This window comes from Drosophila persimilis, unplaced genomic scaffold (assembly GCF_003286085.1).
Source record: "Drosophila persimilis strain 14011-0111.01,24,50 unplaced genomic scaffold, DperRS2 tig00000191-arrow-pilon, whole genome shotgun sequence".
Lineage (NCBI taxonomy): Eukaryota > Metazoa > Arthropoda > Insecta > Diptera > Drosophilidae > Drosophila > Drosophila persimilis.
Genome location: NW_020825298.1, coordinates 8,619,755 through 8,755,656, shown reverse-complemented (window position 1 = coordinate 8,755,656; position 135,902 = coordinate 8,619,755). Strand labels below are relative to the sequence as shown.

The 135,902-nt window shown below is 44.2% G+C and overlaps 22 protein-coding genes across 29 annotated transcripts in view; 13 read left to right on the top strand and 9 right to left on the bottom strand.

Moving 5' to 3' along the window:
• LOC6589833 (phospholipase A1 2) overlaps nt 1–1,061 on the bottom strand; it is a 2,020-nt gene extending 959 nt beyond the window's left edge. The window contains exons 1-2 of the mRNA XM_002014847.2: nt 840–1,061; nt 483–762 (exon numbers count right to left, since the gene is read on the bottom strand). Of these exons, the coding sequence (XP_002014883.1) occupies nt 483–762; nt 840–903 (344 nt within the window). The 5' untranslated portion in view covers nt 904–1,061. The remainder of the gene's footprint in view (nt 1–482; nt 763–839) is intronic.
• Nucleotides 1,062–4,658: 3,597 nt separating this feature from the next.
• On the top strand, nt 4,659–5,735 carry LOC6589834 (endonuclease G, mitochondrial). Of its 2 annotated transcripts, none has more exons than XM_002014848.2 (2): nt 4,659–4,874; nt 4,932–5,735. In XM_002014848.2, exons 1-2 carry the CDS (start codon nt 4,701–4,703, stop codon nt 5,670–5,672), a joined length of 915 nt encoding a protein of 304 aa, XP_002014884.1. In that variant the 5' UTR covers nt 4,659–4,700; the 3' UTR covers nt 5,673–5,735. The 2 variants fall into 2 exon arrangements, with proteins under 2 accessions (XP_002014884.1, XP_026844575.1); XM_026988774.1 differs by having other exon boundaries at nt 4,810–4,874; nt 4,946–5,735.
• A 741-nt stretch (nt 5,736–6,476) lies between these two features.
• LOC6589835 (protein transport protein Sec24C) lies at nt 6,477–11,288 on the top strand. Its single transcript, XM_002014849.2, has 7 exons — nt 6,477–6,931; nt 7,150–8,295; nt 8,355–8,814; nt 8,892–9,007; nt 9,075–9,942; nt 10,004–10,794; nt 10,864–11,288. The coding sequence occupies exons 1-7, from the start codon at nt 6,713–6,715 to the stop codon at nt 11,002–11,004; spliced, it is 3,741 nt and encodes a 1,246-aa protein (XP_002014885.1). The 5' UTR covers nt 6,477–6,712; the 3' UTR covers nt 11,005–11,288.
• A 1,920-nt stretch (nt 11,289–13,208) lies between these two features.
• Nucleotides 13,209–18,444, bottom strand: LOC6589836 (Golgi phosphoprotein 3 homolog sauron). The gene is made up of 6 exons (XM_002014850.2): nt 18,294–18,444; nt 17,809–18,214; nt 14,986–15,113; nt 14,799–14,917; nt 14,561–14,736; nt 13,209–14,495 (listed from the first exon to the last, which is right to left on the bottom strand). Exons 2-6 carry the CDS (start codon nt 18,025–18,027, stop codon nt 14,247–14,249), a joined length of 891 nt encoding a protein of 296 aa, XP_002014886.1. The 5' UTR covers nt 18,028–18,214; nt 18,294–18,444; the 3' UTR covers nt 13,209–14,246.
• A 365-nt stretch (nt 18,445–18,809) lies between these two features.
• Nucleotides 18,810–19,544, top strand: LOC6589837 (protein C10). The gene has a single exon (XM_002014851.2). It carries the CDS (start codon nt 18,892–18,894, stop codon nt 19,240–19,242), a length of 351 nt encoding a protein of 116 aa, XP_002014887.1. The 5' UTR covers nt 18,810–18,891; the 3' UTR covers nt 19,243–19,544.
• LOC6589838 (tudor and KH domain-containing protein homolog) lies at nt 19,315–24,223 on the bottom strand. Of its 2 annotated transcripts, none has more exons than XM_002014852.2 (5): nt 24,151–24,223; nt 21,274–21,641; nt 20,377–21,195; nt 20,202–20,308; nt 19,315–20,135 (listed from the first exon to the last, which is right to left on the bottom strand). In XM_002014852.2, exons 2-5 carry the CDS (start codon nt 21,570–21,572, stop codon nt 19,633–19,635), a joined length of 1,728 nt encoding a protein of 575 aa, XP_002014888.1. In that variant the 5' UTR covers nt 21,573–21,641; nt 24,151–24,223; the 3' UTR covers nt 19,315–19,632. The 2 variants fall into 2 exon arrangements, with proteins under 2 accessions (XP_002014888.1, XP_026843900.1); XM_026988099.1 differs by lacking the exon at nt 24,151–24,223 and adding an exon at nt 22,567–22,703.
• Nucleotides 24,224–25,117: 894 nt separating this feature from the next.
• LOC6589158 (GATOR complex protein MIOS) lies at nt 25,118–28,333 on the bottom strand. The gene is made up of 5 exons (XM_002014853.2): nt 28,082–28,333; nt 27,846–28,019; nt 27,538–27,789; nt 25,503–27,480; nt 25,118–25,433 (listed from the first exon to the last, which is right to left on the bottom strand). Exons 1-5 carry the CDS (start codon nt 28,200–28,202, stop codon nt 25,343–25,345), a joined length of 2,616 nt encoding a protein of 871 aa, XP_002014889.2. The 5' UTR covers nt 28,203–28,333; the 3' UTR covers nt 25,118–25,342.
• A 124-nt stretch (nt 28,334–28,457) lies between these two features.
• Nucleotides 28,458–28,833, top strand: LOC6589159 (protein CEBPZOS). The gene is made up of 2 exons (XM_026988100.1): nt 28,458–28,626; nt 28,686–28,833. The coding sequence occupies exons 1-2, from the start codon at nt 28,497–28,499 to the stop codon at nt 28,817–28,819; spliced, it is 264 nt and encodes an 87-aa protein (XP_026843901.1). The 5' UTR covers nt 28,458–28,496; the 3' UTR covers nt 28,820–28,833.
• Nucleotides 28,834–29,140, top strand: LOC6589160. Its single transcript, XM_002014855.2, has one exon. It carries the CDS (start codon nt 28,836–28,838, stop codon nt 29,079–29,081), a length of 246 nt encoding a protein of 81 aa, XP_002014891.1. The 5' UTR covers nt 28,834–28,835; the 3' UTR covers nt 29,082–29,140.
• Nucleotides 29,141–29,253: 113 nt separating this feature from the next.
• Nucleotides 29,254–30,332, top strand: LOC6589161. The gene is made up of 2 exons (XM_002014856.2): nt 29,254–29,940; nt 30,005–30,332. The coding sequence occupies exons 1-2, from the start codon at nt 29,290–29,292 to the stop codon at nt 30,131–30,133; spliced, it is 780 nt and encodes a 259-aa protein (XP_002014892.1). The 5' UTR covers nt 29,254–29,289; the 3' UTR covers nt 30,134–30,332.
• A 32-nt stretch (nt 30,333–30,364) lies between these two features.
• On the bottom strand, nt 30,365–31,173 carry LOC6589162. Its single transcript, XM_002014857.2, has 3 exons — nt 31,098–31,173; nt 30,591–31,043; nt 30,365–30,529 (listed from the first exon to the last, which is right to left on the bottom strand). Exons 1-3 carry the CDS (start codon nt 31,171–31,173, stop codon nt 30,399–30,401), a joined length of 660 nt encoding a protein of 219 aa, XP_002014893.1. The 3' UTR covers nt 30,365–30,398.
• Nucleotides 31,174–31,311: 138 nt separating this feature from the next.
• Nucleotides 31,312–32,585, top strand: LOC6589163 (ubiquitin carboxyl-terminal hydrolase). The gene is made up of 4 exons (XM_002014858.2): nt 31,312–31,397; nt 31,539–31,679; nt 31,735–31,877; nt 31,946–32,585. The coding sequence occupies exons 1-4, from the start codon at nt 31,362–31,364 to the stop codon at nt 32,307–32,309; spliced, it is 684 nt and encodes a 227-aa protein (XP_002014894.1). The 5' UTR covers nt 31,312–31,361; the 3' UTR covers nt 32,310–32,585.
• A 103-nt stretch (nt 32,586–32,688) lies between these two features.
• LOC6589164 (2-phosphoxylose phosphatase 1) lies at nt 32,689–35,378 on the top strand. Its single transcript, XM_002014859.2, has 4 exons — nt 32,689–33,073; nt 33,147–33,462; nt 33,531–33,671; nt 33,729–35,378. Exons 1-4 carry the CDS (start codon nt 32,977–32,979, stop codon nt 34,939–34,941), a joined length of 1,767 nt encoding a protein of 588 aa, XP_002014895.1. The 5' UTR covers nt 32,689–32,976; the 3' UTR covers nt 34,942–35,378.
• A 13,518-nt stretch (nt 35,379–48,896) lies between these two features.
• LOC6589370 (cytochrome c oxidase subunit 7A1, mitochondrial) lies at nt 48,897–49,262 on the top strand. The gene is made up of 2 exons (XM_002014860.2): nt 48,897–48,966; nt 49,024–49,262. Exons 1-2 carry the CDS (start codon nt 48,922–48,924, stop codon nt 49,165–49,167), a joined length of 189 nt encoding a protein of 62 aa, XP_002014896.1. The 5' UTR covers nt 48,897–48,921; the 3' UTR covers nt 49,168–49,262.
• Nucleotides 49,263–50,157: 895 nt separating this feature from the next.
• LOC6589371 (coiled-coil domain-containing protein 28B) lies at nt 50,158–52,574 on the top strand. Of its 4 annotated transcripts, none has more exons than XM_026988368.1 (4): nt 50,158–50,317; nt 50,426–50,657; nt 51,753–51,830; nt 51,909–52,574. In XM_026988368.1, exons 1-4 carry the CDS (start codon nt 50,189–50,191, stop codon nt 52,127–52,129), a joined length of 660 nt encoding a protein of 219 aa, XP_026844169.1. In that variant the 5' UTR covers nt 50,158–50,188; the 3' UTR covers nt 52,130–52,574. The 4 variants fall into 4 exon arrangements, with proteins under 4 accessions (XP_026844169.1, XP_026844168.1, XP_002014897.1 ...); XM_026988367.1 differs by having other exon boundaries at nt 51,906–52,574; XM_002014861.2 differs by having other exon boundaries at nt 51,399–51,830.
• Nucleotides 52,575–67,019: 14,445 nt separating this feature from the next.
• On the top strand, nt 67,020–91,431 carry LOC6589372 (ets DNA-binding protein pokkuri). 2 transcript variants are annotated; one of them, XM_002014862.2, is made up of 4 exons: nt 67,020–68,102; nt 87,842–89,085; nt 89,154–89,976; nt 90,042–91,431. In XM_002014862.2, exons 2-4 carry the CDS (start codon nt 87,930–87,932, stop codon nt 90,310–90,312), a joined length of 2,250 nt encoding a protein of 749 aa, XP_002014898.1. In that variant the 5' UTR covers nt 67,020–68,102; nt 87,842–87,929; the 3' UTR covers nt 90,313–91,431. The 2 variants fall into 2 exon arrangements, with proteins under 2 accessions (XP_002014898.1, XP_026844160.1); XM_026988359.1 differs by lacking the exon at nt 67,020–68,102 and adding an exon at nt 87,542–87,638.
• A 466-nt stretch (nt 91,432–91,897) lies between these two features.
• LOC6589373 lies at nt 91,898–92,456 on the bottom strand. The gene has a single exon (XM_002014863.2). The coding sequence runs from the start codon at nt 92,396–92,398 to the stop codon at nt 91,898–91,900; it is 501 nt and encodes a 166-aa protein (XP_002014899.1). The 5' UTR covers nt 92,399–92,456.
• Nucleotides 92,457–92,642: 186 nt separating this feature from the next.
• LOC6589374 (putative apoptosis-inducing factor 1, mitochondrial) lies at nt 92,643–95,673 on the bottom strand. Of its 2 annotated transcripts, XM_002014864.2 has the most exons (7): nt 95,505–95,673; nt 95,394–95,431; nt 94,729–95,094; nt 94,544–94,658; nt 94,221–94,470; nt 93,348–94,162; nt 92,643–93,274 (listed from the first exon to the last, which is right to left on the bottom strand). In XM_002014864.2, the coding sequence occupies exons 1-7, from the start codon at nt 95,611–95,613 to the stop codon at nt 92,850–92,852; spliced, it is 2,118 nt and encodes a 705-aa protein (XP_002014900.2). In that variant the 5' UTR covers nt 95,614–95,673; the 3' UTR covers nt 92,643–92,849. The 2 variants fall into 2 exon arrangements, with proteins under 2 accessions (XP_002014900.2, XP_026843983.1); XM_026988182.1 differs by lacking the exons at nt 95,394–95,431; nt 95,505–95,673 and adding an exon at nt 95,181–95,383.
• Nucleotides 95,674–96,864: 1,191 nt separating this feature from the next.
• Nucleotides 96,865–100,885, bottom strand: LOC6589375 (tubulin-specific chaperone D). Its single transcript, XM_002014865.2, has 5 exons — nt 99,821–100,885; nt 98,622–99,764; nt 98,145–98,567; nt 97,618–98,084; nt 96,865–97,551 (listed from the first exon to the last, which is right to left on the bottom strand). Exons 1-5 carry the CDS (start codon nt 100,764–100,766, stop codon nt 96,946–96,948), a joined length of 3,585 nt encoding a protein of 1,194 aa, XP_002014901.2. The 5' UTR covers nt 100,767–100,885; the 3' UTR covers nt 96,865–96,945.
• Nucleotides 100,886–100,978: 93 nt separating this feature from the next.
• LOC6589376 lies at nt 100,979–102,582 on the top strand. The gene is made up of 2 exons (XM_002014866.2): nt 100,979–101,346; nt 101,412–102,582. Exons 1-2 carry the CDS (start codon nt 101,208–101,210, stop codon nt 102,323–102,325), a joined length of 1,053 nt encoding a protein of 350 aa, XP_002014902.1. The 5' UTR covers nt 100,979–101,207; the 3' UTR covers nt 102,326–102,582.
• Nucleotides 102,583–105,233: 2,651 nt separating this feature from the next.
• On the top strand, nt 105,234–113,751 carry LOC6588848 (THO complex subunit 2). Its single transcript, XM_002014867.2, has 13 exons — nt 105,234–105,468; nt 105,618–105,786; nt 105,850–106,097; nt 106,169–106,302; nt 106,373–107,526; nt 107,677–108,414; nt 108,479–109,072; nt 109,145–109,853; nt 109,925–110,542; nt 110,815–110,858; nt 113,061–113,232; nt 113,292–113,335; nt 113,401–113,751. Exons 1-13 carry the CDS (start codon nt 105,266–105,268, stop codon nt 113,536–113,538), a joined length of 4,965 nt encoding a protein of 1,654 aa, XP_002014903.1. The 5' UTR covers nt 105,234–105,265; the 3' UTR covers nt 113,539–113,751.
• Nucleotides 113,752–114,942: 1,191 nt separating this feature from the next.
• LOC6588849 (glycogen phosphorylase) lies at nt 114,943–121,964 on the bottom strand. Its single transcript, XM_002014868.2, has 4 exons — nt 121,552–121,964; nt 117,032–117,560; nt 115,355–116,961; nt 114,943–115,276 (listed from the first exon to the last, which is right to left on the bottom strand). Exons 1-4 carry the CDS (start codon nt 121,792–121,794, stop codon nt 115,130–115,132), a joined length of 2,526 nt encoding a protein of 841 aa, XP_002014904.1. The 5' UTR covers nt 121,795–121,964; the 3' UTR covers nt 114,943–115,129.
• Between the last annotated feature and the right edge of the window lie 13,938 nt (nt 121,965–135,902).

The window sequence follows — 135,902 nt, the reverse complement described above, 5'->3', positions numbered from 1 at the left end:
AAAACTTATCTTATCATTATTTTCCGTAATGCAAAATTTCTGTAGAGCATGTTAAAATTACATTCATGGCTCTAGTATATATTTACGAGCTTTTTAATTGCTAATTAAAATGTTCAAGCGCGAAAAAGCCAAATGGCAATGACTCAATAAGCGATAAGCGGGGGTAAAAAACCAAAATATACAAAACCTGTTTTTGCATTTACTCTCGCAAAAAATTCATTAAATTTAGTGATAGAAGTTATCAAATATTAATTTTGCTTTTATTATATAACAACAAGCCGAGTGTTAAATAAACTCTATGACGTTTGTTGTACCTCAGCTTTTAAACAATTATTCCACCACACGAATTTCTACAGCACTCACAAAAGGGGTATACCCTCCCATTCCCATTTCCCATTCCAATTACAAATAAAAAAGTCCCCACCCCACATCTCTGTAACGATTCAAACATTAATCTTTCGAGGAAATCCCCCGTCCCTTACCTTGTGGGATGACGTGCATCGAAGCCTGAGTTTTTCAGATTCTCCTTATTGTCGATTAACAATTCTCTTCCGCAATCGGCAAAGTCCCGCTTGAAGAGTATAAATTGCATTTTACTCCGCGAACTTCCCGCGAAGGGTATCAGATGAGTAAAGAACTTCTTCCAGAATGATGGATCCACGCCAAGGGTTTTGGTTTTGATCAGCGTATAATTGCATTGGGGAGACAGCTCCATGGATAGCTGTGTGGCCGTTGCCTCTGTGCTGGTGCTTGTAGGTGATGCTAACGAGGGTAAACACTTGCTTAGATTATTCAATAATGGAGTTATATACACATGTATGTATTTGCTATGGACTCACCCGATGCTAGAGCACTCAGTGCCACCGCACCAACGATGGTGATCAGATTCAGCTGCGAGATCATGACTGTTTGTAGATTGCCACGGGGCCTCTGAGAGCTCGTGTGCGTGCGTTGCTCTGACTCTGACTCTGATCTGATCTACCGATCTCCCCCGTACACTCCACCAATTTAGATGTTCTCCGCCGACCAGCCCGATGAGAGCTCTGACCTGCTCAATGGTGCGTGCACAACTGACAAAACGCTCTGGCTCTGGCTCTGGCTCTGAACGATCGCCGAACCGCCGCATGGCACAGGGAACTATAGAGAGAGATATAGCGTGGCGACGTCATGTCTACGTCTCTACTTCAGTCTCCCCTTCCTTCATTCTCTCTGCCTGTTTTCGTGATAATTGTTTGGGAGCATTTTCGTTATAAGTTATAGGCTAGAGGTGTTAATTGCTAATGACGACAACGACGATCATCGACAAAAGTAGGTATCTCTGTTCGTTGATATTCGATATTCGCGAAAATAGAATATAAAAAAAAGCATGGGGATGTAGAGATTAAGATCACCTTGTTAATGTTTTTGGGAAGGGAAATATAAAGGTAAGATGATATATTGATCCACTTTGGATGGAATATCATCAGTATACATTTCATTATGAAACTAAGACAACAGATCTTTTATTGAAATGAAGAAAAGGGAAACTTGAGACGGAGATACCTAGACGTCTCCCATAGTTTCACAAAAAGGTCTTTGAAAAGATTTAAGCTATAGAAAATATCACTTGTTGAGATCAGCTCTGTAAATAAATAAAATAAGTGCGTGTAACCTGAAGCCTGAAAATAAATAAATAATTAATAAATACTACTAATATTTATTAGTAATAAAAACCATTGAAAAAACGAAAGCAAATCAAAAACAGATCAGCATTATTTAAGGACACGCAATTAAGAAATATTAAAAGTATTAAAGAACCTAGTTATTGTACAAATTTGTTTGGTCCAAGAACTTTCTTGAAAAAAAACCAAATCTCAGAAATGTCTCTTTTAAGGGAGTGAGTAGAAATCTTAGCCCAGGGATTGTAACGTATTCTAATAACTCTTATTGTTAGGTTACTTAAAGACCTTCACTATCTGGTATTTATCTTGCTAACTTACGAGTCTCCAGAAGGTTATGCAGGCGGACGAGGAGGGAGATCGCTTCCGCTCCAAGGTTTACACGAATCTCATGTAGGTCCGCTTTGCTCTCAGCATATTTCCGGTTCCGTTTCCTGTAATTACGTGGCATTTAATATAAGACTACCTAAATGTATATATGTATAATTATACTTTTAAACAATGGATCTACAGCTTCAAGCATGAAAACACAAATAAAATAATACAGAAATAAACTATTACCGAATATTAGACAATTAAGTATATTAAGTATATTATTTTATAAAAGTTTCCTGTGGTTTGTAGTCACAATTCCTCATTAACAGGCTAACTCATGATTTTTTAAGCCAAATTCTTGTGAAAAATCCAGAAACAACCAACAAACAAACCCCAATTAACGGATCGCTTACCTTTATGTGCAGTCCATTTTAAAGCACTCGCCTCCAGGCCATATCCTTCTCTCCCAGAACATGTTTCACTTATTAACTAAGTTAAAAGCAAATATCAAAATGGTTCGCCTACCACCCATCCCTCCCCTCAGATAAGTTAATTACCCCATTAAGTGGACCTGCAATAAATTCAACAAAATTAAAAAAGAAACCCGAGTGAAACCCCCAAGCATTAATGAGCTTGGTTTTTCCAATCCTCGGGCAACATTTTTATGGCTGTCAGTCAGCAAATAATTACCGCATATCCCGAAATAAAAAACCACAACCACAGGGCGGGCAAAGAATCCCTACTCTATCGTTTAATTGCCTGGCCCCTAATCAGATTTGAAGCTCGTTTAATTATTCCGCCCCCCGAGTACATAATTCATTAATCCAAACTCAAATGAGGCGACAAATTTTCAGTCACTTAGCCAGAGAGAGCCCTCCTCCAGTGGGAAGTCTTGCGTTCGGCTCAACTCGTGGCATACCTGAGCAGCATTTTAATTATGCAAATTTTCGACGAGAGCCTTGTTGATTAGAAAATCCGCAAAAGGAAAAACGTCAAACCCTTGACACCAGGACCACCAGGGCTGAGGTGCATCCCAGCAGCCCTTAAGGCTTCAAATCAATCAATATGGAGAAGGAGGCTGGCCGGGCAGGGCAAGGCAAGGCCAGGGGGCAGAACAAACACATCCTCGTCCCCTAATGAATTTGGCAAACCACCAATTAGATGTTGAAAATTAATTGGCAATGCCTCGGGCCTGCCTCAAATTGCAAATGGATTTGAGGAGAGTTCAAGGAGCAGAAATCTGAGGTTCCCATTTGCCTTTGACAATGATGAGATGCTTATCAGAGAGGCTTCAGGACATTCTGAAAATTCTTCTTTCGACTACAAATTTACTGCACTTTTGCGCTATTTTCTGGGAGTTTTTCTTTTTCTCTATTTCGCAGAACCTTTGTCAAGTGTCGCAAAAGTTTTTCCTTTTTTGCCAAGGCTAAATTTTCCTTACAAACTGTTTCCCCAAACGGATTGGAGGGAGGTCGGTCCATTGCCTAGGGGGTTTTGTTTTCCACCCGAAATGGTCGTTTGTCATTAAAGGTTTTTGCTATAAATTGTGTTGGAAATAAGAAAACAAGTTTGCGAATTGAAGTGTTGAATCTGTGGAATGGGGATTGAGGGATAGAAATGGCTTCCCAATTTATGCTCAAGACAGCATAGACGTTGATTCTGTATAGAATTATATAGACACGATTTTGTGGTAGTCTCTTAACTAAACATTACATTAGTATCTGTATTATTTCACTCACTAACAAGTATTAAAACTTCCTTTGATAATTTGTAGATGATTCCATTCAAAGTTTAAAATTTCCAGGCCAAAACATTATTCAAACCCCCCACACTCTACCTCCACCTCTACGGTCCGGTACAGTCCACCACTTCACCTTTTCCAACTTTCTGCAGAGAGCCAAAACTTTTCTGACCAAAAACCGAAAAACTCTAAATCCTCAACTAACATTTTTAAGCATAACAAAGTACGACGAGATTTGGCGTATAAATCTTAACGCCGTTTTTGGTTTAGTCAGGCATTGCCCTCCCCCAAAAACGCTTATTATGTAGTTCAAAAAAGGGGTGGAAAGGGAAAGCACCCACAGACCAGGAGAGGATTGGTGGGGACTTTTGGCTGAGACTGAGGCTGGGGTGCCATGGTTGGCTTTGTCCCAAGGGCTTTCTAGTTTTTCGGGACGCTGCGACGATGACTGCAACTTTTTCTATTGACTTAATGCAGTTGGAAAGTGCAACGAAGTGTTGGCTGTAGATTTTCTACAAAAGGCACGGCACTCTTTGAACTTGGGACACCGAAAACTTTAAAGCATTGGAGAACAGACCCAGAGAAGAGAAATAACAGAATTGAAGCTTTGTGATATCATTCTTAAATGCTTACAACATTTGAACATTCACAATTATTGAATATTCCGCTCATCCGAAAGTGCTGATGGATGCTATGGAAAAATAATATTATCTTTCCTGTGGCAAATTGTTTGCCAGGTCAAAGGGTTGAATATAAATGGGTTTCTTGTATAATGTTAAGGACTCAAACTCATACAGATCACTGGAGATTGTACTATAAAAAATATTACTTCTAAAGATCAATAGTTTTAGGAACCAAAGTCAACTTTACCAAGAATTTGTCTATTGTTTATGAAGCTCAAACTTTGGGATCTCAGTTACCCAAGGAAAATCTTTCACTTACCCAAAAACAAAATGTAACTTCATCCTCCGTCCCGTCCCCCTTCAATGACCCGAAAATGGCAACTATTGGCTCTTGGGCTTGTCCTGGGACTGACCACTGTCTGTGCCTCCTTTGTGGCAGGCTTTTACTCCCATCACGAGATCGCCAGTCGAAGGCTGCAGCAGTTGATACAAGAAGATCCCTATGCCTACTACATTAGTCCCAAAATCTATAAAGTGGTAAGGGGAGAAGTCCTCGCCAGAATCTATCAATCATTATCACCCTTATGCAAGTAGTTTTCTTTCTTTAGAACTAAAGATGAAGCTGATCATCGACTGAGGCAGATCATGAAGTATGGTTTCCCGGGTCTGGATGATTTACGGCTGTACAGTGACTTTGTGCTATCCTACGATCGACGGAATCGTGTGGCCCATTGGGTGTGTGAGCATCTGCAGGTGGACGCACTGCAGTCCGGCCAAGTGAGTCGACAACGTGCCTCGTATCGACCGGATCTGACTGTGCCCTCGAATTTCCGATCAACCCTGGCGGATTATCATCGCTCTGGCTTCGACCGTGGTCATCTGGCGGCAGCTGGCAATCATCGCGGACTCCAGAGCCACTGCAACGAAACCTTCTTCCTGACCAACATAGCACCACAAATAGGTCGCGGCTTCAATAGTGGGGCTTGGAACAAACTGGAGATCTATGTGAGGGATCTAACACTTCGCTTTGGATCGGTGTACGTCTGCACGGGTCCTCTGTACAAGCCCAAGCAGCGAACGGGAGGCAAACTCAGCGTGGAGTTCGAGATGATTGGCTTGAGTATGGTGGCAGTGCCAACGCACTTCTTCAAGGTCATCATTGTGGAGTCGAAGCTGCCCCTGGGCAAACCCTATATGGAGGGTTACGTTCTGCCCAACACTGCCCTTCCAGATGGACTCAATTTGCGCTCTTTCCTCTGTGATATCCGGGAGATTGAACACTATGCGGGTCTGAAGTTCTTCGATGGTTGTTTCGAGATTTCGGTTAACAAATAATCCGAGGGGGACAACATCAGTTGGAAAAATTGTATACAATTCCATATTCTATTCTAATGAAAAGACTGGCTTCGTTTTTTGGGGCTTTTCTGCAACAGGAGGTGTCTCGAGTGCTCCATTAGGAGCGATTCGTATGAGAAGTGCGCAAGGGTTGATATGCCACAATTTTCGCGTCGGATATCCTGAATCTGCGCTTCAACGATGTGCTTGTGCTGAGCGTTGGTTCCATGGAGATGGGTAAGGTCTTCAAGTGCTTTAGTTGGAGCGCACATGGCGTTCAAAACGCGGGAAAGTTGTTCGGCATACACTAACTAAACAAATGTTCTTATACTCACACGCCGGTTCCATTGCAGGTTAAGCGATCATCGTTTCCGCATCAAGGACTAAGGATAAACAAGGATCTGCAGCCAAGGATCGAGATTTTACACATAGTAACTAACATCATCTAATAGAGATGCAATCGAATAAGGTGACGCGTAAAATGATCTGCCCTTTTTATTTCAAATTTTTAATTGTTTTTGTAATTTGACTTTTGCAAAATTTATTGTGCATACAATTAGCAAACAATTGGAATTTTGATCTTTATTCATTAATTTATAATTATAAACAGATATGGCCACGTGACGTCACAAATTGTTTTTTACATTACACGCACCACCTCTACACGCAACTACATTGCGCTAACAGCACGCCGTGTTAGTTAACAGAGACAGCGAACAGCTGATTGGCTTGCCAGTCACCCCGCACAGACGACAACTTTACGTGGCAAGCAGCAAAAAAAATCGAATTAGGGAACTGACGTGGAAGTTCCTTTTTGCTTCAAACTATTTTCGCTTTTAATTGCTATCCCTGTGCCGTGGCCAAGGAAAGTTCCAGCGGAACGCTTGAAGGGCATCCAGCAGCGGCAGTCAGTGGAAAGAAAGTGGCCCAAACAAGCCTGGAAATTGTGTTTTTGCCTTGGCGAACTTTGAGCTGCTGTCAATTTCTTTTCTCTCTGTGTGTGTGAAAGTTGTTGTCTGTTTTATCTGTGGACCAAAAGTATGAATCCGAATATGTACGGGCCGCCGCCTACGCAATTCCAGCCACAGCAGCAGCCACAATATGCAGCAGCACCGCCGCCAGTGGGTGCGGGAGGTGCACCTGCTGGTTGGCCCCCTCAACAGCAGCAGCAGCCGCAACAACAGCAACAACCACAGTATGGAGCTCCACCCCCAACGTCGGCACCACAGACGTACCTCAATGGCAACTATCAGCAGCAGGTAAAATACATAATTAAATTTATATTCAAAGAATCTTCCGTTGGGTCGTGGATTGGGGACTGTTCAATCCCTCCACTGATAAGCCTTCATTCATTAAAGAGGTCAAGATTCGATTCCGTAATGAGTGGAAGAGTGGAAGCTGTGCTTCGAGATAACGAAAATATAATTGAAATTGCTTTAACATGTTTTCCGATGCTCAACGATTCTCCTTCTTCCAGCTGGCCACGTCGATGGGCGGCCTTAATGTGGGTGGTGGTGGGGTGCCTGCGCCGCCTCTGAAGGCTGCCCAGCAGCAGGCCCCTCCCGCCGGTCAGGGTGCACAGCCGCCGCCGCCAACGGGTTTCAATCAATTCAATTCGAATGCGTCTCTGCCTCCGACCAACAATAATAATGCTTTTGCTGCGCCGCCGCCTGCCAGTGGAGGAGGAGCAGGCTATGCCAATGGACCAACAACCGGTGCTCCTCCACCGGGTACCAATACCCCGCAGAGCGTGGCCAGTGGCATCAATCAGATGAGCCTGAACAGCGGCCATTTGTCCGGATTGCCCCATATGCCGCCGCCCAAGTCAGCTACGCCCCAATCCGCAGGAGGAGCTGCGCCGCCGCCATCCCTGGGAGCGCCAGGAGCTCAACCAGCTGGAGGACCCTTTGGTGTGAGCACCTCAAGACCCGGCCAGCCTCTGTTGCCGCCGGGAGCAGGTGCCCCGCCAACATATACGCAAGCAGGATTGCCACCTCAGTCGCAGACGGGATTGCCGCCCATGCAGCAGGCCGGTTTGCCACAGCAGTCGGGTCTGCCGCCCATGCAGCAACCGGGATTGCCACCGCAGTCTCAGGCAGGTCTGCCGCCGCCACTGCAGCAACCTGGATTGCCGTCGCAACCGCAGCCAGGAGCATCCTTTGGGTCACCACAGCAGCAGCAACCAGGAGCATCCTTTGGGGCACCACAGCAGCAGCAACCAGGAACGTCCTTTGGGGCACCCCAGCAGCAACCAGTAGCACCACAGCCGGGTGGATTCCCAGGCAGCTATCCAGGCGGTCCACCACCGCTTCCCGGTCAACAATCAGCGGTACCTCCACAATTTGGAGCTCCACAAACTGGTGGATATCCTGGACAGCAGCAGCCAGGATATCCTCCACAGCCTGGACAACAGCCAGCAGCACCAGGATATCCTCCGCAGCCTGGCTACCCTCCACAGCCCGGACAGCAGCCTGGAGCCCTGGGATATCCCCCACAACCCGGACAGCAGTCCATGCCGGGCTATCCCCCGCAGCCTGGACAACAGCCTGGAGCGCCAGGATACCCACCGCAACCAGGCGGCTATCCAGGGCAGCCAGGACAGCAGCAACGTCCTGGCTTTAATGTGAGTGTGAAATGCCATTCCTTGGGATCTCTAAATCACCTGCCAATACTTTTTTTCAGCAACCTCCGATGCCTGGAGCTGGCAACATGTACCAACAGGCACCGCAGCAACGCCGTCTGGATCCCGACCAAATGCCGAATCCCATTCAAGTGATGATTGAGAACCAGAGGCTAGCCGGTGGGCCGTTCGTCACCAATCAGCCGGGTCTGCTGCCGCCGCTGGTGACGACCAAATTTGTGGTGCACGATCAGGGCAATTCGTCGCCGAGATACTTGCGCTCATCGCTGTACTGCATCCCCAATACGGGTGACATACTGAAGACCACGGCTCTGCCCTTGACGCTGAACATCTCGCCGCTGGCACGCATTGCAAAGGGAGAGCTGGAGCCGCCGATTGTGAACTTTGGCGATATGGGACCCATTCGCTGCAATCGCTGCAAGGCATACATGTCGCCCAATATGCAGTTTGTGGATGCAGGACGCCGTTTCCAGTGTCTGATGTGCAAGGTTTCATCGGAGGGTGAGCGCTGAAGGACCTTAAGGAATGTATCCATGTATTCTAATGATTGTTGTTTTCCATCCATCCTTCTTTGGCAGTCCATCCCGATTACTATCAGCATTTGGATCACACAGGACAGCGTGTGGATAAGCATGAAAGACCTGAACTGCTGCTGGGAACCTACGAATTTCTGGCCACCAAGGATTACTGTCGTGTAAGCGAATGAAGCCCACAAGACCAAGCAGTCCTTTCTTCATGGTTTTATCTCTATCCCAAAACAGAACAATGTCCAGCCAGAGGTGCCTGCATTTATCTTCATCATTGATGTGTCCTACAATACAGTCAAATCGGGCTTGGTCCATCTGCTGTGCGCCCAAATCAAGAACATACTCAAGCACCTGCCGGTGGATCAGGGTCAGGATAAGTCCAAGGTGCGCGTGGGTTTCATCACCTACAACAGCACCGTGCACTTCTACAACATCAAGAGCAACCTCGCCCAGCCCCAGATGATGGTGGTGGGGGATGTCCAGGAGATGTTTATGCCGCTATTGGATGGCTTCCTCTGCCATCCAGAGGAATCTGCAGCCGTCATTGATGCTCTGATGGAGGAGATACCGCGCATGTTTGCAGACACCAAGGAAACTGAAACAATTCTCTATCCGGCCATTCAAGCGGGTCTGGAGGCCCTCAAAGCCTCCAATGCGGCGGGCAAGCTGCTTGTGTTCAACTCCACCCTGCCCATTGCCGAGGCACCGGGAAAACTAAAGAATCGCGATGACCGGAAGCTCCTGGGCACCGACAAAGAGAAGACTGTGCTGACGCCACAGACCACGGCGTACAATACGCTCGGGCAGGAGTGCGTGCAGCAGGGCTGCTCGGTGGATTTGTTTGTCTTTAATAATGCGTACATCGACATTGCCACCATTGGACAGGTGGCCCGCCTGACGGGAGGGGAGGTGTACAAGTACACCTACTTCCAGGCGGATGTGGATGGCCAGCGTTTGATCGAGGACATAATCAAGAACGTCTCGCGACCGATTGCCTTTGATGCGGTAATGCGTGTGAGGACATCGGCGGGCATACGACCCACAGAGTTCTTTGGACACTTTTACATGTCCAATACAACGGATGTGGAACTGGCCAGTATTGGTGGGTGCACGCCTCCCTTTAAATGATCCCTTTCTAAGCTTTAATCGAACCCTTTTTACAGATGCCACCAAGTCTGTGAGCATTGAGATCAAACACGATGACAAGCTGCCGCCAGAGGAGAACGTCTATGTGCAGGTGGCCCTGCTGTATACCTCGTGCAGTGGCCAGCGTCGTCTGCGTGTCCTTAATCTCGCTCTGCGCGTGACCACCACCATTGCGGATGTATTCAAGAGCTGCGATCTGGATGCCATTATGCTGTTCTTTGCGAAGCAGGCCTGCTTCAAGCTAATGGAGCACACACCCAAACAGGTCAAGGATAACCTAATCCATCGTTCGGCACAGATTTTGGCCTGCTATCGCAAGCACTGCACTTCGCCCACATCCGCGGGACAATTGATCCTGCCCGAGTGCCTCAAGCTGTTGCCGCTGTATGCCTCGTGCCTGCTCAAGAACGATGCGATATCGGGTGGCTCTGACATGACGCTGGACGATCGCTCGTTTGTCATTCAGTTTGTGCTCTCGATGGATCTGAATATGTCTGTGAACTATCTGTATCCCAGATTCATTCCCATACACAATGTCAGTGCAGAGGAGACGGAGCTGCCGACACCAGTGCGCTGCACGCACGAGAAGATCACAGAGGATGGCGCCTATATACTGGAGAACGGTGTGCATTTGTTCATTTGGCTGGGTCAGTCGCTGTCCCAGAACTTTGTGCAGTCCGTGTTTGGAGTCCAGGGACTGCAGCAGTTGGCTCTCGAGAGGTTCAACATTACAGCGGAGACGCCACTGGCGCGGCGCATCACTGATATTCTCGAGCAAATTATGCAGGAACGCTCACGCTATATGAGGGTAAGGAAATCTCTCTTTTAAGGTTCCGCTAAGCAAAAGGATACATTTCTTTAATCTCTTTCTTGACAGATCACTTGGCTGCGACAGAACGACAAACTGGAGAGCGTGTTCCGGCATTTCCTCATCGAGGATCGGGGCACTGATGGCTCTGCCAGCTATGTGGATTTCCTCTGTCACATGCACAAGGAGATCAAGGATCTGTTAAGTTAGCACGTAGGCTACACATACAAGCTGCCCGCCGCAGCGGCCTCCTCCAGCGGTGGACGGGACTGGTCCGATAGCTACTCCCAGAATCGGGCACGTATGCGACGGCTATCGTCCATGCGCAGTCGCTTTGGCAAGTGAGGAGGAGTATATGGAGTATGTGCGTGGCATGCGGCATGTGGCCTCGTGTGGAGTGAAGCAGGAGCTGGAACTTCAATTATATCTACATATAAATACATATACATCTATAAATATATTTAATTAATTGCTATCATTTCGAGCGTATCAAATCTTCCATTAATTTTATTAAAGTTTTCACATTTTCCACATTGTTTCCAACAAATTTCCCTTCGATCTATGAATTCTTGAACGCCCAGGGCCTTTAAAAAATGAAACATTTGATAAACGAGGCCAACAACTAGCAAAATTTTACTCTCTTATTAAATTCCATAAATATTTAAAACAAAAATGTAATTTAAAATTACTTGCAAATTTCCTACCACACTTGAGATCGTTTAGGATGAGGATTCAATTGATGATAGATCATGATTTAGAGTTTTTAGAGTGTTTTTCCCCCCATCACACGTATTTTTTTTGTATTTTTAATCTTTTTGTCAATCATTTTGTGTGCGCTGCGCCCTGCTTTTTATCCACTACTTAATGTAACTCAAACTATTATTATTATTATAACATAAATGTTTTGATGTGAGAACTACTATAATTCTATGGTATACTGCCCCCCCTCCCTACTCACACTACACCCAGTCCTCCCCAGACAGAAAAGCAAAAACGAAAAATATATTACTGAAAATGAAAAAAGAAAACCGGAATAAAAACTCTTTAATAAAAACAAAAAATTCGCTAGAAAATTGTTTTTTTTTAGATAGAATATTTTGATATAAGATAGTGGTGGATTCTGAAGGAGGGGAAGTCTTTATAGATATTAAATCTGTCTTAAATTTTCAAACGAAAGATGCGAGTGTTCGTATGTGGAGTATGGGGAGTGCGATTGATGTTCGTCTAAAGGACATTTATGCTGGGCTTGGTATTCCATAAATGATAGTATATGATTCGTTCGGTCGATCTTAAAGCGTATTAAAGATAAAATTATTAAGGAATTAAATCCCTTTAATAAAAATAATAATTCTGTAAAATAGTTTTGAACTTAAGATCGTCTATATGAGATGTTGGGCTGGCTAGAGCTAGCAAGTTGATGGATGAAATTTAATAATTATAGAAAAGATATCCATAAATATTTAGGTGTGTATATCGGTTGAGGTACTGTCTGAAATACATCTTTTTATCCTACGTTTCCTGTTCTGTAAATTATTTAAAAAATTCAGAGTTAATCTTAGTACTTATTAAAAATCTTAACATAGTTTCATTGATGAAATATCTTAGAAACATTTATGCATATATATATACATATATATATTGTCTAGATAATATTTCGGAGCTTTGTTCTTTCTAAATAAAACTTTTGGATACATGTAGAACCCTTCATACAAAACCTCTCGCCATAAACGTCCTCAATGGGCTATAATTAAATAAACTATTGTACTCTCTTTCTAAATAGAGATTGAATAAGCTGCCATGTGACTGTCTATCCAAAAAGGTAGCCCTGTTTCATTTCGTTTCGTTGTAAAGATCTCATATCCTCATATTTGAGTGTTTGAGAGACTCCAGATCTTCCACGCTTGCCCTGTACTATAAGAATGTATGTGGATGTGTAATTACATCTATTATATGGTGTAGATCCTAGTGATTGCATAGAGTCAAATATATAGCTCCTCCGAATATCTACACACGAGTAACTTCTGAAAATATACAAGAACCCTCCCTAGATCTAGCCATTAAAGGGTCCTCATCCAAGCATAGCAAGTACTATAAGAAATTGTTATGTGTATGCCCCAAGTATTATGTATCAGGAATGAAATATATCGATCCCCGAATTCGCATAAATGGGGAGAATTTTGCAAAGTTGCATATACATATTCGTTTTATATGGTATGTATGTATATATATATTGTATTATATATTTTATTAGGCCTTTAAATATCTAAGAATTATTATTATTTGACGTGCACATTTTACATTTACATAGATTGGGTTTTTTTTCGTACTCTTTTTTGTTTTTTTTTGTCTCTTCTAAATTTAATATTTTGTTTTCTTCTTTTTCTTGTATATATTATGTTTTATTTTTGTTTTTTAACATTTAGAAAAGGTTTTCTCTTTAGCATTTAGAAAATGTTTTTTTTTAACTTTCATCAATTTCAATGTTCCCGAAATTCAATAACAATTTAAAATAAAATAAAAAGGTTTCCTAAGATGAATGTCTCTGCGAGTGTTTCTGTCTGTCTGTTTTTCTGTGTGTGTGTGTCTGGGGCAGGTGCACATATACTTTTGTGTGTAGCTGTACTTATATTTCAATTTAAACAAAAAGCGAAAGTGCGGAATTTGATAAACGTTTTGAACTGATACTCCGCCTGGCAATCACAAATTAAATTGATAATAAACAACACACACAATTTTGGGGGGACATTAAAAAATATGTATATATATAAAGTATGTATGGTATTTGTAGGATATAGTAGGATCGTCAGACAAAAATATAGATTTGCACGGGGCGGGGGTGGGGGCTGTAGAGTTTTGCACGGCACTTACAATTAGGTGTTACAGTTTATAATTACAAAAACATTGCCATAGCTCCTATCTCTTGCGATCTGCTTCGACCTCCTGCACTCTCGTCAATCTCTCTCTCCCGAGCTACACCTCAAAAGTTAACTGATTTTTTTTTCTGTTTCGATTTATACTCAAGTCACATACTCTGGAACACAGCTTATTAAATATTTTTGTGGTTTTTGTTTTTTGTTTAGAAAAGAACTTCAACTATTGGCTAGCATATCGTTTCGTTTATTCGGAATAATTGTTGAATACGTAAAAGAAATATTTAACCGAAAGGTGAAAGGATCTGTTGATTGGATACTGTTTCGAATTTTGCAGCTTCTTTATATCGTTTATATATAGATGGTATATCTTTTATGGCTGCTCTTCTTCTGGGGGGTTGCTTAAAGTTTAACATATATATTGATATTGATTGAAACTGAATGGAGGAGTCCCAGTCACAGCAAAAGTTTCGTTTCTTAAACAAAAAGCAGCAAAATGTATTCCAGATCTGTGTGTGTGTGTGGGTCTGTGTTTTTCTTGTGTGTGTGTGTGTGCTGTTGAGAGGAGTGATGTCCCACATCCTATTTCGTAAACGCCATAAAGACCGCCCAAAGTATCTCATTCGCATTCGGCTTGGCCGCCTCCGTTTCAAAATCAAGATCCAACAGCTCTCGTACACGCTTCATGGCCACCTCGTAGTCATCATCGTTGAGCGGCGCAAAGGCATTCTCAATGACATCGCTGGCATGCGCCAGAAAGATTAGCGCCAGCATACGCTTATCCATGCGCTGTGGATCATTCACCCATTTAGACAACACTGAATCTTGTATCTGCAACAGACAGAAGGAAGGCTGGTTAGAAGGTATTCTTTCGGAGGGGTTACACTCAGTCCTACCTTCTTAACCAGACGACATTTAACAACATTATCGTTGAGCGGATGTGTCGTCATATCGAATAGCAGAAAGTTTTGCTTTTCCGTTGTCAGAACACCCTTCTCCACCAGGTTCTTGGCCAGACGTTCGCGTACATTCTTTAGCTGGTAGCGTAATTTCAATGGATTCCAAGTTTCACCTGAAACAGAAACCATATCATTATAATCATTATAAGATTAGCTGTAGGCTAATAATAATTACCACTGAGATATTCAATCCAACTCTGGACCGTCTCTGGTGGATCTGTTTCCTTAATGTGTTTCAACGCCTCATCCAAAAGAACATCACCCGTCGCCTGATCAGATTTCAGTATCAATTTTCTATGAGACAAAAGATATGGGAATCATTTAAAAGGGTAGCACATATGTGTATTTCTTTACGACCCCACCTTGTACATAGGCCACGTCGCCGCATGCCAGACTTTTCAATCATCACACGTCCTCGGATGCCAAGTTCTATGAGAATGCAGCCCCGCAATCCGCTTGATATGCAGTCATTCCAGAACGATGTGTAACCCTGGCAACAAAAGGTTAAGAAATATGCATTTTAGACTCCATTAATGAGACGGACAGTGGATGGCTTCATAGGTTTATTGTTGAAGAGAATCCCCTTGTAAATAATTATTTGTTTGATTGCGTGCTAAGAACTTATGAAGGGCCTCTGAAATATGGCCTGGCTCCCTGCAATGAGATTTATTCTTCCGCGAACGATGCCAGGAAGATGCCCAAGCGCAAAAGACAATGCCCGAGAATGCATAAACAAAATACATGCAATGCCATGAAGGCAAGCTGAGTGTTCGTTCTAGGGACCGATAATCCAAAAGACGCAATAGATTCCAGACCGAGGCTCGGGACAATGAATCCAAAAACAAAATACGCCTAGTGAGAATGCTCCTAAATTTTTAAAAACCTGCCCACCTCAACATTCAATATTTAATTCTTTTTTTTATAATATTTTCTCCGGAATCTAGATTGTAAAGTACACTGACACACCCTCTAAATGCATTCAACTATACGTTGCACTTATGCAGAAGATCTATGTATTGTTTTAGGATCCATTTACACAGCAACTTAGTTTCTGGCTGGCTTCCATTGATGGAAAATGTCCGAAATCAGCCCCCGGCCCAAAAGGTTGGCGGGGTTCTGTTCTCGTTGCTATAGCCTAAATAAATTCAACTGTTCAAAAGTTTAAACAGCTGTTGTGTTCCCGACAAAAAAAAGCCTCTTCGGCCCTGACATTATTATTATTTTTTAATATTACTTTTTAACTTTTTCTCCCGTGCAACACGTGGAGAAAAACCATATAATTTGGTGATTTATTTGCTTTTTTTAGTACAAAAATATAAATTAATTTAGCAGTTTTTTTATGTACGATTATATATGTATGTATGTACATATAATTAAATACTGGACAATGTTGCATTGTTAAAATATACAATATATTAACAAACAATCAAATTTGAAGAGAGTATGATTTAAAAATAGAATTTTTTGAATATACTATTCTTATATATCGATAAAGCCATCGATTGTTATGCTACCGATAAAAGGTAGCCATTAAACCCATTTTTCTTCAATTAATTGTCGAACCCTTATCACGAATGAATCATTCGAAACACCATAAAACCGTATCATTGACATTTAAAGGTTCTTTTATGCATATCTTTTCAAATATTGAGTGACGTTCCATAGGGCTGATAAGAAACGACGAAACGATGAAAAGCAAGCGTGTGCTAGAACATTTTCTGTAGAACTTCCTCAAACAATTAACCAAATGGTGAAAAAATGTCTCTGATAAGAAGTTTTTTTATTCTTTCTGCTGCCACACAGAAGACTTTCCAGAGAAACAATGGAGAGCAGAGCGACACGTTCACCGTCCACGTCCGTTCTCTGGTTCCACCCGGCCCGGCCACTGCGGGTATAATATACTACTAATAAAAACAAATAGACGTCGTATCACTCATTCACAGAGACATATATGTACAGGCAAATATACTACTAAATATATACAAGTCTACTTACATCACTGAGAACAACAATTGAGCGATAAAGCACCCGAACGAGCAGCCCAATGAAATACAATATAAAAAGCGTATTCCAATGAAGAAATTTGAGTATACACTCCAATGGGGCACGTATTTTAATGGCAAACATACCAAATATTATGCAAATATATTTCTGAATATCTCTTAATAATATGCAAATTAAGAAATAGACACACAGTGAGAGAGAGAGCGAGAGAGAGAGAGGGGGAAGAAAAACTCGTTTGATGGAATGCTTTAAAGCCCCCAAAGCCGGAGGCTGTATCTGATTTGAAGTTTAAGGAAGAGTTATTTTAATCACAGAGTGAGCGTTGTAATAGAAAGACAAGGAGTGTTTTTCATAGTATAAAGCATTAAATAGACATTTGAAAAACATTTAAGAACTAGAGAAACAAAATGTTGGATGTAAACTCCTGTTTACCAAGTGCTCATTCGCTGTGGCATTCAAAAATTTAAAGATATGAGGTTCCCATTTCGTTGAATAGAGCACTTAGCTATAATGTATAATCCAATATAAGGATAAACATAAACATAAGATCACAGGGTTCTTGATATAGTAAAGTAAACCCTTGACCTTTTCTGTACGCTTTACTCAAAATACATCCAAGTAGCGGGTATTCTATAGTCTTTTCATCTCTTAGAAGGTATATTTATAGAAAACTGAGTAATTGAATCAAGTTTATGCGGCCACAACAGCTGTGGATTGGATAATCTAATCGGACAAAATGATAAAGCCAGAGAGCAACGCTTCATTCTACCTTCAGATATTAGACAGCAAACAGCTCAAAACCTATAGGAATCAGTTCTGCATAAATTAACATCCAAAAAGATTGGCAAAAAGTCATAGAAGACAGATTTATGGCCACAACAAATGGGGAGAGGGGGAAACGCAACTTTAAAAGCCAGAGTTACTTATATAGGAAAACATTCATAGTTTATTACACAACAGACCTCCGAATAGGAGGCGAACGCGCACGGGGGGCCACGACATGGAGGTGTCGCAAGCCAAAAATGCAACAAAAGGGGAAAGAGCAAGATCACAGTCGAAGCCAGTTGCCGATGCTGCCAAACATCTTCAGAAAACAATTAATTAGCGCTCGAGCGCCAAAGATAAGGCGGGAACGTACATACTCCACTAGCCTGTCAGAGTGTTTTTTGTGGGTAACGCACCTCTTTATCCTTGAGACCCAATAGCAGGACCTCCTCCATAAGCGTTAGCCGCGTCTCCTTGGAGTCACCATCGTCGATGTTATCCTCCTGATCCTTGCCGCTGTCATTTGGATCTTGATTGTCGTCTGGTGTATTGGCATTCAAGCCACCAGCAGCACCCTCCGCACCGTTCTCGCGGTACTTCACGGTGCGCCTGACCAAGCCATCCGTGCGATTCATTTTCTGATGGAAGCTACAAATGTGATGATGATGTTGTTGTTAATGCTGGCTGTGGCTGCTGCTGCTGCTTCTGCCTGCTGGTTGTTCTTTTTGTGTGTGTGGCACAAATTGCTGACTCGTCGGCTGCTGCGGGGATGGTGGTTAGCCTGTTTACAGAGTGTGCGTTTTGCTGTACGCGCGCGTGTATCTGTAAATTTGGTGTGTTGTGTTGTTATTTCTGCTTCTTTATGCCCCCGAACTTTTCTCTGCTTTTCGCACACACGCACTTTTCACTTCTTGCACTAGAATGCACTCTACTCTCCCAAAAACTGCGTAGTCGTCGGGGCTCTCGTTGCTTGTATACCGTTTACTTTGGCAATATAACTCTGTAATTTAATATAATTTAACTACACATCCTAAATCTTTAATCGCATATCCTTGCGTTTGCTTTAATTATAAATCTTGCGCAAAATAAGCTTTTTTATTTGTGTCTTTTGTCGTCGCTTCTGTTTCTTCGACGTGACATTTTCTTGCCTAGTGTTGGAAAGCGTGTCAAACAGTGGGCTTAAACTCGAACTAATTCCCAATTTAATTGAAAACTAATAACTTACTATGATATTTTATATTAAATTAGTATATAAAACACGCAGATTTGTACAATTTAATGAATATTTAGGCAGCGCTCAACAGCTGTTTGGCCAGGGTTGTAGGATGGTTTGCTATTTTTCACCTGCTATCGATAGTGCAATCGTTGTGATTCCCAGCTCTAGTAGAATCCCTGTGTGTGTGTGTATAATAAAAACATTGGGCGGCTGAAGGATTTTCGTAAATTTTCTATTGTTTTCATTGCATTAGTCACTGCCACGCCCACTTGACGCTGTAACCATGTCGTATTTGTCCAACTTCAACAACGAGAATGCCAAGCAAATACTCATGGACATCATCCGTTGTGTGAATCAGCCGGACAACTCGAAAAAGTTATCCGAGGCCAAGGCATCCGCTGGCAAGGAGATGATGCTAATGATGCAGCACGTCTTCCCACTGGTCATGCAGCTGCAGCTGGAGGTAATCAAGAGCCATGGCTTTCCCGGCAACCGCGAGGGCCTGGTGCAGTTCTCGCAGCTCATACGGGAAATGGAACGCGATGATATGGAAATTGCACGCCTGCGCAGTCAGATTCGGGCCATCTACCTTCCGCCCATAGCTATAAATACCACAAATGATATACTGATTTAATAGAGAATGTATTATACTCTGCCCCAAGACTGTAACTAGGCTTAAGTTAACTTTCCACATAGGCGCATTTCTTTTTATACATTTGTGTTTGTTTCTTGTGTATTTTTACAAATTTTGTTCTGTCTATTGCTAAAACAATAAGTAACATGGCATATGGTTCATATCTATAAACAATTAAGGATTTGTGCCAGTCCACGACGTATATATATATATAAATTATCGTCAGAGTCAAGTCTAGGATATGTCGAGAAGACAGCCCACGCTTTCGGGGCGATAAAATAAACAATTTCTTCGTACCTATAGTTTAAGTCTTTCCTTAAAATCTAAGCATTATGTACACGTCAAGTAGTGAGAGCTGCCCCGAAACAATTAACAATTAAGCGAGGATAACTAGTGCATTGCATTCCCGTTTGTGGTGGGCGAATTGTTATTATTGCCATTCTGATAGTCTGTCGCCGTAAGTTTGATAGGATTTATGCTGGCCATGTCATTGCCATTCAGTTTGTGTTGCAGGTGCTCAAGCTGCTGGGCGAAATGTGTATCTTCCGCCGCTGTGGTGGAGATGCTATCGGCATCGTTTGTAATTGACATCGACATGGGTGAGAGCGGCGTCACGGGCGTTGTACTGGCACCCAACTCCTCAATCGTTGAATCACTTTGATTTGAGGGCGTGCTGGAACTTGAACGCACCGGATATGCATCATCTAGGGGCAGAGCAAAGCCATGCGCGATCATCAAGTCACCTATGTTTAAATCAGCTCCCTCTGCGGGATCGAACAGCTCTACTCCTGGCAATGGTGTGCCCTCACGGGTGGCTGCATTCACTCCAGCCGTCACCTTGGGACGCTCCTTGTAGGTAACGACGCGGGCTATTAGCTTACGCCAGTGGGCCACTAAAAAATACAATGTTTGGTCTTAGTTATTTCCATTTGTAAATCATATTAGAAGCTATAACTTACCCTCTGTCATCTCCTCAAACTTTGCTATCGATGATTTTTGCCATGTATTTGGCTCATTGCTAATGGTGGACTTGACATTGGCCAAAAAGCATTCCACCGCTTGGAATCTAAGGGAAATATCAACAAAAGTTAAAGCTTTAGCTATAGCTATACCTAAAGGTATGTGTCGTCTCACCTGAGTGTTAGGAAATCCGTGCGCAGCTCACAGACATCTGCTGGGGAGATATACTCGCTATCTCCATAATCCACAAAATAAAGATCAATCACCTGCTCTTGGGGATTGTATTGATTGGGCATAATGTCGACAATCTCGGCACGATACCATTTCTGATCAAACTTAAACACAGCGGCCACAATCTGGCCCACATAGGGGGCTGTCAGGATATGTTTGGCTCGGTTTTCCGAACTGCTATAGTAGTTGGTCATCTCCTTGACCATGTCATCGAGTTTCTTCGACTGCGGGCCCACCAGCTGCACCCAGAATTTAGTGGGCGAGGCCACAGCGGAGACATACACCTCCATGGGCTTGTCATCGCCACGGGCAGCCATCAGTTTGTCACGCGGCTGCATGGAGCTGAGCGATGTCTGCGAGGAGTATATGCTGGAGGCTATGCTATTGGTGGGCGAACGGCGTGGTTCACGGCGCTGCTCCACCTCCTCCACGGAGCGCAGAAGCTCTTCATCCTCTTCGATCTGATCGTCTAGTAGTTTGCGGGCAATATTCACCTGCTTCTGATTGCCCACAATTGTGATCTTGGCCTTGCCATTCCGTCCATTCGGATCGATAGTAATCTTGGCCAACGAATTGCGGCCAATGTCCTGGATAATCTCGGCGCCCCGTCCGTACAGTTTGCTAGCCAGCCGCTGTGACACTTGCAGCTCCACTTTGACAATGGGTGCACGCTCGATTTCGCGTATAAGCATCACACGGGCTGCCTTTACGGCGTCTGGTACGCCGCTAATGTCGCAATATTTGTGTTCACTATCCTTGTCCCTGAAAAAGCAAGCGCCCATGGCAGAGAATTAGAGATTGTTTCTTGTGTAACTTTGGCCAAAATTTAAATCCAATTACCGTAATCTTATCTTGGCCGAGGTCTTTTCCTCCATCAGCTTTATATTGGCTCCGCCGCGTCCCATAATCAGCGGCACATGCTCGTTATCCACTACGATTTTCAATACAATTTCCTTTGTACTCTGCTGCTGCTGCTGCTGCTGCTCCAGTTCTATCCGATTCCTAGCCTCGTCTTGTTCCTCCTCATCGCTGCGATTCTTAAAGTACGCATACAGCATAGCACCTCCCAGGGAACAGAGTCCCAGGCCCAATATCAATTTATATGTGGGCGTGCCACCAAAAGGAGTATTGCGTAACATTCTGTGGAGTTTCTATTCTAAAATATTTCAATTCGTAATCTTGATTATTCCTTTGAGCTTTCTGTCAAACTGCAACAAACAGATCAAAGAAATGGTGATGGATAAATTTTCTCAAGTTTCTTTCCAAGGTCAAGGTCGTGTAATTTGTTAGTATTTATTGCGTGTGGTACGGTACTGGTACGGTACCTTAATATAGAAAATAATACGGCGTATTATAACGCCTTAATGTGAGTAAGTGAATCGATAGAAGAGCATGGTTGGGTCTTCGCTTACATAAACACTTATCATTTTGTCACTGGACATTCAATTTGACAATTTCCGACATATTGCAGGCCGCAGAGCACAAATTAAATTTGGCAAACAATCCTACACACAAAAAGTGACTTCATAATTGAAATTGCCAGCGAGAGGTTCCCCTGCACAGAAAATAGATGTGTGACGTTAGCCCCGTGTGCGAACACTATACAACAAATTTGTATACATAACTAGTATGTTATTATGTATATGGTAGATCAGCTTTGGACAGTTTTGTTTTTCAATTTAAGAATGCACTTCTCTTTTGCAGCGAATGCGCTTGTGCGTCCCGAGTCGAGTAAATTGCATGACTTGTGCAGGATAGTGCTCTGAAAAGCCATAAAGTCTAGCAACTGGGTAACGCAATTAACCAAAATAGATACCCAAATAATGGGCTCTCCCTTAGCCAGTATTCACTGTCTATTGTTTTGTATACATATTCCATTTTTTAAACCCCAATAATTCACAATATTGTCGTAGCTTTGCACTGGTTCTTGGACAAGTTAAACGAGTTTATGCGCTCATATGTGTTATCAGACCGGTTTAACATTTATTTCCTCCAAATGCAACTAAATGAAAGTAAGCTTTTTTATCTATTTACTTTTTACTGATAACCCCCAAATTATGGGAATACATGGTAAACAACACCCAAAAATAACATAAGTATAGCACATTTAATTGATTTTTTTATGGCGCTGACCTTGATCGTGATTTGCTGTAGATTGTTTCGCACTAAAGCTTTTCCTTTGTTTTTTTTTTCTGTTTGCTAAAACAAATGCTTAAACTCAATGAAGCGTCTTATTTGAGTCGACAGATGAGTTGTTTGGCTTTTCCATTTTCACGTCGTCTAATTCGTTCGTAAATCGTAAGTTATGTTATTAGAAAATTATTATTTCTCGCGAGAGATAAAAGGCTTGCCGTCGCCTCTACATTTCAATATAAACTGTTGAAAAGAAGGCATTTTGAATATTTGGCCCCACAAACGGTCGGTCGGGTTTGAGAGAGAGAGAGAGCGCCGACATCAGCTGTTTTGGAAGCATACTCTTTTACCAATACACTCATACAGGAGAGCGTCTGGCTGGGTTCTTGTTGTTTTTATTTTGCCGGTTCATTTTGCACGGTAAATGTGGAAAAGAAGAGTGTATTGTTACTGTGTATACGTATGTAACAGGTGGAAGAGAGCGTTTCCGAACCGATAAGGTATAAATATATTCTTGATCCCTTATACTTAAAACTATATATTGGCATAATTTGAATGCCAATTGGATCATTATCTTTTGAGTCCATCAACAAACAAACCAGATTACAGGGTATCTCGTAGTCGTAGTGTGAACAATAGCAATTGAAAAATTGAATAGAGCTGCATAAGCACATGTACACACGCATATGGCTCTGGTAATTAACAGCAATACGACTATTGGCATAAAGGCAAATAATGAAAAGCAAACAAAACGTAAATTAGCTAGCGGCAGTGTCTGATGCAGAGGGAGAGGAGAGCGAGCGAGAATAGCTTGAACAGAACAGCGGGAGAGTGCGCAGAGTGCTAAATTTAGTGAAATGACATAATAAACCGTTCGCTTGGCTTAAGTTGTGGTTGTGACCCTCTCTGTACTCTCAAACAGATTTATGATCGATTTCTGAATGGCCCCCAGTTCCACAACAAGGATTACAGTTAGAATAAATAGATCCCCTAACAAGTGTCGCCATTAGCATTTACCTAGCGGACGTTCCCGATTCGCTCGCACGAAATATTGTCTGCCAACAATTGTGCGTTCTGTTTGGCGAAGAGGTCACGCGGTGAAAATGCTTGGGATGAGTCGAATTTTCTATTGGCAAAGTTTCAAATTTTATTTCGCCTGTACGTATGTATTTATTGTCTCTGCCTGCCTGTTGCTAAATAAAGCCGAGTCCACAACAAATATCGACGTCATCTTAAGGTATTTAATAATCCGCGAGGCTATTTGGAGAAACTTTCTTGAACAAGAACCAAATCTATCATTCAGTGGAGTATATTTGCATTTTAGATTTGTATGCGCTGCAGCTTGCGGCTACTTGCGGCTTTGTGAAGTTCTTAATGAAAAACCAGTTTGTTGAAGAGCAGAAGCATCCAAAGGTAGAGATGCCACTCGTAAAAGGTCAATCAAGGGGTTACTAAATGGCTTTAAAGCTTTGTCAATAACTTGGATAGTTATGTACGCTACACACACACATAGGAATATTTTCCTGTGTTTGCGTACAACTGATAGTAAAAGTGCTCTGTCGACCATTCAATGCGTTAACTTACCCTATGCAGCTATCTTAATGCCGTCTTTATGTTCTATCGATTCCCTGGCTGTATTTGTTCTATATCTAATTCTTTAAGCCGACACTAATTAACCATTCACTCAATTCTTGGTTTGAAAACAACAAAAACACCGAGTCTGCTTTATAAAAACGTGCAACAAGCCAAAAAACAACAAAAACGCCGAGTCCAGTGTGACCGCGGATTTATCGCTAAAATATACCGTCGGACCCTCCGAAATATACCAAAATATTCCGTCTCATTTTAAAAATATCCCGAAAATATACTGACGAATTCAAGTTCTATTACACATATTCCTCGATTTTCATATTCCGTGGAATATTACTTGCTATCTAGATCTCTCAGACCTGCCCACATAATTTTATGCAATTAATGAATCCATTTTCTACTTGACTGGCTTATTCTTAATACTTGCTTTTATATAAATCTTGTCTAAAAAAGGTTTTAGCAAAAATGGTCAACAAAAAAAAAAAACTCAACTATTGCTCAATTTAGAGATTCCGTTGAATAATTTTGGCTAACTAAAACCCTTAGTACTGCCCACATCATTTTAGACCATTAACGAATACATTTTCTACAAGATTGGCTAATATTTAGTCCTTGCTTTTATTGTATTTTGACTAAAACAAGGTTTAAACAAAATAGTTCCACAAAAACAGTCGCAATGATGCTGGTACATGTTGTGTGTAAGGCCGTAGTATATGCCTTTTTATACCCTATTTCGTTAATTTAATATGAAGATGAAACGAATTATAACCCGATCCTGATACTTGTTGATCTCTGTATGAAGACAATAAGCTGCACAATATCGTTGATATAGGTTTAAAACAGAGAACAAAATGGTTCTTGCATTAATTGGAGCCTGGGATAATAAACATATTTTTAATTCTATAATATCCCTTTCCCAAGGGTATGCCCAGAAATTGAAATTGAAAGCGCGCGCTTTTTTCTATATTGTCATTTATTTGAATGTAAGTATAAAATGCATTTTGAGCAGCTAAAAGCTGTTAGGTCGTAATCACTAACTATACGGGTAGACATCCCTTTTTGTCTAAGTACAATGAACACTTTCTGAGTTTTAAGGCGTGCGCGCACACATTTGGAAGAAAAAACAACAACTTAAGGCATTATGGCATGGGCGTGTGTAGTGGCTCTGGCTGTTGCTCCTGAACAGCTAGGAAATGTCTCTTAGCGTATTTGGCTTGCTGCCATCCATATCAAAGCACCGACAATTACAGCAAGAGACGGGACATTCAGAGTTTTGTCTGCAAAGAAAAATAAACGGAAATAAACGAATGATTTTCTGGGTTTTTGGAAGTAAATTAGAGACTCACTTGAACCACTGCATTATGTGCTCGGTGTGTCCGCCATGGCGACACGTCTGGCACCAAGAGAACCACTTCGAAAATGGCTTCGTTTGCCAGCCCTGCACCTCGGGCGTGGTGCTGAGCGTCTCGCCATTGCTCATGTTAATCATCGTTCCCATGTGCATCAGACAGAGCGAGCAGCGTGGCAGGGGCTTGCGGCAGCTGGGGCAGGACGACAGGCGATTTGTGCTGGTCGTGGTGCTCCGCGGACGTGGCTCGTCCAGCAGGGCATTCGACACGGGCTTGCCACAGAAGTTGCACGACAGATAAACGGTTCGCGAGCTGCGCGCCGACGCGCGTATGCCCTCAATTTTGATGTCAAGCTCGGCACGTTTCTCCCACAGACCCCAGCTGTTGAGGTAGTCCAAATAGCTTGAGATCCAGTACTGTATGCGTTTGTCCGAGAAAAGCTCCTGTCGGAAGTAATTGATGGCCACCAGGGCCACAGTCTGTACATCAAAACTGGTATCCATATACGACTGCAGTATGTTTATGCCATCGAGCGACTCTCCGGTGAGCAGCAGTCCATTGAGATCCCCGCATTCGATGGCCGACTGTATCTGTTGTTTCACATAGTCCGTCAGCTTGGTCTCCGACAGATATTTGCATGCAAATGCCATACGATCGGACAGCGAGACGCCTTCTTCTTTGAGCACAGCCTCAAAGTTGTCCTTTTCCATCGTGAGGAACGAGAAAATTGCCCTTAGATGTGGATCCTGTATCTGCATATTTGCACTGGAGCGTTGATTGCGCGACGTAGAACTACAGCGATCCGCATTGAAGCTAGACAGCGCAATCACCGTGATCCTGTACATGCTGGGGTCCCTCATGTTGTCCGCCGCAGAGGACAGTATATTGCAGGCATGCATTATCTTTAAATGGAACACACAGATCATGGCCGCACGGCTGTACTCCTTGCTGGCATATAGCTGGTCGATAAAACGCTCCAGTTCGCCCAGTTCAAACGCCCAGCCACAGAGCTGCAAAGCATGATCACGCTGTTCGCTCTTGTAGCACACGAGCTTATTGGAATTATTGATGCCATCTGGCCACTGCAGCAGCTGAGATTCGATGCGAGAGCTGGCCATCAAGGCCTCCGACGTGTGACCCAAATTGATGCCCAAAGCGGACTTCAAACCGGACAACTGATCATCGCAATAGACATTGTTCAGCGTGGACCAAACGTTCCTCAGATATGGCGTCAGATGGAGCTCGGCAAATCTCTTGTTATCCGGCTTGATTCCATAATCGTCGAGGGCACGCTGCCGAGTCTCGTCCACCAGATCCAGTTCAAAGAGTTCCGGCACCAGAAAGTCCACATTCAATGCGGAATGCGACCCGGGACCATTGTAATCCAGGGAACTGCCACTGTTCAGGCTACAGCTGCTCGTCGGCTGCTGTGTGGGTGTGGCCGTGGCCGTGCTGGATGTGGGCGAAGCGGGAGCATAGAGAGGCCTCTGCATGAGCAGCGGCAGCTTCCTCCGATTACTATGCGCTGTATGTAGTGTGGCAGGCAGTCGAAAATCAAGGATGTTCACAGCATCCGCCAGCAGCAGGGCCCGCTCAAAGTCACGGGAGTGCCAGGAAAGGCAATTAACGAACGCAAACTTTCCACTATGATGATATTTGGAAGGAAACGGACTGATCTGTCGCTTCACATGATAGATCTCTCTGGAGTTCTCGTTCTCCACACTGCGAATGTCATAGAGCGTGATGTAGGACGAGTCACGCTGCAGGGACGACAGCAGGCTGTTCCTGGTGGGACACCAGGCAATCTGTAGATGATTCCTGGAGGATTGTATTTGACGTAGTGGCTGCTTAATGGAGCGCACATCCCACAGCATAATGATGGAGTCTACATAGCTGCAGAGATCATTGCCATTGGGGGCCACCGAAAGCCCTTGGACAGTCTTTGTGGGGATGCTCTGGCAGGAGGCATTGTTCTCTAAGGGATTAGGGATTACATTAGTGTGGGTTTATGGCGGAAACCTCTACCACTTACGTCTCAGATCGAACAGCTTGATAATCTTCTGGCTCATGCCTGCTATGAGCATTCGATGATTGCGATCCCAGCAAAGAGAATTGGCGGACTCGGCCTGGCCAAAAAAGTTTGCCGTCTCCTTGGGCACACCCCGTTCAGTGTCCCAAATCGTTATGCACGAGTCGGAACGATGGCGATCGTGGCCTACGGCCAGTATATTGGCATCCATCTCGCTCCAGGCTAAGCAAGTGCACATCCGCTGCTGTCGCGGCGCTACAGAGGAATTCAAGAGTTAAATGGAACCATAGCGGTGGATAATCTCTACCCACTGTACTCCCAGCTGCTGTCGTAGGTGTCCCGAAAGTTACATATCCCAATCTTGCCATCCGCCAAGCCCACGGCTATGATGGGCTGATGGCTGTGGTAGGACGCGGCCACACATCGGGCATACTGGTACCGCGACTCGTTGGCCAGATAGTTAACCGATATATAAGGCAGGCGACCTGGTGGGAGGATGGGAAGCGAAAAGTGTCTCAAAAATACCCATATGCTAGATCGCACTCACTTTTCTGTGGGGCATCATCCTTGCTGCGCAACTCGTACAAATTGATTTCCTGGCCCCACGAGACGAACTTGTCGTGAAAGTTGGGAAACCAACTGAGGCCGTGTATGTTGCCACTCATCATAAGCTGTTTTCCATTCGGTTTAATGTCTGTGGTGCAGTTTCCTTCCCAGATTTTCCCAGGCGACACCTAATTGCGTCGTGTTATCAGTCGCAAAAAAAAAGTGAGATAAACACACACACACACACACACGGACACAAGGCCGGTTAATCAGCTGTTTGTACCGCTGTCATTTGGCCTTGTTCAACACTAAGCCATAACTTCGTAAGAAATATTTTTTGTTTTTATCCCGTGACGAATTTTGTTAACATTTAACTTTTTACACGTGTCTTTATTCATTTCAATTATATCACTGTAATGTTGCCGAAAACACCCAAGCCTGCACTTTGGAGATTCATCAAGGGAAGCGCCAAGACTCTATTTGTAGTGGAGGCGGTTTGTTTTGCTGCCAGCTACGGCGTGTATTACCGCATGAACACGAATCGAGGCAAGTCCAGTACAACCTTTATATAAGTTTCCGAATTAAAAATAATTCCCATTTTGCAGAATTCCGCCAGCATATCCACGAGAACTATCCCTTTGTGCTTGATTACTATTACAAAATCGGCGAGATCGTAGGCGACAACAAGGCCCGTCAGTCGGACGCCAGCTACTGGAGCACCTTGAAGAAAAGCGACTAAACACCCACAATTCCCCATGTTTGGCAACCCGTATTTAAAGTCAATCCTGTGGCTGGTGTCTTTCGGGGGCATTGGCTATGGCCTGATGCTGCTGACCGAACCAAATGCCGAGAAAATTGAGCGCATAAAAGCCTCTGCCCGTGGTCATCCAAACCAAACCGACGATGAGAAGAAGAAGGCATTGTTTATGAAGCGTTTGCAGGAGGCGGCCAACACCAGTGCACCAATATACAGGACACCAACAGGGGACAAAAGAGACTAGTTAGGAACTTTTTTCGTTTAAATATATGTAAATTGTTAAACAAATTCGAAAAATATTAATTTTGAGCATTTAATTCATTTGGGCTTTGTTCACACTGGTAGGTGGGACAGTGTTGCAAAAAGCGCATTTGGCTCAAAGAAGAAATCGGATGCTCTTTGCTCTGCATTTGCATTTATTGTAGTTTATTATATTAGATCGCAGCTTCCACATGGCCCCGGAATATGTGCCATTAGCATCCTTTGCTAATATTCCCTCTGCCGTTCAATTTGACGCCAACGAGGATTTCCAAAAGCAAACGCATCAACAGAAGCTGGACAAACCATTTTTGGGCTTCAAGAAGCGTTCCTACGTGACGACTAGTGTCAAGATGGATACAATGCGTGAACGGGAGTTACTCAAGACGCTGTTGGTGGATAAGTCCAGCAGCTTTTCGAACAGCACGATACCCGATTGCATCTGCTACCGCGACCTAGCCTCGCTGACCGACGAGGATCTGCAATTATTTGGTTTCAAACCGGAGCAGCACCGCGCTGAGATGCTGCAAATATTTGCCGAAATGGGCAACCAGGATCCCAGCTATGATTACCTTTGCAATTCGGAAATGGCCAAAGAATACAACTCTCAGATCATAGGCAAAGCCACAGAACATACCATGGCGCTGTGTTCCTCCTTTGAGAACGCCAATTCCAGGATGAAAATGATGCCCGTGGAAGATCTTGTTGTCGGGGATAAGCGCTATGCCAGTCGCTTTGCACTGGAGACATTGGAACAGATGTCCAAGGATCTAAAGAAGATTGAGAAAACTGTCAATGAGTTGCAGAAGATAGATGATAACCAGGCCAATGGAGGCACCAAGAAGGTTGGAAAACATACATAGTTTGGATTTTTTAGTGGTTTTTTATATGTATATTTGTCGCTTTCAGAAAAAGTTAAAATTCGTCACTTGCGCTTACTATGCAGCCATGGCTTTGGGCTTGTCCTGTGCCTGGTTTTGGTGGTGGTCTAAGCATAATGGATCTGCACGACTCGACAGGATCTCGCTATCGACTTGAATATAATCTATGCACTCCATTCCCTTTGGAAACAGATTGCTTTCCAGCTTCTCATAGATTTCGATATTTTTAAGTGGAAAACGTGAGCATATAAAAAGTGTATTAACAAATTGTCTACAGACATGACAAGAATAGCCATATAGCACCATACATATAATCTCTGCAGCATTCCCCTTGGAAAAATATGACTTTCCAAAACTTCTCATATAATTAAAAAGAAAACTTTGAATATTCTGTAAAAACGTGCATGAATCTTTATAGTTGATTATTTTAAGCTTAGTTCCTCGGCCAGCAGTAGAAATCCCAATTTAACGTAGGCATCGACATGCTCCGGATACTCCCAGAGCGATGTATGTGCTATCAGATCGCTTCTCCGCGTGCAATGGGCAATATTCTCTACAAACATACATAGAATACATATAATCTCCTAGAATATACCCTAACCTAAACCTCTCACCTGAAACCTGTATCTTGACCAGCGCCTCCTCTTCGTATCGCTCCGCGAGTTCTCGGGTAAAGGCCACAAACTGCGACAGCCGCCAGGAGCGATAGAATATGGTGTCTGCCGCCGCGCCAGGTAGTTTTGTTAGCGCACGCAGCTGCCTCAGCGTTTCGCGTGTGTTGTTGGCAATGTCCCCGAAGATCGAAGCAATGATGGCCAACTTGTTGCACGGGAGGATCAGGTCGTCTGGATAGGCGGTGCTGATGCTGTCATCATCCTCGCTTTTCTCCAAGCACTTGGTCTTCTTGGCCTCAATGGTATAGCAGATGGCAGTGCCCCGCTGCTGGGCTAGCTGCCATTTTGCATAGTTATCCTGAAGTTGTTTCACCAAAGTTTCCAGCCGCGTTTTGCAGGTGGCCAAGGTGGCATCGTGACTTGTGGGAGATTGCAGGCGCGGGCTGTCCAGATCTGTAATTATACCAAAGGTAAAACTTACACAGACTGACGACTAAGCTAACTCACATCGCACTGGTGTTAAAGATGTAGTTCTTATATCTGTTTCGCTTTGTTTCTGCGGCGTTTTCTTTGTTTTGCTCATTTTGTAAACAATTTAGAGATGGATTTCGATAGCGATATCGATATACTTCTGCAGTGCAGCACTGTGAAAAGCATACTTTTTGAGCACTTCCCAACACATTGACACCACAAAAGTGCCGGTAATTCTCAGTCAAAGCCATTTTGCTTGCAAATTTTGTTCGAACGTATAAAAAGTAAAAATAAAGAAAAATGTCGACCTGGACGCCACTTGAATCCAACCCCGAGGTAATTACTATAGTTATTAAGTGCCTGATTATTCAAATTTCTGCAACTGGGATATTGGCTGATTGCCGGCATTGCAAAAAGTGCTTTGCTCCTTTGAAATTGGCAATTATAAGACGCCATTGATATTGTACCCATTCCTAGGTGCTGACCAAGTACATACACAAGCTAGGCGTGTCGCCTGCCTGGTCGGTGAATGACGTCATTGGTCTGGACGAAGATATGCTCGAGTTTATTCCCCGTCCGGTGAAGGCTTTCATATTGCTCTTTCCATGCAGCGAGGCTGTAAGCGTTCCCTCTGTCCACAAACAGATCCCGTTCTACACACATTTTTTTGCAGTATGAGAAACATCGTGCTGAGGAGCATGAGCGCATCAAGGATGTGAAGGAGCAGCATCCCGACGATCTGTTCTACATGCGCCAATTCACTCACAATGCTTGCGGCACTGTGGCCCTCATCCATAGCGTGGCCAATAACAAGGAGTATGTTCTTTTTGTCAGAATCGAATCCAAGAAATCCATCACCTTAACCTATGTCTTTCTCCTTTCAGGGTGGATGTAACTGGGGGAGTTCTGAAGAAGTTCCTGGAGAAAACCGCCGCTTTGTCGCCAGAGGAGCGTGGCTCTGCTTTGGAGCAAGATACCGAGTTTACAGCCGACCATCAGGCTTTGGCTCAAGAGGGCCAGACCAATGCCGACGAGCATGAGAGTGTGATCCATCATTTTATTGCTTTGGTGAACAAAGATGGCACCCTCTACGAGCTCGATGGACGCAAATCGTTTCCCATCAAGCATGGCAAGACCACAGAGGAGACCTTTGTGAGCGATGCGGCCAAGGTGTGCAAAGAGTTTATGGCCCGTGATCCCACCGAAGTACGTTTCACAGTCTTGGCCTTGACTGCTGCGCAGGATTAGGCTGCTTCCAAAAGAGCATACGAGAATACAATGATCTCTGATCTGCCAGATACACCTACATACATACATATACCACGTACATTATTATATATATTTGTAAACTGTCTTTAAGGCGCATGAGGGAACGCCATTAAGCCAGTTGAAACATACAATTATGCATATATTTATTTAGCTTTGAGCCAAAAGCCGCCACACCCAAAAGCCACACTGTATGGGGAGCATTTCAAATTTGTAATTAAAGAGTAAACTCTTAAGCTTGAAGCTAATCACAAAAGATCCCATCCCGCTGTATATATTTGTTTAAATTTCCCCCCATTCAGGCGCCACCACTGACTCCCAAAACAGCTGATAACGCTGTGACCTCCAGTGCGCATGCCTTGACAATTGGACATGCTCCACGTCGTCGCTTGACAGTTCCATCCACCCCCTCTCTCTCTCTCTCTCCAATAATTAAACCAGGTTTTTCTTCCAGCTGTGAAAACGGTCTCCCACGAAGTGGAATTGGAGCAATTAAAAGGATTTTTGTTTGCCTAGAAAACTTCATTTTTTCAAGCAGCATAGAATACCCTCTGAGAGTGCCGCCATCGAGAATACTATATGCCCTGTAATAGCCGCTGTGGGAAGGGTAAGGTAAGGGAAGAACGAGGCGGAGCAAGGTCGTGGTAGCATGTTGCTGCTCAAGGAACTGATGCGTCTGGCCACGCAGCATCGCACCTTCTACTGCTATGTGCTGCTCAGCATTTGGATCTTCCTCCTCATAGCGGGTAAGATGGAGCAGCTGCATTTTTCCTAATCTTTTATATCTCTAATCCAAGGCATCCTCCTCCTCCTCTACAGGCATGTATCGCTATATGGGCAATGTGGAGACGAGTTCTGGTGCTGGAGCTGGCTTTGGCCCCAGCAGCTCAGGCACAATCAGTTCCTTGGGTGACACCTCGTCCTCCTCGTATGCTCAGCGTTTTGCCAAGTATCGAGTGCGTTGTGCTCCGCTTGGACAGCTGCAGCGTTTGGACGATGGCGGCATCTTGGAGGGTTGGAAGCTGCAAGGCGTGCTCCTCGTCATTCGTCACGGGGATCGTGGACCCATGTCGCATGTCCGCACAACAGGCATCAATTGTGGCGTGGGTGGGGGAACGGACAACCTGGTCAACAGGTGGGTTATGGTGCACGGTACACCTCCCATCCCATTTACGTAATATCTTACCTCTTACTCGCCCCCAGATATCGCAGTTTCCTTCACAATTCGAGCAGCTCTGCTTCGGGTTCGAATCACATGTACTGGAACAAGGTGGGACCCTTTCATGGCTTTCCTCTGCTTCCAGCCACAGAGCGTGGCTGTCCATTGGGGCAACTTACCTACAAGTAAGTGCTGTCACGCACTTCATATGGTTTATATCCGTTCTCTTCTATTCTCCTCAGGGGCATCTCTCAATTGTTGCATGTGGGTGACATTATGCATCAGGTGTATGCCCATCCATTGAGTCTGCTCCTCAAGCCGACACTCAATCGCGGGGCTATGGAAACGACACCGCACACGCTGCTCAATTCGGATGAGGTTGTGGTCTACACCACGCGCTATCGTCGAACCTTTCAGTCTGCCCTGGCCATGCTGTTCACCCTGTTGCCAGCGGACAAGTGGCTGGGCCTGAACGTGCGAGAATCCCACAGCATGGCCTTCTGCTTCGGGGAATGCACCTGTGCCCAGTCGGCACTGCTCCGGAAACGACTGCAGGCCATGGGCGACACGCAGCTGCTGAAAAGATTGGATGTTATGGAGGCAATGCAGTGGATTGGCGGCACCTTGCTGCAGCATACGCCGAATGGAATCACCAATCCCTTTGAAGTTGTGGACGCTATGCTGACGGTTCTGTGCCACGAGGCGCCACTGCCTTGTCGCCACAAGAAACGCAGCCCGACGGCGAGGCCGGCCAGGAAGAACCCCAACCAGGAGCTGGTGGATGTGATCAACATTGATCAGGATGAGGCGGCGCCCAATCTGCAGCAGGAGGTCAACAATGGCAACATGGAACCAGAGTCCAACGAGGGAGACAATGGCAATCCCTCCTTGCCACAGGAGGAGGATCATCAAGAAGGTTGCGTGGAGGCGACCCATGTGGACACCCTGATGTCCTTTGCCGATGAACTGTCCAAGCGTTCCGCCGATCATGCGTACTACAAGCTGTCCGGGCTGCTCCGATCCTACGGAATGATTCGGCACATCGTCAGCTACATGCTCAAGATGATCTCGGGAGATCGCACCAAGTTCGTCCTATACTCCGGCCACGACTGCACCATGCAGTATCTTACAGCGGCGCTGGGAATCGCCATTAGCGAGGGACAGACAATTGCCTATGCCTCGCGGCTAGCCTTCGAGGTGTACCGCAGCGAGGCGCACACAGACTACTATTTCCGGGTCGTCTACAATGGACGGGATGTCACACAGCAGATCGACTTCTGCGAGGGAGGCAAGAGTCTGCGTGTCACCCGAGACTCGAGGGGCAACAAGGCGGACCTGTGTCCCATCGAGAATATTATTCGCTTCCTGCACGAGGACTACTTTGCACCGCTGAATGCCACCAATTTTAAGGAGGCCTGTGGCACCACCAATCCACCAAAGGCAAACGAGTTCTAGGCCGGCCCCACCCCGCCCATCGAGGAGTCTCCCACGCACTTTTGAAACTGTGATACGTAGTTAACATGCCCCCGAAATAAGCCCGATTCCAGCAGCAGCGACCATTCCAGCTATCCATACATATAGTACATATACGAAACGACCGCATCTTGCGATGTTATTTATCTCAAGTTAGACGAATTTTTAGTTAATGAAAGATAATTGTTGATCCTGGAGTCGAAATCGATACATATCAAATCGTGAATTCGAGCTAAACTTCTTCTTAGCAAAACCGATGCATATCAGTGTGGGAACGTTTTCCTAGACCTAAGTCCAAAACGTAAGCATATCAAGCGAAAGTTATAAATTAATTATACAACAAAAGTGGAGGGAGAAAGCCTTCTAGATTTTAGTATGCCTTTAAATAAATGTTCCCGATTTTAAAGAATATTAACGAATATGTTGATTCCTGGAGCCATTCTTTGATGTAATAATTATGGATATTGCGCCATGGATGCCACTGGACGGAGAAGAATTCATTCCGCCAGGGGTAATGCATCACAGGCGTTCGCCATGAACCTTAAGACATGATTCATGATCACTGAATCACGTTTTCCTGGTTATTTATTTGGTCATTCCGTACCAAGAATTGTACTCTTTAATATCTGTATATATCTGTATATATCTGTACATATCTGTAGTAACCACGAAGAAGAGTTAAAGGAAGCTGATCTGAACCACGTGAAAAAATCCTTCTGACCAACCAATTCCAATATACCCCATAAGTCGCGATTTTTATTTGAGCAGAATCCGTTCCTTGGAAGAAGTTATCTCTTTGGCAACCGAAAGTCGAATGAATAGGATGGCCAAAAATGCATTCGGAGTTTTGTGCATTGCAACGCTGCTCTTGCTCTCTCATTCTGGCTGTCTTTCTCACATACACAGAAAGCGCATCAGAAAGAGGCAAGACAAGACGAGAATGATAAAGCAAAACGGGAGCAAAGACCCCGCCAAAGGCAAAGGCATACAACAACAACAACAAAAAAAGAGACAACAGGGCAGTGGAGCCACAGATAATACTTGTACAGTGTTGGGGAGAGGGCGGATTGAAAGGGGAGCAACCGCGCAAGTATAGCTCACACACGCGCACACACACACAGTACACAGTACACAGCACAGACACACGCACACAGCGAGTACACACAAAGTAAGAGAGTGGTTGGGTGAACGAGAGGGTGGGGGGAATATCGCGCAATGAGCGTGTACCGTACTGAGAGCCCCCCACAAAGTCCGACGACAACGAACAGCGTAATGTAAAATCGTTGCTCTACAGAAAACTGAGAGCCTGATGACATTCAGTACATTTTGTTACTTTTGTGCACGCAGCCGGCGGACCCCAGAGTGTTCCGAGTTGGCCGCCAGCTGGAGAGGAGCCGTACACCAGGAGGAGAACCTACGGCTCCATTGCGGGGAATGGAGCCCGCGACCGCCGATGGAGAGGGATTACATGTAATGAAAACGAACACTGCCAATGCCAGCCTCCTTTCAAGTCCCTTACCATAATCCTGTGCCCCATCTCCGAGAGAATCCTACTTCAATCTCCATCCAGGGTGGAAGAGCTGTAAAAACCACGTCCACGTCCACGCCATTTTTGTCGTAACGGGTCCCCTAGGGGCCATCCGCACTCGCATGGTGCATGGTTGTGTTACATTGGGAAAAGGAGCCCAGATTTCGTAGCGAAGCGATGCACTTTTTGCAAAAAATAAACACAGCAAATGCAAAAATGTACGCGTCTGCGAGTGTGTGTGTGAGAGCGAGCGAGAATGGGGCGGAGCAGGTGCGCGCCTTGTTTCGCGTGGAGGAGATTTGCAGTCAAAGGCCTTCCCACCCAGTGGACCAAAACTTCGTAAAAGATATCGCAAACGAGAGCTAAGCGGAACTCAGCCGTGTAAAACTACCGAATTGAGGTCCGAAAACGATAAGAAAATGAATCACTAGTCGCTCAGTTTGTGGCAGTGAAAGTTTCATTTTCGGTAGCTCAAAAACGGATCTTTTGCGAGCCTTTTATGATATCTTTTGCGGATCTTTTGCGAGCCTTTTATGATATCTTTTGCGGGCCTTTTGCGAGCCGTTTATGATATCTCTTGCGAGCCTTTTGCGAGCCGTTTATGATATCTCTTGCGGGCCTTTTGCGAGCCGTTTATGATATCTCTTGCGGGCCTTTTGCGAGCCGTTTATGATATCTCTTGCGGGCCTTTTGCGAGCCGTTTATGATATCTCTTGCGGGCCTTTTGCGAGCCGTTTATGATATCTCTTGCGGGCCTTTTGCGAGCCGTTTATGATATCTTTTGCGAGCCGAAAGTAATATGAAAAGGGACGCACAATTTTTTTTTGTTTTTTATAATTTTTAATTTTATTTTAATTAATTTTAATTTTTAATTTTGGTTGTACATAAATAGATTAAAAAATTATATTAGTGAATTAAATTTAATTTGTTTTTTCTCCTTCGACACTCTGTCCTTGGCGTACTGGAAAAATGTTTGCGTGATTCGGTCGAAATCGGCGTCTTCTAACGAAAATCTTTCCTTAAATCTCGCTGTAAACAAATAATCATGTTTATTATATTACAATATATATATAAATTTGAAAATAATACTTACTACGGATGGCTAGAGTAACCCGCAAGTAACACCAAAAATGGTGCGCAAAGTCAGTTCCAGCGAAAATTGTTATACATATTCGTTGACGCAGGTCGCCTGATGCACAAGAAGATGGCTAGAAAAAAATATATACACAGAATGTGTAGATTGTTGTCTTTTTGGGGTCTTATACTGCTCCCAAACTCAAATTTTGTGCACTATACTATACTATTAAATAAATAATAATTTACTTACCGATTTTTCCTTTTTTTCACTATTTTTATGATTTAACTAAACGTAAACGGGGACGTCCTTCTGCTGCGGTTTTTAATCACAAAATAACACAAAACGAAAAAACGGCGGCGTTGTGCCGGGCCGCAGTTTGACATGTTCGTTCATGTTCTATTACGTGATCCGGCGTTTCTTGCGTATTGTGCCTGTTTTTAAGTCCGTTTGTGATAGTTTTGCGAGACTTTGGTCGTCGCACGGTTTTCGTCCGGTAAATGCTCTTTTCTGAGTCCGTCTGCGAGCATTTTGTGAGACTTCACCCGTACCTAGCTATTTTTTCCGTTATGTTTCACTTTTCTGTCCATTTTTCACCCGTTTTTAAGTCCGTTTGTGATAGTTTTGCGAGACTTTGTCGTCACTCGGTTTTTGTCCGGTAAATGCTCTTTTCTAAGTCCGTCTGCGAGCATTTTGCGAGACTTCACTCATCGCTCCCGGATTTTTATCATTTCTAAGTCCGTTTCCGGACATTTTATGATAGTTCCGTTTTACTATCGCTTTTTGGTCCACTGGGCATACACAAATCTCGATACAAGTTAATACATGTCCAAGTGCCAGGGCTGTATTAGTGTGTGAGAGACGAGCAAACGTCATTGCTCTCCGTTTGCTGTACGCCGTTGTGTCTGCCTTCGTCTCTTGGGGTGTTTTGGTGTGTGGGGGCTGCTGGGAGCTGATGCTGCTGCTGCTGCGCTGCGACTGAGATGCACTTGCATTGCCTCTTTTGCTCTCTGCTTGCCTTCCGATTTTTTTCGAATCTCTCTCTGGCTCCCTCTCTCACTCAGCTGCAGTAACACATGCAAGCAGTGTGTGGTGTGCGTCTGTGAAGGTGAATGCACTTGCACAGTGGGCTCACATCGGTTGATAGTCGGATGAAAATTGGTGGAGTAGAGGTTTACCAATGTTTTTCGATACATTTCGAAGCGTACATTTTCTCTATAAGTTATATATTGGGAATTGATTTTTGATTAATCGAATTAACTGCTAATATTGTACTACATATTCATCTAAATTGTACCACTATTTTGTTACACTTTCCAAATTATTTTATACCACTGTACAGACTAAAACATCGATTGCATTGCTCTTTTGCTTTTGCTTTCGTACCGTTTATGTCTGGCTCGCTTGCTCTCATTGAAAAACGTTCAAAGCAGGAGAACACACACACAGAAAGAGAGACAGCAGTCGGAGTCACACACATACACGCAAACGTAGAACTGGGGCAATCGACTGCATTTGGAGGGGAAGTAGGAAAGAGTAACCGATGTGGAGGTGACGTGACATGACTCTTTCCTCCCGCAGTCAGTCTCTATCACTCTTTCTCGCTCTCGCCCTGGCCGTGTGTGCATTTTTATTGTTACACAAGTCGTCGTCGGATCCGGGAATTTGCTTCTGCATCGGTGCTGCGTCTCTGTTACAAAATATTGACGAAGAAAAATCATACAACGTTTTTTTCAAACTTTTTTTTCAACCATTTTTCATTGGTACGCGTGCAACGGAGGTCGGGGTAGAAGTACCCCCAAAACAGGGTCCGCTAGGAGGATTGCTACCATTTGGAGGGAGGGGAGTCTTCTATGGGCCGCTAGACACACATTCGTGTGGTTTTCATTTTGGGGAAAAACTGAGGCCAGGATTTTTCCTAGCCATAGCAAACGGCGGGGCAATAGATGCAACCAGTTGGAGTTGCATGTGCCCCCAATAGGTGCATTCGTTGCATCGGATTGGTCTGGCGCTGGTGCCGCTGCTGCTGCTGCTGCTTCGGTGGTTCGTTCATGGATCGTTGGTCTATGTCGTCTGCGCTCTGTCTAACAGAAAACTCAAAGAGTTTTTCCAAGCAGACGACGCGTCGGACTCTAGGCTCGACTAGGCCTCGGTCTGGGACTGCGCTTCGGCAGATGCAGGGCGACAGCGGGTGGCGGGTTTCGGTGCATCGTGCATCGGGAGATGCACTTTTCAAACAGTTTTCCATCAGCCGCTCTCTGGCTGCACTGGGCTGGAGGGGGCGGCAATAGGAGCCGGCTAGAGACTCACTCTCACACCCATAGACCAAAGAGAGCTATAGAGCTATAGAGAGGCAGCGAGCGAGAGAGAGAGAGGGCTAGTTCTGTAGAGGGAGATAGAGCTAGCTGCAGCTACGTGCATTTTACGAGTAGAAGAAGAAATGGCACACCACACTGTACGTAGACGCGATGACGTTGTCGTAATTGCAACATACTGCCGATAAGGTGCAAGGGGCGGCGGGCAATGTCGATCTCCTCTATAAGTTGACTTGGCAACAGGTAGGAAGTTGAAGGTAAAAGAACATTTCTGTGGTATTACTACTGACAGATTGTCTATTTATAGAGTGCATACTATAGTACAGGTAGATAACAGCAGAACATATTCCATATGATCCATAGTTCCAGCTGAAAAGGGGGATATTCTAATACATACAGGAAATCTTTTAAAAATCTTTCAGGGAACATATAGTGTCATAATACTTCAAGAATTGGACCTACATATACCTCAGTTATAATTAAAAATGGAGCTAACTGAAGACATTTTCAAATAAGTTTTATTCTGAAATAATCTATCAAGAGGACTTTTGATCTTCTCATGATCTCATAGGCATTCAGGTGTTTTTTTGTTGCCTTACCTTAACAGTCTTTACCTTTAAGATCACAAATGTGTCGGAATATAATTTTTCTAACTCCGTAATCTAGTGATCTGCTGATCTTCTTACCCGAAACCTTTATGTAGGAGAACTCTCATCAAATGCTGGAGCTGATCCACCCTATACCAAAGAGCGTCTCTCCCGTCTGTTCGATCGATCCTCAGACTCAAGATACGAGTACAGAACACCGCGAAGGGGCATAACAAAGAGGATTGGTGTGAGTGTGAGTGCAATGCACTGAACGACCGAATACATTGGCCCCACTCAACCAGGCACACACTCGCAAACCCAGTCTATCTCGCAGCAAACACACACCCACACACACACACACACACACACACAGTGAACAAGTTGTGCGACCTTCTGTTGTCTGTCCCGGCATATAGCCATCTCTTTCGGTTCGTTGCGCCGTTTGCCGTTACGTCTTACGTCATCCATCGGCTGCCTTCTGTTCGCCTGTTCCCTTAACATCGCATGACGCAAACTCCACCAAGAACGTACATTTCTCAACCGCGCGCCACGAAAGGCCAGACACCAGACAGAAGGCCGCATTCAACAGATTGTTCGCCCGGCGGCGGCGTGGCGCACATCCGAGTGGTTGCCGCAGCTGGGGAGCTCTTTAACAGCGATGGGCATAGAAAATCATTAGAAGCAACCCGAGAGCTACCAAGTTTTCATAGAAATGGCAAAAATCTGGCCGCAACTTTGCCAGGAACTGGGTAATCGACGGTTGGAGCTGGAGCTTGGAACCAGAGGTGGAGATGGAGCAGCTGGAGCTTGGAACTAGAGGCGGAGATGGCGCTGAGCTAAGTGGGGCTTGGAATGGTCGGTCTCTGGGCTGTGTGGGGCTGGACTGTAGTGCGCTCTGCAGCTGGGGACTCCAACTGGCGTTCAGGTTTTCAGTCTACTAACATCGAAATGGTTGGCGCTGGCTGTAAAATTAACATAACAAATAGATAGATGGGGGGCATTTTCCGTTTTCGAATTATAATTTCCAACGTTTTTTATAGCACAATGGGGCGGGGCATTACTTTGCCGCGTTGATAATTTCTTAGAGCCTGTTCGTTTATGTTTAAAACACACAAACGAAGAGCGATGCGATGCCACAGGAGAGATAGTAGCCCCCAGGTTGTGTCCCTCCTCGAGGCAAGGCACCGCACCAATTCTTAGGCCAGGGTAAGGCCTTTTTTGCGTATGGGGCCTTCTAAAATTATAATTTATTATTATTATATTTCGTTTGCTTAATTACACCAGGAAAACAGAAGTTGTGCACTCTAAAATGGAAACACACCAATGCCGAAAATCAGGGGAACCACAGAACCGAACCACACGCCTAGACATGCATACAATCCGAAACGAGAACAACAGGCCACCATCCTCAATGAGACCGTGGTTCCGATGATGCGATGCGAACCGATGTGAGTTTTACTTTTCTTTTTTGTCTTATTGGGCAAAAAATCGAAAAAGATGGCTACTAGCAAAGCGGGCTAACAGAAAGCATAGCATAGCGAATGTTGCAGATACTATTCGTACGAAGATTCGTATTCGTATTCGTATTCGTATTCGTAGACTTCCCCATCGACAATCGGTTGGGGAACGTACGCGTACGAGTCCGAGTACTCGTGAGTATTCTTCGGATTCGGATGTTGGGGACGCCCTAGGAAAGAGGAGACCGAACCAGAGAGTGAGAGAGAGAGAGATGGCATTATTTAAGGGGCACACCACCATTACACGAGACCTTCTCAAGGCTGTTGTGGCCTATGATTGGGAGGCTCCACTTTTGGGGAGACTCTACCTTTGGGGGAGCTCCACTTTTTAGTCGCAGTTGAGGCGCGCGCACACACGCCGACATGGGGAAGTCTTGACTATCGTAGCAGGCGATCAGAAGGCGGCAGCACAGGGACCACGTGGCGCTCTCTCTTTCTCTCTCTCTCTATCTCGGTCTGGGAAGGTGGGGTAATGGTGGGTTGCTTGTTTGTTTGTTATGCGAGTGGTTGGTTGGGGGGGTGGTGCGGTGGTGCGGAGGGGTAGGCAGAGTAGTCAGGGGAAAATGCGATTACCCGACACTCGGAATCGTACGAGTACTCGTGTCTGTTTCGCGTATCAGTAAAATGAGTGCCATGCCCCTCCTCTGTCTTTCCGCCCTTTTCGTGCTTCGCTCGACTGTTGGTTACATCACGCTTTTATGAACTTTGTGGCGACTTGTTGACCTCATCGAAGGGGAATGGTTGGGCAAGGTAGGGGCATGCTTGGGGAAGCCACGGTCATACTTGCGGAATTTACGAAGCAGGATACTACTTTGAAGGAGAGGCTTTTTTCGGTAAATGGGGCTTGAATAAATTTGAAACAGTTTTTATTGGATTGTATAAGAGTTCGGTAGGGTAGGGAAATTACTTTTAGAGGAACAGGGGCGTCGTTTTTGGGGAAAATTAAAGGTTCTTAATTGATTTATGCAAATTATAGACGATTATATTTGTAAAGTTTCCTTCCATATGGAGGATAAACTCCAACGATCCAACTGCAAAATATTCAAATCGAGTTGAAATATTAACAGGAAAGAACAATTCTTTTAAGAAATCTACGTGAGGGACATAAGAAAATATTGATATGAAGCTTTTGATATGGACATATTATCAAATTATAGTTCCAAGCATCAAAATGTTACGTTTCCGATATGTTTCTTTAAATATTTTAACTTTAATTTGTTATCTTTAAACTTTGTAAGGAATAAAAAAATCTTTTTCATAAGGGGCACCCCCTTAGACAACGTCACTGGCCTTTCAACCCCACTAAAAATTATGGCATACCCGACCACATATCAAATGAATTCTCCAACTTGGAGCCAAAGTTGACACAACCCACCTGGCCAACAGAACACACCACCTGAAACAGAACGACAATTTTGCCCAAAAAACCACTGAAGTCCCCCACGCATTTATACCCCTCTGTGCGTGGGGTGGGGCAGTGCCGGGGCACCTGAATGTTTGCTGGGGGGGTTCGCCAAAAGGATACTTTCATTTCATGCCCGACGAGAGAGTGCAAACAATTTTTAGTGAAATTTTCGAATAGGCGAACAGCAAATTCGTAGGGCTGTAGCCCAGGTTTTGGTTCTGTTCGGGTTCTGTTCCGTTCTGGTGCTGCTTCTCAGCCCTCTGCCTCTGCCAGCGACGATGTCGACGACACTTTGATGATGATGATACTCATATGTATATTCGCATGTGCTGCGGCGGGGTGCTCAGAGCCCGCCCCATTTACTTTTTTGTTCTCATGCGCAGGCCGGAGAACCGAACAGAACAGAACGGTTCTAAACAAGGGGGAAAAGGGCCCACATACGTTATGTTTGCTCTTTCGCACACACGACATTGACTTTGAAACACATTTGACAGGCGCAAAAGCTCATGATCACGACCGAAGCAGCAAGTTAGCTTAGAAGACCGAAGCTTTTGATACCCTTGCAGAGAAACAACAACATCGCAAGGCCCCCAGCACTGGCGTCCGTACAAAACGTTCACGTTCTATACCCTTTCCAATCCATACTTACATATGTATATGTCTCCCACATGCAGAAAACAGTATTTACCATAAGGTATCCAACATACATACGTGGAGCAAAATAAACGGTATGGTAAGAGTACCCTCTCTGAGGGCATAAGCAGAACAAACTTCAACGAACCAACAACAACATGTTGAATGAGCAAACATTTGAGTTCTTATATTTATACTCATACTCATAGTTCTCCTCTCTCAGTAATTAGCATTTTTAGCTAAAGGCCTACAATATTGCTGGCCCGCTCTAACGCAGAAGCAACAAGCAAACAACAGCAAAAGCAAAGGGGCATCTAATTCTCCAAACGAAATAAAGGTAAACGAACTGCTCGCGTGTGTGTGTGTGTGTGTGTGTGAATGAGCGTGAGCGTATTTCATTGTCAAGGTGTCACTCGTCTGCTCTCGCTTGCTCTCTGTTGCTCTCTCAGTCACCCGCAATGCCGCGTTCAAGAGTGGAAGCAGCCTGCTGTCCGTTTCTGCGTCACTGTTACCGTTAAAACTTAAACTTAAAACAGTTCAAACATTTTTTACAACATTAATCGAAAACAAAATCATCAGCCAAGTGGAGAGCCAACCCGAACCGATTCACCGTTGTTGAATCACTCACAGTTCCGAACCCACTCCTGGTGCGACTGCGAGTCCGAGTCCGATTCCGAGTGCTGCTTCAAATTCGAAACGATTTTCAGAGGCAGTGCAAAAGTCACAGTAATACTCCCCAACCAGCCCCCAAAAGCCCCACTGTACTCCTATGTCTAGGGCTGGCGGACTGCTTGCTCTCAAACGAGTACGAGTATGACACAGAGCGAGTGAGTGAATACTGTGAATGCCTTATATTCGTAGCGGTTTTGTGAATTTTGTAACAGGTTCTCAGCACTCAAAGGTAGCGGGCGTGCTCATGTTGGCCCCTGGTTGGGTGTGCTTTTTGGTAAAGCAGTGCGGCCGAGCGAGAGAGATGAATATACGACATGTTTGCTCAGTGTTCGATGGTTCGTTGCGCTCTCTGCTGTTCTCTCTGCGCGCCTGATAACTGTTTTAGTTAAAGAGCAATCCATTTTGTTTTGCGAAAAGGAAAAGGAGTAGCGCCAATGTTCATGTTCTGGCCTGGCCCCCATTTCTGTTGTTGCTGTCTCGCATCTCTGCTACTATTGCCGTCTCGTCGGTTCGTCATAGGCAAAGCTGCGAGAAAGAAACGGACGCGAGACAAAGCTGCGCGAAAAAGTAGCAGATGCTGAGGGTGCTCTTCTGTTGGCGAGCCATCGTCCCTCCCGAAAAGGGTAGTAAAACTATGGCGGTTTATATTATATCAATAATTTACTTGGATTTCTTGAGTTTGACTGCAGCAACAAGACGTGTCTGTTTACACAATGATTAATTGATATTTGAGTCTTAAGCTTTAAGCGCATTGAGTGCCAAAAAGCTAATTAAGCATTTTGTATGCTATCTTCAGTAAATAAAACGCAGCTTATTTACAAAGCTCACTAAACAAAACATTTCTTGGAAATTAAATTATTATGAAATTTAAATAAAATATTCCTTATTTCTGATCTAATCTTATTTAAGGCTTGTCTTTTATAAGCTCATTAGGCTTTTGGGATTTCCGGGTTTGCTGCACTGCCCTAAAGAACTTTTCTTTCGAAAATAAACTTGGTTCTCAGGGCGGGATTAAGGCTGTCAGCCACTTTGTAGACGGGAGGGGGGTAACACCCCGCTTTTTGGCTTTCTGATAATGCTTTTTGTGCTTTGCGGATTGAAAGTTTTCACAGCGCTTTTCAATATATTTGTTAGTAGGTGTCTGTCGCGTTAATGTGAGAATTAAGGTGCTTATGATTTAATAAAAAATAAAAAAACATACGACTATGTACATATTTTTAAAGATATTTCGAAGATATTTTAGATGACACAATATCATATCATACATACAAAATTTTTTAAAAATGTAACGCTTATAATCAAAGTTCTCGGAGGCATTTGATCGGTGGTTGACCAAGGTCCTTTAACACACTCTCCCAGATGAGCGAGGCGACAGAAGAGAGTAATACGTGAGTGATCAGGGATCCGGGATCATATGTGGACAAAAATGTCTAACCATTTCTGACTGCCAAAAAGTTTATTTACGTAAATTCTTGATAAATCGCGGTCCCTGAAACTGTCATCCGTTTAATAGTATTAAAATTAGCTCTACATCAGTGACATTTGAGTCATAATAGGTTTTGCAAGTAAATTATTGATAAATCGTGGTCGAGGGTATTTTTTGCTGCATAAGCAAGTGAATCGATGGTTGGCCCACGATCACGATTGTTATCCTAACAATTCAGAGGGTGATGTATACCAATAGACTGGCCTATCTAAACCAATTCGGTAGTTATGACCATTTTTTACGATTCTGCATTAACGGTTTGGTTGCCATTGTTCTTATAGTCTGCGAAAACTACGGACGGACGAAAAAGTGCGGACGTACAGACAGACATATGTATGTATGTATGTAGCTGTACGTACTCGGCTATTGATGCTGATCAAGATATAAAATATATAATGATATAAAATGTTTATAAGTAATTGCTTCAATTTATTCAATCTGCTTGAAGGCCTGTCGTTCATAAGCTCCTCTGACTTTTCCGCTCTGCGGGTCTGCTGCGCTGCCCTAGAGAACTTTTGTTTCGAAAATAAGCTTGTCTCGCAGGCCGGGATTGAGGCTGCCAGCCCCTTTGTAGACGAGGGAGGGGTTAACCCCCGTCACATTTTGGCTTTCTGATAAAACTTTCAATCCGCAAAGCACAAAAAAAAGCATTAACAGCGCTTTTCAATGGATTTGTAAGGGTGTGTGGGTTTGGTTGTGTGTGTGTGTGTGTGAGAATTTACATAGGTGCTTTTTGATCCATAGATTATACCAATTTGGGGAACAAGCGCAGGGCAGATAATATTTTTGGAATCCCTTGAACCTTCCGAGTCACTAAAAGATCGTCATCTTAAGCGATCTTGGCTAACATGTTATTCTAGTCTTTTTCAAAAAGTGATCAGATTCTATTGATTTCTATATTAGTTTCCCAACCCATACGTATTATATGTATGTATGTATGTTTAAAATATAACGCTTTTGGTTAATGTTCTCAGCGCCATTTGCTTAGACTCAGAACTTTTACACACTCACCGCACACCCAGAAGAGAGAGGAGAGGCGGCGACAGAAGCAGAGAGTAAGACATGGTCAGACGATGCAGCTTGCAAATCAAGTTCAGAACTTGGAATTATTTAGCTTGGAACTTTTCGAGAGAGAGAGCAAAGAGAGACAAAGAACAGTACTGAACCCAGCCGCAGCCCTAAGCTAACCGAACACTCATGAACAACACTCTCCTCTCTCTTCAATCGTCCCCCCCGCCCCTCCCTGGCATACGAATGTGTAATAATAAAAGCACTCGGAGGTGAACTTGACAGATTTAACTTTTTTCAAGTTTCGTTTCGGAATACCAAAAAGCAGCCCGCCGCATCGCAACTTTGGCAAGTTAATTTCTGATGGAAGCTACAGTTTTTGAAAGTTCTTGTGCTGGGCGCTGAAAATCGTCGAAGGCTTTAGCAGGGCGATATGTATTTGTTTTAAAACAGGTCGATGGTCGGCACCGGTGTACGCAGGGGGGAACAAAGCGGCAGAGACCGATCCGAGCGTAAGCGTTTTCTTTTTTTGCTGAGAGCTTAAACAGCTTTTTACCCAAAGAAATTATATTATTTGTTTGCTGCTGCTGCAGTACTTAGCTGTCTGTCGGTCTAAAATTAAGTTCCATTTTTGCTTGTCGCATAGAAATTATATCTCAACAGCCACCACCCCACACGACGAGAAATGGAGAAATACGAATCGAAACCAACGGAATCTTTGCGGCCGTTCGGTGTTCGCTTTCGTTGTGTCTACAAATTTTATGAAGCCGGCCGCCGCTTGCACACAACGAACGCCCGACCGCCAAATTGCACAACTCATTCGGTGTAGAATTATTGTAATCCCCACCAGGCGCACAGAAACAACCAGCAGACGGTTATCGCCAAATGTCTTCGGAGTGCTTTTTTAGCTCGCAGCGCTTTCCGCCATGTGTGTGCGAGCGGGACAACGGCTGTGCTTAACGGCTTTTTGCCGCGCCCCAAAAGAGCGAACGAACCTTTGTACCGAGCCTGTATATGCGTCCCGCTCTCGACCAGTGTTGCATTCACATGCGGCCGTAAAATCGAATAGTGCAGAAATGACGCAATCCGCGTGTTGTTTTCGCTGTGAGCCTGCTGAAAAATTCACAAAAAGCCAAAATAGCGCGGAACGTATAAATCGGGTACACTGGACGTTCCGCGGCTTGGCAGTCTTTAGGGAAAGACTGGCAAAACTAGCTCTTTTTCTGTATTTTCGCAAACTTTAATTTGAATATCTTCATGCTTGGGGTTTGTTTTTAGTTTTCTGTTCTTTTACAGTATTGTTTTTATTGTTTAAATGCTATTAAATTGTTAAACTAGTTAATTGTAAATAGTTCCATTGGAATGTTCTTTGTTCTACGTCGCACATTTTGAATTTTTAACGTTTGGCGGAGCCCGCGTGGATTCAAATTCTGGCAGTATTTTTGCTCTTCAGCGTCTGACAACTCTTGAATGCATTTTTTTGTCAAAAACATCTGTGTTGAAGTCTATTTTTAGAATTTACAAAGAAATTGCAGCAAATATATTGCAATTCGTAAGTTTTCACAGAAGCTTCTTGAGGTAAGAGCTAATTTTTATTGAAATAAAACGAAACTAATGCATGAAATAACAGCTGCATTAATTTCGCTAGTGCTACAATATTTTAAACTTATTCAGGCTGCTTTGTTATACGGTTTTTTTTGCATATTTTCAGCATTACATAACAGATCATAAAGACCATGGCGCTGCCCGAGGGATTGTCTAACAAAATGAAAGTCTTCCAGGTGAGTTATCCATTCATATTTCAAGTAAATCACATTTGATAAGCATAGTTTCTTTAGGCTGTCAACGATGTGCCAGTTTTCCTGAAAGGTGGCCCCATAGACAAGGCGTTGTTCGGCATTACGGCGGGACTGTGCGGACTCGGACTAATTAGCATTGTCCATATGATCTACACAATGGGCTTTGCCAAGAAGAAGGCCTAATCTAAGCGCTCACATGTCATGTTTTATCTATTGAAGCAAGACACTGTATTGTTAATGATTTAATTATTAAATACATGAGAAATCTACATTTTGAATGTCCGCCAATGGACATTTTTTCACAAATCTAGCAGAGCAGCACTGTTCTTCAAAATAGATTGAGTTGAGATATTTCGTCATTCCACGTCATTCATCGGTCTCTAGTCCGCCAGGATTTGAATCGCAAAGGTCGCCCTATCATCGTAGACGTTTGATAGATATCCAGGAGCACTTTCATCGCCTACTTGCAACGGAGCAACGAATTGGAAATGTATCAGCGAAAGGAGCGTCCTTTGGACGTTTTCGATCCCGTAGCCAGATTGCGGCTACTCTTGGGCAGCCTGCATGGTGCTCTTGAGGTTGCACTTGCTGATAAGATGTACAAGATATGATATGATATCCGAAATCAAACCACCCGAAAATTAAGATACCGGAAATTACTGCCGTCTACATTAAAGGTCATTATGGCCAACACCTTGCAACGCTGTTCAATTCAATTTCGCGTACGTTTCAAATGGTATTTGTCTGCACTAAAAATCGCACCAACACAACGGCCCTTGCCGCCTTTGCGGTTCAAATCTGGCGGGCTGGAGGTCGATGAATGATGGGAATGACGAAATCTCCATATATACGTTAAATGGTATTTTTTAGTGCCATTTGCAGACAAACCAATAATAAATACTAAAACTGTTTAGATATGCCGGTGGGTTGGGGGGTGGTATATTGGTATATTTTGTCAATATCATTTATCTATTTTCAAAGATATATTGAAGAAGAAAGGAATATAGAAACTTTCATATGCAGGTTTTTTTAATTTTCGCTCACAAATATAACTTGAATTCGTCAGTGTATTTACGGTATATTTATTAAATGAGACGGTATGTTTCGGAATATTTCGGACGGTCGGACGGTATATTTGATCAATAAATCCGCGGTCACACTGGTAGAAACAGAAATTGTAAAATTTAGCAAAACAAAAGAAAAAATGGAGCCCAACGATGAAGTGGTAGAGCGCCAGAAACTCGTGCCAAACGATGTGGAAACGGAGGAAGAAGCTCAAAGCCAAAGCGCACCGAAATCAGCTCAAACCCCTGCCTCGCCCGCAGTGCCAAATGTAAAGATTCCCACTTCCCCCAAACAGATAATCACACCCAAACCCCGCCCAAATCCCTTTCGTTGGACTAGTTCCTGGTCAAAGATTCATCATATCTCCATATTCCAGATCAAAATCAAAGGCATATCCAGTGGGGACACCACGCGTAGCCGGAACTCTGCCTCCTGTTCCATAGAACGTACCATATCCGAGAAGGACAAAGAGAAGGGACAACAGCCCACTGCCGCCAAGGTGACCTATGTAAACGAGAGACGACCACGCCCCCAGGCCCAGGGCGGCAGCGGTGGTGCTGGCGATGAACGTTTCGAGTTCAAGACGAGGCCACGCAAACTGCTCAAAGGTGGGTTCCTGCCGATGGAAACAGACTTACTCATGTGGTTTTCTCCTTATCTTCCAGTTGCCATGAACGCGCGGTATTGGTATTCGATCTGTCAGCTGTCTCCGTTTCGTTTTATTGATAAGAACCAGCTGTCGAATGGATGGGTGTCTATCGAGTCACTGCCCGCCCGCACCTCTTTTTAGCTATGAGTCAGCCGTGCCCCTGTCCACTTGGCCATATGGCGACACATTACGGCTAAATTATTCACAGCCCAGTCCACCCACATTCTTGGATATCTCGTTATAATTTTAATAATTGAAATAACAATACTTTTGCCTAGCACCTCCCTAGTGCCTAGACAGAGCCGGGCCGGGCCTCTCCTCGTAGTTCCGTATGACGCTATGCCTCTCCTCCCCTTTTAGTTCCCTGTGGGCCTTCGCCTCTCCTATTATATCTGGCTTTGATTTCTGCCTGGAGCCTAGCCCTCCCCTTTTGGCTTTGTGTCTGGTTGTGGCTCTCCTTTAGGTTCTGTGTGTCAGCAGAAGTCGGTTCATTCGCACGTTGTATCGTATATATTTATAGAAATTTATAATTGGAGCATTATTTATTCATAGTTCATAGATTTTTGCACCTGAATATTGTATATATAATTTTCTTTGATGATGTTTAGTTTATTAATTTTTTATGTTTGTACTTTTTCTTTCTTATACTTTTTTATGTAATTCCATTCCACCCGTATGATTTGGCATGATGGTGGTGCAGATGGTGATGCATTGGAGCCCACACACAGCAGTGCAAATAGTTTGAATGCCATTACATTGGTGAGCAGCGAGTGGTTATCCCCAGATCCCACTATCACCACCAACACCACAACCAACACCACCAGCACTATGAATAACAACAACGACAGCACAAAACCCAACCACAACGACACCAACATCAACAACACGTGTAGTAATATTAATAATAATAGCAACACCAATACACCGCGTTCGCAGCGTCGCAAACCGTCAATAGCGGCAGCGACAGCAGCAGCAGCATCGATGCCAAATGCCAGCGTCCATAGCGACAAATTCGACGATCGTCCAATAAAACATCATTCCTTTGTCTCTGAAGTGCCCGATGTCAAGCATATGGAACGTGCCCTCCTCGGCCTACTGGATGACTTCCATTCGGGCAAGCTGAAGGCATTCGGTGAGCTTCAATCGAAACAGAAAACAAATGATAGTTCTTCTAATTGAATAATATTCTTTGCTCCACAAAAACAAGCAGGCTCTGGCTGCACCATGGATCAGATGACCAAGATACGAGAGCAGCAGGAGAGTCTGGCCAAATTGCATTTCGAACTGGCTGCCGCCGAGGAGGACTCCCTGGAGCATGGCAACGAGTTCAACACCAACAAGGCTCAGGAGAATATGCTGCAGCTGATGCAGCGCCTAGAACAATTGTCCATCTCCATTGAGCAGCTGCAGACGAGTCACACGGGTCTCTGAGACTTGGCCCAGCCCCAACGGGGGGACCAACGCCTGCTCTGGCTCTGAACACGAACACGAACACACAGACACAGACACACTTGCAATGGGATTCAACCAACATGTTTTTAAACGAGATTAGCAAAAGTTTTTCATAGGATTTTCAATATAGGATTTGTGTAAATATCTAAGTTGTATGCTTAAGTAGTAGGACAGAACTCGACGATAAGCTTCTTATGCTAACTAATGTTTAGCACACTCGCAATGATTGTGAACTAATTTAGATTATATCTTTCGCCTAGCATAGCATAGCAATAGTTTCCTCAAAGACAGGACAGTGCCAAGATGTGGGTGCTACAAAAACAAAAACGAAAAAAAGATTGACCATTAGAAACATTGTTTGCGTTTCATTTGAGTGCTACTAAACAGAATTTGTTATCAGGCTTTTGATGATTCACGAATGAAATTTGTTCAATTGATTGTTTTTTTGTTATAGTTATTTGCATACATACAATACATACATAAACCCATATACATACATCGCGGAACCTATTAAAGTTATCATTTTTATAATAACACAAATATTCAGTAAATGGTTTCATAGCATTATCATTAAATGAGCTTCTTTATGTGGCCTGTCGCCTAAGGAACCTTTCCCCTCTTATGAATGTTCTGCTGAAACGGAATTCCCCATAATTGAGGAGGGTTCGTCCGGCCTGAAGAATGTCCCCATACCGATCGACAGTGACAGACGCCCCCACAACGCACCGCACCGCATGTTCCGTTCTGCATGCACAATCCGTATCGTATCGTGTCGTATCCCCCCGGAGACTCTGGATGGGCATATCAATGTCTGATGTGAACCTTTCGACAAGTGCATTCGTACATAGGAAATTTTATTCAACATTGATTTAATTTATGGATTTGTATTCCGTTGGTGTACTCCTTCAATGGCTCCACCTCCCACTACTCCTCCTCTTTCCACTCCTCTCAGGCGGGGAGTCTCTGGGCTGTCATTGCGCAGTCGCAGCACCGGGTTCTGTTCTTCTTTTTTTGTGTTTCGTTTTGTTTTGTGATCGGTAAAAGTAATTTGTTGTTCGTTCTTCTTTCTTTTTAATGTTGGTGTAAATCCGGGTTTCAAATAACAAGAACTCTACACTGAGAGAAATGTTGGAATGGGTATGATTTGTTGGAATTTTAATTTTTGAGTGGAGACTAGAAAATGGAATGGATTTAATAACAGATTGTAAATTATCAGGAGTTAAGTATTAATAGGGATTAACGAAGCTGTTAAAATCAGGACTGGATGTCGAATTTAATATATTTAGTTAAAGGTTTTAGTCTGAATTTGAGCTCATACACATTTTAGAGCACATTTAAATAACATTTTGGGAACGACAAAAACCCTCGACAAAAAAGTTAACGGGATATTCTTTCAAATGTGACCTTATCGAATCTTATCGAAATTTGGGGATTCAGGTTCAGGTTTTGATTTTGCTTATTATTTTCCATTCAAAATGGCAGATTATATTTTCTAGTGCTCATTTCATTCTAAATACATTTTGATTATATTGTTTACTAATTATATTGAAAATTTCCCCTAAAAACGATACAGAAATAAACAATAATCTTCTAGAACTCCATAATCAATTAAACATCATCCTACCCTCATTACGATTAAGATTACTTATAACTATTATTTCTATCCTAATTAATATCCCATTGCATCCAATTTCGTATAATTTCCTACAACTTTCGACCTGTAATTCCTGTAATCTTTTCTCGAGTGTACTCCCACTTGTTGTATGCCACACCGTTCCTCCGTTCCCTTTATGCTTCTCCTTCTTTGTGGTGCCGTAACTCTCGGGTTCTTTTGGGGTTCGTTGCTTAGTTAGCGGTTTAGTGCATTCCATCCAGCTCTCTGTCTGGGGTCTGGGGTTTGGAACATCATTTGCCTGAACAAGAAATGAAAAAATAAACGCTTGGACCGTCGCATCCGCTATGCTGCATACAAATGCACTGTTTGGATCGGATCGGATTGGATCGGACAGGGCGTGGCAGGGAAAACACACACGCCACATCTATCCAAAAAACAAAAAATTGCTACCACAAAGTGCCACTGCTACTCCCACCTCTCTCTGGCGCACAATCTTCCTTTCTACCACATGCACAGACATGCATCGCGTCTCCATCCCATCCCATCCCATCCCATCCCATCCCCACTTCCATTTGTCCGGCGTTCCATCACGTGCAGAGGTCGCCTCTCTTGATCGAGGATTGGACATGGAAATGGGGAATATCCGCGGCATTTGTTGTGTTGTGTTGTGCTGTGTGCCCAACCCTAGAATGTGCGCGACAAGTGCCGCTTGTGGCTCTTGCTGCTGGTGGGTGCAACAGGGGATCCGAAACGGATTGGATTGGGATCGTTGGCAGTTCATCGGAACCCCCCTTCCCCCCAGGGTGTGTGTGTGTAAAGAACCAAGGCAGGGAAAGAAGTCATTAAATATGTGTAGCGCATATCAAATTTCGAATGAATTGAACTTACTTGGCTTTTGGTCACATGAGAATTTGATGAACTGCCAAAGGCGGTGGCGAGTCGTTGATACCTGTATCTACCATAAGCGACAGAGAGAGAGAGCGAGAGAGAGGGGAAGGTGCAGTCATCGTTCGGTCTGGGGAAGGTGCACTGTCACTTGTTGCCTCAAAGGAATCCGATACTTGATTAACCTGAACTCCGACTTTCCGAGGAGAACATTTCAGGCATTTGGCTTAAAGGTCCTCTGTCTGGACTTAATCCTGCCCACCCATGAACACACAGACGGAGAGACAGAGAGACGGGTTAGGTAGAGCTGAGGAGGAGGGGCTGGTGGAGCAGTAGCTACTGCTGGTGGAGACCTTTTGCGGAAATTACGTTGCTGATGAGCAGCTGAAGGAAAAGCGGAAGACGCACGAAGCTTTTCCTACCTACAGGAAGTGCGACAAAATTCAAACAGACAGAGCGAGAGAGATAGAGAGTCGTTCTCTCTGTTGCTGGTGGCTGCATCCTGCTGCCACTGCGGAAGCAAATGGAGAGAGAACACTGGGAGGAGGTGGCAGGGGGCCTGGCTATGCGGCTGTGTGGCCGTGTGGCAGTGTGGCAGAGTGGCTGAGTGGGTGGCTGTGGCACATTGGGTTTTGGGCTGGCATAAATGCGCACACGGCGAAAAGGCAAAAAGTTTCCTGCCCGAAAGTCAGGAGGACTCCCAAAGAGGAAGTGACTAGTGCAGGGCAAGGGGTGGCTGGGTGGTTTTGCTCTCTTTCTCCCTCTATTTGTGTGTGTGTGTGTGTGTGTTATCGTTATCCCCGAGCGTTGAACGGGGCGCAGAGCAGAGGGCGACGTACTTTATTTCCTGAAAATGTCCTCGAAAATATGAACATTATATCCCGGAAACGGAAGCTGCAGCATTTGCAAGGAAGTGACGGGGCAGGAAGCAGGGGGAGGATGATGACAGGCAGGCAGGGGCATGGAGGAGGAGGAGGAGGTGGAAAGCACAAAACATGGACATGAATGTGGATTTGGATGGTTTGATTAAAGCGGGTAAACAGCGACGACTGACAGGACGAGGACCCGGCAGCCCGGCAGCCAGGCAGGACCCCGGACGAGGACCAGCAACAGAACAACACAAGTGGAACAGGACACGGGAGGATAAACGGAAGAGCGTTGGATAGCGAGAGAGAGAGGGGGCAGCAACAGAGAGTTGGACATCTCTACGTTGTCGCATCCTGCAGGAAGCGTGACGGTTGCCGCCGGCCTGCCTCCCACTCCCACGCCCACTCGCCTCGGCGTCCGCCTCCACAAAATGGCAAACGGAATCCGAGAGGCAAAAGCCTTTACATCAAGGAAATGACGGAAGCAGCTTCAGCAGTAGCTACTGGGCTCCTTCGACTACACTCGGCTCGGCTCGACTCCCGCTCCCTCTTGGACTGCCAGAGAGCGAGATGTGGGGCACACACAGGACACCGTTGCTCTGGCAGGAAATCATCGTCCCAGCGACGTAAATTAAATTCCATGCAAAGTTAATTTTTGTCACCCACCCAAGACTCTATCTCTTGGATAGATGGAGAGAGAGAGAGAGCGAGAGAGCCAGAGGAGAGATGCTTAGGACACCAGCAGGAGGGGCGTACTGTGGGTACAACTATTTCCTCAAGGCAGGGGGAGGAGATAGCTGGAGAGATGCGATGCCCCATGGAAAGCAAAGGACATGCACTATGTGGTTGTGGGATTTATGGGTGAATGATATGTTAAAAGTTTATAAATCATGGAGCAAAAGGGAAACAGCCAAGGAAGCCTTTTGCAAACGGAATAGAATGTGTGTGTGTGTGTGTGTGTGTGTGTGATGGATAAATATCAAATTGAATTGAGTTTATGAAATAGAATGGAAATCTACTTGTGTTTTCAGTTGGGAATGACAAGGAAGGATATTCCTTAAGGATGTACATTGTACATAGTTGAATTAAAGGGAATTTAAAGGCTGTAGCTTCAAAGAGAAACCCCAAAGGAATGCTTTAAGGATACAGAGATCTCCTGACATTTGTACTCTAGAATCGGTCAAAGATTCCATCTACCCCATATAGACTTTCTTTGACTTAAATTATGCAGAAACCCTGCAGAATTATCCAAGCAAATCGACTCTCTAGCTATTAAATACTTCACTATACTCGACGCTTTATTTGGGGATTTGAAATCCCTAATAAAATATCTAGAATGCAAGTCCCGAAATATTTTCTTCTTTTCTTTGGGGATTGGAAAGTCCTCAAAACTGTGTTACTTATCTTTGAAGTCCCTTGTTCCCATTGGCTACCATTCCTTAAGCGAATGACCGAGAATGCTTGAGCGAGACTGGTAAAGGGACTCGAGGCCGAGAATGCAAAAACATAATAAAAGACCCATTGCTGCTCTACCCGAGTTGAGGCTTAATATATCATGGAACTTTTGGGGAACCAAATCTCATTATTTTGGTGTTTAAGAAGTTGTTAAACTTTCCCCAAGAAGCACAATATATAACTGAGGTTTGTTGTTAGATCCCACAACTTGTGACTTTCTCAAACTCCGTTCTGAAGATCTTAGATCCACTAGAGTGAAAATCTCAAAGCTGCACTCCCATTACCAGCACACTTTTAAAGCCAAAGCACCTGCCGACACGAGGGAATGCCACAGTTTCCACAGATGCCGCTCCTAATAGCCAACTTCCTTGCGATGCCATTAGAAAAATGTTACATCCTGCCTGCAGAGGCAGGTATCCCAAAAGATGCTGCCATGCCCGTTAGCCAAATCGGGAACCACCAATGGCTTCTTCTGCCACGAAGAACGAGAGAATCTTCAGCGAGCGAAATGTGGGGATATGGGGTATGTAATTTACCTCAATGATTACCCCCTCCCCCCGTTCCGTTCTTTGGGGCAATCTTCAATCTATGGTGAATGTACCGCTAGATGCCGATGCCTGGACCATAAAAAGAGAGAGAGATCCCCAATGCGAATGCGAATGCGAATGCGAATGAGAATGCGGCGCTGTAATTGAGTTCCTCCATCTGGAAATGGTCAATTGGCAAATAGCAGAGACAATAAATGAATCTTCATCGAGACGAGGGCGCTGAGAAAGCCTGCGCCAAAAGAGATTTGTTTGGCCACAGAGAGAATGAGCTTCAGCTTCCAGAGACACAGCCGGAGCCTGATCTGCAGGCCTCTGTTGGACATTGGGATTACGTGAAAGGTGAAAGTTGTTGAGAACCGCAAAGGAGGCAAAAGGCGAGCACCAAAGCGGAGGCACTACTCCATAGCGGGTCAGGCTAAGAAACGGTGAGAAAACCGATCCAAAAACCGAACCAAAGACACACCGAAACGACAACCGAACCGGACCCCACCTGTCGGCGACCTGTTGTCGCTGTGGCTGTTGCTGTTGCTGCTGCTGTTGCAGATATTTCCGTAATCCGAATGTGGAACAGTGGCACAGTAGTCGCTTGTCGGTTGTCAGTGGTCGTCTCCTCCAGTTTCTCTTCTCGTCCGCATCCTCTCCTTCTCCTTCGTCATCCTCTTCGTCGCCAGCTTCTTCTTGTTGTGTCTTCCTCTTCCCATTTATGGCGCATGCGCGCAGTGCAGAAGTCACACTGGAGCTCTGGCGATGGAGATAGAGCTGATGATGACGCCGTCGACCCACTGGCTGACTCTCAGACCCCCATACCCCAGACCCCAGACCCCATACCCGAGGCTGGTTACCATCTTCAGACTCTTCTTCGTCGCTTTGGATGGTGCATTACCGCATTGCAAACCTGAATTCTTTGGCGTTGTCTTTCACTATAATACTCTTACGGGTGAGAGAGCAGGTGCCTATAAAGATCTAAATAGGTGGCAAGATATAGAAATAACTATTTGAAGAAGTTTGAAGCCAACTCATATAGAACTAATTGAACGATCAGCCATGATATGACGTCATTCCTTTCGAATCTGCAATAATATTTACTTATATTTATTTAGGATCCCAAGAAGTACCCATCTTTTCACTCTTTTCTGGTAAAGATATCTTGCATTTCAATCGAAACACCAATCTAGGATCAGTTTGTATGTACAACAAGTTACCTTTAAGTAAATTTTCTGATTCTCTCGAATCAAAACCCTCATCCCCTGGAAGATACTCGTATGAACTTTCACTTCCTTCAAATCTAAGCAACCATCTTAAGCGAAGATTCTCCCAAAATCAGGAGAAGATCTCTTTAGTTTCCACCCAATCCACAAGAGTATACAAAGATCACTGTATTCAAAACCCCCTCTCATTCATATATCTCGTGTTTCTTTCTTTCGTTTTTTGGCATAACGATTCCGGATGCTGTCTCCCTCTGACTCCCTCTCTATCTTTCTTTCTTTCTCTGGGGGGCTTGAGCAAAGTTTTAGTGTGCAACGCGTGGTGGCAAAATAGATTATGAATGTAAGGCAGTGGGTGTCTGAGTCGGGGTCCAAGTTGTGGCTGGTGCCGGTGTCGGGGTCTGGTGTATGGTGTATGGTATCGGGGGTATCGTTAGACGGTAGCGTGTCTGTAACACTTTTTCTTCAACACTGGAGTTTCGGGGTAGAGCTTCGGGGGAGCTCTGTGTGTCTTGATGTCTGCGGGTCTGCAGTCTTGCGTCTGGTTTGAGGAAGTTATATAATCGAGACAACATCGCGATATGTCGGCAATATGCCTCAATCAATTTAACATTTATGAGCCCGCTCTCCCCAGCCTGAAAGTTATTAACAAACCGAAAAAAACCAAAAACCAACAACAAAAATGCGAAACTCTGGCTTCAGAGGAGGCCTCTCGTCTTGGGGGATTATGTGGGTGGGCAATCAGGTTGGGACGATCGACAGAAAGAGTGGCACAAGAGACAGAGCCAGGGAAAGAGAGAGAGAGAGAGAGAGGTAACTGATCCGATTGAGTGCCCACCGAAAGGCTGTTATGGTGGTGCTTCCTCATTAAGCCCCGGAGACGAGACTGAGAGTGCATTGCGGTGTGGTGTGGTGTGTGGTGCTCCTGAGATTCCCATTAGGAGGTGATCGATACGAGGATCAAATGATCGTTTAGCATTTAAGGAGGATCGATCAACATGAACACTTTCCTGGGAATGGTTTTTTTTGGGGCGAGCAAGAGTTTTATGGTTGCTATTTCGATTGGAATCGAAGTCTTACTGATCGATCCATTAAAGGGGTTTTTATTCGTTTTACTGGAAATGGTTAGGCCATAAAAATATGAAACTTGTTTGGTGAAAAATGATCGTAGAGTAGTAGTGATCGTGCACTATTGATTTATACTATTATACTCTTTAACTGATCATAAATATATGAACATATGATAATTTTACAATAAAAATTGCATGGTTTTATATAATAATGAATTCATGGTTGATTTGGATTGGCGACATATTTAATGAGAGATTGAAGATCTTTGGTTTGGCTCTGTATTAAGTTGTCCTTAGACGTTGTTTCACGACTATATGGCTAAAATATTTACTTAAAAAGAATTAATTTTTTAAGGAAACCCCGTAGACTTTTAGGTAGTTAGAAACCTTAGATTTCACGATCCATCAATATCATGGATCATACAATATTCTTCCCAAATGATCTCTAAAACTTCTCTAACCCCATGATAACCCTGAGGATCGATGGTTTCTATCTATTCTTTCAATATCCATCATCTACTTTACTGAAGTGTTTCCTCTAACTCATTTTTTATGGCCTTCCTCTACCCAAAAAAAAAACTGCACTTATTCCCAATCGAATAACCGTGGAATGGATGGTGTGACTATCTAATTGTACAAAGAGCTACAACCAACACTCCTGATCGACAAAAAGGGAAACAGGATTTTCAATTAGAGGCCAAACAACACTCTACATCTACTCTCGAGAGTCTCATAAAAATGGGAGGAAATTTATGTATTTTTTACGAAATGATTTTTCCTTTGTCGCCGCCTGAGCTCAGAGGGGCATAAAAGTCGATAAGCCATGTGCTAACCCAAGGATAACTTCACTTCCTTTCTGTACACCGAAAAGGTTCTCATGCCACTCGATATGGTGGGTTTCCAACCTGCTGCTGCTGGCTGTCTTTGTTCCCGTTTCCCTTACGATCCTACCCAGACTCTGTAATTAATTACACAGCATTTTCATTTGGAAAGAGAAGAGATCTTCCTGCCGCTGCCGCTGCTGCTTCTCATTTGCTGCCATTTCCACGCTTCGAAACGTTCAATCTTCCAGCATTGGTTGTGTGTTGTGTTCTGGTTTTAAACGATTTCTAAGAAACGCTCGAAGAGATCGAAGAACGACAGACAGACAGACAGAGACCAGAGGCGAGGCTGAGCCGCATAGAGCGGATGTTGGGCACATTTTCCAGCCACTCTGTGCCTCATGTGTGCGTGTGCGTGCAACGGCAGCCAGCAGCCAGCAGCCATTCAATCCACTTCTGTGTCTATCCATCTCTAAGTATTCTTCCTATCCATACATTCTATAGATGCCTTCGGTGCCTCAGGCCTGATGCCTTCTCTGATGATGATGAGGCCCCTTTCTACAGCGATTATTTAATTGATAAAGATTTCCACATTCCACACACAGAGCGATGAAGATGAAGCCTGAAAGAAGCCAAAGAAGCAGTGCAGCAGGAGGAGGAGGTGGAGGGGACACGACACTCTCTGTTTATCCTGGCGGCAGCGAGGATCGAATCTCAGTTGCACAATGCACTCGAATGCCATTCCAACCCCGAACAAACTTCGAATACCCCCCCCTCCCAACCACTATCCCTATCCCTATCCCTACTATATCCCCGAACAACATCTACCAGATGAAATCTGAAACCTTTCACCGTCATTTGCTCTGGCGTTCTTGCGGTAAGGTGCTCTCGACACGCACACGCACACGCACACACATATACCACCCATACACACTCACCACAGGTCACACACCAATACGGAAGAGTGGGTATAAGTATAACCTGCCAACACTTGTGGATCGATCTGCGATCACTGATTTTTTTCCATCCCTTAAGTGCACTCTTGGGTTTTCATACCCATTGAATGGGAGTGGTATAGAAACGGGGAGTATTAGGCAGAGGAATGAGTGTGTAACAGGTGAAAAGGGTGCTAATGCTTCATTTGGTTGAATATTTCTTCGGTAGTTAATGGGTTTATGGGAAATTAAATATTTCATAATAATTTCCTTCGATCCTATTCCTTCTTTCCAGTCAATTTAAGCCAAAACTTCTTTTTTGATGTAGAAAAAATGTATCCGCGGCCATCAGGTGTTCCAATATCTGAGTGATCTCCAATGGGATCATATCGTTTATCATATTTCACCAAAAAATACCAAAATTAATAGAATATCTACATATCTATTGCATATGGCATGATATTCTATGTTAATGGATGATTATGTTTCCAGTTCTTCATTAAACACATGTACATATGTATATAATTCCATAGAGAAAAGTATACTGCTCTTCCTACAGGTCATCTTTCTATTCGATCATGTCCAATTCTGATGTATATTCTTCCTTCTTCGGAGTCGGTCGTTCCGTTCTGCTTGGCTACACTTCGTTTGGGCGCTAAATTGGAACGTTTCTCCGGGTCTGGGGTCTCGGGTCTGGGGACTGGGCTGCCATAATCCCGACCAACAACGTCGCCAGCAACGACGATGGCATCGACGATTTGTAGCCAAAGATCGATACGATATTTGAGTGTTCGTTGTGGGTTCTTCGATCAGTTTTCCGTTTTCGGCCTTTGTTCGGGGCTCTCCTGGTCGCCTTCCTTATAGAGAGGCCCAGACAGGCGGGCAGGTTTCCCACGGTTTCTTCTTTCCCTTTTTGCAGGGTGCATATTTCATATCCTGCAGACATAAACAAGGCAGAGATTTGTCGGGGACCAACTGTCAAAGGACCAAAGCAACCTTAGATCCTTAATGTGCGCAGTGGCGGCAAAAATCTTACAATTACCCATTGTTGCACAAGAGGAATGTGTAACAATTAGGCCAGGACGAGGGCGAGAGAGTCCTAGAATCTCAGGATCATCACGTAATATCCTTTACATCACAGACACACACACACACACAAAATGAAAAAGAGGCATTCAAAGCAATTCAATTATTTCTTGGGCAGGAAAAAGTGTAACGAAAAGGATAAGAGAGATCCGTTTCGATCCGAAATCCCTTTCTAATGCTAAAAAATGATGTCATGTTGTGTGGGTGGTGTATGTAGGCAGGATCGTGCAGGATCCTGCATTGGATCCGCTTCTGTGAGAAGGGCGGAAACATTTGTGTGTTCCGCCACTCCTTCTGGGAAATGATCCGGTTATAGTAAATTGTTTTGCAGAATTATTATTACAATGGAGGTGTTCCTCTAATATAAATGAGTATTTTGTTTGCTTGAATGAATGATTGTTAAAGGAATTACTTGTCAATCTCACCTTTTGATGTGGATTATAGGGAAACGCATTATTTATTAATCTTTCTTGATCTTAATACGAGTATATAGTATGATATTTGAAGGTTAATTAAAAGAACTTCAAGATAATGAATCATTAAAGTTATTCAAAAGAACTTAAGGAGAATGAATCGATTAATCATAGACTTATAGATAGAATAATGCAATCATTTAGATCTATTAGATATCTTTCGATCTAAGCTGCATTTGAACTATCCTCAACTATCTATCCTTCCATCCTCAGGCAGACATATCTCTTTTAGTGGAAAGAAAAAAACCTTCCTTTGAGGTAAAATTTCCTGTATACCCCACACTATATATCCGCTCCAGACATTGCATTTGTGTCTTATACCATCCAGACAGACACACACCTTATCGAGACACTCCTTCCAACCCACTCCCAACCCTCTCCATCTCTCAGTGCGTTTTAGTAATTGGCAAATGACCAACAAGAGAAATGGGCGAGAAATAAGAAGAACACGATGAAAATTCGCGTCTGGAAATACTTCCGCATCGGGAGAAGACTTTGTCGGGCTACGGACTACGGACTACGGACTATTTATAGAGGTCTCAGCGACTGCTATATAGTGCAGGGCATATATCAAATCGCTGGCCTGGCTGTCTGCTCTTGTCTATATGCATATTTATACTACACATAAAATGAATCTAGTGTTGTGTGTGCTCTAGGCATCAAGTGGATGCCACTTGGCTGCCTCTGGACATTGGCATATTCTATTTTAATGAATTATCTGCACTTAGGCATCGAACTAAAAAGTAAGAACTATTACTAGATGATGACTGGGTGGAATTACAGAACAGCCAGAGATTTCAGTAGCAATGGATAGAGTTCTAAGTAGGCAGGGATAGGGATAGGAAGATGTATCTATACTATGTAGACGTGCTATGGTTGCATTGCAATGATAGGCAGTAAAACATATTCTAGTGTTAATATGGGTGCATTGCAATGGAAAAATAAATCTACTAGTTGTTGTATTTCGACTATAAAAATACCCGATAGTTGGGTTCTTTTGTGACTTTTATACTCTCATACATTGAGGAAATATTGGTAAATATCACTTGTGGGGTGTTCTATTTACAGAAAGAACTAACTCTAAAATGGGAATTTTGACTAATAAATGCATTTATGAGCTTTTTAGGAGGTTGGATATATCTTCCTTTTTCTGATGACACCTGTAGGAAAATTCAGAAAAATAAGTATATAGATTCCGCTCTAAAAAGTTTCATATATATTTTGTGTCAATATTATCCGATTATAATAATTTTTTGAAGATTCTTCGATAATGGTTCAATAAATAGATCCACCAAAAAACATCCCAAATATCTTTAATATTAAAGATTAAAGATCTAACAGCTTTTCTCTTATAGATCTGCGGGGTTTCCTCAGTAGTCTTTGTGGCAATTTTGATTCCTCTAGCTCTTAAAGTATTCTACAAAATCGGTATACCCTGGTAATGCCCAAGTAACTGGCATAAATATTCGTACTTGCGGATATATGGACACACAAACGTATATATGTTGATTGGCTCAATTGGACGACTATTTGAACTCTGAACCCCGACCATGCTCATCGGCAGCTCGTCTTCCTCTTCTTTTCCTCCAAACCCAACCCCAAAGACCCTCCTATTCATCTGGAGTCTCCCCTCTAAACCCCGCTGGGCGACGCACCATGACCAAAGCTACTAATTTGGGCCAGTGATCGTCGTCGTCGTCGTGCTGTTGATGATGATGATGACGATCACTTGAAACCCCGTCGATGTCGTCGTCGTAGAGCAATCGATGGGGAAGACACCACTAAAAAAAGCATACTAGGAGGGAAGCGAATGGTATCTGGGGCGTGGGCGGGTACCCGGGGGCAGGGTCGCCACGATTGTTGGCCGTTTATGGGCATTTGACTGGAAATGTCAACCGTTTGCTTAGGGAAAAACTGGTTAACCAACAGCAAGAGAGAGAGAGAGAGGGAGAGAGAGACTCCCCGACATACAAAGCGGATGCAGTGCAACTGAGCGCATCTTTGGGTCGCCATCAACCTGATGAGAGTTCCCATTTCCCCATCTGTAGACCCCATCGCACCGAATATTGAAGCCTAAAGACCGAAGAAGAGATCTTTGCTTCAGTTTCCAGCGAAGCGGAAACGCCACAAACAATTTATAATTAAAGATTGCCAACTGGTTTTTATGGGTTCCAAATTTATGGGATCGCAAACAGATATCTGCTAGCACCTCCTCACTTCTGAAATCTTCTCGTTGAGTATTACAATAAAAGACCTTTGCACAGGTGCGGGGCTATGTTTTCTTTTTGGAGGGATTTTTAAAATATTTGGTGCCAAATTATTGGAACTAAATATTCCTGGTATTCTCCTTATCAATGCGAAAGCAAATACATTTTCGTAATTCCACAAAAGACAACAATACAATATGTATATTCGCAAGCTCTTGAACTAAAGAGAAGACACGAGTACTCGTACCGATAGTAAGACCTCATGTCGTATACTTAGGATCCGTAAACAGGTTGTCAAGCAAAAATGGGAATCCATAGAATTGTGTAAAGTGGTTGTAGGGGAATATGTCTTCAGTATATCGCAAAATCGGCTCCTATAACTTTTTCAATACTCTTCCTTTCTTTAAAGAGCTTTTTTGTAGAAGTGGAAATTATTTACGATTTTTGGGAATATAACAAAAAAGTTCAGTTAAACTAATCAACTAAATTGTACTTTAGGAAATGCAAGAATCAAACAGCTATATATATATATATGTATATCTTGTGACTATAGGAAGAAACTCTTAAGAATATTAAACCAAATCGAAGTCCGTATACCACCAATCTTGGAATCGATTGCCTAGTGTGAACCCCCTTTGTTTCCGAGCCCCTGGCTATTCTATCAGCTTGATGAAGAAACTTTTGTTTAAACTTTATCTTCTATTGATTAACAACTATATATCTGGCGCCCCCCACGCGAGAGCCGCCGCCCACCAGGCCACCAGGCTAATACGAGCTGTGGCGGCGCGCATTGAGATGTTCCCTAGTAAACATTTTAAAATATTTAAATTATTACCATTGATTGTTGCTGCTGTACCTGTTGCCAAGGAAGTGAACAAAAAGAAAATCGGTTGATGTTTACACATAAAATGATTTGTTTGTTGTCTGTGTGGATTCCGTAATAACATAATTGAGATTATTATCGCAATTCACATTTCTGGAGAACTTTTGAAAACGGAGAAACGACTCTGCATTTCATACGGTTTGTACATTTTTTAAAAATATATGTAAGCATTTTTATACCCGATACTCAAAATGAGCAGAATTATCTTTTCAAGCTCCAAGAACTATAGATAATATATAGTTTTTGGTCTTATTATACTTTGTATATTTTCAATAGTTGTTAATGCTTCTAATTAATACACACTTTCAATAAATTTTATCATAGCCATGTCCCACTGTACTCTAAATATGGCTTCGATTTATATTTGTCTCATCATTTGCGGCCAGTAAAACGGATCGAAGCAAGCTCGACTTCCCTTCCTTAAATAATTTTCTTAATTTTGTATTCTTCTCAGATGGCGCCAGATGGAGCGTTACTTACGCTCTGACTTGGGCTCGTCCAAGGGGTATTACTATAGGGTGAGCCATTCTAAAGGTGCCCTCGAAAAATAGTTCTAGTGAAATTTATATTTTGAAACGTTCCAATGACAATCCCACCTTTCACTATTCCCTGCTCTATATTATTTTTCTCAAGCAGATTGCAAGAGATTGCCCATCAAAACCTACCTTTCGTAGATCGAGGCGCTTCCCACCCTTCAACAATATACCATGCTCTTTTCAATCTGTTTCTCGCTCTCTGCGCATGCACTCTCACGTATTCGGCCTCTCGTTTTCGCTTTGTTTATTTCTTGCTCACGTCAAAACGTAAGAAACTGTCGTGGCGAACGGACGTGTGTGGTTTCTTGTTCGTTGTTCGTGCAGCGCTTGGGAGGAAATTGTACACACAAGCAGAAAACAGAGCAAGACATTTTGTTGTTCACAAAAATTTGTGCAAAGAAGATAAATACACAAGATTAATATACGATTTAAATTGATTAATGCACAATTAATAGAATTTAAATGACGGCATAACGGTTCCACTTACGTGCGTGCGTGTGTGTTTTTGTGTGCGGGAAACGGAAATAAAGAGATAAACAAGAAACAAGAAACAACCGAACCGACACGAAGAAGTGTAAGTGAAAAGGAGGAGACAAAAATTCACTGTTCTATACCGCGCGGTGCCCGCTCTTTTCCTTACTCGCACTCTTCTTCCTCCGCAAAAGAGTAGGAAATGCTAACACAAACAAAATACAAGTGCAAGTGCATCGCGTGAGAGGGCTGTGTGTGTGTGCGTGTGATTGTGTGTGCGTTTGTGTGTACGTAAGCGAGTGCAAGGAACACAGACGGAAGTACCTTTGACTTGTTCTTCTGCTCCTCCTGCACACGCTCTCTTTTGTTTGCTCTGCTTTGGCGCTGACATTCGCAAAGACAACACAACCAACAACAACAATAACGGCTTTCGAGTAACGGTCAAAAGCAAGCAGTGTGAGACAGGATTAGCCCCAAAAACACAGCACCACCCACCAGACAGCACCCCACCCTACGACAATGGCCCCTTGGCGCAGCAGATAGCCACAGCAGCGACAGAAACAGCGCTGCAGCTTAACCAGGAAATCATCAAAGTAGCAGCAGCAGCAGTAGCAGAGAACTGCAGCTAGAAAGCAACAGCAAGCAGTGCATTAGCAAAGTGCATGCATTACCCTACGTCGCACACCGATACGTAGCCGATACGCGCGACACGTATTGCAGCAGTTGTAGGCAAACCACAAAGCAACAAGAACACAACGCCTGTCGATTGTGTCAGCCATTCTGGGATCTGGACATATCCGCTTCCGCATTGCTCAAGAATCGAAGCCCAGTCCCCAGCCCCGCGAAACGCCCCCGCCAGAAAGTCTCACACCTCTGAGGCACAGTGGAGCAAACAGGTAAGCAATCGCAACCACAGTGTTAACACAAATTGAGCGATTATCATCTCTCGCTGAAAACATGATATAGTACTACGTCACATTGGTCATGAAATATCAGTACAAGACGATTGTCTGAAACAACTGATAAATGCGCCACCCCATCCCATCCCACCACACACCTTAATCTTTATGGTTTATCTCTCTGCTAAATATGATTTTGTACCCTCTGTCTCTGCGACGACGAACGAGTCTTACAATGTTTGAGTTTTCTTGAGGTCAACAAATTGTGGGATCTACACACGTGTAAAAAGATAATTCGGGTAAAATTAGATAGGGCATGAGACCCAGTAACAACGGGTTTATCTAGGGTTTTTTGTTGATTTATTAACTTGGTTTTAGTGGGGATCTAATTGTGGCATCTTTATAAGACTGTTGTAAATTTGTAAAGAAGGCACTCTTTAACCAGGGACTCGTCATGCCATTTCTGTGGAATACATTCCTCAATCTATTGCTCATCGTTCATACACAATCATTTCACTAATTTCATTTTATTATTCAAGTACCAAAAGTCATTCGCATCTGATTGTTTCGATGGCTGGAGAGGTTAAAAGGTGTCTATTACTGTGAAATGGAAAATACATACATATATGAGGTTAGAGGTTGAAAGAATCTTAAAAACAGGAATTCTGTGGATAGAATTCTTCAGTATTGAAAAAAAATTTGCAACATTTTTTGAGTTATTCCAGGGAAGTTCTTTTATTAGCTTGCGTAATTTCTAAGTGTAAGAACTATAAAATACATTATGGAGTAAAGTGCACGCTCCACTGCTTTCACAGACCCAGAAAGCTCCCACCTTCTATAATATATAAGAGATCATTGGGTGTTCTTTCTGACAGAACATTGCAATTCGAGATATTACTGTTTTATCGAATGTGCACGAGTTCTGCCTGTTGCATCATGCTGGTTGGCTGGAAACCATAATTATTCAGTGTCTAGTGGCAGTGCCAGTGCCAGTGCATGTCTTGGACTGTATCGACTGGACTGCTTGGTATGCCATAGAATGGGGTATATGGTATGGCATGGAACGGTTCACTTAAGTTCGGTTCGGTTCGGTTCACGGGTCTCTTGTTGCATGCACTTTTCTATGGAAGTGAAACAAAAGCGGAGTGGAGCGGAGCGTTGAGCTCCAATTAGGGTGCCGCGCGACTCTCTGTGGCTCACGTCAGCGAAATCTTATCGCTGGGGCGCTATGGCAAAAAAGAAGAACAAAAATTAAAGAAAAACAACACAACTTCGGGTCAACGAAGTTTAAATGCTCTTTTCCGTTCTAGGATCAGAAAAGGAGAAGAAAGAGAATGTTTCGATTTAAATGATTGCGAGAATCTCTGCTCTCGAAAGTTGCATATAAATTTCTTATAAAATGAGAAATATTCTTGGAACTGTTTCCTTCTCCGTCCAGAATAATATTACACTTCTTCCTGCCTAGGGTATTGCGAAAACACGTAAAAAATGCCAGCAGAATTGTGTTTATTTATTTGCCTGCGCCGCCGACGACGACGTCGAACAAATCAGCCAAACAGTTCCTGCTTCTGATTCTGCCGCAGCCGCTGCTACACTCTCCCTACCTCCCATACCCCTCTTCCATGTGATGAGCATGCGAGTGTGAGTGAGGGGGGTGCAAACCGCACACCTGATCTTGTGCGGGCGCCCGCCACACCTCCGTTATTTCTTAAGAGATGAGAGCAGAAGTCGCGCCCATACACGTGCAAATGTGTGTGAGTATTGTGCTTTATTGAGATTTGAATTAGCTTCTCTCTTCTCCGCTCGCTTCAATTAACGGAAAACGTAACAACAACTTTTAGAAGCTGCGCTTTAAGCTCAATTTGGTTGCCTTTACAATTTTATTTTCCTTTCCTGGTTTTCGGTTCTCTCCCGTCTCTGCTCTGCTCTGCTCTTAGGTGGCCTGGTGACCAGAGCCGGCAGCAGAAAAGCAGCGCGACAGACAGCAGCAAAGCACCAGCGCGACGGCAGCGCAGCGTAAATACAATAAATTAAATTCACTTCCGCATTGCTCCCCTCCCCAACGAAAAAAGCAAAAAAAAGACAACGTAATGGGTGAGTGTGTGAGGCGAAAAGACAAACGACGTAAGAGCATGGCAAGTGCACGGAAGCAAGAGAGCGGGTCAAAAGCGGGTAAAGAGGGGCAGCGACGCGATCGCTTGGGAATTGTTGGTACTGGCAGCTAGAAAGAGGAAGAAGAGACGTGCGCAGGGGGGTGAGGTGGGCGAGGTAAAAGCAAACAGGTATAAAAATTGTTGATCGCAGCCAAGCGAAAAACAGAGAGAGGAAGAGGGAGAGAGAGCGAGAGCGCGCTAAGAAAACGTCGACCTATTCCCTCACACTCCCTCACACACATGGACACACTCACGAGAGTCGTGTGAAACTGGCTGACTCACTCACACACACGTGCGATCGCAGCCAGCGGCGACGTCAACGTCAACGTCGACGCCGACGCCGAATCACTGCCAAGAAAAGAAACAAAATATAAGCAGCGGCGGCAAAATAATGAAAGAAAGAGGAAGAAAACGCCAAGCAGCAAAAAGCAACAAAAAACGCCTTTAAGCGGCAGAGATATTAACACAAAATGCCGAACCAGCAAAGCACTGCATGTGTGTGTGTGTGTGTTTGTGAGCAAGAGTGTGACGCTACGCTACTCTCTGACTGCTGTTTCGCTCTCTTTTTCTCAAGAGTGTTATAAAAACAAGTGGGAACAGTGCGAGACATAACGCAGTTAAATATACAAGAGAGGGGGAGGGTCAACTATGGGATAAATGATGTAAAGTTTAAGAATAAAGTCTTACACTGCTGATGGATATGCTTGAGCGGGTGGTACGTGGGATAACATATGTTCTACTCACAGTGGCGGTAAAAATTACTGCCATACATTTTACATCCTATTATTTTTAGCCCACAAACCCCGCTTGGGTCAATTCTGGCCATCTCAGGGGGGGGATGGCCCAGGACCCCAACCGTATTTGTTGTGGCTTTTCTTGCTTCTTTCTATTTATGCTTGCTTTTGCTCTTCTATTCGCTGCCGTCTCTCTTTTGATGCACAATGCAAGACAGAGAGAGGGAGAGTCTCGAGACATTTGCTGTTGATGACTCTTTTGTTGTTTTTATTTCCACATTGCATGCGGAAGCGGCTGTACAGTGCAATGTATATGTAAATTTGCGTATGTATATGTGTGTAAAAACATATTTATATATTGTATTTCTTGTTGTTATCGCAGCAGCAGATGTTGCTATTGTTGTTGCTGCTGTTGAAGCTGAGGCTTGCATGCACTGCTTGTGCCATATTGATGTTTTTGAAATATGAACGCATACACTTGCACAAATAAATATACGCACCGCACACATTGACACCAATAAGTGCACGCGCAGACTTTCTCGCAAAAGTGCACGCACACTCTCACTCTAATAAGTATGTGCACACTCTTACTCTAATAAGTACATGTGTTTATGCACACACAGACTGAAATAAGTAAACCCTCTATATAGAAATGGAGATGATATGAAACGCACATTCATTGCAAACAGCTTGTGCGCTGCATTTCCCATTGTAACCCATTTTATAGTGCAACAAAAAATCACACTAACCTGGTTTATGCCACCAAATGCTTGAGACGGGTTGATGTCTGCAGTGGGGGCATCGGCAGCGCAGCCTCTACTATGTCGTATCAAATTCGTTCAAGAAAGCACATGTGTATGTGGCAAGAAAACGGGGTGGCCTATCTTGCATCTTTGTAACTTTGAACGATCGTGCGAATTTGCCATTAAAAGCGGTAAACCCATCACAAAAAAAGCTTGCTCTGTGTCGCTTCCTCTCTCCCCCCTCCGCCCCACAACTAGTGGCATGGCAACCACCTGGCTGCTGTGGTCGAACGATTGCTCACACAATGCACTGGTCGTGCGGTTTTGAGGATCAAGGATGTCTCAGGGAGGGAACTTCTCTGCCATTGCAATCGATGAGATCATGGAATGAAATAAACTCGATTCTAGGGCTTATTCATTCATGCGATGATTTCATCCAGGAAATCCATTCGATTGGTATTCTTTATCACTTTCCTTGATATTAAATGATTCAACTTCCTTGATAGGAAGTGGCCATACCATATATGAAACATAGAGGATCGGTCATTTGTCTTAGACTATTGCAATCTTTTCTCACGATCATCATTTCCCTATATTTCCCAATCTATTCCCGCGCACAATTCCACTGCACTGCACTGCTTGCTTACTTGCCTGCTTGCGCCTCTGCAAAAAGTCAACTCCAGCGACTCCATATAATCTCTGTTGTTGTTGCTTATAGCTAGTTGTTGCTTTTACCTCTTTTCCTGCCGCCCTCTCCTCTGTCTGTCACTCAGTGTCTGGCTTTGGGGGTAACCTGTTGTGTGAATTATGTTACGAACGTAACGTGTTTCAAAATATAGGAAGTCTTGCTTGAGCTATAACGCCGCACCGCCACCGTCGCCGCTGCCGATAGCAACAGCGAGGTGCTCGGCTGCTTCAAGCACTGCTTAGCGCTCCTCTACTCTGCTCTGCTCCCAGCTTGACTTTAGCGCTCCCCTGCTCTGCCTAGACTCTGCTGCTAGGCCAAACTTTGATCCTAATGCTGCGGCTGTCACACTATACGATTTCCACCGATGGTTTTTTTTTTGTAACCCATGATTTTCCTGAAGGAAAAACACTATCAATTACTATCAAATTGATCCACTCGGTGGTTCCATCGGTGCACCGATGCATCTGGGATTAGAAATATACAAAATTATTAGAAGACTAAAGCAAAAATTCATCGGTAAAACACTGATCGTGTGAGTGAAGAGCGCAGTTTCGAGCGCAGCTTTGCCTCTGCTTCCAATCCTAAGCTAGCGTTTGGGTGCACTGCTTTTACTGTTTGTTTGCCAGAGCTTTAACGGTGTCTTGATGTGTATTATCTAACTAAAATGAAAGAGAAAGAGCATGAGTAACAGAAAGAGAAAGACGGGGGAGATAGAGTGTCGAAAGAGAGTGGGAGAGACGGCGAAAGAAAGAAGCAAAAAGGCAACAAACAACAAAAACAACAGCAACAAATATGCACCGCATTTTGCAGGTTTGTGGCACATTTTTTGTTGCTGTTGTTGTAGCTTTTGGCACACATACGGGTTATGGGTGAAGCGGGTGAAGACAGGCGGCGATAGCGCAGTTTCAGCGGTTGGTGTGGGGCGGGGCGGGGCGGGGTACCGTGGGGGGTAAAAGTACATCAACCAAGAAGTGGAGTAATGTTGTGGAAAGTCGAATCGCTTTGGTCTCAGTGGCTTGCTGCTGCCGCTGTCGATGCAACACAATTAGGTAATTTTCTTTCTTCTTATTGAACTTCCAGGAGGCGAAACGAGAGAGAGATAGAGAGAGAGAGAGAGAGGGAGCAGCATTGCGTGGTTAGACGTAACAGTTTTTGGGTGCACCACAGAGCTCCGTTTGATGATGGCGTAACGCCAAAAAAAGGAAGTATCTGTAACGGCTGTAAAAGAGAGTTACTCGAGCTAGAGCCAAGAGTAGAAACACAGTTTTATAATCCCGAACCACACCCCCGCGCCTCCAGAGAGAGAGAGAGAGGGCCTTAGGAGCATTGTTACCATTGATTGTTTCGTTATATTGTTGTAACTCTAACTGTATCTGTGGGAAAACTGAAAGAACTATCCCTAGTACCTGAATGGAAGTGGAAACGAAACCCTTGGGATCTATGAAGGAACCCCTTGGAACCACTTTTACCTGTTGAACAACAATGAATGCAAAAGCGGAACAGGTCTTTGCCACTTTCGGCGGACTGGTGGGTGGTCCTGCAACACTAATTGTCGCTCTTGAGAATGGATGGACCACCGCTGTGGTTCCAACCCCTGATTCGATACGACTTGACCCCCGACTCTTAGCCGACCCGGCAGGAGGACCGAGCCCAGCTCTCTCTCTTTTCGCTTAACAATGAAGTTTTTGGCATTTGGCACTTCAACGGAAATTGCATTCAAAACGAGCGCGGAAGAAGGAAGAGATGGCCAGCAGAGAGGCCACTCGAATGGAGAACAATGCAGTGGCAGTGCCACTAGTTGTCCTTGTTCCTGTTCCCTTTCCGCTAAGTCTCCTCGTCCTTCTACTTAAAAACTCTGCGGGAAGTAAAGTATATACATACATATGTACATACAATTGTATTTATGAGGCTATTGTAGTGAAAATTATATAATAAGAGAATATGTTATTGATGGAAGTTTTTTAATTCGATTTTTCTATGATGTATTATCTGTAAAGTCCATAACGGAAGACATGCGTATATATATGTTCTATATACAATGTAAAATATCTTTAAGAACCATATCAAACTCAGTCTAGATACAAAATGCTCTTGAATCTCATTAAAACCCTCAACAAATATCGTTTTTCTTTCGATCAACCTCTGTTCGTGTTGCAAAATTACGCTATATCCGATTTGAACAGCTTTCAAGTCTTCAAAACTTCAAGTTCTCTATAATTTAAACACAAAAAATAATACAAACACAATTGAAAAGAGAATCTTGATTGACGCACACGAAGATACTATGCGATTCCCATCGTTTGCATTAAATAATAGGTAGTCTATCTGTTGTACGCTTTTTTGCGTATTATATCGTTAGTATTCCGTCTTGTCAGCGTGTTCCAAATGATAATAATAATAATGCCGGGTAGGGGTTCCATGTACTGCAAAGCCACTATTAGTTCTACGACTTCCGATAATAAGGAAACACAAAATAAAACAGTTGAAGTTTTAAGACAGGAATCGTTTAAGATGTCTAATGAATTGTAGATCAGTATTAGATCTGTATATGGAAATTATATTTGATTTTTTGCCAAAACCAGTTCTCTGGAAGATAGTTCTCTTTGATGTTCTTATAATTTTAAGTCTTTAACAGTCGATTTTCTATTGTAGAAAATTTTAGGCGAAATAGTTATTCTTATTTTTCTGTAAATTAAGATCATGGATCATGGTGTTTTGGATTGTAGAAGATTTGAGGTCACCAATTGGATAGTTCTCTTTAGTTTTCTTATAAATTTGATGTATGTTATAATGTAATTTCTATGGTAGTGGATTATAGAAGATCTGCACCTACCTAAAAATCGAATTTCGATAGTATTTCGTACAATAGAAGATCTACGGCATTTATAGGTATCCAACCGTTTAATTCCCATTGATTTGGCCAAACTTTAAGATCTCTTAAAATCGAATTTTGTTTGTAGATAATGGTCTTTCGTTTCATAAAAGTTCTACTACAAATTATTTACTCGTAATACACTTTCAATTTCGTTTCGTTTGTACGCATACATATATGTATTCATGTACATATTTAAATACATTTGTGTAGGTTTGAAATCGCATTTTGGCAAATCTTTAATAAATCAATTAGATTTCAGTGTCGATAGGGGATTGATAAGGTGGCCGAAATAAACAAAATTCCAACTGACGGAGTGGAAATCAAGTATAGGTGTATCTACAAATGTGTGTGCTTCTTGTATCTGTGTGTATCTGTGTGAGCGGGGTACTTCTGTATCTGTATCTGTGTGTAATCAGTGGCTGATAAGCGACACGGAACGAAAGTCATGTGGGTGTGTGGGGGAAGTGCTAGAAGGTGGGAGGGGAGGCAAACGAAAGGAAAGGAAGCTATAGGGACGGGGAGGAGGTGCTGAAAGGTGCTTACGATAGGAGGCAGGCGTGAGTGGGGGGGCCGATAGGGAACCGGAAATGACGCCAGTCGAAAAATTTACGCTTTCGTTTTGGAGTACTACCAGAAGGGGGTTCTATGGTCCGGGCGGTTCTTGAAGGGGGTCTGCGTCGAATGCCGCATTGTTCTTCCTCTTTTTCTCATTTATTTTTGGGTTTTTTTCTGTGCATAGAGCGCGGTGGGGGAGGGGGTCCTAATTGATAAAATAACCAGTACATATATATATATATATTTTATTTATTATCATTTATAGCTTCTCATCTTGAAGAAGCAGCACAAAATAAACGTAAAATAGAAAAGTGGCATTTATGGCATTTTATTTTTGTTAATCATATCGGCTAGAAGGCATTCACAAGTGTTATTATAATGATTGCAGCAGTTGTTCCTATCGGTTGTACCTACGGCACGAAATGGGAATCGGAATATTGGGCTGTTCAATTATTTACACCTTGATACGGACGGACGTTCGGATGGAGGTGTTTTTTGCCCGATTACTTTATGGCCGCACTCGTACGCGTTAGAGAAAAGACGTTACTGCGTTACGGAATTCGAGGATTACTTGTTAGCGATGTGCCTCGTCATGCACACGACTTGCATTCTCTGACCCGATAGGCTTTATATCTTTTACATACAAAAGCATTCTCTTTAGGACTTCCTTCTTCCCTGCATATTTCCAAGTTTTCTTTTGCAAAATTTCCATATTTCATGGAAAGAAATCTCTCCCGAAGTTGACTTGTTCATGGAAATAGTCCTCCTTAAGGTCAATTTCCACTGAAATTCAGTTTACATCAAAGTACGTTCCTCTTGAAACTTCTGCTCTAACTCTTGAGGAAGTCACTAAAGGGATCTCTTCTTCTCTCTGTGTGTAGCTTCCCACCTAATAGGAAAATTGTTTTATTACAAGTTGGGAAGATGTTGAGAAATATTTTCAAGAGAATGCCGCCTTCGCCCTGCCGCCCCTGTCGTCGAGATGGACACAAGTGTCAAATGTGGCAACAATAACAGCAAGAATGAAGACACAACAGAGTAGAAACGAACCCCCTGAAGGCGCAGGGAGGAACAACACAGAGCAGAACAGATTATATTATAATTTCCAAGTAAGGCGCACACAAATTAAAACAAACAACAAAATTGACACGAACATCACGTAGCAAAATGATGTTGAAGGAGAGAGAAACATATTCTGAGATTATTCCACAAGATGAAGATGGGAGACGGGCACGACGGCAGCCACTTGGGTGTCCAAGAGTTCCAAGAGTTTCCTTTTTCGCCAAATTCATATCATAATTAGCAAAAGACTCGTCGTCTCAAATGAGTCGCTGCTGCTGCCTAATGCTGGAGGCAATGCAGCACGGCGAGCAGTGGCAAAACCTCAAGAGGAAGGATAAAGGATACCATATCCCCAAAGAGGCTGACATGTCGTCTGTCTGTCTATCACAATTGTTAGTTCTGTTCTGGCGGATTGTTCGCTGTGTCGTCCTGACGCCACACTTGTCTTTTATCTCATTAGGTCGCTTTGCCACGTTTTAGTGGCTACTTAAGTGCAACTTTTTTGCGGCATCATCTACAATACAGCAATTGTTTATTGTTTGTAGGAGCTGCTGCATGGCATTGTCCGTCCGTGCTTATCACGAAGCTTTTGCTACCCCCACTCTCCCTCTAGACTTGTAATAATTATCATCATTTGTTGGATTGTTGGGGCGACTTGTGTCTACAATTATATATACAAAATACTCGTATATGCACACAAGTATTCCCCCCGTCGAAGCTCTGGAGAAGCCTATTCAAAGTGCGCTCCCTATCAGTCCGCCCTCTCTCTCTCTCTCTCACTCTCTCTCCACCGAAGTACTCTACTTGTGGAAATTCCGCCTGGAAACAAGATTCGGTGGCGGCAGAATGCATCCGCAACTCATGAAATTGATTGATTCACCATATACTAGAGACATTTCCCTAATGATAATCGTTAGATCTATGGCTTCGTATAGGTAGGAACTGATTTCAAAACATTTCCCTAATGATAATCGTAAGTTCAAACATATAGAAAAGTGCTATAGGAAGAGACTGTTGTGGGTTCCGCTTTGAGCCAGTGTTTTTCCCCGAATGATTAAGATGGAAGAGAACTTTATTTTTAGAAAATTTCTCTATAATCCTAGATGTAGTCAGTAGAGCTCAAGTAATGCGGAAGCGCCCCTCGGTTGGTCGGTTAAATGTCTATTAAATGTCCGTGAAAGTCAGTAAATGCTCTCCCTGTTTATGTTATTCGAAACGAGTGGATCCTATCACTTATGGGTAATTTACACTTCTTTTTCCTATCGAACAGAGTTTTCTTTTCTATAAGTACACCACTTTCTTGGGAATTTATTGCTAGAGACTAGTCGTATCTTGAAACACGATTTGCCCTTGCTTTACCCTTGTCTTCACTCTGCCCCGAACATCTTATCTGTAATCCGGTTCCGCTTTTATACAATATTTGTAATGCTCTTCGTTTAATCAATAATTCGTGGTTCGACGATACACTCGAAAAGATATGAGCCAATTTCCTGAACACTTAACTCGGATATTACACATCAAAAGACCGATATATGTATGTACTTTTCAGGGGGTTCTTTGGAGATCTTTTGTGGATGATGTTTACACCTTACGCTTCGCTTCCACCATTGCCATTCCCTCTTTTCACAAAAGATGTTCTGTACTCTTTCCTTTTTTTCTGTCGCTGTGCATTTCCCTGTTGGAACTTGATTTGTGATTATAGACAAGCGTCATCGTCTCTGGTTCTCTGGCCGGTCTCTCCGAACGTCTCTGAACATCCGCTTCCGCATTTATTAAGTGTCTTTCCACGAGACGGACGTCTCGTCGTTCCTCCGAGTTTCTGTTCGGTTCGCGGTTCGTTTGAGTTCAGTTCAAGCTTGGATTCGTTCGTTTAGAACGTTTTTACAATTCAGGTTTTTGTTCAGTCTCTGGTCGGGTCTGGTCTGGTCGGCTGGGGCTTTGTTTCACTAGTTTTTTGCTAGTGGCTGCTTGGTGGCTGGCTCTCTGTAATTAAGATGCGAAGCGCGCGATCGTTGGAAGTTCTTTGCGGATCGGATTGGCTCCATCTCCATGCATGCCTAGATGTTAGCTATGCGGTGTGTCTGTCTGTCTGTCTGTCTTTCCGTCTTTCTGTATGATGCTTGATTACTAGTGCAAATACTAACTACCGGTTTAGATGCTCTCGACCAGATACAACGTACAGAACAGAACACAACATAACACAGAAGTGAAACGAAGCGATCGCTTGGTTGGGTTTGCTGCTTTTTCTCTTTTGCTTGAGACCTGACTTTGGGTTTGGTTAAACGATCGATGGGTTTGGCTCTGGTTCACAGGAAGTTCTGTGCCCCTCGATCGCATAAAAGCAGGAAGTCTTTCCATCGCTCGTGCATTTTCCCATAAGCGAGAGGACACACCTTTTCTTCAGAGGTGTAAGGAAACGCATCACTCCCATAAGCGACAAGACACAATCGTTTCGAGTTATATGAACTCTGTGGTCGTACTCCTACTTCTTCAAAAAGACCAACTGGAAGCTCAAGTCTTCATCCGTTGATGGAACGGGAAGTCAAGAAAGAGACAAATTGCTGTCTTCTTTTTTTTATTTTTTGTTCCTTGTGCTGTATCTATTGGCGTTATCTTATCGGTATACATATTTGTTGTCAACTTACTGAAAAACCTCAAGCAAATCGTAAACATTTCATAATACACATAAACATTATGGTCGGTGTCGGTATGATGGGGTGGAAGTGGTGCTGGTGGTGGGGACTCTGTTCCAACGGAACATGTTGTATCTTTTACGACTATATGCTCTGGGCTCTTGTCTATATCTCTGTCGTCTCTTTATCACAAAAGGCAAAAGGCAGCTCGCGACACCAAAGACAACAAGTAATCCTAGTTTACAGATACACATACCTACTATCGTACGTACGTATATCACATGTATTCGGTTTTGGTGCTGCCCCCAAAAAGGCCTCCAAACGGCGCACAGGTGTTGTGTGGCAGAAGAGCCACACAACTGGAACTCGAACTCTGTGGATTCTTATCGCGGATTCGGTTGGCTTGACGGACAAGGTGTTCCACCTCCTTGGACTTCTACGCCTACTCCCACAGGTGGGACAAAACCCTCAATGGTTAGACCCGTCATGCACAAGACATGCATGTTGTTGTGGTTTTCAATTCCCAAGCATACTCTTTTGCATTCTTCGCTTGTGCAACTCGAATCGACATCAATAAGGATACATGAATTGTATCTAATATCTTTAGGTCTGATAGGCGAAAAGGTGATTGAGAAAGTACGAGGGAATCTCTCTCGAAAGGTGATCTTTCAGGGGTTTTTCCAATAAACAAACATCTTTGTTTCAAACCCTTTTCAAAGCTTTCCCTTTTCTCAAACGAAACTACTTTGCTGAAGGGGGTTCCTTCCGCAAATAAAACTAATTTGTGGGACTATTGATTTGCTTTTAGTTTCAACCAAGGTCCATGCTCCCTCCCTTCCCAACCGCCCCTCTTTGGGGCAGTACTGGTGCCCTCTTTGTGGCATGCCTTCTTCTGTTCTGTTCCATTCCTCTCAATCTAACCCACTGCCTGGGCATCCCCGTCCACTTATTTGTGGTCTTCAAACACGGAAGCATCTCATGTCAACCAATTGAACCCGCACTGACCCCGACCCCGACAAGAGGGAGAGAGAGTGAGGGATGCCTCACTCTCCTTGTACTAAGAGGCAAAACATTAAATTCTTGCTGCAGGCAGCAGTCCAGTGCCAGTGCCAGTGCCAATCATCATGATGATGATGCCTTATTAAGTTAGGAGATACATATGTGGCAGAGGGGGTTCTATGCGGTGTGGCAGGGACCATCGCAGTGGAGTGGCTGCCACAGATGGGGCTGCAAGTGCGAGAAAATCGCAAAGAGTTGAAACAACACGTAAAAACAATAGAAAAAACAAGAAAAAAAACAGCAGTTGCGACTAATTGAATGTAATGGGCACAAATGATGCGGTTGATGCGGTCTAGGTCTACGTTCAACAATTCCGTATGCCACATGCCCCATGCCTCACGCATGCCCCTGGTTCTTCTTCTTCGGAGGAGGAGAGGAGTAGAAATGATTTTGAACTCTTGTCTAGCGTTTGATGAACTCATCCATCCATCGTATGGAAATGGAAATGGAATATCTGGTTGGAAGAGATCTCTGTTCGTTTTCGGGTTCTGTCTCTCCCATTTCTAGGTATAGTAGCTCCTATCCCAATCCGATGATAATGATTCCAATCATAATGCTACCGATAATGATCATAATGATGATGCTGTGCTTTTTTTTTGTCTTTATTGTTATTGTTCTTTGAGAGAGCCCCTCCATTATGATAGAGGAATCTACTACTACGATGATGATCCGAAAAAAACAAAAACCGAAGCAGTCTTTTGTCTTCTCCTCCACTTTTTTCCATTCAACAACAACAACAACGGAACAGAGTCTTTCGTGTTTGCATATTAAAAAATACCAAAAGGTTATCGAACGTTTGATATCATTAAGTTTTTTTGTTGTTCCCTATCTCTGTCTCTTTTCCGATATGTGCAAAGCATACACAGCATACGATTTATGTAAAGATGGAACAATGAGGCAGCAGAAACAGAAATACTTTCGGGTTAAAGCCAAAGTTTCGAGATACATTAGAACCAAAAACACGTCACGTAACGCCTACAGCCGTACAAGAAATGGGTTCTTTTCGAGGAATGGAAAGAAAGATCTTTCTCTGCCTCTCTCTCGCTCTTTCTCTCTTGTAACTTCAAAACAAAAGAACTTGAAAGATCTTCAAGGTGAAAGAAGAGGTGGGAGATCTTGTCGCCTGATCAAATGCGAAGAGAAAACTAAATTAATAACAGACTACAAATACTAGAGAAAGAAGGAAAATAAAAAGAGGTTTCTTATGAGGCCCTCTGGGTCTCCTTTCTTTTGGTTGGAAGGAATTGGTGCAAAGATTTTATACCCGATACTCAAAGAAACATGTGCCTCAAGGAAAACGTTACGACTGTTTTTTTTTCTTCTTTTATAGATACAAAACACCTCCCAAATGCATGGCATTCCAGGGTATCTTCAGTTTCGACTCCCCTTTCGACTCTGCCCTTTCGTTTGCTTTTGCTTCTTCTTTTACATCTACCGCAAAGGCCCCCCCTCCCCCATCCATCCCTCTGATGATCGCAGCTTCAGGTCCGACTGAGCTTCGGCTGATCCCCTCCCCGCCGTCTACCAAGTGCGTAACGATGATTGATTTGCTTGGGCTTGAGCTTTGAGCTTTCATTGTTGTTATTGTTTGAGGGCTTGAAAACAAAAAAAAACCCAAAAAGTGAGGAGAAACAAAAGAAAATTGCCCACGGCGCTTGAAGGGTAGGGGGGCTGGCGGCTGGCTTAAAGCTTAAGGTCTGCGGCTCTGTCTCTAAGCGGGGGCATAAAATGACGAGCTAGACAGAAAACTGAACCGCAGACATTTGGTTTTTGTTTTTTTCGTGCCTCTTCTTTATCTACTTTTGCTTCTTGTTTTTAGTATATGGGTAGGGTATATGGGCACTAGAGCATTTTCATGCACATTTCAAAGGAAATGTCTCAAGAGTTTGAATAGAATGCAATGCTATATATATTACCTGAAGTTGATCAAAATCGAAGGACCATACCATAGATATACATATAGTAGCTGTCATGGAAAGAGTATCAAAAGTTTCGACTCCCTACCGAAGTTAGTCTTTCGTTTTGCTTGTTTTCTTGTTGTTGTCGCCGATCGCGCGAAGAAGAACCCGGAATTGGCGTCGTTTTTGTAGTTGTTGTTGCTTGTGTGTGTGTGTACGTTCGTGTGTGTGTGTGTGTGTGACGTGAGTACCAATACGAATGCCAATACAAATAGCAAACACGATACGCTCACGCGCTTGTTATGCACGCTCAGCGCAGCGTCTATTTGAGAGGGTGGTGGGGGGAAGAAGAGAGAGCACCTGGTAGGTAGGCATAGAGGGGGGGGGGGGGGTGTAGTAAAGTGGTGCAGGGGGGCGGAGAGCAGTTACCAGAGAGGTGTATCCGGAGGTAAAGGTAAATCATGTGTGAGCATGATCGAGGGGGGTAGGGGAGACCCTCTATAAGCTGCTGCTGCTGCTGCTCTTGTTGTTGTTTCTCTTAAATAAACGAGACGCTCGACGAGCCTGAGAGTGTGGTGGTGTGTCTGTGTAAGAGAGCAGTTATAAAAGCAAAGCAGGTCGTTGACACGACTATTTTGGATTTCGGATTTTTGAATATATCGGTTTTTTTATGCTTATTAATTGAGTATTTGATATGTATGTATTGTATGGCATGGGAAGAAGGTGATCGATCTAAAAAACAGCTGGCATACACGTGCAAAAAAAAAACTAGCAATACAGTGAAGGCTCTCTAGGGTGGATATTCCTTCAATATACCATTCAGATATCCATAGAGATTCCCTCGATCTTTACACCTGTGACACGCTCCCCGGAAGGGAGATTCCTTTGGACCATATTTGCGTTTGATTTCTCAAACACTGGAAACAATGAATATTTGCCTTTAAGTGAGCAATCGATGTCGAGATATCACTGTACCATATCGAACAATAATCGAATTCGAACCCTGAGCAAACTCATTGAATTACATGCAACATTTTTGTGGTATAGTAGGGTCAAATCCCTCGCCTTTTCAATAAGGGTTGATTTAGGGCAAAACAAAAAAAGAAGAATGGAAAAAAAAGAAAGAGAAACAAACAAAAAGAAAAGGAAAACGAAGCTGCAATATCAGAGGGCACACCGAACACAGCACACAGGCACTTGAGCCTCAAATCCCAAGGAAAGACCTCATAAAAGAGATCAAATGTCAACGACAGAGAGGAGACACCGCGCACCATCCATGCCACACCATGCCACACCACGCCACACCACATGCCTTGTCATTCCTTCCTTCCCTGCCATTCCCATATCTCCATTCTTTGGTAGTTTTGTTTTTTCGGTCCGGGATTCCAAGAAGTCCTACAAGATGTAAAGTGCATATGCCCGTAGACAGAATAAGGTAAAGAGGATGGGATGGGACGCATTTCCTCATTCTCTTCCTTCTCTACCTGACAGAGTGAGGGAGAGCAGATAGCATCCATCAGCATCTTGGTTGCAGCCGTCTCCCTCTGGCACCTTACTCCGATCGACTGCTGAGCCGTTAATCTTAATGCGCCATGGCGGCTGTCGCTTCTGTCTCTCTTCTCCCTCTCTCTCGCTCTCTGTGTGTGTTTGTTTGCTATCAGATTTTTCTCCTTTTCTCATCATTCTTACTGCGCAGCACTTGATGCACCGTCAGAGAGTGCAGCAGTGGCATCGTCAGAGGGGGGTCCCAAAGAAGGATGCGCCTGCGGAAATTACTCATTAACTCCCGCGGGCCCCGGGCCCCGACCCTGTAGCTCACTCACACACTCACACACATTTAGTGAATCATTCCAGGTCGCCGCCGCTGGAACTGGAATTCCAGCTGGGTCTAGGAGTCGATGATCAAGTGTCATCTTAAGGGGAGAGGCACAGATAAAACATACGATTCTTTTTCCTACAGCTTATCTGATTTCTTCATCATTTTAGTATTGCTTTTCGCTTAATCCTTCTCACCCTCTCTTCTGGCCTGCTGCTGGCTGACTTTTTCTTCTACGACTTCCTTATCCACGGCGACCATCTCCATCTCCATTTCTCTCTCTCAATCGGTCGTGTCCCATTTTCTCTTTGTGGATTTCCGATCCCACGGCCAACATCATCAACTTGTCACCCACACGCCCCGCTCACATTGCGATGATGCGATGCTGCTCCCGCGCTCTCTCTTTCTTTCTAACCAAAAGCGGAAATATTGCAAATAAAAAAGAGAGAGGAGATCGGTGGGGAGGGGAGGGGAGAGGCGAAGAGAGCAGAAGACGGCGTTCTTTAACCCATTTGTGTGCAGTGATGTAGTTTTTCACCTTTCTTGGCTGCTCCTCGGCTCCTCGGCTCCTGCCCCCACTCCTTTTCCTGCCTCTCATCTGCTTTTCACCTCCCACTCCAGCCGTTCATCAGCCCCCTTGCTGGCATTTATTCTCTCGCTCTCTCCCCCTCTACTGTCCTCTTTTTTTTTGTCTTTTTCTAAACTGATCGTTTTATAATTTTCGTTTGTAATTTCCGTTGAAACCGGTTCGACATCGTCCGCATACCTTTCGAACTACCTGTGTGCCTGAGAGTCGTTTTTACGTTGTGTAGAGGTGGGGTACGGTGCGGTGCGGGGGGGTGGGGTGCTGCTACGCTACTGCTCTTCCACTCTTCCAATTTCTTCTTTCATGCCGCGCCTCCTTTCCTGCTGCTGAGATTTAGAAATATTCTTTATACTCTCTTATTGCGTGTTGCCATACCCTTTGCGTTCGAGGGTATGATGATTTTGCGAATCATTTGAAAAGGAAGAACTTGGACATAGGAACCATATAACCGAACGGTCTGGAAATCTCCCCTTTTATATGGATCAATGATTGATCCAAACCGTAATACCATAATCTTATAAGTTCCATACGAAAATTCCACTTGCAAGGGTATCAAAGCAGTCCGCACACAACGCTAATACTCCGTTCCTTTCTTGTCTTTCGGCCTCTGCTTTAGCTTTAGCTTTAGCCTGTTCCTCTGTCTGTCTTCGCTGCTGTTGTATCTCCTCTGCCTTGTTTTGCCCGTTGCCCTCTTCCTCTGCCGCCCGCTTGCTTCTGGCCTGATGATGAGCATTCATTTGTCATTTTACTACGTGCCACCGACTCCAACTCTGGTCCGAATGTTTATTTGTTGTTCCCCGAAACATGTGTGCTGCCTGCCACTAGAGGAATATATGATTTTTATTTTAGTGAAAATTCTACCATGTGTTATGGTTGGGTTTTCTGTGTTTTGTGGCAACCAAAATAACACGTAGGATCGTGTACATACATATATATCATACATACTCGTATCTCCCCCATCCCCAACCATACATATGTGGGCGAGTGTGTGTGTGTGTGTGTGTTTGTGTGTGGAGCACAATCAGCAGCGGGGCATCTCCTTCTCTCTCTTCGAAAACAAATAGATCGGATCCGACCCCCTCTAAGAGACATGCATGTACATGCATAATAAAATATTCAAGATGATCATGATCATCAGGGAACATCATCATTGCATAGTCCGTCGATCCCACCCCTCCCCCCCATACACTCCTCCCCAAAAAAGCCACTTGCCTGCCTGCCTGCCGCCATTCCATCCCTTTCTAGCGCTGCTCTCTTCTCACTTGTTGAAAGCGCTTCCCGGAGAATGAGGAAGTTTCTTGTGTGCGAGCAGAGCAGAAGCAGAAGCAGAGCAGAGACGTCAGCAGAGATGTGAGATAAATTTTAACATGCCAGCAGCAGCAGCAGCAGCAGCATCAGCACATGTGTGTGTATGAGTGCACAGGCACTTTGTCTGGGAATAAACAGGGTGCCTGAACAAGATGCTCCTCCTTTGCTTCTTCTTCTGCATTTACTCATGGCTTGCTGCTCTCTTTACCCACTGGCGGATTTATTAGTTTCCCCATCCATCGTATCGTCGCCCAGCGTCTTTCTCCAACATGGTTGCTGCTGCAGCCTTTGGAAACGGGTTTTTGTTGTGTGGAATGTGCACTTCCGTTTGCTGCTGCTGCTGCTGCTGCTGCAGCAAGATATGGCCCGAGAGTGGGCAATGGGCACGGCTTTCAAGTTTTCGAGAGACGTTCGTTCGTTTATTCCACGATCCCTCGCTCTCGCCTCCCCCTCCCCCCTCCCCTGCAGCGCACTTGTGCCATCAATACATTCGTTTATGTTGAAATCTTTACAGCACAAAAAAAAAACAAAAATGATCACCGCCAAAGATACACACACACATCTCCTCGTATTTGTTTGTGTGTACACATCCGGAATATGACTGTGGGGCGGGACGCCCATGCGCACAAACACATGCATACCATCAGAGATCACACATTTTTATGGAAATTACCATATTGAGAAATTTACAATTAAAAAGTTAAACGAGTCTGACTAGGCGACTACCGAATGCGCTATGTTCTTAATTTTTACCGATTAACAACGGGCTGTGCTGCCCCCTCCCCAACACGCCTGCATTTAAGAAGAATTGGAATCTAATGAAACATTCCACTCCTTCGACTGTAGCGCATTCTTGTGTTCTGTTATGCCGAACCATTTTTTTTTGTTTTTCTTCTGAAGATCTTCCTCTTTGCCCCACAGCAGACAACGTCCGTCGCTGCGGGGGTGTGCCGCAGAAGATGGGATCGAGAGCAGGCGAGTGAGAGAGAGAGAGAGCGCTAAGAAGAGAGCAACTCAGCACAGCCTCTGTCTCTGCCTCTGCCTTCTTCTGCTTCTGCTTCTGCTTCTGCCTTGCGTCTCTGTCTCTGTCTCTTCCAGTGAGTCACACTATCTTTTTGCCTCTCCGATATTGAGGTCCGGTCCGTCAGTTTGTTCGGATGCGCTTGCCTGCCATACAAATATTTGTTGTAGTTGTTGGATAGTAGCGTCCGCGATCGCGTTCGCGTCCGCATCGTTGGAGATATTTGTATATTATTTGTTTATTTCCACCAAACCATCCATTGGATACTCTGCGCGGTGGCGACGATTATGAAGAAATTTGATTTTGTTGGAATGCGAATGTCGGCAGCGGCTGTCTGACTCTCTCGCTCTCTCTCAGTCTCAGTCACAGTCTCAGTCTCATCTCTCCTCGAATTGGATCGCGGTATGTGTGTGTTGTTGTTGTGTCTGGAAAGAGAACACACGCCGATGCTCTCTGGTTCCTAGTGTTCCTCTTCTTTGGAATTTTTGCTAGCGGAAGTGTGTACATCCTCTGCACTTTGAACGTTAAAATATATATGTACATACATATAAGATGTATAGAAAATACACCAACTAATTTTGTGAAATTTCCCTTTGTTATTGCAGATCACAGATCCCAAAAACGGATATATTTAGTGGCTGCCACTAGTCGAGCGTCCCGCGTGCAGGATTCATTTATTTTAAAAGTGGCTGCATGTCCAAAATGAAAATGCTCCCAGTACAGTTATCATTGAATTCGCTCAATCCCGGCATCTGGAGCGATGTGCTGTGGCGCTGCCCACCGGCACCGTCCAGCCAGCTGGCGGAGCTGAAAACCCAGTTACCCCCATCGTTACCCTCGGATCCGCGACTGTGGAGTCGCGAGGATGTGCTGGTCTTCCTGCGCTTCTGCGTGCGCGAGTTTGATCTACCGAAGCTCGACTTTGATCTCTTCCAGATGAACGGCAAGGCGCTGTGTCTGCTGACGCGTGCCGATTTCGGACACAGGTGCCCCGGGGCCGGGGATGTCCTGCACAATGTGCTGCAGATGCTCATCATCGAATCGCACATGATGCAGTGGCATTTGCCCAACAGCCCGGTGACGCCCACCAGCCGCTACCCACTGTCGCCGCAAAGCCATCCGCCGACAATGACATGGCCGCCATTAAATGCCCCGCCCGAGAGCAATAATCCCTTCCACAATACGACCCACCACCTGGCGCATCATTTTATGGCGCCCAATTCGGTGACGCTCAGTCCCCCGCCGTCGGTTGATTCGCAGGCCAGCAGTCCGCCCCAGGCCCCTTACCAGAACCAGAACGGAGGAGGAGCACCAGGCTCAGGATCATCCTCGGCACACACATCCAATGGCGGATCTAGCAGTGTGGGAACTTCAAACAGCGGACCGTCGGCGCCGGCCTCTTCCAGCTCTGGCAGCAGCACGGCCAGCAATGGATCGGCCATGCCCATGAAGGGGATCAGCAGTGCCAGCAGCAATCACAGCGACTCCGAGGAAGAGTACTCTGTTTCCGAGCCAAAAATGGCCACCGGCATGCCACCAGCGCCGCTCTCCTACAGTACGGCCAGTCCCCCAAGCACGCCCATACTGAAGGACATTAAACCCAATTGGACGCAGCAGCTGACGAATAGTTTTGTCAACTCGTGGTCCCAGCAGCAGCAGCAGCAGCAACAACAACAGCAGCAGCAGATGCAGGCGGTGCAACAGCAGCAGCCCCAAAAGCTGACGCTGGACAACACAGCCGGACCAGTGGTGGCACCCGCCGGAGGATCCATTTCCGCCCCGACAACGCCCAGTTATATGTACAAAGCGAAAAGGGAATTCTTTCCAGAGAACTCTGAGCCCAATACAAGTGAGTGGCACATTGCAGTGATCAAAATCCAAAATCCATTCCTAACACACTTTTCGCTCCTTTTCTAGATGGTCGCCTCTTGTGGGACTTTCTGCAGCAACTGCTGAACGATCGCAATCAAAAGTACAGCGATCTGATTGCCTGGAAGTGCCGCGACACGGGCGTCTTCAAGATTGTGGATCCCGCTGGGCTGGCCAAGCTGTGGGGCATCCAGAAGAACCATCTATCCATGAACTACGACAAGATGTCGCGCGCCCTGCGGTACTACTATCGCGTTAATATCCTGCGCAAAGTACAGGGCGAACGTCATTGCTATCAGTTTCTGAGGAATCCCACGGAACTGAAGAACATTAAGAATATATCGCTTCTGCGGCAGTCCACCCCTGCAGCGGGTGCTGGCAATGGAGGAGCACAAGGGATGACCCAGGGCAATGGAAATCCAGCGCCCAGCAGCCCCGCAGCGGTCCAGAACTGGAGCCAGCAGCAGCAGCAACAACAGCAGCAGCAACAACAACAGCAACAGCAATCCCCCCAGCGTCCTGCCTCCCGTAATGGTCCCATGAGTCTGCCCGCTGTGGCAGCAGTGGCTGCAGCAGCAGCTGCCGCCTATGGACCGCCACCCACATCGCCGCTCTTCATGCACGCCATCAACGGAGCCTTCCATTACCTGTCCGCGACGGCGGCCGCTGCAGGAGCGCCACCCAATTCCCCAGCGCTGCAAACGCCCGGTGCCGCAGGGCCGGACAAGTTTCAATTCCATCCACTGAAGCTGGAGAATGGTGGGGGAAGCTCGGGATCGGACAGCGCCGGAGAGGACCTGAAGCCCACGGATCTGAGTGTCAGCGGCAAGAGTGCCGCCGCCGCAGCTGCCAGCAACGAGGACTGCTATCCGTAAGTGGCCCCCCGCCTACGCGCTTCTGTTGCCTCCTAATACCAAGCATCATCTCCATCTGCAGGCTCATTCGCAATGCCGATGGATTGACGACCATCAAGCTGATACGCTACAACGATCATCAGTCGGCGCCCTCGCCCGCAGAGCAGTCACCCAAGCCGGAGGAGCAGCAGCAGCAGCAGCAACAGCAACAGTTGCCCGCTGGTTCCAACTCGCCAAAGCCCATGGAAGCGAGCGATCAGGCCCAGCCTGTGCCTATGGACAGCAGTGATTGCAATGGCAGTGTTGAGGTGTCCGAGGAGGCGTTAGCCGCGTTTAGGCATATGCGGCAGTAGGAGTAGCACCCCCATCATTGCCTTTCCCCCCACAAACATTACCTGAGCTAAAAATGGGACCAGCACACACATAAACACACCCCTATGCCCGCCCCCTAGCTGGATGTGGTTGCCTTTTGTACATAGATAAAAACATTTGCATCAATATATATATATTTTATACATCAAATTATTTATTAAGCTAATCTAACGAGAGAGAGAGGAGAAATGGAGTGAGTGAGCGAGAGTGAATGTAATTTCGTTTTGTTGTAAGTAGAGTTCTTGAAAAAACAAAAAAAAAAACACGGCGCAGCGCAGCCTTTGATTATGTGCCAATTTCTACATTAAATCAGAATTAAATTATAAGTTATCACACGCCCCGACCCCCCAAGCATCAACAACAATCATACGAGTAGCGTGTAGCGAGAGTAGCGCCGCCCCTTAGCGAGTAAGTGTTGCCACCTTTGAGCTTTACAAATGTTGCCTCAACAAAATGGTTTCAAATTTATGAAAACGAAAAACAAACACAAAAAACAATTGTTAAAAATACGATACGAAATATGAAAGAAAGGAAAGAAAATTGTTAATTGATATACAAAAAATAATCAGCGAGAAGAGAAGAGAGAGAGATTGATTTCTTGTGATAACAGATTCATTGGCTGGAGAAGAGGAGAGCACAGAAGGAGGAGTATGCAGCCACAGGAGAGATCCAGGAGCTATGGGATCCATGGTGTGGAAACTGAAACAGTTTCTCCGTTCTGTTTCTCCCTGGCGGCCTCTCCTGCTGCCTGCCTGCCTCTCTCGACAGCTGCAAACAGAGAGCTTTCAAAATTCAATTTCAATTGGAGAAAACCCCTTAGCCCTTAGATACAAGAACATGAAGAAGAAAAAAAACATTGGCTTCCATTTTTATAGCAATGATTACGAGCATATACACATTTAGTTTTCAATTAAAACATTATTCATACGATTATTATTATTATTATATAATTTGTATGTTAGTTTTCTAAGCGGCTGCGCCCTCACGGAAAGATGTGTGGAATCGCAGCAAAAAGCAGAAGTGTTCATTTAAGCATTAACAATTTTAGTTTGTAAAACAACTGCACGTCGCCCCATACAAACCATAAAAAACAATAGAAATTTTGTACATTTTGAAGCACACTTTATTAATTATATTAAATGCAAAACATAAATGAAATGTCATGGAATGGAGAGGCGCAGACCATCAACCCCACACCACACACACGCTCATCCAACTTAGCTTTTAGTGCCTGTAATTATTATTAATTATTGCATAGATCTTATAGTACATCTAATTTTCGTACATACGATATATATATATATATTTTTTATCTGTTTTTTCGCTTACGCATTAAGTTTAAACACCGCCAATAGCTAATAATTAGCACTCTAGTGTCGCCACAATACCTGTTCTTCCATTTGCAAAAACCTTTACCGAGTATATCTTTCGATCAATAGGTACATATACAATTTATATGTATTAAAAAAATATTCAAGAAAACGGAAACAAATTTATATGTAATAAATAAATGAAAAATGATATACACACTGGAAGATCCTATGGATCATCATCGTCCTCTCCTCCCTAGATAAGTTCCTGATTGTCCAAAAACTCGCGTATCATATTGCGGCAGGACTTGAGCAGAACTTTATTGCAGTCATTTTCACTACGGCGGGGCACAGGCGTCAATCGGGACTTGGCTTTCACTATCGATGATGATCCTCCTGCATTGGTAGTAGATTTGGCTGGAGTCAAAGAGCGTCTCAGCAGATGGTTGGGAATAGAACGCTTCTTGATAGGCTGAGCAGAGTCGGGAGTGCGCACAGCCTGATCCTTGGGCGTCAATTTGTCGGCGATATGCTGCGGCGGTGTGGGCGAACGTGTTACAGCGGTGGAGGGCATTGGCACCGACTGCCTATCGTACTGATAGCGCAACATGAGCAGAGCGGCAGCAGCCTCCATTTCCAAAGCACCATACGAGATGCGGCCATCAAAATCCTGTTTGTGGATATTCACTTCGGATTCCCTGGCTGGCGATGGGGTCTGGTTGCTCTTTCGTTTGTTCATCACACGGTGGTACTTCATGGTTGCTGGCTGGCAAGGAACTGATGTCCATTGGCATTTAGGGCAAGGCTTTTATAGGCCAAAAGGATGTACCTGATGGATACAGATAATCTACCTACCGATTGGGTAAATCCGCGGGACCTTTGCTTATTAGAGATCTACCTACCAATTTGCTAATCCCGAGCAGACCCCTAATAAGCAGATGGCCCCGCGGATTTAGGTACGAGTCCTCTCTCCAGCTGCCAGTATTACGAACAGGTATATATAACATTTTAAAGGATAATTTATTATGGAAAACACACACAAAAGTTCAACACATGTCCTCGTCATATCACTTACATATACGTTCGTAAGATATTTATCTATATGGTCATCATCTATGTGCATATACGTTATTCGACGAGTGATTGACTAAAGCGGGATTCAAAAAAAACGAAAAATGGGGTGGTGGTAATGGGAGGAAGATCCACTACTAAGAGTGGATTTCAAACAACTTGGCGACCTCATTGAGGTCATCGTACTTCTTATTTTGATTAATTATCGTCCTAGCTAAGCCTACGCGGCTAAAGAGGTTCCACATGAGAACGCCAACAATCTTTTCATTCTTTAAATAGAAGATCACACCCCGGCCGTAGTCCGGCTGCTCACCATGGGCATCATCATCCCAGGTGACCACATCTGAATTTGATTTTTCATCAACTATAATCGTATGCTTGCTGCCATCGTCTTCCTCTCGATTTACGGTCAAGTTGTCTGTGCTCGATCGTGCGTCGGTTGCTGAGGGCAGGGCAAAGATGCCCACGGTGGGAAGAGAAGAGTCAGCCAAGCCAATGCCCTCGTAGCCAATTTCAGGACCCAAATCTGACCAGAACATGCTCTGATGCACATAGGGTTTCTCTGTGGATGGAAATGCACAAGAATTTTAATGAAACAGTGTTTTCTCAAAAATATTGAGAGCGTAGACACTTACTTGCTCCTGTCATATTCTCTCCTGCCAATTTGCCAGAGACCACCGAATGATCATGATGTTCAACTCGTCGCCGGCCCAACAAAGGATCATAAAAGCAAGAAGCATCGCCAGCCACATACAGATTCCGGCGTGCCTCCAGTTCTGCATTGACCACAAAACCGCCCAGGGTGCGATCCACCTCCAGTTTGCTGGGCGACGCTAGATTTGTGTTGGGCGAACAGCCCACACATACCACCACAATATCGGATAGCAGTGTCATGCCATTGTTCAGTTCCAATTTGAGCGACTCCTCGTCTCTGGTGGCCGACTTGATGCTGGCATTCGGGATGACGCACACACCCTGATTCTTCATCTTCGCCATGGTCCAGCGACTCAGATAGTTGGGGAGGACCTTGGACATGTTGCCGCTCTCCTGGAAGACCTGATAGATCTTGCCACCGTCATTCTCCTTCGAGTAGTGGGCCAGAGAGCAGGCCAGCTCGCTGCCAATGAATCCATTTCCCACAATCGTAATCGAACGCTTCTCGGCGGCATAGCGTAGCAGGCGATCAAAGTCATCGGGTGTGCGATACACCATCACCTTCTCGCGCACGCTGGGCGCTGCGTCCCGGAACATGGGCAGATTTTTGGGGGCACAGCCCGTAGCAATGAGGCACTCATCGTAAGTGATCTTATAGCCGTCGTTCAATGTCACAGTGTGATTCTGGGCATCCACCTTCTGCACTGAGAATCCTTGTGCGACGGCTATACCACCATTTACACTCTCCTCAAGCTTTTCGGGATCCACAAAAAACTCATCCGGTTCAAAGAACAAGCTGCAGAGAGAAACAAGAGCTTAGAGTCTGAAGAGAAGATAAGTACTGTGTTACTGACCTTCTTTCGGAGCCAGCCCATTGTTTAAAGCGGTAATCCTTGTTGGTTTTTTCGTTGGTATTGGGCGTATACCACAGTTCCTTGGATAGGGGTGGACGCATATAGGGCTTGTGGTATTCATTACTAACAATCAGGACCTTGGCCTTGGCATCGTTCGACTTGATGGAACGGAAGGCAGAGAAGGCGGCTGTGCCACCGCCAATGATCAAATAAGGCACATGTTTGGGTAGCTTCTCAGAGCTGTCGGGACCTGTATCCAAAGTATAATTTTGAGTTTCGATGAGCTCATCCCTTAAATAAAGAAGAGTGGTTTCCATTCTCACTTGTTACAAGTCCTGATACGCCGCGTTTAGCGTCTGCCGAATTATTGTCACCGTCACTCCCACCGCCGGCTCCTTTGTTATCGTCGTTTTTTGTACTCGCCAGAAACCAGGCAATCTTTAACATTGAAGAGTAACAACCAATATATTGATATTTTTGATAAGTCCTTGATAGGATTAAGACTTACCAGTCCACCAGCCACCATTGCGGCCAAGGCACCCAATAGGCATGTTAATTTCAGAGATTTGTTTGGGTCTCCACTATCCTTACCGTTGCAGCCATCACCACCGTCTGGAGCTGCTGATCCACTGGGCGGACATTGTTTCGGATCGTTTTTTAAACGCATTCGCTTAAACTGCTCACAAGGATCCTCGGCTGGCTGCTTACCGGGCTCTTTGGTCATCAGCCGACAAGGATCCTTGCTCATGTGTTTATCAATGTCCGATTGTTTTTGCCAATCCAATAGTGTCCCAGAAGTGCTGGTGTCATATTTTACTGACTTGAAGAATACCTGCTTGGCCGTGGGCATGTACTTGCTGCTGTTCGCAGGGGCCTGGAATGGGGAGGAAACGAGATTTTAAATAAGTTTCTCGGTATTGAGTGGATTGGTGAACGATTGATGAAGTGTGGCAGCGGTACCCCTGGGAACTTATGATCAGCCGCCTGGCTATAATCTTGATATTTGGCTTGAAATTGACGCGGAGGCGGTGGTTGTGGACGAGAAGGAGGACAATCTATAACATCGGTATCGTATTCCACCTCCTCCTCCATGCCTGTTCGGACACAAACTTTTTGATTCGGATTTTTCTGAGCATGAGCTTTAGTGCGTGCGTCAAGCGAGCGCTTTTTTACCATTTCATATAATTTTCCATGACATGACCGTTGCAGATCTGCGAACGAGGAGGAAGATATGATAAAAACATGAAGAATCATTCGACAAGGCACATAACCTCACACACTCACCAAATACCGGCGCGGCATGTTGGTATGATGGCTGCACTATGGTTCTCTTTCTGGCCAGTATATGGGCACGCCGGATCGCGCTGTACATCACCGTCCATAGACTCATCATTGATATTATTGAGAAGGGCACAGATTTACCAGAATAGAAACAGGCCCACAGATTTCACAGTAAGATTTAAATTGTGTAACTGTGTGTGATATGTACTAACAATCTGTAATAACAGAAATACAAAATAATTCTATGTCCCTGTGAAATCAGTGGTGCTTTTATTGATATTTGTTTCAAATGTATTTTTACTATGTTTGCTATGTTTTATTATTATTATTATTTATTGCGTTTTTTAGTCAAACATGTCTACGGTCTGACCCTCAGAAATATACCGAAATATACTGTCACATTTTAATATACCGTAAATATACTGACGAATTCAAATTCCATTATACATATTCCTCGTTTTCGATATTCCGTCGAATATTATCTTTCTTATATCTCAGCCCTGCCCACATAATTTGATCCAATTAATGAACCAATTTTCTACGTGACAACAATATAGCGTCTCGTATGATGAAAAACGAAATAGGCCCCCTCATTTAAATAGTTAACTACTTGAGGTAAACGGCGGAAAATATTAACGATTGTAAATTCCTCTTGTACATCCATGCCATCTTTCATCTGAACTTAATAAAAAAACACGATATCTTTCACATGAACTCCGCTGCAATCAATTTTCATTATTTTCGGTGGAATATTAAAATACCCCCTTGGTTTGCAATGGGTTAATCGTTCGCTGTCAAGGATTGGAAACCATATCCTCCGATTTTGATATTTCGTCGAACATTACTAGCTAGATAAAACTCTCAGCCATGCCCACATAATTGTATCCAAATAATGAACCTATTTTCTAATTGACTGATTTATTTTAAATACTTGGTTGTAGCGAAAATGGTTTACAAAAAAAAAAGAAAGAGGATAGTCCTTCCTATTATTTAAACAAAAAAGTTCAGCAAAAAACCAGTCGCAATGTTGTCAATGTTGCTGGTGTATGGCCATTTGTATACCCTATTCCGTTAATTTTATTTAAAGGTACTGTTTTGCAAACTTTTTTAAACGTAATTAATAAATACATTTTCTCAAATAGATATGTCTTAGACGTATTCATGGATTTGATTCCTGTATATCTTGATCCCGATATCAATTCTTTGAAATAAGGACAAAGAGTACGCACTGGCTACGAGGCTTACGCTGTTTCTGAAATATGCCCATATTTATGGCCATAGTTGTTCCTCAAATCAAGGGGAAACCTCCTGAGGCTTAGCTATAAGTATTACAATTTTGAAATAATTTGCTACTGCGTTTCTTTTTTCTGTTGGATCCAAAATGTATATTAGTAAAAGTATTTAATACACAAGGATAATAAATATGTTAAACATTTGTCGAAATTCATTTATCTGCTGCTTCAGAGGCGGCAGCTACAGCTGCTGCTGCACCACTAACTGGTGGCTTGATGCCCATCAAATGGCATAGCTGATTCCGCAACGGACGCGCCTCCACCAGGGGCATAGTCCAGTCTGTCTCCGAGAGGATTGGCAGGATTTCATCCATATTATCCTCGGGTATATCGGTAACATCGCCATGCAGGGCCAATGCTTCGTAGAGCTTGGTGGCGGCAGTTTTGCGGACATGGACATGCTGCAGGCCCAAGAATACTGACAGTTTGGAGAGCACACGCTTGCTGAGGCGCGGCACTTGGATGAGCTGGCAAAAGGCACCTATGCTGCTGGCTGTCTTGTACAACTTCTTGTAGCCCTTGACCTCCAGATTGAGCAGGCGATAGATGTCCTCGACAAAGGAATTCGATTCGTCATGCAGGACCATGTCAGTGGTGCCGGAACCAATGAGTATGTCCAGGAAACTCAACATTGGATAGGTCACGCGCTCGTTCAAGAGATTCTCCTGGAAGATCTCCACAATCTCCTTGCACAGACGCGGCACCATCGTGGGATTGGAACGTAAAAATTGGAATAAAGCCGTTGAAGCATATTTGATCTGCACCCAAAAGAAAGAGAGCAATCAATATGAATTCCTCTGGGACCAGTTAGTGATCGGACTCACCAGAGATTCAGTCAGCTGCCCAATGCTGGCGGTTAGACCCAACAGGACACGCTTGGAGTAATCCGGCAGGCCCAACAGCTGGCAGAACAAGGGGAATGTATGATCGGCAAAGAGCCAGAGAACAGAATTCACATCCGTGGGGAATATCTCAATGAGTTTCGCATGCTCTCGTATATGGGGGATGCGTGGCTCAGCATGGATTAGCTGGCAACAGAGACGTCCGGCCAGGCCACGCGTACGATCGATTTTCTCCACCGCCTGCTGCATGAAGCCCACGACAATCTCATGGACATGCGTGGCCGTTAGCATAGCCGGTGGACACTGGGTTACTATCTGGTAGAGCGATGACATGGATGCCTCACGCACCCAGGCTCCAATATCGCCACGATTGTCCAGGGTATATTCATCCAGGGCTCGCAGCAGGCAAGCGATTACTTTGTTGAAATTTCCATGCTCTGAAAAGGTATCTAAAGGCAGGGAAGGGGGGATTATAATCTGCAGAATAAAAGGGCGGCATACCGACAGACCAATAGTTCCTTCGTAGCCCACAGTTTTGACCACCTTTGTTAAGGCTTTGATGCTTTCCATGCGCGCCTCGCTCCACCGGTAGGTCTGGATATGCTCCTCCTGCTGCCCCACATCCCCGGCCAGGACGGCCTGCAGCGGTGTCAGCGAGTGCTTTACTAAACTCTCCAGCACAGGGGACAGATGAGGGCTCAGCATAAACGAGGGCAGTACCCCCAAAGCTGCTATATAGCCCATGCGTATGTGCTCGTCCAGATCGTTTTCGGCGCCCTTAAGATACGACCTGATGATGGCCTCGTTCTGGTCGCTGCGACTATCCACACAGTAGTAGGAACGACACAGCTCGGCAAAGGCCTCCACACCAGAGGCTCGTATGACAGGGTTTTTGGTCACCAAACAGAAATCAATGACCGTTTGCCAGGAGACTAAAAGGATGCCATTTTAGATAGATAGGGATTTATATATTATAATGGACTTACGCAGGCAATCAGGCGTCACCTGCAGCTTGGCCAGACTGCAGTTGCGTATGAAATCAGCTGTGCTGGATTTCAGCAGCTCCCCGCTCATACCGCGGTAATAGTTCTTCATGAGGAAATTCTTTAGCAGCTCGTTCAGCTCCACAATCCGTTGATTGGAGATATACACAATGGCTGGATCACTGGCCATTTCCAGCTTGCGGACGGCCAGGGTGATTTCACCCATGGCCAGGACACAACCATGCCGACTGTTGATGTCGATGGTGTCCGTTTTGGCCAGGAGTTGAGGCAGCACAACGGCCGCCATATACTCTGGCTCCCACAGCGTTAGTTTGTGCAGCGCCTTGGCTGTTAGTTCGCGTATGGCCGGATCCCAGTGGCCCACTTTGTGCTGCACCAGATGAGTGATTAGTGGCTCGCGATATACCTCGTATTGTGCTATGAAATCGCTGATATTCAGATAGGAATTCTGGCGTATTCCCACAGAGAAAAAGTCCGTGGTTACCGAGATCTCGATGCCAAAGGGAAAGTTGCCCAAACGGCCAACGCTTTCTTGGAAAGCGGCTGAAGCAGCTCTGCGGCAGTTTACTTCGCGATCAAACACCGCCACCGTGAGCAGGCCTGAGGAGATCTTCTGGACAAACGGCTTGACATCATCGGGATTGTAGGCACGAGCAAAGGCCCAGCACATGTAGCAGGCGGCATCGCGTATATGCTGACCCACGGACATGTAGCCCTTCATTTCGTCATAGAACAAGGCCTGCATGAGCAGCGGCACCAGCTCCTCGAGACGATGGGGCAGCAGCAGACCACGTTTGGCTAGCTCGGCCAAAGCCAAACAGCCGCCATGCCAAGCCTCGTGCGGCTCCAGGGGGTTTAGTATATCAATCACAGAGCCAATCACCTCGTCGGCCAGCTCTTTGGGCAGTCGATTGGTCACCCGGCCCAAGCCCTTGGCGGCACTCCATCGAATGTCGTTGCCGCCACTGCGCAGGCCCTGGAGCAGCTCCTCAATAACTTCCTCAATGGCATCAGGAACAACAATTTCCTCTCCAGCATCCCCATCGGCGCCATCGAGAGCAGCAGTCGACTGAGCGCCAGCCGCACCCGGATGCTGATTGAGATTTGTGGCCAACGAACGTGTGCCTGAAAAAAATATGTTTTTGGGAAACGAATCTTTACTGTCGGACTGCTCCACTCACCTCTTTTGTAGCGCCAGCTGGCAATGCGTGGCTTTAAGTGCACCAGGCCCAATCTCTGGACAATTTTCACATAGAACTTGTACTTGAGAAAATCATTGCCCTCCTTGTACTGGCAGGATGTTATCCAGTGCAGGAGCTTGTCCGCATAGGGCAGCAAATCCTCACGCTTGCCATGCTTCAGAATGGCCGCAACGGCGGCCAGTTGGCCAAATTTAACATTCATTGTGTCCGCCTGATGCTGGCCAATGATCCAGTCGAGAAAACGCTCCAAATACAGATCCTTGATGTCGATGCGTACGAAAAACTTGGCGGCCAGATAGGCGGCCATGCTGCTGCACGTGTCGTTGGTGGAGACATACAGCTTGCATAGCTCAAAGATGCGCTCCATTTTGGTGGATTTGTGGGACTCAACATTGTTGGCCAGCACGCAGTTGAGGGCGACACTGGGCGACGTTTCATATGCATCCAGTCGTGACATATGAAAGGGATTCAGGACCACAATGGACATCCAGAGTAGGAGTATGTATCGGGTCTCCCATTTCTCAAATTCAGTTGGATCCTGTTGGCCCAACAGATCCAGCACAAACTCCAGATCGCTCAGCTCGTGGGGCATAAACTTTACCAGAACTTTATATGTGCGTACTTTGCAAATTATGTACAGATACTTGAAGGCTGCATCACGTTCACCCGGCGGCGCCTGCTGCAGCCGAATCTTGTCCAGCAAGCGACCCAGCAGCAGCTCTAGATGGGGATCTAGCAAATGCGGTTGCTCTTGGTAGCGGGACAGCACTTGGGCGTAGTTTTCAAATTCCCTTTCAAAAGAGCCGTCATCGATTGATTTGATATTTTCGATCATTTGCAGCACCTGGTCCAGCTCTGTGAATAGTTCCAGGGTATTTGCCGGCAGGTCATCATTCTTAGACTCCCCCCCTGGGTTGGACATCATTATTAAATTGAATATGAATGATTAATCAAACAGCCGGCTGTGCACAATTGTTTTTCGCTTTGTTGCAGTGTTTCGTTTGGTTTCCACTGTTCCGTACCGCACACACATGCATCTGATTCACGCTGTTCCAGCTGTTGACATCAGAGTTGCCAGCTGTTGTACAGAAAAAGAGAAGCGCGATGTGGACAGAAAAATGCAGAATCTCTTGCTAAATTCCAATCGAAATTTCGATTTTAACAAGAAAATCGTTCAACTAAATTAATCTGAGTGTTGGCACAAAGTGCTGTACATACGTGCGCTGCCGCATTTGCTGTTGTTGTTGCTGTGCTGTTGGTTTATTGCAAGTCGTCGCTGGGCTTGGCAACGCATTTGTTTACACGCCACGAACTTTTTTTCGTTCCGCGAGAGGTGTTTTTTAGCAAAGCCAAGCTGTATATTCCAATGAAGAAGGACGTACTTCGCCTCATTGCGGAGGTACGACCGCGGCGTGCACTGTGGGATACAAACATCGCCCTTGCCAGCCGCAAGGACGAATGGACCTCGCAGTGGCTGGATGTATCTGAAACATTGCAGCTGGACGGTAAGTGGTGGTGCTCGTCACATATTATATTAGTACCCATGCCTTGCATTCTTGTCTTCCTGCAGTTACGGCATGCAAGAAGCGCTTCAAAGGACTGAGGGACAGCTACCGATCCGAGATTCGAAAGATACAGCAGGGTCGCATCCAAATGTCCAACTGGACATACTTTCGCCCCTTGGAGTTCCTGCGCTGCATATTCGATCCCACCGGCCTCGTGGGATTCGCTCCAGAGCATTTCGAGTTCGATTTTGAGTCGGCAGAGAGCTCCAACGACTATGATCAGACGCATCTGGATGACTTTATCATCGATCTGGACAATGATGATTCGGTGGACTTTGAGATAATGGGCGACATATTCAAACGTGACTCGCCCGAGCAGCAGGACTCGAGCTCCGATATGTCGCTGATGAAGCGGACGGACTTTGAGTCCGGTGCGTCGTTTATGAGGTGCCTGGACATGGAACTGTACAAGCCGCCGCCAACGAAGCGCTGTTGTCAGCGAAAGAGTTCGCCTTCCTATGAAGACCCCATAACGAATGGGGGCCATTTCCACAACAACAACAACAACAACACAAAGAATAGTCAAATGAAAAAAACAAATGTTGTGGACACAACGCCAGCGGCCAGCAAGGAACTTGTCCAAGCCAAGGACGATGCTGACTATAATTTTCTTCTTAGCCTTATGCCGCACATGAAGTCCCTCTCGGACATGGGCAATCTCAAATTTCGCATGGAAGTCAGCCGCATTCTGGTGGAACTAAAAAAGGAAGAGACTACGCCTGTACGCCCCGATCCGCCCCCCAGGCCGCAATACTCGCCTGCAGCCATGCCAAAGCTAACGCCAGCTCCAGTCACGCAGCGATCATCCCAGCACCAGCTGCAGTCAGCTCCAGAAAAATTTCTAAGCTACCTGAACGGCTATGTAGACAGTTCGATGGTCGAGTGCGATGTTAAGATAGAAAACGAACCTTTGCTTTAAGGTTCATAGACGTGTAATTTTAGTCTTTATTACACGAATGCGTTGCTCATTAGGAGAAACTATAGCCGGTGAGCTGAAAAGAAAATATAACTTTACATAGAGCATAGACAAAATGCGCTTGATTGAAATTTAATTTACTATTTTTACATTCATATTGTATACATAAGACTCGAGTGAACATTTCTACATCGATTCATACTATAGAACTTTGCTACACACACATTCTTGTAATTATTATGCCCCTATTTTTCACAAAATATAATGGTTGCAGATAGATAATGCCCCAACAAAATCGTGTTTTTCGATATGGGATCCTACTACCATCTACAACATCTAGCACAATGGGTGTACTTAATTCTGATAAATTCTATGTAAAAAGTTAAGTAATAAAATCATTTGAGAATTTTTAGTAATATCTAACATGCACTGCATATCAATATTCATCAATTAATATGGGGTAATAATAAATGTGTAATAATAAATATGCGGAACGTTTTTGTCGAGGCACATGGGTCTCGACATTAAGATGCTCCTCGGTAATTAAGTTATATATGTATATGGACAAGTATCTTTATGAAAAAAGTGAAACACGCTAAACAAAGGACAGGACAGGTAGGGGGTGGTGCTGCGCTCTCTTTATTGCATATCATGGAAAAAATTCGGCAAAAAATGAAAAACTCGCCAAATCGTATTATTTATTCGGCTATCTTTATTATTTTTTATTTAGTGTAGTGGAATATGATCATAGACAAAAAATTGACAATATCGATTAAAAAGTTCCATCAACAAAAAGGAAAAAAAACAACGTGGCGAAAAAATAAGAGTTTAAATCGTGATAGAGTAGGCTCTTTTCAAGTGTACGCAACGCCACACAGGAAAGGAGAGAGTCATTCACGTGTAAAAACAGCTGTGACGAGCCACGCTTTATGGAATGGGATCGGACACGCATCGACGAAAATTCGATAAAAAGTAGGGACAGAAGTTTGATCATTTTTAAAAACACCTAAAGCAGCACATCTTTATATAAGCCAGCAATGGGTTAACACGCTGTTCTGAAATGCCGCTTACAAAAACTGCAAAATTTCAAATTTTGTGTACCTATGACTCAAAGAGTGTAGGGGTATATTAGATTTAGGTAAATTTATACATTTACGTTACATTTACACGTACGAAGTGCTTCCGCCGATCGCAGCGATCGACAGGCATACTTTCTCATGTTTGTAGTGCGTTTGTTAGCGCAATAGGCAAAATTAAACATTCAGGCAGGCTCCTGGTTTCAGTTTGGCAAAAATGTTCGTATTTACTTTTGAAAACGAAAAAAATTGGTGCTCCCGTTTTTATAAAACGAAAGATTCTTTCGCTTTCAAAAAGAAAATTAAAAGTCAACGGAAAAAAACTTTACGTTTTCGTGCTAACTGCTGGGGCAGCTCGGTGGAAGCGCTTAGATTTTACCCATAACGTTCCATTACCAATTTAATTTTCCAAATATTGCTGTTACTGTTAGGAAGTCTTGATCTTCCTTAATAGCGCGTTTTCTGCCGTCGCTTTCAAGCAATTGAAAAAACAAAAGACCTTTTTGGCATGCTGTATTTTTAGGAAACAACCAGGTCTACTGTTGAGAAAATCAAAAATATCCATGAAAATAATGTGGGAAATCGGGAGCACCTGAAAACGAAAACGGAACGTTTTGTCTGAAAACGCAGGTTGCAACATTTGGCTCAGATCGCATCAAGAATAGTCAGAATGAAACGATTCCACTTGGCTGGTGTCGATATGTTTCACTTTCGCATCGATTCTGACACACAATACCAGCTGACCTGGTTGCTTGCTAAATAAACAGCATCATAAAAATGCGTTTTCTTTTTTTCAATTGCTTGTTTTGTAGCAAAACGACTTTAGAAAGTGCGTGAATTAAGAAGAGCAAGACATATTCGATACGACACTTCTGTATTTAACATGTCTGACAAGCTGTGAGTAAGAGCATGTAACAGAAAATTAAATTGCTAATGGTCAAAAAATTTATTGGTTGCATAATAGGCTGCAGGTGCTCCGTTACGAGAACAGTCTGTGCTGTTATGTGCAAAAATGTATTTCTTGCCAACGTTCCGGTAATCAAATCAGACTGGATCAGCTGTTTTTACCAAAACGAAAATGCCCTCACCAATTATTTTAGGACCAAATTTGAGGTTGTGTTGAGAAAAAATTATTATAAACAGAAGGAATAAGCTAAATTTCCTGGTAATGGTGTCAAATTTATGTTAGTGCAATTAACATTCGTTTTGTTGTATGAAAAGCCGTTTGCTTGTTTATTTCGTTTTGAAAACGAAGAAATCTTGCGGAATGTGAAAACGGGAGCACTAATTTATGTATGGTAATTCAAAAGTAAATCGAATAACTTTTGTGAAAGTGAAAACCGGAGCCTGGCTGTATAACATATTCAGCGGTTTTTCCCATCTGTCATGACAAATTCGAGCAAAGTTGAGAGAGATGCGCGGTTTGTTTTGCTTTCCTACTACAATCCCCCTCATCGGCAACTGATTCATGTGTATTAGCAGATTTCATTTTGTATACAAAATTTACTGACCTATTAAATTTCTCGCTTGAAGCCGAACAGCCCCGTCGAGAACCAAATTTTGTATATATTTAAAAAATTAACACGAAATACTGAAAATTAAGTTTTCCGTAAACCCGAAGTTCATAGCGGCCCCTTAAAACTGGAATATTGGGCTTACTGATGTTCCATTTCCAGAACATCCCAATCCAAATGAAACATAGTAGCCATGCGACAAACATATCTATCGTTATCGATATCACACACACATCACTAGCGAAGGCAAATGAAAAGTGTGAAAATTTATTAAAAATATCAAAAATACAACGAAAAATTGTTTAAAAAGCATTGAGCAGCATATTGACTGCGTGTAACATAAAACAGTTTTTATGCGGCGCTTGAAGAAATTGTCGAAGAGTCACAGCGTGACGGTTACACCGGAGAGCGATGGCAGCAGTGCGACGACGGCAATGGAGACGGCGACGGTAGCGGCTGCTTCGACGGCGTCCGACACAAATGGAGGGTCCGGCGCAGGCAGTGTCCTGAATCCAGATATATTTAAGCATTTCGACAAGGCCGGCAGAAGTGAATTGTACGTGTTTAATGCCTTCTACCACAACGATAGATAGATAGATACAAACAAACAGCCAAGCAGGCACCACACGTAATCCGCGCGCGCGTCGGATGCTGATGTAGTCTTCCCCGTTTACTGTAGCCTGCATATTGAACATTTCGTTTTAGTTTGAAATACCTCAAACAACAGCTGCAAGAAAGTGCCGACAGTCCCGTATACGATCAGAATGGAGTCTTCAGGCAGGGCGTCTCGAATGCCATATACGAGCTGCTCTGGCAAGCATTGCGCTTCACCCACAAGAAGGATCTTATTCTTCATCTGCTCACAGAAGTTGTGGTAAGCTAATAAATCGATCTGTAAAAGGATCTTCTATTAATATAAACCATATATATATTCCAGGCCATACATAAGGATTTCCCTAGTCTCATTGTGGATGTGGTCAATATTTTGGACAGCGAGACTTCCCTTATGACAGAGGGCCTGCAAGAGGAGCGTCATGGTTTTGTGCAGCTCGTCAAGGATATGGACAAGGTGGTGCCAGAGAGTTTGCTCAAAGAGCGCCTGGAGATTGATACGCTGCAGGAGGTGGGGATTGTGAAGAACAAGGGTTTCTACTCCAAGTTCATCAAGGTCAAAACCAAGTTGTAGTAAGTAATAACAAAAATATGAGATTTCTTTGGGAAAAATGTACTATCCAATATATTTATTTTTGCTACAGCTACAAGCAGCGACGCTTTAATCTATTCCGCGAGGAAAGCGAAGGCTTTGCCAAGCTAATAACCGAGCTGAATCAGGACTTTGAGGAGAGCACCACTCCCGAGAGCATTATGGACATTATAAAATCGCTGATAGGTAGGATTGAACATCCATTGATCTATGTATATATATATAGACTGTACTAAAACGCTAATCCCCTGCAAAGGTTGCTTCAATCTGGATCCCAACCGCGTGCTGGATATCATAATTGAATCGTTTGAAACCCGCCCGGATCGTTGGCAATTGTTTATACCCTTGCTGCGCAGCTATATGCCCACGGGTGCCATTATTTGTGAAGTACTCGGCTACAAGTTCTGCCATTTTAAGGACTCTCGTACGCCCCGATCTCTGTACCATGTGTGCGCGCTGCTGTTGAAGCACGAGGTGATTGAACTGAACGATGTTTACGTCTGGTTGACCCCCAATGATGGCAGCATCAAGGCCAACTGGGAGCACGAGCTGTCGGATGCCCGAGAAATGGTGCGAAAACTGAATCTGATCTCCACCAACAAAAAGGAAGACGACAAAGAGCCTCCACCACCGCCGCCAACCGTTAAGCGGTTTGATGAGGAAAAGTACAATCTTAATCAAAAGTTTGGTCTCTGCGAGGCTCTGCTCAAGGTGGGGGACTGGGAGAATGCCCACAGAATCATACAAAAACTGCCGGAACAATCGGTGGTCATACAAGAGCCCATTGCCCGTGCCATTGTCGAACTGATTCATTTGTCCGTGGAGCATGTCTACTACAAGAAATGCTTCAAAGCCCCCGCCGGCCGCAAACAGAGTCGCAATCGTTTGTACGATGATGCCAAGCTGGTGGCCAAGATGCAGGCCCGTGAATTTGTTGATCTGCGGAAGTATACGTGGCCGATGGCTAATGTTTTGGGCCCGGCGATGCACTGTGACACGGTGCTAATGTACAAACTGATACGGATTATGAGCAAGCTAATTGTGGAGATGGGTGTCGACAGCATGAATGGCCCGCCGCCTAATTCAGAGGCGGAGAAGCATTACTACGACATAATGACCTGCATGGATTCGTGCATACTGCCATCGCTGCTGTATTTGGACAATAATTGTTCCATGTCCGAGGAGATTTGGGCTGTGCTCAAGTATTTCCCGTATCATTTTCGATACAGTTTGTATGCCCGATGGAAAAACGATAGCTACCAGCTGCATCCGAATCTGATACGACGCAGTGGCTTGGCCATGCGCGACATCAAGGGACTGATGAAGCGTGTCAGCAAGGAAAATGTAAAGCAATTGGGTCGACTGGTGGGCAAGTACTGTCACTGTGCTCCTGGACTGATGTTTGATTATGTAAGTACAAAAAGAAATTCCATTTAATTGATGGTACGCGGGGTATCTCCCACCATAGAAGAGCTTTTCGTGCCTATTGCAACATCGTAAAGAGTTAATGAGTCTATCGTTAAAATGTATGTCGTTTTAAACCCTTTTTTTGCTGAATAGATTCTCCTGCAAATCCAGATGTACGACAACCTTATCGCACCTGTCTGTGACATGTTGAAGTTCCTGACATCTCTGTCCTTTGATTGCCTGGGCTATTGCATCATTGAATCGCTGACTCTGACGGGTCGTGGCAGGTTCAAAGACGACGGCACTTCGCTTTCCCTGTGGCTGCAAAGTCTGGCCTCCTTTTGTGGGACCATCTACAAAAAATACAGCATCGAATTGAGCGGCCTGCTGCAGTATGTGGCCAATCAATTGAAGTCACAGAAGAGCCTGGATCTGCTAATACTACGCGAGATTGTGCACAAGATGGCTGGCGTGGAGTCGTGCGAGGAGATGACCAACGAACAGCTGCAGGCCTTGTGCGGGGGCGAACAGCTGCGCGGCGAGGCGGGATATTTCAGTCAAGTGAGGAACACTAAGAAGTCATCAAATCGGCTGAAGGAGGCCCTGGCCAACAATGATCTGGCTGTGGCCATTTGTCTGCTGATGGCCCAGCAGAAGCATTGTGTGATCTATCGTGAAACGGCGGCGCATAGTCATCTGAAGCTGGTGGGGAATCTTTATGATCAGTGCCAGGACACGCTAGTGCAATTTGGCACCTTTTTGGGTTCCACCTATTCGGTGGATGAGTATGTGGAGCGACTGCCATCGATCATAACGATGCTAAGGGAGTATCACATCAATACGGATGTGGCATTCTTTCTGGCGAGGCCCATGTTTACACATCAGATTAATGTAAGCTGAGGAAGAACTGGCTCTTTTGAGCACGGATCTAATCTTTTCTCTCTGTTTTCCTTAGCAAAAGTACGATCAATTGCGTAAATCCGATCCGAATGCCAAAAAACTGACCACCACACAGAAAATGCAAAAGTATCTGGACGCCACACAACTCATCATGAACCCCATTGTGGAGTCTGTGCGTCCGCTGCATAGTGCCAAAGTGTGGGAGGACATAAGTCCGCAGTTTTTGGTGACCTTCTGGAGCCTCAGCATGTACGATCTGCATGTCCCCAACGATAGCTACCAGCGTGAGATTGGAAAACTCAAGCAATTGGCCCATCAGGCGGCCGAGGGCAAGGACTCCAACCAGTCCAAGAATAAAAAAGAACAAGAGCGATACATTGCTTTGATGGAGAAGCTAAATGATGAGCGGAAGAAGCAACACGAGCATGTCGACAAGATACAGCAGCGTCTGCAAGAGCAGAGGGACAGCTGGTTCCTGCTGCGTTCGGCCAAGTCCGCCAAGAACGATACCATTACGCAGTTCCTGCAATTGTGCCTGTTTCCGCGCTGCACTTTCACTGCCCTGGATGCGCTCTATTGCGCAAAGTTTGTCCATACCATCCACAATCTAAAGACGGCTAATTTTTCCACCCTGCTGTGCTACGATCGGGTAAGCTCTAGAAGCTCTAGCTCTGCTAGAAGCTGGATACAGCTCTGATTTCCTCTTTGTTATTTTGGGTAGATTTTCTGTGACATTACCTACTCGGTTACCTCTTGCACGGAGGGCGAGGCGACACGCTATGGCCGCTTTCTGTGCGCCATGCTGGAGACTGTGATGCGCTGGCATGCCGATCAGGCCGTTTTTAACAAGGAGTGTGCCAATTATCCCGGCTTTGTGACCAAATTTCGTGTCAGCAATCAGTTCTCAGAGGCCAACGATCACGTGGGCTACGAAAACTATCGACATGTGTGCCACAAGTGGCACTATAAGATCACCAAGGCCATTGTTTTCTGTCTAGACTCGAAGGACTTTATGCAGATACGGAATGCACTGATCATTCTCATGCGTATACTTCCACACTATCCCGTGCTGGCCAAGCTGGCGCAGATCATTGAACGGAAGGTGGACAAAGTGCGCGAAGAGGAGAAGACCAAACGACCTGATCTGTATGTCATAGCCTCCAGCTATATTGGCAAACTGAAGCTGAAGACACCGAACATGTTCAAGGAGAGTGACTTTCATCAGTTGCCTGAGCGGTTGCCCACTAAAGATTCGCAGGAGCCGGAAGCCCCAGGCACTGGTAGTGGGCCCAACATCAAAGTTTTGGCCTCGGATAAGGTGGCAACACAAGGTCCTACCTCACCAACGGCCACCAAGTCGGGGGGCAGTGCGACGTCCTTCTACAACAGCGAACAAAATGCAACCGGCAAAGAACGAGATGTAAAGTCATGTAAGCATTTTGTCAGGGATTTTCAAAAGTAAGAAAATTTAACATTAATTATTGTTTCTCTCGCGCTGCAGCTCTCAGCACGCGCCACGACTCGAAACCCACCGATCCCCGGGTGCCACCATCATCCACCGCCAACTCAGCGCCGTCCGAACGGGAGAGCAAGCAAAGAGACCTGCCTGGAGCCAGAGAGTCACACTCCCGCCTTACGAAGGATGAGCTGCATCTGCACCAGGAGCAGCAGTTCCAGTCTGGCAGCATCAATGCCAGCAATGGCAGCAGCCAAAACGATCGTCACAGCCGTGAAGTGGATCGTGAACGGGAGCACGAGCAGAGGCACAGCAGCCTCACCAGCAGCCATCGCAGCTCCCGAGAGACCAACAATCGCCCCAAGGAGCGTACTGAAGCGGAGCTGAATCAGCGTGCCCGAGAGCGTGCCCAACGCCAGGAAGAACTGGAGGCGGCAGCAGCCCAACGTAATCAGAAGCGAGAGAAGACATCGCGACGTGAGGAGCGGCATCGACACGAGGGTCTGGAAACAGTGGATCTGGTGGCCAGCAACTCAACTGAGCATCGACAGTTTGACGAGTACGAGGGCCGCCATCGGGATCGTGATCTGAGCTCTGTTTCGAACGAGAGCAATGGTTCCATGCAACACAGACGCAGCCTTGAGGCTATTGAATACGAAAAAGGTAAGTGGAATCATATATGTTGCCTGAGGACCCGAAAACTTTTCTATGGCGGGGTTTTTCGTGATGACCCGATGAAGGAGAAGAGCGCGTGTGGTTGGTTCATCTGTTCGTTAGTCCAAGAACCCATAAACAACAGAAAATACTTACGTTTCGGTCCGAAAAATCGAACAATCAAATACCCAGAGAATACCGATTGAACCGTCTTGGTAGAACATATAGAATATACAGTTTACAACGATTTTTCAATATGCTTCCCTTGCTTTACCTTGCAGATTCAAAGCGTCGCAAATTGGAATCATCGTCGAGCAGTTCAAAGGTTAGTACCATATGGTTGCAGACATAAGTACGCTAAGACAAAAAAAAAAAATACAACAACAATCTGCGATGGCGATCAAAATCTGGAGCAGACTGCGCGCGAGACTTCTTTGGGGGGTAGGCCCGCCAACCACCAACCAACCAAAAACATCAAAACTCCCTCTCGAACACTCCCCAATCTCGCAGCAGTTGCGGAACACAATCTACTACTTCAAAACTTCAATCGATACACAAAAAGCAGAAAGCCCCAAACCCAAACATAAATTTAAAAAAAAAAAAACACATCCATCTGGACTCTCAAGTTGATATATACTGATTAAGCAAGAGCATGATTGAATTTCATTGAATGAAATTTTAGTATTTTTGATAATGTATTTTATTGTATTGTATAGTTGTTAAATAGTTCTAGTAGTTTTAAAATTAATCTGTAAATCGATGGAAGTTTTCAACTGCAATACAACCTCGCCGCGCCTGTCATGACACACGATGACGATGACAATCGGGACCAGACCACAACATCTAAGACCTGAAGAGCTGCAACGCTAAGAAGAAAAAATATAGGAAAGCAATTTTTTAATACACCAAATCAAAACAAACAAACAAAAAAAATCATCAAAAAACCAACGAAATCATCAGAAACGAAAGCTACAACGAACAAAACCAACTAATCGTAATCCAAGCCACAAGTAAAAGAGAAGAAGTCTTCAATCAAGAGAGCATCATCGAGCATTTATATCCACCGTCTTCGTAAAAGTAAATCATTCAAAGATTGGTTCAAAGGATTGCGAAAAAATTAAAATCGAATCTGGCGCTGTTCACGATACAACTTCTACAAAATATTCTACACAACCACCGCAACATCTACTTACGAAAATTGAGCAAAAAATTACTACTCCATTTAGTTGAAGAAATTCCAAATTTACAACTTCAATCATTCCATAAAACGTATAAATTCGGCGATCACAAATTAGACCTCATCTTAGCCGTTGAATATGAATCGAGCTAAGAAGACGACCCGACGACTACACGAAGGAAGATATTACTGGGAAGCTCCTTGAATCTAACGTGATCGGTCTGAAGAAACAACACAAAGCTCTCAACATGACGGAGAGGAGTACGAGTAGAAGGCGAAGAAGAAGGAAGGCGGAGACGATAATCAATTGGATTGTCTCCAAGGGATTATTAACTGGATCCACGCCACCAAGGAACAACTGGAGTCTCGCAAATGGACTGTTGTTTCTGGAGCAACTGCATTCTTTAACAAATTTCAAGCCAAGAGGATGTTTTCTCATCTTCTGTATCTATACTGAGCGAGGACACAACTGGAAGCTGGAAAATGGGTTGTCTGATCGAGCTAAAATATCTGGCTTCGCCCTGCGCAGAGGAACAACTGGCCCTCCAATACAAAATTCAAAGGGGGAATTCCTCCATAATATGAAACAGTCTGGAACGTTGGAGGCGCCATTTACTTCATCTACGGCTAACACTGTACATGCGTGCACCTGGACTTCATCTACTTAGAGTGTCTAAGTAGCATCTATTGACTCTATCTCTTCGTGAACCCAGAGGGTCGTAGCATCCGTCGACTTTCTCTTCGGGGATCCGGCGGCTTGGAGCATCTGCCAACGCTCATTTTGTGGATCCAGAGAGTCATAGCTGACTATCGGCTCTCTCTTCGGTGAAACATAGGGTCGTAACATCTGTCCGACTCTCTTCGTGGATCCAGAGGCTGTAGCTTCCGTCAACTCTCTTTCTGGATGCAGAGGATCATATCCATCTGTCGACTCCCTTTGTGGGAACCACGTTGCCAATCTTCTTGACCCATTTGGTTGTAAAAACGATGGGAACGAACCTCTCTTCATCCTTGTGGACACGTGATTCGGCCTTACATTGCTATTGCCCTGACTCTGCTAGCCTGTACGCGATATCTTTGCCTACTGTACCTGTGGGTACTGCACCTGATTGCAGTTTAGTTGTTAATTCCGTGCCACGGGTAAGTGATGAACGCGAGATGATGAGGGCGGCGGACAATACTTGTACACCCATGTATATATAACCATACCAATCGTAGGGACTCCAAATCAGACCAAGACACAACCTACGCACACACAAGGGACACACACACACATAATTAGTTACACACACACGCATATATCGTGGATGCTTTGGATGCCTATTCTTATTAATCCTATGGCCATTACAGAAGGTTGAGGAGCTCGTCGACAGCGTGAAGAAGGCGCGTCTCAAAACCAAAGAGCGCAACAAGGACAAGATGTCCGATGAGGAACGGGATGCGCGCAAGGATCGCAAGCTGGGACGCAAGCGGGACCGCGCCGAGGAGTCCAACAATGTCGAGCACAAGCGACGGCGCGAAGGTAAGGACTATACCCAAGCAAGTTTTCAAGACATCCAATTTTTAATCAACGTTTTTTAGCACAAAACGGCGATGATGATCTGCGTGAGCGAGAGCGACACAGAGTGAGTTCTTTCGAAGAAGCCCCTAACGTTGGTTTTTTCTTATGTTTCCTTGTTTTGTCTTTCAGGATAAATCCCCACGTGAGCGTTCCCATGAGAAGTTTGACAGAGAACGAGGTGGAGGAGCCGCGGGCGGCAGTAGTTCGCGAGGCGACGATCGACAGTACTCTATCAAAACAACACGCTCCTCCAGGGTCAACTACTAATCAACCATATCCTGGGATCGATCGTATCATTTTCTCTGATGCATTTTGTAACATTTCTAAAACGAATTCTGAATTGTCTCTTCAACCAACAATAACATCAACACCCAATGCGACTCTTATTTTAAAAAGACTTAAAATTGTCTTAGGTACCTACCTAAAAGAAAATTCAATCAATTACACTGTACAAAAATATCTAGAAAGAAACCTTTTATTTAATACGATCTGGGAATCAGCATACCAAGAAGAGCTTCCTCTTTTGGTTTTGCTAAGATTAATTGTTGGAATTTCATAAGACATTTCCAGAACTTAGGCAAGCCATTTTGAAGTGGTCTAACATCAAACAATGAATCGTTTATATTCGAATAAGATGTTCACTAAATATTAATGTAGTTTTAACCGTTCATTCATGCACACTGCCAGAATACACTAAAATATAGTACAATTCAAATAGTATCTACAAAATCAATAAACATTGAGCGGTGTTCTTGTGCCATAGCCAGAACTTTTGCATCCTCCACAATAGCCTCCTGTGGTATCTTGCCCCAAGTCAATATTTCATTGAAGATATTCATCGTTTTCTGGAAAATTGTATGATTTATTATTCAATTTTCATTTGTATTTTGTTGTTTTGAATTTTGTTTAGCTTTGTTTTTGCGAAGTTTGTTGTTGAAGATGTTAAAGCTCCGATCGATACGATTCCTTCTCAGGCATTGTACAGTTGAATAATTCACGACCAAAACCGAACCAGTTCTTTTTGAATATTTTTTGGGATATCACATTCTGTCAGCACACAAAATTTGTTTGCTCTAGCACTTGTAGTCTTTGAGAACTGGGCATCAAACAAGACGGACGAAGGGACGAACAATAGCTACATATATCGACTCAGCTATTAATTCTGTTCATATAGTTCGTCTCAGAATAATATTACGTTAAAGCTTTAGGTAAACTCTTCAGGCATCCATAGATGAGACTTTTGTTCTTAAAGTTCTTAAACAACTTTCATATACATATTTTAAGAGTCCTTTACAAGCCCCAAAAATAGTAGAGAGATGTAGATTTATAAAGTGTACATGGATCCTTTAGATTCCTTAGCAAAAACTCATTAAATTTCCTTTGTTTTCGAATCAAATTTTATTAAATTTAAATTATTTTTTACATTTAACAGTTTTGAGTTTTGATCTCATTTTTAAAACACGCATATCCGATTTCTAAACAAAAGCTTTCCACTATATTTTGTTGTTAATCAACTCCAAGACCTTTTTGGTTTTCGTTCCACTATCAATATATTTGCTATATATTTTCTTTTATAATTTTTAACTTTGAAAGTTTTCCTGAGGTTTTTAATTGGCTGAGGCCAGTCGCCGCTCCTATGAATTATTTCCAGATTTAGATTAGAGAGCGTTCTTTAATAGTTTACCTTGGATTTTTATTAAATAAAATATTAACAATTGGGGGTTTAGGAGTGAGGGCTGAGATGCCCGTTGGTTAGTTTTAGTTGGTGTTGCTTTTGGCTCCTAAAATTTGCACTTTGACTTTAACAAAAGTAAAGTACATAAATAATAACATAATATCAAAAATGTCAATTGAATTATTACTGATCCTCGGGATTCGGCAGCTTCTCCCAGGTGGGCTCGACGCCCCAGATCTCGCGGGCATACTCGGCAATGGTACGATCCGACGAGAATTTGCCGCTGGACGCAATATTGTGGATAGCCATCTCCAGCCATTTGGCTTGGTTCTGCGCAGAAAAAGAGAAGGACAGAGTTTAGAAAGAGTTTTGGATCTTAAGTTTTTACCCATGGATATCCATGCTTACCTGGTAGGTCTTGGACACCAGATCCTGGGCCTTCAGGTACGCATCAAAGTCGGCCAGCGAGAGGTAGTGATCGTACTTGAGCAGAATATCGGCAATGTTCTTGAACTCGTTGGGATTGCCGGGGCTGAAGAAACCGCCCTGGATCTGATCGATCACCTGCTTGATCTCGGCATTGGCATTGTAGTAGTCATAGGCATTGTAGCCCTTCTTCTTGAGGGCCTCCACCTCGGTGACGGTCATGCCAAAGATGAAAATGTTTTCCAATCCCATCTCTTCGGCCATCTCCACATTGGCACCGTCCAGCGTGCCGATGGTAAGGGCGCCGTTCAGCTGGAACTTCATGTTGCCAGTGCCGGAAGCCTCTGTGCCGGCGGTGGAGATCTGCTCGGACAGATCCGCAGCGGGCATGATCTTCTCGGCGAGCGTCACGCGATAGTTCTCCAGGAAGATGACCTTCAGCTTGTCTCCAACAATGGGATCATTGTTGACCACATTACCAACGGAACAGATCAGCTTGATGATCTGCTTGGCCACATAGTAGCCGGGTGCGGCCTTGCCACCGATCATGATGGTCCTCGGTGTGAAATTGGCTGTGGGATCCTTCTTGATGCGATTGTACAGGGTGATGATGTGCAGGCAGTTGAGCAGCTGGCGCTTGTACTCGTGGATGCGCTTAACCTGGATGTCGAAAATGGACGAGGGATTGACCTTCACGCCATAGTCGGCCTCCAGGATGGCGGCCAGCTTCAGCTTGTTCTCCTGCTTGACACGAGCCACATTACGCTGGAAGTTCGGGTCCTTGGCCCACTTCTTCAGGGCCACCAACTGGTCTAGATGCACGGGCCACTCGTCGCCGATCTTCTCGGCAATCAGATCGGACAGACCCGGATTGCACAGCAACAGCCAGCGGCGTGGAGTGATGCCGTTGGTCTTGTTCTGGAACTTGCCGGGCTCCATTTCGTAAAAGTCACGGAAGAGCGAGTCCTTCAGGATCTGCGAATGGATGGCAGCCACACCGTTGACGGCATGGGAGCCCACAATCGACAGATGTGCCATATTGACGCGCTTATCGCCATCCTCCTCCACCAGGGACATGCGACGCATGCGGTCCAGATCCGTGGGGAACTTCTTCTTCACATTCTCCATATGCAGGAAATTAATGTGATAGATGATCTGGAGATGACGGGGCAAGATCGACTCCAGCAGGGACACGGGCCAGCGCTCCAAAGCCTCGGGCAGCACAGTGTGGTTGGTGTAGGCACAGGTGCGGGTGGTAATGTCCCATGCCTTCTCCCAGGTCAGATGCTCATCGTCGAGGAGGATGCGCATCAGCTCGGGTATGGCCAGCGAGGGATGGGTGTCGTTCAGCTGGATGGCCACCTTATCAGGGAAGTGATCAAAGGAGTTGCGCACCGCCTCGCGGGATCCAAACTTCGAGGCCTTGTAGCGACGAATAATGTCCTGGAGAGTGGCGGCGCACATGAAGTACTCCTGCTTGAGACGCAGCTCCTTGCCCTCGAAGAAGTTGTCGTTGGGGTACAGCACACGCGAGATGTTCTCGGCCAAGTTACGGTCCAGCACGGCCTGAATGTAGTCGCCATCGTTGACTGTAATCAGGAATGAGATATCACTTAATGGGAGGTTCTTTGAGGGGGAGTATAATTGTTTGGGACTTACAGAACTTCAGGTTGAAGTCAGCCGGTGACTTGGCCGACCACAGACGCAGCGTGTTGACATGATTGTTGGCATAGCCGGGAATGGGATTGTCATAGGGCATGGCATACACCTTCTGGGAGTCCACCCACTTCTTACCCTCAGGGGTATCGATCACACGGCCATAGAAATGGACGGGCAGCATGAACTCGGGACGTGCCTTCTCCCAAGGGTTGCCATAACGCAGCCAATCGTCGGGCTCCTCCACCTGCTCACCATTCTTGATCTTTTGGGCAAAGATACCGTACTCATAACGAATGCCATATCCATAGGCGGCCAGACCCAGAGTGGCCATCGAGTCGAGGAAACAGGCGGCCAGGCGACCGAGACCACCGTTGCCCAGACCGGCATCCTCCTCCATATCCTCGAGATTCTCAATGTCCAGACCAATCTGGTACATGGCTTCCTCGCATTCGCTCTGGATGCCCAGATTGATCATGGTGTTGGTGAGGGAGCGACCCATGTAGTACTCCAGCGAGAGGTAGTACACACGCTGAAAGAAAAATCAGGGGATGATGGCGATTAATTCATAGGAAAGGTACATTTGGGATCAGGGATCAATAGTTCTAAAGATTGGATACAATACAAGATTAAAAAATACCATTGGGCCGTTGAACGAATAAAGCAAGAAACAAGCAAGATACGAAATAGAAAGCCTTCTGCTCTTCTGCAACAAGATAACGAAAATGTGCATGTGAGCATGTCGTAATTGAGCGAATCTCAATTACAAGCACACAAAGAAAATAGCAGACAACGCCAACAAGAACAAGTACGAGCCAAATACTGAATATTCCGCTCTTAAGAAAGTGCTGATTGGAGCGATGGCCAACGAATGTCCCTACACAATAAACCACTACACATGATAAAATGTTGTGTGCAGATTCCTGTGATATCACACTGAACCAAGTTTATCAAGTTATTTCCAAACTGCCCACTCTTCGAGTATAAGTCTAATGTCTAAGTCTAAAAACTAACGATGAACTCTTTCAGTGAATCAGAATGCTTTTAAGAGCGTATCTTGGAAGAGTTTAAGAGCAAATCAACAATGGGTTTAAAAGAGAGAGAAAATCGGATTAAGATTATTGTTCAAGCAGAACCGTTTTGTTTTGCCCGTGAATTATTCGCCAAGTGCAAGGTTCCATTCTTAGCCCAGGCTCAACTGTACAGCATACACCCAAATACCTGTACAATGCCTGATAAGGAACCGTATCGATCGGATGCCCAGTTATGCCGGACATGTGCCGGTGCCGGTGCCGGCTTGCCCCACAAGGTCACCCAGTTCTCCCAATGACAACATAGGCGTTATCAATCGCTGGAATCGTTTGCTAATTTCAGGGCAGCCTTAATGGAAACTATTAATAGAGGTTCGATTCGATCCGATCCGATTCCGATCGGTTGCCACTGATTGCCATAATGTTACGAGGGCATTTGATTGTTTATAGCAACAGTTATCAGGAGGATTATGTACTGTCGATACGGGCTGCACTTTGTATGATTGAGTGCAGAGCATGAATCTAATGCATCGGAATGGAAATCTATCTATTGCATCTCTGGTCAATGCTAGGGTGATGTGGTGATCGGGTTTACTGTCGACAGTCGACATCATCGTTGACAGTGTCGCCACTTAATGGCTTCAAGGTATGCGACTATGCGCCGGACAATCCTTATCAGCGGACATATGTAGATTATGCCCTAAAAAACGCATACCCCAGGCGCATGCTGGCTCCCTGCCCCACATCTAATTAGAAGTCTGAGATTTGTTTGACGAATCTTGTTTGTGCATAATACTCATCATAGCATCTCTACGTGTAACGGGGTTAAAGGGTTGAGCTTATTGATTAGAAACATTCCGCAAACTTTCCGATAATATAAATGTTGGGTTGTGATTCAAGAAAATAATGCACCAGGAAATGGAATCAGTAGGGAGAAATTGGTTGAATATTTTCTCCAACTATACGAGTATATAGATTCTTAACATAATTTAGAGAAGTTAGTTATAAAGCGTCATGCACAAGACAGTAAATTGGTTTTTGTTTTCTCTGTTTTTGAAAAATTCGCTTGTGCGTCTCGATATACATACGAGTATGTCCAATGATTGATTCGGGATTAAACACTATGATACAAAAAAGCAATGGACCATTAAATGAAATCAGTTGGGTGGAAAACATCATTAGATACTTCCTTATCCCCGTATACCAGACATTTGATATGCAACAATTTATTTGTGATTCAAATTTTCATAAGGTAAGACATTCAATAAGGAAAGATCCCATACGCTGTTGTGAGCCACAAGTCTAAGCACGACCCTACCTCACTCTCAAAATGTGAATAAAATTGTTTGGCTTATCTAATCGAAAAGCTGGCAAAACGTAAATTTTGGGTCAACATACTCGTAAAAGCTTTTTAAGTCATTCAACTTTAGAATTTGGTTGCCATTTCACCTAGTCGGTAAGTAGGGGACTTTGGCAAACGTTCTGGCCCAAACCGATAGCGAACTATAACCAGACATACGAGTACATATGTTTTGTTGTTTGTTGCTGCTTTTGATAACAATAAATGATATTTGTTTGCTTTTGTTTTTCTATAGGTACATATAGCCTATATACTTATAGCCACATTATATCTACATATGTATAAGTATGGCAGATGTGCATAGGAAGGGCCATTAATGACTGGATTAGGTTTCCATTAGGTGATAAGTTGTGGAAGCATATGGATTCAGTGACACAAAGTTTTCTACTTATATATATAGGAAAATTCCGAAGAACTCTTACCCCCAATAGTGGCAGCTGGTTATCCAACTCAATGAACTTTCTTCAATTTACATAAATTACTGCAGATTGGAATAGATGGAATGAAAGTGGTTCTTCAATTAGAGCCAACTCTAGACACACCACAACAGCTGTTCAATGTATCCATGAGATACAATCAACCCCATACTATACTCGTGCGTACTCCCTCTCCCTGCTCTGATGATTGCGTGAGTTAATTGCATTGTATGCCCGTGTCCGCACGCCCGAAAACTAAACACAAACATCGGATCTATTAATGGGTAACATAAAAGTTCCATAAAACCTGAACGTAAAGGAAAAATTCGACTGAACTAAATGACAAACGACCAGCGCATAGCTAACCCATCCCACCCCCCCAAAAGTGTACCCGAAATAAAAATAAGAGAAAGACCTGCAAAGAAATATAGACACTGCATATACAAAAATTTTCCTTTATATTTTTGTCAAGAAGACGCTTTCGTTTTGTTGTTAATAACCTTTGATTGACCTTGAAAATATGTGTGTCGGTTGCCTATATACGTATGTATTTGGTATATATGTATGTATCTTGTCATACACAGAAGCAACAACAGCAGTTTTCCCCCGAAATTAGTTAAATTGAAAATATTTATGAGACCAAAAAAAAGTATATGTACTACCCGGAAAGTTTTTGGGTGCCGAAATTGCTGTGGCGCCGCGAGTATTTGTACTCAATGAATAATTAATAGATCGGTGAAGTTATGCTGTATCTGTGAGATATTAACGGGGGCACGAAATTGAAAGTGATTTAAGCTGACATTCAGGCAAGGACAAAGAGTAGTCATGTGCTGCGAAAGTACAATATTTGCTAATGAAAAGCTCTCACGCTTTGGGCACGTGTTGAGCAACTTGTGTATCTGTTGGATACACGGCCGGTGGACGGGCTAAGCTTGGGCGTACTTCATAAGAATTTTGCTACAACATGTATCATCTTTCTAAGGCGGATATCTTCATTAGCCATAGAAATGTTGAAAGAAAATAAATAAATACGAAATTTAGATGCTCGTTCAAGGAAATTGTATGCCAATTGAGTTATCACAAAAACATACAAAAGAAAGCCACTTGATAGATGTAGATTTATGTATATAGTTATAGATTCTATAAGCAATACGACGACAGCTGTGAAGCTATTTATAAGCTGTTATAGGCCTTAAAATCAGCTGCTAGAGGAGAACCCGCAGTAACCGGCTTTTGGGTCCACCTCCACTACCAATTTGTGTGCAGTGAAAGTTTGCAATTTTGGGCATTCTCTCGTCACACATCGTTCTCACGTTTTTGGCATTGATCCCATTGCACTATGGGATATGTTGCCAAAAATCGGTGTGCAATTAGGCAGAGGAGAGGCGACAGATAATTGCGAACGAGTAGGAAAACAAAAGCGAAAGAAGTGCAGCAAGCGGCCAGATGAGAAAAATAAATTTGGCCACCAAAGCGGACAGCGCAATAAATTGGCGGACAACAGGCCGCAAAAATAAAATGTCGTAATACCCAAAAAAATAAAAAATGGAATATAAAATAAATTGAATCCATTTTCTATGGGCTCTTTTAGCCTGGAGCGCGCACACATTTCGGGGGTCAAAGGCAGAGCAAAAGTTAGGTTACGTTTTGTTTTTTTGGGAAATTTCCATGAAGTGGGAGTAAAATCAATAGCCCTCAATGGAGTGGGGTACTTACCTTGGGATCCTTTTCGTAGTAGTGCTGCTGTGTGCGTATCCAGCGTCCAACCATGTTGTCCTTGACGGTGTTCGCCAGGGCAAAATAGTAGTCGCGCAGAGTGGCCACATTGCGATCCTTCACCAGGGTGTAGTGGAGATGGCGATTGAAGTTCTTCTTCACCTCGGTCACATTTCCCACCTCGGCAATGCCGCGCACCGAGATTTGCTTGCGTCGATCCGCGTCCGATTGGGGCTTCGACATGGTTGTCCTAGTTATATACGGTATATGTCTCTTTTTAACAATTTATATATACTATATATATATGTATATGGGTGGATTCTGTTCCGATGCGTGGGTGCGCGTGTGTGAAAAACCCGTCAGCGAATGCGAAAAGAATCGACCAAGAAACCAAGAGGACCGTTCGCTGCAAACTCCGGAGCACTTCTCAGGCGACGCTGTGCATTATATGCTTTTGTTTTTGTCCATCAAAGCTTTTCAGCTTTCTCGTTCTCGGGCTCTCTCACTTTTGGCGCTGATTCTGAGTTCTCTGTGACACACAGTTGGGGTTCTTATCAGGCTCTCCCAGCAGCAGACCAGAACAGAGCATACAGCAAAGCGTCGCTTGCATTCCATTCCTCTGTTATGCACTCTCTCTCCTCACTCCTACCTGAAGCTTTGTTGGCCACTCTCTCTTCTCTCCACTCTCTCTTCTGATTTGTTGTTCTCTCTCTGCCCCAGTCACCTTGTACGAAGGTCATACATGCGTATTTTATTTTTTGTTTCCATGATTTTTGTTCTTGTTTGGGGAGCAGCTGCTCAGGTGATGGTGGCGCCCTCTGCGACGAGTAAGCTTACAGCTGTCAAATGGAAAGCTTTCGAAACAGCTGTTGTGGCGCGCGTTCTTTAAGGTTGCCAGCATAAACAAACGCTGTAGCTCGGGTCCACGTCTTGTTTGTGTCTGGGCCGGTCAATTATGTCTAAAACTTTCTTCTAACTGTCGAATTTTTATCATTGTTTTGATCTTTACGATCCCCAGCCTGAATGGGAGAGTGTATAGTGAAGAATGTACTGTGATTGACCTTATAAAACTGTGTATAAACTAAACCTCGCAGTGCCAAGAACATCGGTAATTATTCTACATTTTACATGTCTTAACATTTTGCTACATGTCAACTACATATTTATGTAGTTCGCCGATTCTAAGAGTAGCGGCAAAGTGGAATTTTTTTGAAAGTGAAGTTCAAAGCATAAATATTGTCGTTTTCGTTTTAAACCCGTTTGAGTTACCAAAACAGTTTCGGTTATTGTACGTTATATTCAAACCTGTGGAAAAGTCGGTCCTTTAAAGTGACAACATGTTAAGCGCGCTGAATAGCTGGCAGAAAACTATCACGACAGCATGACGCATGTGCTGATTCCCCAATTTTGCGGCATATTCACCGTAATAAAAAGGCTCGGCCTATTCAGTCAGAATTTAAAGGAAGCAAAAAGAGATCCTTAACCGATTTAAAGGAAGCAAAAAGAGACAATTACCCGATTTGAAAAGAGAAAACAGAGCCAATAGGGAGCAGCAGCTGGGTTAGTTAGAGCTTTCAGCTGTCAAATCGAAAGCTTTTTAAGCAAATGTTGGGGTGCGCGTTACCAGCTTAAAAAAAATGCTATGAGGCGCGTATAATAAATTATTCAAATCTTTTATTTGAATCCCAATAAGGAGGCTACATTTTAACGCTGAGAATGAAATTTGCTGTGAGAGTGGCCAAAAAACAATAATTCTGTACCGATATTATTTTCTAAATTTATTGAAATCAACTAATTTAACAAATTGACATAAAATTTCATTAACTTTGATGTGCAAAACCTATTCAAATCAGCAAATGTTGTAATTTGTATGGTCATGTTTGGCATTATTATTATCTTCTACAAGAAATATGATTTTTGATAATAGTTCTTCCATAAAGTCTTTTTTACATATTCAACTAAAAATTGGTAAACTTTATATTTTTAAGCTTTAATTACCCCGGAATTTCAAAACGTGACACCAGAGAATAATGTATTTATTCCTCTTATGTCGTTAGTTCTTGTGTATTCTCAGTGCAGTCGCCTATGCTTTGCTTACCTGAGCGATTAAGCCGGTCCTTATCTGCGATCTAGATTCCAGATGATAAGAGCACTCGCACTATTGTCGATGCATTCGCTTGAGAACTGATTAGCATATTGATGATGTCATTCACTCGGAAGATATCCCATCAGCACTCCATTCTGACTATTTATAGTTTTGTTTACAAATCTCTTTCCCTTTGTCAACAAATGCTAATCGTTGGGACCGGGCAAAGGGCATCTAGAATTCAGTCTGAAAGGAATTTAGTTATTCCATTTTCTTGTTTATTACTTTCCATAATGGCACTCCCATGTTCCACTACTTGGGAATGCATGCGGAAAGAGTCCTTGAAAGGTGCGGCAGGGCTGAAGGCAGGATAGTATGAGCACGAGTGCGAGTTCCGGGGGCAAACAACATCTTGTTTCTTGTATTCTTTTCTTTCCATTCTCTCGTTTCCCCTTCTGTTCATTGCAAAATGAAAATGATTAGCACATTTGCCAGGATGGTAAGGTGGTAGGGTGGTAGGGCGGGTAGGGGTAAGCTCGTACCACATCCTGCCAACCAAAATGAACGTCATCATTCATACGCTTGTCTGTGTAAAATTTAAAAAGCTTAATTGGAATCTGAAATCCGCTGAATCTCGGCAGCGGAACGTAACCCTCACGCTTGTTGACTCCGATCCCCGCCATATGTACAACACAGCCCGTTTTTGTTTTGTGCCACTATTATGCAAAAGTTATGCCCACACACACACACACACACACACTGCCACACTCGCACTTGCACTCCCATTCACAACAAAAAAATAGTGAGGGGGGCAGTGGGAAAAACAAAAAATAATCTCGGCTTAAAAAACGCATTTGAAAAAAGGACAGGTAGGATAAGGCAGGGTGTGGTGGACAGGGTGGGGTGCCGTTCAAAAGTTAAAGTGTTGCCATTTTTCATTTGTACCTACATACATTCATGTGCATACCCTGGCAGGGGGTAGTATGTGTTAGACCAGGGCATGATGAATTTACTTAAAAGGTGGTGTCGTCCGCTGTGGTGAGGACCATCCACGCTCTCGTGGCTCTCAGGGTGACACGCGCTAGAAAGAGATAGCAAACGTGTTACGTTCTGTACGTTTGCATGCATACTGGCAAACGTATGGTCCTCGATAGAGAGCAGATGTAACTTCACCTTGGACCTACGAGAGAGAGCGGAGCAGATCAGAGCTCGGATTCCAAATAGTCTCTTCATTTTGCAGCTAAAACTTTTGCAAAAGATCTTTAATATTTCTAGGAGATAAGCATACATACCAGAACCACCATAAATGCAGCATTATAGTATATCGCTCAATGTTTAAACACGTTAGATCTGCCAGGGTATCACAAACTTCCGTCCTCGAAACTGCACTCTTCCTTTCATCTTTTTTTGTGTTTGCTCCCATTCCTCTGCTCCCCCTCCTGGTCACTCCACCACACTGTTTGTTGTTGTTTGTTGGTTTGCTTCTGTTGCTGTTGCTGTTGCTGTTGCTGCTCCTTCGACTGCACAAAAGCTCGAGTGTGGGTGTGCCTCTGCGTCTGTGTGTAGTGCGAGCACACACACCAGCAAACAAGATGAAACATATGTGAGCTACGTTTTTCGTGTGAAAAAAAGAGCGATTCGAGTGCTTGTTAGACGCAGAGGGGCACGGCACGGATGGAGCTGCTGGCGAAAGTGGGAGAGTGGAAGAGTGGAACAGATAGAAAAACACGTGAGAGCCAGAAACTCGTTTTGCCGCTAATTGGATGCTAAAGGTGTCTATGTCTGCGAAGGGGTGTGTGTGTGTGTGGGTGGAAGGTGTAAGGGTTTGTGGCGGCCTGGAGTTGAAGTTGCCAAACATCATTAACAGCACGACACGCCCATCGCCCATCGCCCACCGCCTACCACCCTGAAACACCTACCTGCCCCGCCCCAAAGGCCCGAAAAAAACGGCATCTCAATAATTACAGTTCTTTTTTTTCCCCAGCCAGCCAGCCTCTCTCCTGATGAGATTAAAGTTTTTGGCATAATGATGCCTCATTAAATTAAATGGCAACATTTTCCATACAAAACTGATGTAATTTGCCTGCCAGCACAGAGGCGGAGCAGAAGGAGGCGGGCGTCCTGTAACAGGCCTGATTAATGTGCCTGGAAAGCGACTGGAAATGGAAATGGATATGGAAGAGCGAGAGAATTTTCTAATTTGAGAACCCATTCCCACTACATATTCTCTCTTGCCTGCCCCTACCATACTGGTTTCTGCGCCAGTCATTCTCTTTCCTCAATGAATGCTGTCTGTCCATCAGTCAACGTTAACGTGTAACTGGCATTTTGACAATCAGTGTGAGTGCAACATCAGATTTTCTGTGCCAATGGCAATTTTCCCCACATTGAATTACAGTGCAACGTCTTAGCGAGATTTTAATCAGATTCAAATGACTCTTAGGAATAACAATCCTATGTTTAAGGATGTATTGATGACTGCATGATTGGCCAACTCTAGTTTCCTTTTATTCCAATTAGGCTATAACCTTCTGCAACGTATGAATGTAAGCTAAAACCCCGTGAATCCCTGTCATTTTGAATTCTCTGCGCTGTTGGAGGGCTATTAAATTGTTTGTATATTCCAATTTCCTGCATGTTTCGATTTCCGTTTTAGGCCCTTTATTTTTGCAGTTTAAATGTTGGCCATAAAAATGCAATATCAATATCAATATCGAGAGGTGCGCTTCGATTGCCTCGGCCCCACCTTTCCCTTGCCACACAAATTTATATCGAATTACAATAAAATCTGCATTTATCAAAGTTCAAAGCACACACACACACACACACGGAAGCAGGGCCTCACACACGTCCGCACACTAATGCTCATACACATGCAACATGTTGCAAGCCGGCATTTCGGTGTGTGCGTGCCATTTTGTAACCTTTAACCTTTTTATGGCCCCGGGCATCAAGCAAAATACTCGGGGTGCAACAAAAGCAAAAACCCAGTATGGGAAAACTTTGCTTTGCTTTTGTTGAAGTCGGAATACTCTTGAAGGAACTTTGAAATTGCCGAGTTGCATCCTTGCTGAATAGATATTTGATGGGTAGACCCCTTTAGAAGTTCTAAGAACCAACTAGAACGAGACTCCTAGCAAAATAGTAGAGGGTTCTATGCTGAAGAATTGTTTAATGTTTTCACTTTTGGAGCTGGTCGTAGAACAGATAAATATTGTAGGAAGAACACCCAGTATTGGGTCTTTACTGGCACTTTGATAGTTATCTTATAAGGTTAAAGACTTCTATAAACTGTGAATTCATAGATACTATATTGAGACATCTTCTGATATTTCATGAAAATTCATTGACAACTCCTGCTAGATGCTGATCCGGCTGATACCGAATACGATTGGAATAAAAATATACTTAGAGAGATTCTACCAGTGGGCCACACACCTCGGGTTCAAAGTGCACATTACTCTACCGTAATCCCTTTACGAGCATATCATACACCTCCCATGGCCAGCAATTGCTGGCTAAGACGGTCAAACACTTTAAAGGGGTACACGGACGGCTGATGCTGTAGGAATAAAATCCCAATGGGAACATTTGGAAGCCAGCGAGCGCGGCCATTATGAGCTACTTAGCAACCGATTTGTGCAGCATTTGGTCGCACCTCCAGCACATCCCACGGATATACATATACTCGTATATATAAGCACTCTCCTCGGCATTAGTGTTACGTGTCGAAGAGGGTCTCAGTCTCCGTTCCAGGGCTTTGGGGTGGAATCGCTGGATTTGTTTTTCTTTCGCTTCTCGTCTCGTATCGCTTTGTTTTTCGTTTCGTTTCGTTTCGTTTGTTGAATTGAAATTGCTTAATTTAGCAGATAATTTAGCCAAACAAATTGTTTTCTGTGTCCCTCTCGTCCGGCCTCCCACCGAACGTCGTACAAACACACAAACACGAATGTAATTAGCCCGCTTTTCCGTATTTGTTTGGCAATTGCTTTTGTGGCTTTTGTGTTCCAATACCCCACTCAATATGGGGACTCCAATCGATGGCTGGTCCGATATGAACACTCCCATGTGGCTATTTGTATGCGATTTATGGAGCCAACTTGGTTTTATCCTAGTCGGCACTATTGTTGCGACAACTATTCAATTACCTCTTATATTTCGCAGGCCTTTCTCCATGCCCCGTACTTTCACTTGTGTGTGGCCAAAGTCAATGTTTAATCTGGTTTCTGTTTTGTCTGTGGGGGTTCTCTGGCTAAAACAATGCGTGCCTGTGCCATTTGAATTCAAGCACTCTGCATCCTGCAACCTGCAACCTGCAACGTGCAACGTGCAACTACAAAAATACCCATGTATGTATGCCCGGGAGGGGCATTCTTCAATGAAAAGCAACCAACAAACTGTTGGAACAACTATGCGTATGCGTAACAAATTTGTTGTGGGACAGCAACATGATTTAATAGAACCTTTGCCTGCCGGGACTTAGCCATAAATACTGTGCGTTTCGTAGCTGTAAGACAATAGAGAGCTTACGTTTCCAGTCACTTGAATAATAATGATGCTAATTGTGATGGTAATTGTATGCATTTGAGAGAGTAATTATATTGATAATCATAGTCCATTAGGCAATCATAAAATTAATTAACACATTAAACACTTAAATTTATGAATTAGAAATTGATTTCGATTTATTTGTATTAGCTTTTGTGTGCAAATATCAATGGATGAAAGGAAAATATGCCATACAAAAAAATCGATTTGTGGGAAACGGTTTCGAAAAATATAACTATTTTTTCTAGAGCATTTTAAAGCTGTCTGTTATGAAGCTATTGAAGCCAAAAGCGGCCAATAAGCTTATTTTTCTGAACTTAAAATATACATTTTATTTATTCAATAATTAAAAAAAAAACAACACACATATTCTTCTCTATAAAAGTGCATACTAAGTTAGGATTAAACACTCTTCCAACGCTCTAAAAATACACAAAACGTTGCCGAAAAATCAAATCCTTTTCAATTAAAACAAGAAACAAATCACTTTTGTTAGGCCGAAACTCTGCAAAAATAATTCAAACACCAACGAAATTTATACACAATAAAACCATCATCGATTTGAATAAAAATGTTGATTAAGTATTCACGAGCTTTAGCACTTGTTCATTTAATCGCACTAAAACTATCAGACAGTTCCGATTGCCAATTATCAATTTATTAGAACCACTTTCTAGCTGAAGAATATACAATTTCCTTATTGAATTTATATTTATTGATTCAATAAAACCAATCTTGCAATGAGTGTTTTATAGGAAATACAATGCCACATTTACACATGCCCGCCGACAGTCAGACAGACAGAAAACCAGTCAGGGATACATGCGAATGCATTTATAATATTTTATAGTTTTTATCTGATTTTTATGTACCATTTATGAGGAGTGCAAGAGGGTATGACAGGCTGCTCACATTATGGGAGATGGATGGCTCTTTGCAGAAAGTTTCGCTGGCCAGCTCTTGTGCCTCCTTTCAGTTGTAAAAGTTGTTCTGAAATTTAAGGAAGGGCACACCTTTCCGTAGAAACTTTGCAAGGGTATGCAGCAGTCTAGTGCTTCAACTGTTGCGTTATTTCTTTTGTTTTTTAAATATTTTTAATATGATTTACGAGCATCATTGTCAAGCAGATAAATCAATTTACAAGCCATATATGATTTATTGTTATCCCGAATGTTCTCGCTCTGTGTCCCGCCTTCCACCTTCCACCTCCAAGGCCCTCTGCGCCTTCTGCTCTTTTAGTTGTTGCAGAAAATTCGTTTATCATTTGGCAGGTCTTGTCAAATGCCTGTATAATTTTTGCACAGCAAGTGCATTCAATTTCTGATGGGAGAAGAATGAGAAGCTAAGCTGCTTTTCGAGGTGAGGCGGTAAAAATAATAGAAATCAATTTCCATAACATTATTACGGCCATGATTGTTCTCACTCTGATGGAATTATGCCGCCGGGGACGGTCGGGGCGGCGGGGTAAATTGCTCTGGGGGGGAGGGGCCTCCAGAAGGGGAAACACTTGAGTGGTTCGGTAATAAATTTGAAACTTGTCAAGTGAGCAGCAAAGTCGAAAATTCCCCAAGGATAACTGACAGACAAAAGGAGTAGAATTTATTTGCTCTGGGCTTTAAATTATTTCTCGTTTATTTACTTAAAGGCGTTTGGTTTTTTCCAGGGAGGGGTGGGTAGGGGTTGGAAGCAACTCTTTGGACAATGGGCATGGTCTTGGCTTTGGCTTTGGCTTCGGCTTCGACTTCATTCAACTGGAAGTATTTTCGGGAGGAGAGTTTCTTTTTCTTGGTTTTTTTTTTGGGTGCTCTTGTCCTGCTTGTCCTTGGGCACATCAATAATTCATTGACCTTCTGTGGCCGACAATGCAGCATTTCTATTTGTATTTGTATTTTATTTGTTTCGTCCTATTCTATTTTTCAGTGAGAGAAAGTTTTATGGCTGTGGGCCAGAGGGGACGCCGAAACAGCCGCCGAATTGAATGCATTTTCCAATGAAAAATTCAACGAATTTACTCTGGCTGTTTTCAGCGGATTGTGGATTTCTTTAAGCTGTCATAGAACGCAGTATGATTTATGTTTGCCAGCGCCGAAAGCAGCCCAAAAGGCTGTCCCTCTCTAGAGTGTCAACACTGCGTATGCGCAATGTCAAAAGTCTCATCAATAATTTGAGGTACCGAAAATTAATTACTGTGTGATAATTGTGGGCGAATTGCAAATATTTGCATAAGCATCCATTCCATATGCACAATTTCAATGCCTGCCTCGCTCGTAATCCCTGTAGTTGCATGCCGCGAATGGTATGGCGAATGCCTCTGAGGCTGCAACTCTTTGCGCCTTTTGTTGTGCTTCTAATTGTTTGCCTTCTTGCCCTGTTGCATGAATACATATTAGAGGTCGGGGGGCGGTTGGCGGTTGGCGGCACGCTCTTCTGGCTTAAAGAAAACCATGCAAATGAAATGAAATTGAGCGCAAATAATAAGATATTGACTCGCTCGATAGCGGAAAGCCAACTCAATTTATTCCATGAGGAAGAGAGGATTGTGCCAAACAATTATCCTGATAAACGTGATTGATTATGCAGCAGCAGGGAGTAGCCCAGTTTTTCCGTTTTCCTCTTCCGCTCCGCTCTGCTCTCCCCCTCTCCCTATCTTTTTGAGCTAACTGGCGAATTTTCAATCAATGAAATAATTATGTGTCGTCCTTCCCAATGTCGTGCCCAATGGCGTGTGCCAAATTTTCAATCAACGAATTTGGGAGGGGTGTACGAGAGTACGAGAGTACCACAGGCACGGCAACGACAACGACATCGACAACGACGAAGGACATCAATTGAGGGGAAATCTACTTAACCAAATTGATGACAATGCGATAAGTCAGAGACGGGCGAGTTAAGCCGCTTAAATGCTTATAAACTGGCAGTGCCCCGAGCCTGCCTCCTGCCTTCCGCCTCCCGCCTCCTGTACCCCACGAATTCAGAAATATATGCGATCCCCTCCACCTCCGCACGACGCATACTATTAAGCCAAGCCAATGCCAATTGCTTGAGAGGGCAACTTTTTTTTTTTTGGCCAGCTATGCGAATTATTTGCAATGCATATGCTGGCATGCTCTCCGGCTTCGAGGGTGTGTCCCTGTCCCTGTCCCTGTGGCTCTTTGGCTGTGGCTGCGGCTGTGCCTGGTTCGATCTAGCATATAAATTGTTGACATGCCTGGGTCCGCATTAAGTTCAGCCCTGGCACGTACAACAGTTTGCGAGGGGACCCCTTTTTTTGGCCAGGTTGGAGCAAAAATATATTGTCGTAAATATATCAAATATTCGTATCGTGCCATAAATAAGCAGAAGGCGACTACTCTCCTCTCATAATTGGCAATTTGCGTGTGCCACTCGTTAGTGTGGTGGACCCGACTCAATGCCATGCTACGCTCTGTATTTCTCTCTGTCTCTCTGTGGCAGAAGCAGCTTATTAGTCCCTGACAAGTGTCAACACATGCAACACAGCACACAACAACACAACATATTCTCCTTACGCATATCAAGTATACGACCTGTCATATTGCAGTTTGTTCCTGGGGCTACGACTATAGATACGAGGCTAAGCGGAGCGGCTTTAAGTGGTTTAAATATAAATTATAATATTATTATTGCTTTTCTTTGAAATATGTTAATTAGGAGCAGACACGGGTGGAGTCTTTGGACGGAATTAGTTATGCGTAAGCCACGAAGAAGAGTGAAACAATTAGAGCTAAAAGTGAAAGCAGAAGAAAGTACAAAGTCCTGGTACGCCTTATAGTTGGTTTTCGGTTGAAATGTGACCACTATTTCAATGAATTTAAGTGAAAAACTAGCAGAAATAGAGCTGATGGCAGACCATTCCATTCCACATACGCCACGTACAACCGAAGCACATTTTCTACTTTGCGGCTGGGCGACACAACTTTTGCAGCCACTTTCCCTTCCAAAAAGCCAAGTCAAAGCGAGCGTTAAAGGTAAGGTAAAACTTTTCTGCAGAAGGCAGGGGGGCGGTACGGGGGGGGTTATTCTTCTGAATTGGCACTCGACTGTTGACCCTTTAAGTGACCACCGACGAGTGGAGGGGCCCCGGGGCGACTCCGGGGGACAGGGGACCTGAAGCTCATCTTGCTCTCAATTGCAGCAACACCTTCTGACAGCACCCCTTCCTACCCCTCGGCCCGTAAACTGCTAAACAACTCTTGACTGCCAAACAGGATACTTGAGTACTTTAGCTGCTGCTATAAGAAGCAGTAGTGCAGAGTGTAGATGGTAGATGGTAGAGCAGCAAAGCTTAAGTCAAAGTGAAATTATATATATGAAAAAAAAAAACTGGTACCGGCACGTGAGGGTCTGCCCCCGGGAACGGGAAGTGGAGTTCATGGCGGAAGTGATGATGATGCTGATGATTTCCGCAAACAAATATTTCGTTTGTTCTGCCAACAATCCACGGGATGGACAAAAGTAGAAAGAGAGTGGAGAGAGAGAGAGCAAAGTACATACGTATGAGCAGCGGGGGATTCCCCGGTTCAGCATTAGGACAACATTAGGCCAAACAACAACAAGAATCTTTTGGGTCGCCCTGTTGCCGACGGCAGGTGTAAAGTTGTTTGGTTGGTTTTTTTATGCTGCTTACCTTTCAGCAGCATTCAAAAGGTGTGCCCCATGTGTTTAGGCCAGGATAACCCTCATTCCGGGGACTCCACTCCACCATCTCCACCCATACCACATGCGCACACCTCCGTAACCTGTTCGCTGTTGCCTGTTCCCTGTACATTGTTTTACTTCCGGTTTTTGTGGTTTTGTTGTTTTTGGCGGCTGGGAAAACGAGCTCAGTGGGTTAAATGGAAACATCTCCGCATCCTCTCTCTCGCTCTAGCCATCGCTCCATCCCTCAACTATGCAAATGGGCTAGGCCCGTCCCTCGGTCCATTCGTCCTTTTGTCCATGTGTCCGTCCGCAGCGAAATGCGGCACATTGCTGTCCAAACAAAGCAAAATACAACACAACAAAAAAATTAAGCACACACAACAAACAAAACAAAAAGAAGGAAGGAGAGCTGCTGTCTAAGGAGAGTCGAGGCAGTGGATACCCTTACAAAATGCCATTGCTATTATGATTTTATATAATATGTGCTCCCATGTGGGAAATTTGTACGAATTGAAGGAGTTTTTCTTGCCACGAAAAAGAATTCAAGCCAAGAACGTACCGAAAAACCAGGAACCCATATTTTATACGAATATTATTTCCAGAAATTGAATAGATTTGTCTGCCATTTATATAAGATACAGTTCTACAGATACATTGAATGGTGGTACAATTTCACAGAATTACGAGTATGTGGAGGCATATTCGGTGGCGACATGGTTTGTGGCTTCCAATAAAGTATACGTTTATGGCCGTCCATGCAGTCTCCGAAGTGGATTCGCTCTGCTCGCATGACAAACTTTTGCAAAAAATGCACAATACCCCCAGAGAGTGCAGGGAAAAGCGACTGTAATAAAATGGATACAAAAAGATAAAAAGAGTATTCTCTTTTGGGGCTGAATGCCGCTGTTGCTGCCGTTGTTGTTTTCTGATGCTGCTGCTGCTGTTGCAGCTCCTGTGCTTGACACTTGCAGATTTAGCGCTTCATTTGCAGCAGCAGCAGCAGCAGCTGAAAGAGAGATGGGCCATGAAGGGTGTCACGAATGGAGAGAGGTAGGATGGTGCTGGGGCTGGGGCTGGGGCTGCGGCTGGGATTGGAGGCATGGTAGATGCTTGATGGGACAGAATATCCTTATCCTCATACAAATTTGATGTCAAGTTTTTGGTGGATTGTTTAACATAAGCAAGTGCCTGCTGCCGGTGGCTGTCGAGTGTGGGAGGGGAATCTGAATGAGGGGCGGGCGGCGGTGGGATTTTGGTGGATTGCTTGGTTAGATTTCCATTTTCTATTTTCCTTGCCTGAGGAAAATTATTTACTTTAAAGTTTGGATTGCTATTAAATGGTAACCAAATGGAAAGGTATGGGTTTTCCAATGCCTCATCAATTTTTGGTTTACTTAAAAGATTCTTTTCTATCAATCAATAGTTCCTTGGAAGGGAAAACATATAAAAAATGGAATTATTAGATCAGTCCTGTATCTGCCACAGTGTTAAATAGGATCAGTTTCATATGGTGGTATTGGATGCTCTAAAAATACATTGTAATACATTAAACTATTCAGAATTTGTATACAAAAAAACACAACTAAAGCTCTGGCATTTTTCCTACAAAGACCATTTCCTAATCTGTTTATTATATTTTCCATTATACAAAAATTCTGTACATTAGTCATGAAAATATATGCTAATTGCAAAAGTGAGAATAAATCCTTGTAAAACCTGTTAAGTGTATAATTTGCTGATAATTTGGTATGAATAATTTATGCATATTTTGTAGTCACAGTACACACTCGGTGGCACACCCACTGCAGCCGCATAGAGGCATTTGTGGATTGAGATTACTGAAGGAGAGGACTTAAAACAACCGGAAATATGACTTCTTAAAGAGCTGTCACTATAAATCACAATACTCGAACTTCATTGTGGAGCTAAAACATTATTTAATGAACTACTTAAGCATATATTTGTAATCTGCTGGAAATATTATGTGCAAACTCTTGGCCTTTTAGCCGCCTTCAGCTGCTGCCCCTCGAATTGCCCTTTTCGCAGGAACCACTGGAGCAGTGTTCTCAACAAATTGCCTAAATAAACAGAATTTTCTGCTTTAACGCATACCCTGTTTTTCGGGGAGCGACCCTCTCTCTGGTCTCTGGTCTCTGGCTTCTGGTCTGATTCTTTGGTTTGGTTCTGGCTCTGGTTTTGGTTTTGGTTTCGGCGTTTCTTTTGGTTGCTTTTTCTGGTCGGGTCGTCCAAATCGTTTGTCGTTTAAGCTGCTCGCGCAATTCAAATTGATTTATAACGAAGAAAATGTTTTATAAAGTCGATGGGGGAAATGGGTTTTCCTTCACGTTCCATCCACTCTTTTTCTCTTGCTCTCTCTCTCTAGCCCTCTGTGTCTCTGTCTCGCCACCCGCTTAAGGAATGTTTTTGTGTATGTGCTCTCTCTCTGGCAAAGATTTCTCCTGACATTTGGCTCCAACGATTTCGAAAATATTTTCCTTTGCTTCGGCAGCTCCTGCTCCTCTCCTCTGCTCTGCTCATCCTGGGCTCCTGCTGCACAAATATGCCAGGGACGGGACATGGATGGCAACATCCACGATGTAGAATCGTGCCCAAGCTGCAGTTTGTTGTACGTGCAATGGCAGCCAATAGTCAAAGTTGTCATTTATATGCCCCGCTATAAGCCCTGCCCCCATCTAAGCCCCCTCCCCCAGCACTCTATGCCCCCACCGACGACTTCCGTGGGTGGCTTTGTGGGTGGTGTGGGCTTCTGCTGCCGGGAGTACCACTGATTTATGATACTCAAATGAACTTCGACGCTGACTGAATAAATTTTGAAGTCGACTTTTGTGTTGGGTTTCCTCCACAATTTGTTTGGAATTTTTCTCGCGCTTTCATTTGGCTTGCTCTCGCGTTCTCTCTCTCTCTCTCTCTCTCTGTTAGTTTTTGGCGCCAAAAATTTCACTTTTTTATACCATATTTTTCTTGGATACGCTTTGAAAAGGGTATTGTATTTATCCATATTTGTTCAAGTCAAATTATAAAATATATATCAATTTGT

Excerpts from the sequence above, each read along its gene's own strand:
- LOC6589160 (XM_002014855.2), top strand. The coding sequence starts at position 28,836 with ATGTTTGGCAACCCGTATTTAAAGTCAATCCTGTGGCTGGTGTCTTTC.
- LOC6589837 (XM_002014851.2), top strand. The coding sequence starts at position 18,892 with ATGTCGTATTTGTCCAACTTCAACAACGAGAATGCCAAGCAAATACTC.
- LOC6589164 (XM_002014859.2), top strand. The coding sequence starts at position 32,977 with ATGTTGCTGCTCAAGGAACTGATGCGTCTGGCCACGCAGCATCGCACC. Across the intron at positions 33,463-33,530 it reads ACGGACAACCTGGTCAACAG|ATATCGCAGTTTCCTTCACA; the intron begins GTGGGTTATGGT and ends ACTCGCCCCCAG. Across the intron at positions 33,672-33,728 it reads TTGGGGCAACTTACCTACAA|GGGCATCTCTCAATTGTTGC; the intron begins GTAAGTGCTGTC and ends TATTCTCCTCAG.
- LOC6589375 (XM_002014865.2), bottom strand. The coding sequence starts at position 100,766 with ATGATGTCCAACCCAGGGGGGGAGTCTAAGAATGATGACCTGCCGGCA. Across the intron at positions 99,765-99,820 it reads CAGCTGGCGCTACAAAAGAG|GCACACGTTCGTTGGCCACA; the intron begins GTGAGTGGAGCA and ends TATTTTTTTCAG. Across the intron at positions 97,552-97,617 it reads GGCAGCTGACTGAATCTCTG|ATCAAATATGCTTCAACGGC; the intron begins GTGAGTCCGATC and ends TTTTGGGTGCAG.
- LOC6589838 (XM_002014852.2), bottom strand. The coding sequence starts at position 21,572 with ATGTTACGCAATACTCCTTTTGGTGGCACGCCCACATATAAATTGATA. Across the intron at positions 20,309-20,376 it reads ACGGATTTCCTAACACTCAG|ATTCCAAGCGGTGGAATGCT; the intron begins GTGAGACGACAC and ends TATTTCCCTTAG. Across the intron at positions 20,136-20,201 it reads GTTTGAGGAGATGACAGAGG|TGGCCCACTGGCGTAAGCTA; the intron begins GTAAGTTATAGC and ends TGTATTTTTTAG.
- LOC6589834 (XM_002014848.2), top strand. The coding sequence starts at position 4,701 with ATGACCCGAAAATGGCAACTATTGGCTCTTGGGCTTGTCCTGGGACTG. Across the intron at positions 4,875-4,931 it reads GTCCCAAAATCTATAAAGTG|TTTTCTTTCTTTAGAACTAA; the intron begins GTAAGGGGAGAA and ends TTATGCAAGTAG.
- LOC6588848 (XM_002014867.2), top strand. The coding sequence starts at position 105,266 with ATGCGGCGCTTGAAGAAATTGTCGAAGAGTCACAGCGTGACGGTTACA. Across the intron at positions 107,527-107,676 it reads CTGGACTGATGTTTGATTAT|ATTCTCCTGCAAATCCAGAT; the intron begins GTAAGTACAAAA and ends TTTGCTGAATAG. Across the intron at positions 109,073-109,144 it reads CCCTGCTGTGCTACGATCGG|ATTTTCTGTGACATTACCTA; the intron begins GTAAGCTCTAGA and ends TATTTTGGGTAG.
- LOC6589372 (XM_002014862.2), top strand. The coding sequence starts at position 87,930 with ATGTCCAAAATGAAAATGCTCCCAGTACAGTTATCATTGAATTCGCTC. Across the intron at positions 89,086-89,153 it reads GAACTCTGAGCCCAATACAA|ATGGTCGCCTCTTGTGGGAC; the intron begins GTGAGTGGCACA and ends CTCCTTTTCTAG. Across the intron at positions 89,977-90,041 it reads AGCAACGAGGACTGCTATCC|GCTCATTCGCAATGCCGATG; the intron begins GTAAGTGGCCCC and ends CTCCATCTGCAG.
- LOC6589162 (XM_002014857.2), bottom strand. The coding sequence starts at position 31,173 with ATGAGCAAAACAAAGAAAACGCCGCAGAAACAAAGCGAAACAGATATA. Across the intron at positions 31,044-31,097 it reads ATCTTTAACACCAGTGCGAT|ATCTGGACAGCCCGCGCCTG; the intron begins GTGAGTTAGCTT and ends GTATAATTACAG. Across the intron at positions 30,530-30,590 it reads GGTCAAGATACAGGTTTCAG|AGAATATTGCCCATTGCACG; the intron begins GTGAGAGGTTTA and ends GTATGTTTGTAG.
- LOC6589373 (XM_002014863.2), bottom strand. The coding sequence starts at position 92,398 with ATGAAGTACCACCGTGTGATGAACAAACGAAAGAGCAACCAGACCCCA.
- LOC6589374 (XM_002014864.2), bottom strand. The coding sequence starts at position 95,613 with ATGATGAGTCTATGGACGGTGATGTACAGCGCGATCCGGCGTGCCCAT. Across the intron at positions 95,095-95,393 it reads ATGGAAAATTATATGAAATG|GCCCCTGCGAACAGCAGCAA; the intron begins GTAAAAAAGCGC and ends TCCCCATTCCAG. Across the intron at positions 94,163-94,220 it reads TGGGCTGGCTCCGAAAGAAG|CTTGTTCTTTGAACCGGATG; the intron begins GTCAGTAACACA and ends TTCTCTCTGCAG.
- LOC6589376 (XM_002014866.2), top strand. The coding sequence starts at position 101,208 with ATGAAGAAGGACGTACTTCGCCTCATTGCGGAGGTACGACCGCGGCGT. Across the intron at positions 101,347-101,411 it reads TGAAACATTGCAGCTGGACG|TTACGGCATGCAAGAAGCGC; the intron begins GTAAGTGGTGGT and ends GTCTTCCTGCAG.
- LOC6589836 (XM_002014850.2), bottom strand. The coding sequence starts at position 18,027 with ATGAATCGCACGGATGGCTTGGTCAGGCGCACCGTGAAGTACCGCGAG. Across the intron at positions 14,918-14,985 it reads CGACGTGGCCTATGTACAAG|AAAATTGATACTGAAATCTG; the intron begins GTGGGGTCGTAA and ends TTTGTCTCATAG. Across the intron at positions 14,496-14,560 it reads AATGTCGTCTGGTTAAGAAG|ATACAAGATTCAGTGTTGTC; the intron begins GTAGGACTGAGT and ends TGTCTGTTGCAG.
- LOC6589835 (XM_002014849.2), top strand. The coding sequence starts at position 6,713 with ATGAATCCGAATATGTACGGGCCGCCGCCTACGCAATTCCAGCCACAG. Across the intron at positions 8,296-8,354 it reads AGCAACGTCCTGGCTTTAAT|CAACCTCCGATGCCTGGAGC; the intron begins GTGAGTGTGAAA and ends ACTTTTTTTCAG. Across the intron at positions 9,008-9,074 it reads CCACCAAGGATTACTGTCGT|AACAATGTCCAGCCAGAGGT; the intron begins GTAAGCGAATGA and ends ATCCCAAAACAG.
- LOC6589158 (XM_002014853.2), bottom strand. The coding sequence starts at position 28,202 with ATGATGAGTGGCAACATACACGGCCTCAGTTGGTTTCCCAACTTTCAC. Across the intron at positions 28,020-28,081 it reads GGATGATGCCCCACAGAAAA|GTCGCCTGCCTTATATATCG; the intron begins GTGAGTGCGATC and ends TCCTCCCACCAG. Across the intron at positions 27,481-27,537 it reads CAAGCTGTTCGATCTGAGAC|AGAACAATGCCTCCTGCCAG; the intron begins GTAAGTGGTAGA and ends CTAATCCCTTAG.
- LOC6589371 (XM_026988366.1), top strand. The coding sequence starts at position 50,189 with ATGGAGCCCAACGATGAAGTGGTAGAGCGCCAGAAACTCGTGCCAAAC. Across the intron at positions 50,658-51,398 it reads GCCACGCAAACTGCTCAAAG|ATGGTGATGCATTGGAGCCC; the intron begins GTGGGTTCCTGC and ends ATGGTGGTGCAG. Across the intron at positions 51,831-51,905 it reads GGGCAAGCTGAAGGCATTCG|CAGGCTCTGGCTGCACCATG; the intron begins GTGAGCTTCAAT and ends CACAAAAACAAG.
- LOC6589370 (XM_002014860.2), top strand. The coding sequence starts at position 48,922 with ATGGCGCTGCCCGAGGGATTGTCTAACAAAATGAAAGTCTTCCAG. Across the intron at positions 48,967-49,023 it reads ACAAAATGAAAGTCTTCCAG|GCTGTCAACGATGTGCCAGT; the intron begins GTGAGTTATCCA and ends TAGTTTCTTTAG.
- LOC6589161 (XM_002014856.2), top strand. The coding sequence starts at position 29,290 with ATGGCCCCGGAATATGTGCCATTAGCATCCTTTGCTAATATTCCCTCT. Across the intron at positions 29,941-30,004 it reads CCAATGGAGGCACCAAGAAG|AAAAAGTTAAAATTCGTCAC; the intron begins GTTGGAAAACAT and ends TGTCGCTTTCAG.
- LOC6589163 (XM_002014858.2), top strand. The coding sequence starts at position 31,362 with ATGTCGACCTGGACGCCACTTGAATCCAACCCCGAG. Across the intron at positions 31,398-31,538 it reads CACTTGAATCCAACCCCGAG|GTGCTGACCAAGTACATACA; the intron begins GTAATTACTATA and ends ACCCATTCCTAG. Across the intron at positions 31,680-31,734 it reads TCTTTCCATGCAGCGAGGCT|TATGAGAAACATCGTGCTGA; the intron begins GTAAGCGTTCCC and ends ATTTTTTTGCAG.
- LOC6589159 (XM_026988100.1), top strand. The coding sequence starts at position 28,497 with ATGTTGCCGAAAACACCCAAGCCTGCACTTTGGAGATTCATCAAGGGA. Across the intron at positions 28,627-28,685 it reads CCGCATGAACACGAATCGAG|AATTCCGCCAGCATATCCAC; the intron begins GCAAGTCCAGTA and ends CCCATTTTGCAG.
- LOC6588849 (XM_002014868.2), bottom strand. The coding sequence starts at position 121,794 with ATGTCGAAGCCCCAATCGGACGCGGATCGACGCAAGCAAATCTCGGTG. Across the intron at positions 116,962-117,031 it reads TGACTTCAACCTGAAGTTCT|TCAACGATGGCGACTACATT; the intron begins GTAAGTCCCAAA and ends TCCTGATTACAG. Across the intron at positions 115,277-115,354 it reads TGGTGTCCAAGACCTACCAG|AACCAAGCCAAATGGCTGGA; the intron begins GTAAGCATGGAT and ends TTTTCTGCGCAG.